This window comes from Podarcis raffonei, chromosome 6 (assembly GCF_027172205.1).
Source record: "Podarcis raffonei isolate rPodRaf1 chromosome 6, rPodRaf1.pri, whole genome shotgun sequence".
NCBI lineage: Eukaryota > Metazoa > Chordata > Lepidosauria > Squamata > Lacertidae > Podarcis > Podarcis raffonei.
Window position 1 is genome coordinate 26,488,275 of NC_070607.1, and position 144,179 is coordinate 26,632,453.

General features: G+C 43.0%; 1 protein-coding gene across 1 annotated transcript; it reads right to left on the reverse strand.

Moving 5' to 3' along the window:
* Positions 1-12,281: 12,281 nt before the first annotated feature.
* PLPPR5 (phospholipid phosphatase related 5) lies at positions 12,282-95,891 on the reverse strand. Its single transcript, XM_053391744.1, has 6 exons — positions 94,656-95,891; positions 58,015-58,147; positions 54,898-55,148; positions 27,712-27,888; positions 26,275-26,394; positions 12,282-12,428 (listed from the first exon to the last, which is right to left on the reverse strand). The coding sequence occupies exons 1-6, from the start codon at positions 94,923-94,925 to the stop codon at positions 12,396-12,398; spliced, it is 984 nt and encodes a 327-aa protein (XP_053247719.1). The 5' UTR covers positions 94,926-95,891; the 3' UTR covers positions 12,282-12,395.
* Positions 95,892-144,179: the final 48,288 nt, after the last annotated feature.

A 144,179-nucleotide genomic window follows, 5' to 3' on the forward strand; every position in this document is an offset into this window, starting at 1 on the left:
GGAGAAATGTTGGAGGCTATGGAATAGGATGTCTTTCTTTTCATCAGAGGAACACTGGAGGGTATGTGAACTTAATTGGATTGTGTAACAAGGATCTGGCCAATGCCTTCTTTAGGATAGCAGGGACTACCCTGCCCCTCAATACGGCATTCACCACTTCCAGGGTCCACATGCCCAGCTCCCTCTGACAGATTTCAATAGCCAGGAAGAGAGATGCTGGGGATCTAACCTGGGACTTGCTGCACACAAAACAGATGTTCTACCCCTGAGCTACAGCCATTCAGAAAGGACTTCCTTGCTAGATCAGACCATCAGTCATCTAGTCCAGCTTCCTGCTTGCAACAGAAACCTGCCATATTCTTCTGGGAGCTCACAAGCTTTGCTTGGGTTTATTTCATATGAGTTATATTTATTTATGTTTCCTGTTTATGACCCCACAACAACAGAAGAGCCCTCAGGGCACAACCATGAAAGACAAAATTAAGTTCTTAAAATAAAATTTAAAAGCCATCACTGGATACGAGGAATAGGCCAAGACTTGGGGTGGGGGATTGAGACCCCAAAAAAGATGATGTGGGATGTCTGACTGAACTCATATGGGTAGAATCTAGCAGAAATTTAGCCACTTCTCTACAATAACCGTGCAGAGATTGCCAAGGGATTTTTAAAATGATGACAAAAGGTCAGCTCCCTGACTTTATGTCCCACAGTAAACTAGGTTTAGTCATGAATGAGCACAGACAAGGTTACCATCTTAATAAACTTCTCCTTTCTTGGGAAGGCAGCCTTCTTCAATCATTTCCACAAAGAATTGGAGAGGAGACTATGAAATAAATACCCCCAAAGCTTACTTGCTTTAGAGTGAAAGTAATACTTTTATTTTATTGAATAGTAGGAGATAGATGAAGTCCAGTAATCCTGTTAGCCTGTAGCTCCAAAAGGAACACAAATACATCCTGACACTTTAGAGGTTAAATGAAGATTAGGATTAATATAAATTCCTTTTGTAACTAATTGGTTTTGTTAACGGCTGCACTCTATGGCAGGGATTTTTAAACGGTGTTGTGGGGAACTCTGGGGATTATTGGAAGTTGGTCGTGAAGTTAAGAAAGAAAATAATAACGGAGAACCAACTTTCCAGAAGGGTCTTTTGCCTACTACTACTGTACTTCACAGGTAAGTAGAAGAGTCTTGGATATATCCTGGAGTTTATTTAATTTTTATTACATTTATGGGCCACATCTTTCTTCCAAGGAGCTCAAGGTGTATATGTGTTTTTCCTCCTTCCTGTTTCATCCACACAACCACCCTGTGAGTGAGGTAAGTTGAGCTGAGAAATGGTGACTGGCCCAAAGCCACCCAGTGAGCTTTATGGCTCACCTTAAGGACTGCTTCTTTCCATATGAACCTACCCAGACCCTGAGATCATCTTCTGAGGCCCTCCTTCTTGTGCCTCCTCCTCAAGAGGTCCGGAGGATGGCAACACAAAAATGGGCCTCCTCTCCAGTGGCCCCCTGTCTGTGGAATTCTCTCCCCAGGGAAGTTCGCCTGACGCCTTCATTATACACCTTTAGGCACCAGGCAAAAACATTCCTTTTTAACCAGGCCTTTGACTGATTTGATTTACATCCTATGCCATTTTAAAATGTGTTTTAACGCCGGCTCCCTCGGCCTATAGAGTGAGATGAGCGCCGCAACCCCAGTCATCCGTGACTGGAGCTAATGGCCAGGGGTATCTTTACCTTTTTTATTGGGTTGTTGTTTTTATTTTTATGAGGTATTTTGTGGTTTTATATCTTGATTTTATTCTGTGAACCACCCTGAGACCCCCGGGTGTAGGGCAGTATATAAATTCAATACAGTGGTACTTCAGGTTAAGAACTTAATTCATTCTGGAGGCCCGTTCTTAACCTGAAACTGTTCTTAACCTGAGGTACCACTTTAGCTAATGGGGCCTCCCACTGCCGCCACGCCACTGGAGCACGATTTCTGTTTTCATCCTGAAGCAAAGTTCTTAACCCGAGGTACTATTTCTGGCTTAGCGGAGTCTGTAACCTGAAGCGTATGTAACCTGAAGTGTCTGTAACCCAGGGTACCACTGTAAATAATAATGGCTGAGTGGAGGTTTGGACCCTGGTCTCCCAGGTCATAGTCCAACACTCTAACCATTACAACCACACGGTGGCTGCAGAACTGTTAGGGTGAAACTTGGCTGCCTCCCACTTTCTTCTCCTCTGTAGACGAAGGAGGAGGAGCTGCCACCCCTGGAAGCTGGGCTGCCACCACGTTCCTCCGACCTGACTTGATGTCAGGAAGCTGTGTGCAGTGTCGGCACCCCCAATTTCCCCCACAAGTTGACATGTCTGCATGGAAGAAAAGCTCCATTTAACTCAGTGGGACTCACATCTCTGTAAATACTTGCCAATTCGCTACCCTTTAACAGCCCCCCTAAATCATCTCTGCATGGAAATGCTTTCTGCATTCCATTGCAGTAGCGGTTTCAAGAGAAATGTCTTGTGTACACTGCTGTGATACTGAACAGTGATAAGAGGAAAGGGATCCCCAAATGTATTACGTTGAAAGATGAAATCTCATCACAGAAGAATAGCAGTAATAGAACTGGTAGATATTTTTTTATTGCCAGCGCAGCTAATAAAAAAACCTCACTTGTAATCAGCATTTATAGTACTCAGTTTAATCAAATTCTTGCTGGTCTAGTTGTTTTTAGCCCAGAGGTGAAAGCTTTTTATATCTTGTCCATAATAAAAGAAGGCACTTATTTTCTGTCCAGGAATGAAAAAGCAGGAAAGAATTAATAAATGAGTGGTAGCTACACATGCCTATCTATTCTTCTTTATAATTTTATAAACTAGAAAAAAAATAGTTTTAGTTTTCCTTCCCATTACAGATAGCTAATGTTACATCATTACATTTTGCCCTATTTTCAGCCCCCCTATAGATACACACACACACACACACACACACACACACACACACACATATAACACATTCTCTGTGTGTATATATGTGTGATGTATATTGTTATGAGTATGGGACAGGGCAGATTCCCCTAAATTCCTGGGTCTAATAAAAGTTAGAATGAATCTATTGCTTGGCGGGTTAAACTGAAAGTTAGACTTTAAATAGCTGGATTCAGCTTTCCTTGCCCAGGAAACTGCCTGGCAGAGGCACCATCGAGAGGAATGATCAAGAGGTAATCATTGGAATGGCCAAGTCATTGACCTAAGAAAAGACAGAGAAAGAAGCCATCAGCAAGTCTAAGACTATGTGACCCACCCCATGCTCTGGGCAATTAACAGAAGGTGATGCCAGAATGGAGTGAGGGGGGAAATCCAGGTTTGCAGTGGGTGCTGGTGTAAGAGAACATGGGAAAAGGTGTCAGTTTTGCAAGCTTGAGGCAGGGCTGTCTGTTTTAGGCTTCAGAGAGGGCCAGACACAATGTCTAGGGTCTCTTGGAATCTGAGGCTGAAGCAATGGAAGGAACAGGACCCTCTTGGGATGTGAATTGCCTGCACTCTCTCCATCCAGGCTCAGGTTGTATATATGTGCAAATAAACCATATATCATAAAGACACCACAGTCTCTGCTGTGCCTCGTTGTCCAAAAGGAAGCACAGACTCCAGTAAGTGTGCCCGATACCCCTGCTTGGAGATTGGGGTGGTATGTAACAAGGGGGGGGAGTTAAGAAAAACTTTAGATAAAAGGAAATGTGTGAAATTATTTCAGATGGCTGAGGTCAATATAATTTTTTTTGGAGGGGATCTATAGATTTTTAAATTGTAGCTACAATCAATATTGCCTTAGACTTGCTTGATGGCCTTTCTGTTTAAAATCCTGCATTCTCCTCAGAGTATTTTGTCTGTTATCCCCTGTGAGCGAAATTATCGTGAAAACAGGAACAATCTGACTTTCAGATCATGCATTGCCTCTCTTTACTGACTGGTGTCTTTACTGCTTATAGGCACACCAACTGTGTCTTGGTGCTAGCTGAATATTGAGTTCTGATCCAAATGGTTATGATTATGATATTTATAATACAATTTTAGAGCACCATTTCAGTTTCCAGGAGGGAGGGATACAAAGAAAGATTCACAGCAAGGCTCAAAAGGCTATTCTTCCCTGTTTTCTGCATTCTATTGAAAACAATAATGACAAAGCATTTTATAAAAAATTACATTTGTTGCATTTACAATTACATACAATTACATTTGTTATTGCTTGTGATTTAACTGTAACTGGGAGCTGTAAGGTCAGAAAAGCAGGCTTCAGTGTATGCTTCATTGTATGAACGGGGAATCACATGAATGTTTTCAGCCTGTTCAGGAGCTCAGCCTGTTGAAGGAAAAGGTGAAATCCAACCAATCAGCTGTTAACAGAGCAAGAGGAAAGGCGGAATTTGGACTCCAGTTCCCCTCAGCTGATTGGTAGGGTGGCCATTTATGTATCGTTCCCCACTCCCAAAATGTCAGGTTTTCATAAAAATTGCATATGTCAATGAATATGTATAAATACAAAATTAGAAATTATTATGTTATTATTATTTAAATGGAAATGCAATACAGTCATACCTTGGCTCCCGGACACCTCGGGAGTCAAACGTTTTGGCTCCCGAACGTTCGAAAACCAGAAGTGAGTGTTTTGGTTTTTGAATGTTCTTTCCGAAGCTGAACGTCTGACGGAGCTTCCGGGGCTTCTGATTGGCTGCAGGAGCTTCCTGCAGCCAATCAGAAGCCGCTCTGGAAGTTGAATGGACTTCTGGAACAGATTCTGTCTGACTTCTGAGATACGACTGTACATTTCATCATAGTAAATTTATATGTATATTTTTATAGTTTTTTATTTTGACAAAGTAATCATAATTAATAAGAATAAAAATGTGCACCCCACCCGCAAGACCATTCCATTGTAACTATCCAACTTTCAAAATTGCAACACCTCTTGCAATGGTGTGACCCTTTTCCATTTTAAGAGTACAAATTCTACAAACACCTTCCGTATCTCCTCAAAATCATTTCTCCTGCATATTCCCCGTCTTACCTTAATAGCACATGTTAATTTATCATTAATAGCTATATCCCACACCTCTTTATACCATTCTTCCATTTTATATTCACCTTTCCCCTTCCACTTCCTAGCTATAGTAACTCGCGCAGCTGTCAATAAATTTGTGAGCAAGACCTTTGTAGCCTGCAAAACTTCCACCCCATCATAAATTGAAAATAATGCTACCAATGTATATGTACAGATGAAAATTTAGAAATAATTACTATAATTTAAATAGAAACACATTTCTTCTTGTGGGTGGGGAGACTGAAATCATGAGATCTGTGTGCCAGCACAGTCTGTTATGTAGATGCTAATTGTTGGTGGACAACTCCCTTCTTATAGTTCTTTATTTTGAAACTAGACAGCCCTTTATATATGTTATATACGTTAAGTATAGTTTGAAGTGGACACCTACCTCACTAAAGGCAGCCCCTCCAGGTATGGAAGAGAGGTAAAGAAAGTTGGATGCCAGGTTTCTCCCCATTCATATTACTGTTATTTCAAAGTACTTCGCAGCCCAAGCAATCTGTAGTGTGCAATAAGATGAAATACAGATTCTAAAAATAATAAAACCATTTCTAAAATTAGACCATCAATACAGTGGTACCTCGGGTTAAGTACTTAATTTGTTCCGGAGGTCCGTACTTAACCTGAAACTGTTCTTAACCTGAAGCACCACTTTAGCTAATGGGGCCTCACGCTGCTGCTGTGCCGCCGGAGCACGATTTCTGTTCTCATCCTGAAGCAAAGTTCTTAATCTGAAGCACTATTTCTGGGTTAGCGGAGTCTGTAACCTGAAGCGTATGTAACCTGAAGCGTATGTAACCCGAGGTACCACTGTATTCTTTATATGATGGGGGTCACACTTCAGGGAGAACCTTCTTAAACAAAAAATGTCTTCAACAGTCCCACCCCGCAACATAATGATGCTAGGCAACTTTCTAATTTCAGCTGTAAATTGATTTCAGAGGGCTGCAGCTGCAACACTAAAAGCCCGGCTTCTAGAATGAGATTAGTGTATCTCCAAGGCCTGCAGGACAAAATGAGAAGAAACCAATCCTCAAGACAACAGTTACTTTCAAAGTGTGTGCCTATAACCTGTGTGTGATTATGTAGTTTCCAGAATTGTTGTCACCGGTCCCTGAAAGGATTAGAACACCAAGTACATTATGACAACAGTGCACCAATATCTGTTATGGCTGCCAGTGTGGCTCTGGCAAGGAGCCTGGAAATCTCCTCAAATATTAATGCATGGCAAGGTCTCAGCAAGCTCACATGCCTCAGTTTTTTTGAGGGAAAAGAACTAGTCATTCAAAGAAGGTAACAACTCCCAGTTGGCACCACCATCCACAGACCAGTGTCAAGAGCTGACACATCCTGCCATTTTGCAGTTGAACAGGACTAGATGCCTGGCTGTGGGCCTCCTGAGAGTATCTTAAACACTTGATATCTTCTCTAATTTGTCTTCTGAACTTGCTGCAAACTGCTCTGCACAGTATTACAAGAAAGAGAAGGCAGCCATATTTGCTAGGGTTCCCATATTTCAAGAGGTAAGAATCCAGACACAGTTGCTGAGCCTTTTTTCGGAGATCAGCAGCTGCTGGCAGCAGGGTGGTGAGCAGTCTTCCGAAATCGCCATCTGGGAGGCAACAAGGAAACAACCTCTCCACAGCGCTTGTGCTTCCACCGGGGAACAGACAAAATCCCAGACATTTCATCTTAAATTTAAAATCCCCTTCAGGCAGCCATGTTAGCCTCTGGCCCCTGGACACGACCAGAATTTTCCAGTATATATGGCAACCGTAGATACACCAATTTGCAAAGCAACACTGTTGTGACTTTGTGCCACTTGGAGAAATTGATGTAAATTTCTGCATCTCTGCAGCTTTGGATTTTTATCTCCCTTTTCTTTCTCGCTTTGCCTTTTCCTCCACGCCAGATGCTCAATCATCTTTCGCCCCTTTCCCCCCTGAATATATTATGCTAACGCAGGAGAGCACTTACAGTCACACCTGCATTCAGCACAGTATATAGGAGGATTTGGTGGTGAAGGAGGAGGGAATATACAGACACATATGCATAATACTGTTAAGTAATTTGCAAAGCTCCCTGTCGTTACAAATGCAGGAAATGATTTGAAAATGGCCATGAACTGGTTCTCTGTAAAGCACATTAGAGTGAGAATGAAACTGCAAATAGCCATGAAATTTGCAGTCAGCGGTGGGGGTGGGGAGTGACATTATCCCCACCTTTTTAAATATATATTTCTAGAAGGAACTTTTGTAAAAGCTGGAGAGAGTTGCAAGCCCAGCTGCTGCCTCCATATGCCTTCTGCATTTCATAATTGCAGAAATGCCAGAAAATACATCTACGGACATCAGTATGGATGTGCACCCAGCTGGTATCCCCATATGCCTTGTCACAAATTCACATTTCAAATGCTGTGCATGGAAGAACTCAAAAAATTGCCCAGTAGCACCTTAGAGATCAACTAAGATGTATCTGAAGAAGTGTGCATGCACATGAAAGCTTATACCCAGAACGTTTGGCTCCTGAACAAACTTAGTTGGTCTCTAAGGTGCTACTGGGCAATTTTTTAATTAATCTATTTATTTATTTATTTCGACTGCGTCTGACCAACATGGCTACCTACCTGAATCTAGAATAATTGAAGAACTCATCAGAGATGACTTCTGAGAGACTTATACATTTACTTATTCATACCGCAGTTTCTCCATGGTTCCTCCCCTCCTCGTTTTATCCTCACAACCACCCTGAGAGATAGGTGAGGATCAGAGATATTCACCGGCCCACAAACCTATGAGCTTCGGGGCAGAGTAGAGGCAGAGAACTGCCACGAATAGGCCTTCCTACTTGACTCAAGCTCAACACAGCCCACCAGATGTATACAGAGTCCACCAGACAAATATGGAGACTTCTTTCTTACCACTGAAGCTTGCCCCCCCTATTGTTTTTTCCCCATTGTGAATGCCAGTACAGTGGTACCTCAGGTTAAGTACTTAATTTGTTCCAGGGGTCCGTTCTTAACCTGAAACTGTTCTTAACCTGAAGCACCACTTACCTATTGGGCCTCCCGCTGCCGCCGCGCCGCCGGAGCACGATTTCTGTTCTCATCCTGAAGCAAAGTTCTTAACCCAAGGTACTATTTCTGGGTTAGCGGTGTCTGTAACTTGAAGCATATGTAACCTGAGGTACCACTGCACCTCACTTATTCATCACATCTTGCAAACATGCAGCCTGACAACTTTTCGAGTCCCTCAAGGGGACTTTCTCTAAGAAAGAAACTTGCAACGTATGCTTGAAAAAAATTACTTTATTTAAAAATACAGTACACAGCAGTGTGTCTCTTCCCCACCCTGTTACTGCTGATTCACAAAGATAACATGATCAATTTAACCCAAATACTAGGCTCTTATAAATCCTGAGAGACAGACTCAGTTACATGCTGATTTACATAAGACAATATGCTGAAAAAGAATAGTCTTTCTTTTAACATAAAAGAGTCTCTTCCTGAACTTAAGAATCAGATATAAAATCTGCAAAATTGCTGTACTGCACTGACCAAGCGAGGATTTCCCTGAAATCCTCGTTGTGAACAATTGTACATAAGGAGGGTCCTAAACAGCTAGACCAAGAAATGAAACAAGCAAGGGTAGCATATGGGATATGCTATGATTTCTCAAACATAATTGATCCTTTAAGAAATGATGCGCATAACACACATTAGACTTATAGTTAAGGGCTCGATTCTTTGCTTCTAGTGAGCACTTTACCCCCTTCTTTTTAAAAGATCCACACAGTATCACATAATCTTTGGGAAACACTTGTATGCCAGCTGCCGCTGATCCAAAATCACACAACTGTATCCATCCCTAGAGAAGACATGTCCCCTCCTTAAGAATGCTCCTAGACCAAGAGCTGGAAATCGGCAATTGAAGTTACATGGTCATCACCATCCATCGTTCAGGCTGGATACAAGAGTGCATTTGATCTCTGAAAGAAATATCGTGTACTTTGAGTCAAGCAACACGATTAGCAGAATCACATGGTACAAGCTCTTTCAGACTGCATCACTTCAGACTGCAAGGGGGAGATCACATAAGGAAACACTGACAACAATTAGCTTTCCTGCACACAGGAAGGTAACATGTTGAAGATTACGTTGCAACCTTCATGGCATGCTAGTCTGAGAAAATTTAGGAGTGTTTTAACAAGAGGGTTTATTGAACAACGTGACCCCCTCCCCATAACCCTCAGTCTGAAGTAGCAAACTCTAGAAAAGGCCAAAGTCATGTAATTCTGATGATCGTAGAATTTGGATCTTCTGTTGATGAGAACAGAGTTTAATTTGCCATGTTGAATGAAGATAATAAAATCCCCATGAGAATAATTGTGGATGGCACGGAGCACCACATCACTTGATTAAAAATTTGGCAAGTGTACACGAGCCACATAGAATTTATGTTGCAGTTGCATCTCCTGCTGCCAGACAGAGCAAAACATTAAGTATATGGGTAAAGCATGGCTCAAGGGACAATTTTCCTTGGACATTTGCCCTGTAAAAATTTCACTTTAGCAGGAGCAAAGAGCTGGGTTACCTTTTTACTGGGTAAGCCTCAGCATGTTTGCTCAAAGCAATTAATGGAAAGGGAAGGGAGCTAATCAGGGCAAAGGGCGGCATTTTTTTCCTCCCTCTGATTTCAGATGGAGGAAATCAAGTGCATGCCTAACTTTCTCAGTGAAATCAAGGGAATATAAAGGTGCATAACTTGGATTGTGTGCAAAGTCTGTTGTAGAAAGGCCGAGCTCACTTTGACACGCTGGGGAGGAAATGTGAAAATATGTCTGTAGGTTGCCAGGGTAAATTAGATCTCAAAATACTTTTGTTGTTGTTCACACGGCATGAAGATGTTTTGGATTTTATGTTCCTTTGTGATTTTGAAAACTAGGAACATGTGCAAAATTGTTCACTAGGCCTTCTCTTGTGTATTCTCACATACTTTCCTGGCGTAACTGAAAAAATTCCTGAGATATACAATAAATAATTGGAAGGATGATAGTACTTTGGTTAAACTTCTTACCATTTTCAAGATCATGAGTCCTTTAAAAGGAAAAAAAGCACCCACCCCCTACTGCCTCCCAGACTAAATAAATTGAAACGTGAAACCTCCTGGCATAGAAAGGCTGTGATATAGCCCCATTTTACTTTGGTTGTTATGGTGTTTGAAAGGCAATGTGAAAAGACCCTTTATTTGGAAGCCTGAATCCCATTTTCAAGAGTGCCTTAAGCAGTAGGGAGCAGTGATCTTCACACTGTGGGTTGTAGTCAACAAATCAACAAGGGGGTTGGCATTGGTGACTTAGAGATGGGACCCAAAGTGACCAAATCCAGATTTTATCCTTCAGTAAAAAATGGGAGTTAGTGCTCCAGAACACCTACAACAGGGCTACAACATGACTTAAGGTGAACCATAGCAGCGGTGCTTCCACTTTTTGGAGAAGAAAGGGGAAGAGAGGAGTCGGGAGAAAGTCATAAGAGATGGTGAATCCAGGTCCAGGAGAAATAGCAGAGAACTGCGATAGAACATGGTTACATTGGGTACTGAAATGACTACAGGATCCTTACAAACCATTCACACTGATCTGGTAGAGTTAGGGTGAACAGGGCTATATCATTAAGTTGTCAGTGATTTATTCTTGATCATACACCTAGCCATAGCTGCTGCAAAACAGAGGCATGTGCTGAAACTGATATCAGTGAAGCAGAGCTGGGCATCTTAAGTCCACGTACTTGTAAAAGGAATAGGGAAACCCATTTCTACAGCAATACTGTGCCATGGGAGGAACTCTGGCCCACTCTATCGGCTACTCCATGTTGGCCAACCTTCTCCTTGCCCCGCAAAGCTTCACTCTCTAGCATTGGAGGGTCCATCATTCACCACTGCTTCCCACAAATGATGGGGACAGATCTCAGATCAGCAGAAGGCAGCCTCTTGATGGTTCCACCACCCTCCGAGGTTTGGGGGCATGTCAGCCCAGGAGAGGGTATTCTCTATGGCAGTGGATTCCCTCCCACAGAGGTGTGTCCAACACCTTCATTGTGTAGTTTCCACCAAACAATGAAGAAGCAACTCTTAACCCTAGCTTTTCACAGCTACAACATATATTTTAGGATCCATACTATTCTTGTGACTGTAATTTGTTTTTAAAGTATTTTGTAATATAATATTTTAAATTGTCGCAACCCACCTTGGAACCTTGTGGTGAAGGGTAGGTGATAAATTAAAATAATAACAACAAAGATCACCGTCATCATCAGAACAAGGGAGAAGGATGTGAGGACCCCTCAGGCTGGGAGTCAAGCGCATCTTATATATTGCTCCTTCTTCATGCCAGAATCAAAGGTTTTGAGAAGACTTTTGGAAACAGGTTGCTAGCTATGTCACATTAACCTTCAAGTACTATCAATGAAAGCAATCATTTTACTTTTATGTTACGAATGGGGTGGGGGGGAGACCTCAGAACAGAGCCATTAACCTTCAGTATGAGATTGTTAATCGCTAAAATAATAGGATATCCCAATGCCTAAGTGTTCTCACTTCTAATCCTAACTACAGGGTACATTGTAGACATTCAAGAACTACAAAATCAACTATTCAACCACATGAAGTCAGGAAAATATCCAAATAAATAATTTCTTTTAAAATTATGATACAATATACTTATTACAGTAAAAATTGGCGGGTTGTTGTTGTTGTTTCTTCAAAAGCAGAAGCACCAGTCTTAAGATATAAATGTGTATGTGAAACACGGCATAATACGAAGTGCAAACAGCATTTGAGTATGGGATTTTTAGAAAAGAAAAAAGAAAAGGAAAAGAAGTGTATACACTGAAATCTGTTTGAATGGGAACAAGTGTCATGCTAAAATGTAAAAATAAGTAACAATGAAAAATCAGACATAATAATGTTCCGTCAGATACTTACATGGCTGGGGGGGGGGGACAGCCAGAGATGGGAAATGATATATTTATGTGATGTGAACAGATTCATGCTTTCCCAATACCTCCCCTCCCCCAAACCCTCATCCCCTAAATGGTGCAATGCTTTTTGTTGGAAAATATTCCTAACTTTTGACATTTCTGGCATGTTCTTCATAGGCTGATGTAAATCTTCATGCTGCTAATCAGGTCATAAAACCAGACAAAAGTTTTATTTTTCTCCTCTGCTGGAAAACATGTCAGTTATTATGAGTGAACTGTGAAAAGGGATGACGTCCAGTGCAGCGAATAGACATCCGTCTCAACATCATGTGACTTCTGCAAAGGCCGTGATGTGGTTCTACAAAAATGTAAAAAAGGCGTAGGGTTGGGGGAGACAGAGAGAGAGAGAGAAGAAAACAGTTAAAAGTCTATACAGTGACTGACAAAACAACAATGTGCATTTCCTACCCTACCACTTTGGGAACAGTCGGGTGTTTTTGGAGTTTTGTTGCGCTGCGGTGATGCAAACACACATTCCTGCAAAAAGTCCAAAATGTTTCACAAGACCACCCATTTTAAGGCATTGTCAACGCAATGTGAATGTGGGGAGGTGAAGGGGACATTTGAAGGAAGAATGAATATTCCAAAGGAGTGTGCGGTACTTAACCCGCTGCCGCCACAACATATATAACACACTTGCCAATTCTCTCTTGAAACTCCCAACCCTCCCCAGTTGATTTTCCTCTGTTCTGACTGACTGCCAGTTTTGCAGGACACTTGAGGTAAAAAACATGAAAAACAGCCTGGGTCTCCTTTGCAGGGTGAATCAGCAGGTAGGAGAAGGGTTAAGCCAGGTATACGAAAACTCGGCCCTCCAGATGTTTTGGGACTACAACTCCCATCATCCCTAGCTAACAGGACCAGTGGTCAGAGATGATGGGAGTTGTAGTCCCAAAACATCTGGAGGGCCGAGTTTGCCTATGCCTGGGTTAAGCACTACTTTCCTACCCGACAGTTCTTGCTTGGAAATTGTCAGGGGCCCAGAGTCAGGCTTCTTTCTCTTCATTAGGTGATGGAGGCAAGGACTCGGAACCTGAGGGGTACATAGGGCCAGCCCCAGAAGTACTGCTATCAGATAAACCTGGGGGGCAGCAGAGCCCCCTCCCCCTGGCCCAAGGATGTGGCACTGCCAGGACCGGCAGAAGACATTTTGGCGAACAACAAAATGGCTCCCCCACTTTCTGCCTGGGAAGAAGGGGAGAGTTAAATTCTACATCAGGAACAAGTAGGTGGGGGGATAAAGAACTACATCAGGATCTGCTGCCCTGTGGATCCTGCCACCAAAGGCCATCGCCTCACCTTGCCTCAGAGTGGGCTGGCTCTGGGCACTGCCATCTTCTGACTCAGAGGACTCTACTGGAGGGCTCCCAGAGGGTTCTCTACTCCAGAAAAGTAGGAGATTACAGGAGAAGGCTGAGGCCCTTTGGGTCAAATAGCATCTTGTAGAACAGGTGCTGCACCTGCTGTTACTACAACTATATAAGACTCAGTTTCAGCTTGTTCCTTGCTGGAACAACATCAGAGATCTTTGTTTTCCAGTGTATTGTATCCACCTTGCACCCCAATTAGGTTTTGTCTTGCTGGACCACAGAGTAGGACAGAAGTCCTCCACCTGTATTTTCATTACAAGGAAAATATGGAACTGAGAACCTAACGTTTCTCTTTTATTATAACATTTAGTTTCACCTTGTTTCTACATTTACTTTATTTGCCATTGCTTAGCAATGTGAGTATTGGGTAACTTAGGTATAATTCTATAAGGATCTTATAATAATTAGGATTTAAATTCCAGGCAACAAATTAGACAGCGTCTGATAGCGGATCATATTGTGTTTCATTGTTAATACAATTTTAATGCTGCATTTCTTCCTTCCTTCATTTTCACTTTTAAAAAGTATTAATTACTCCCAGAGAGACATATGGCACAGAATGAAGCAGCAAAATGTTAGAATGAAAAGGACATTTGCTCACTGACAGTACACATTAACAATACTTCTTTTTCAATCAGTGAGATGCCCCCTTTATTTGATCTGCTCTACACTGTGCTTCTTTAAACAGGGTGATTTTATTTCTCCATTGTTTGTGCACATTAGCAAACATTTAAAAATACATGTTTGTATATAAAACACAAACTGTACTCAATAGCACATTGTGGCATTCAAAATAAGCCTGTCGTTTAGTTCTTAACCAGAAAAGGCTGATGGCAAAAAAAAATGGATGTTCTAGATGGAAGATACAGGGCATACATTTGTCAAGGTGCTTAAGTCCCCTTGAAGTCAATATGGTAAGTTAACTGTGACCAATTTATGTCCCATTAATTTCAACAGGACTTTTGTATGACTTTCTCTGATTTCAGCTGGGTCTCCAGCGCTTGAATTAAGTGTTAAGACCTACTTATTTATTTATTTCCCGCTCATCACCCGAACGTCCCAGGGCAGTTTACAACTTTTGGATGGGATGGCAGTGAAGTTGAGTGACAGGAGCAGCCCAGCAGTTAATCACACCGAGCAAGCTGGAGTTAACTCTCTACAGTGGTACCTCAGGTTAAGTACTTAATTCGTTCTGGAGGTCCGTTCTTAACCTGAAACTGTTCTTAACCTGAAGCACCACTTTAGCTAATGGGGCCTGCTGCTGCTGCTGCGCCACCGGAGCACAATTTCTGTTCTCATCCTGAAGCAACGTTCTTAACCCGAGGTACTATTTCTGGGTTAGCGGAGTCTGTAACCTGAAGCGTATGTAACCTGAAGCATATGTAACCCGAGGTACCACTGTATTAGTAAAACAGGATCTGGACAGAAGTGTCAGGCCTAATGAGCACAGCAACTCAAGTCTTGCCCCCATGAAGCAGTTCCCAAGACTAAAGGTCCATGCCTCCTGACCGCCAGCTATGTTTAATCCTCTCCAGGGTGTTTCCCAAGCAATCAGAGATTGTGCCTGTAGGCCATTCTATGCTCCTCCTACTTCATGCCTCTCCTAGTTCTGGGAGACCAGAGGGGAAGGGAGCTTGTTGCAGAAGGAAGAGGAGACACCCATGCCTCTTCACCAGCCAGACTCATCTCTACTTCTTGGCTTCCCTCCTCTCCTCTCCTCTCCTGCTTCAGCTTCTGCCTCTTGTTCTGGACTTCTCTCTGCCACAGACTCTCCCTGCTCACTAAGCCCTGTTACCTCTTCAGCTTCCAACACCTCCTCCCTCCAGTCTTCTCCCTCTTTGTTGTCCCACCACTCATCCCCAGGTTCTGAACCTTCTTGCCTTGGGGTTCTCCAGCGGGTTCCTACCACCATTCCTCTGCACCCAAGAAGTCTATGACATTGAGGGAGCTTTGGGCTGGGCGAAGGTGTCCTGCAATTGTGTGCGCTCCATTCCTGTCCTGGCACACTGTGTCACCAGAAGGCTACTGCTGCCATCCTGCCACAACCCTTCACACACCGGTGCCGGTTGTTCAAATAATCATTCATACGATTAGTCTTCAGGAACACCTTGAATCACCTGCAATAATGAGCTACAAGCCTTGCTCTTTAAAATGCTACTTTGTGAAATCTAAGCTTGAAGAGATATATATTCTAATGCAGATATTTGATCATGTAAAGGGTCTTGTAGTATGTCCGACCCCTAATTGGTGAACTCCGGAGTTTTCTATCCATGCAATCTTTAGCAAGTCCTTGAGGTGCACTCCCACAGCACACACACACAGCAGACAAATTGAAATGTCGTGCGAGCAAGCAGCACACACACACAGGCTCCCAAATGAATGTTTGTTTCTACCCGTCAGTGCTCACAATTAGTTCGCATCAGCCTCCTCTTTGGCTTCCTACCAGAGCACTACACGAGTTTGTTTTGTTCTAATCGTCAGAGGCAGTAACTGGCAGCAGCAACAGAAAAGATTAGAAGCACAGCATGCATTGTAATGATTATTTCCCACCAATGCATCACGGGAGAACCAGAGAAAATGGCATAACACGAAAGCCCAAAGGGATCAAACCAGTAAAATCACCCTCCCATTAGGAAAGCAGGATGCGAAGGCTGAACCTCAAGTGCAGGTTTTCAATCAAACATTTCAGCATATTTAGCACTATGCTAAATGTTTATTCTATTAATTTTTAAATATATATATATATGAAGGAGTATCACAGTCATATAAAATATGTTTTGTGAAAAATAAGAGAGGGGCTGTATTAAATATTGGAGATCTGTATATAAATTTTGACTACAGACTCCTTATTTATACTTTGTATTCTAGATCTGATTTCAGAGCATTAAAATGATCTTATGAGAGATGTCAGTACTGAAGTGCAAATTTTGCAAATGCACATCTCCTCAGCAAATGAATTCTTTTTGCCTCCCCCTGTTACAGCAGAGGCAAACCAAGTATAGAATACAAAAGAATACTTCACAAAAGTTCCGTTTCTCAAAATGCCCTTAGCCTGCACTGAAGGCTAACATGTCCGCCTTCGTGAGAACACATGTAAAGCACACCAGTGCGCTTATATGCGCACATACGTTTATTGCCTTATATGAAGATGCTCAAACTGGTCCATTCCTACTATCCAGGAGAAAACCCTAAAGAGGCGTGTTTTAAAAGAGCTCTGCTGGAATGGCTCCTCTTGACCATTACCAATGCCTCGACTCTGCAAAATGTACAATAATTACACAGACAGAATCGAGTTAGACATATTTTCCACATTATGTACTGTCATCTAACCAGCACTTCAAGTGAAGCAAAAAATAAAATAAAATATGAAAGGCGAAGCACAAAGCATGAACAGAAATAACACCAGTTTATAGGCAGCTCCCTGAAGGAAAATGCTGGCGAATGGGGAGAAATATGTGATGGGGAAAGAAATGTGGATGTTCTGTGCAAACAATATCGCATATTGTGGAGTTCGCTGTAGTACATTCCAGTTGTTCTAGATATACTGATATATCTGCAACCAAGCAGACAAAAATAACCTCCTGCTTAATTCTGGGCCTGTGGAGCATATTTTAACCTTTCAGTTGTGCCTGGATCCAAGCCCAGTTGAGAACGAACCCTCACACCATCCCAATCAGCATTCTGAACTGATTTAACAGGTACAGTCAAACATCAGTTGTCAAACATAATCCGTTCCAGAAGACCGTTCAACTTCCGAAACGTTCAACAACTGAGGCGTGGCTTCCGGTTGGTTGCAAGAGCTTCTTGCAGTCAATCGGAAGCCATGTCGGACATTCGGGTTCTGAAAAACATTCGGAAACTGAAGCATTTACTTCCAGGTTTTCAGCGTTTGGGAGCCAAACGTTTGAAAACGGAGCCGTTCAGGAACCGAGGTTTGACTGTATGGTATTGGATTTTGGATTTGATATCCTGCTTTATCACTACCCTAAGGAGCCTCAAAGCGGCTAACATTCTCCTTTCCCTTCCTCCCCCACAACAAACACTCTGTGAGGTGAGTGAGGCTGAGAGACTTCAGAGAAGTGTGACTAGCCCAAGGTCACCCAGCAGCTGCATGTGGAGGAGCGGAGACGCGAACCTGGTTCACCAGATTACGAGTCTACCGCTTTTAACCACTACACCACACTGGCTCTTGCTTGCTATGATCTGCTTTCGGAATCAAGTTTAAGTGGACTGGGAAGGATTATGAAATGTGGAAATGTATATGGTATATTTATAACACACCTACCCCTACACACACGCGTGCACACACACACATCATATGCCTATTGACTGATTTTATTTCAGCCTTCAGGCAAGTTAATGTATATATATTTAGGAGGAAAAGAAAGATGCATTGCATGTAAAGACAACCAGTGCTACCTTGAGATTGTATAGATTTTTTAAAAATGTTTTAAAGATGCTTTTATTGTTTTGCCACTTATTGCTTGCCACCCTCAACCCCCTTGGAAGGAAGGGCTGTATATAAATATAAATGTAATAAATAAATAAGTCAATATGAGAACAATTCCATGTGATCTTATCATGATGCAACAGCTATTTTGAAGAAAGGTCTTTTGCACCCCATCTGCAGCTTGAGACCTCAAATAACATCTTTTCCAGTTCTTTTGAGAATAACAGTTGCAACCCTAGACATGTTTTCTCAGAAGTACATCCCACTGTATTCAAAGGGACTAACCAACAGCTAAGTGGGCATGGGATTGTGGCCTTGGTTTATGGTTGGCTTGTGCATTAACATTTAGTGACATCTGAACAAGAACAGTCAGCACTTCCCACGTGAAAATATATTTATTCATATTCTTGTGGGAAGTATATACATATATGACAGACAGGCAGACTATAAATAAACAAAACAAAACAAAAGGCGATAAAGGAAGTAAGTCTAACACCCAAGTTTGTGTGTCATCTCTTTCATTTGAATCCCTTTTCATGTCATGTCTTTAAGATTATAAACCGGAGGACAAGGATTGTCTCATAACTGATCTTTGTATGCTGCTCTGGAAGCTTTTCTTGACTGAAGAACAGGAAAAATATGCTTTAAATCTCTCTCTCTCTCTCTCTCTCTCTCTCTCTCTCTCTCTCTCTCTCACACACACACACACACACACACACACACACAAAATGTATGAATATCATTGTGAAGCCCCTATGGGAGGATTTGTAGTGCCTCATCAGAATCCTGGATTTATGTGAAATCAGGATGAGATAGGGGAGCAAATGTGAAGGCCAGTTGCACAACACCAGTGGCTATGGCATGGGAGTGAGAAGGGAGGGATACTGGGGGAGGGGGACATGATGGTTTAAAATAATGGCAGAAGTTTAGGTAAAGAAGGGAATGGAAGAGGGAGACGTTTGAGTGCAGTGAGAAGGGGAAGACACCAAAAGGGGGGAAATGTCTGCTTTAAACTATTTTGAGTGTGTGGGTGTCAGGAATGAGCCAGCTCCTAGCGAAGGTTTGCAGCCAACTGCAGAAAGCAGCCAAGACCAGAGAGGCTGAGATGTTAGTCAGGCAGGGGAGAGGCAGCAGCTGCAGACTTTGGTTATTCCTGACCTTGAAGTGTAGGCTGATAAACCAGTAGCGGAGAGCAGGCTAGAACACAGTCAAAGCTCACAGGAAGCTCAAACAGGCATGAATAAACACAGAGATAGCATGTCAGAACAGGAAGGGGTTGGAGCTAATCCAAGAAGTCAGCGAATGGGAGGGCTACTAGACAGGAAGCAAAACAAAAGACGCAAGTTCAATATCTTCAGTTGACATCGGAAGGAGTCTTCAGAAGGATCATCTTGAGTGATGATGCTGAAGGCTTTGTTAGAGCCATCCAGAGCTATCTGTTTTTGCAATAAATACTCCTTTTTAATTACCTACGCTTACTGTGTTATCAAGCTGGGAACCTGGACTCCTAAAAGTGTGTGTGTGTGTGTGAGAGAGAGAGAGAGAGAGAGAGAGAAACAACTCATTGGCCCTGTTCCTCCCTTGCTCCTGTTAGAGGGCAGTTGCCTATGTCCCCAGCCCAATTTCTTTATTGAGGTCAGGATGCCCAACCAACTTACACTGGATATAACACCAGTGGCGCTTTCTACTTCCATGTAGCTTCAGGCACAGAGGCATATCTGTTCCATTCTATCATAGAATTGTAAAGTTGAAAGAGACCATGAGGGTCACCTAGTCCAACTCCCTGCAATTCAGGAATCTTTTGTCCAATGGGGGCTCAAACCCACAACCCTGAGATTAAGAGTCTCGTGGTCTACCCACTGACTCTGTGCAAGGTCCTACTTGGAAGATATTTCTCATTGCCTTTTCCATCTACTCTGGTTCTTTTTCCCTAGGGTGTAGTGGATTCTCAGTCTTTGGCCTGCAAACAAGACCCGGGTGCAGTGATCATAAGGAGGTAGAGAAGCTAGTGTTTTTCGTTTTGGAAGTATTTTCTTTCTTTCTTTGCAAAATGCAGAGCTTGGTTTGGGCAGCAATTAGAGAAAGAGAACATATTTGAGCTGAAGAGAAACCTGGAAGTGGCAAGGAAGAGTTTTGCACAGGCAGAATTGAACACAGGAAATATTTATTGCCTCCCATCCCTCATCTTACAATCCTAAGGATAAATATACTCATAGCTGGGGTTAAAAGCATGTTAATTAGCAATCCTTGGAGGTGAGGCATAGTTCCCCCAGCTTTTATGCTAAACACATAAAGCTTGTCTCTAGCTCCGTTAAACTTGATCACTTGACTGTCAATTACATAGAATGAGCATATAATTAATTGCTGGTCATTACCATTAGTCTGCATTCTCTGTGCTAGGTAACACTCTCAATTAAGTTCTTTTTTTAAAGTTACAGTGGGAAAATGATTATCTTTTGTGCACAAAGTACAATCACAGCCTATGGGCAGCAGTTGAAAGTGTTGCATTTCTTAAAAATGGCACAACCCTAGGCATGTTTACATCCTCCGTGCTCAATGGGTAAGAATGACATGGTGGATCATTAGTCAAGCAGAGCCTTGCTTTAAATCATTCTTGGTCTTTTCTGTCTGTTTGGAATGCAAGTTCTCTCTTGACCGCTGGAAAATCACAGATGAGCCTGGCCTAGTATAAATTTCAGAAGCTTGACCTTTTGCCTTTGTCTGGGCAACAGAGCAGTAGCTTCTGCTTGCTTGCGTTTTAAAAAAACTCCTGATTTAGTTTGAGATTGCATCCAAGCACATCTTAAGGAGGGAGGGCACAAGGTGGCACAGATGGCAGTGTACAGGGGATAAAGAGAGAGAGAGGGCAAGGAATTTTTATTCTTTCAGTTTCTTGGGTTGCCAGTGGGAATGGGTGAATCTCTCAAGTTTGGTTTCTCTCAATTTCTTATTCTTCCAGTCTTAAATTCAGTTCTCGACATCAGATTGCAACTTAAAAAAAAAAATTCATGCAATTTCATCTGCATTTTAGTGCGAATTTCTTCTAATACAGAAGGCTTGTATGCAATTTCCCCTAATATACACATTTTTCTTTCCCCAGATATGACAATTTTCGCTTGTTATTTTTGCTAATATATGCATTTTTATGCATGATTTTCTTAAACATATGCATTTGTGTACACATATGGCTGAGGAAATACATTGCAAAATTCAGTAAAGGGCTAATTTGAATTGATAGCTGTTTCAGGTTGAATATTGTTTCAGGTAGTCTGAAATGGGTAAGTTCACCTTTAAATGAGACCTTTTCCCATTTCTGCCCAGTCCCTAGCTGCTGGTAATAGTTACCTTATGTTTGTGTGTGTGTTTGCTTTAGAAAATGCAAAGCAGGTAAATGTGTGCCTCTCAAGATAGAGGAATGGGTCAGTTTTCCCTTAGTGCTAACTTCTACTAGCCTGGGATCTAAAGATCCATACAAAGTTGTTCTACATGCTAAGTGTGGGAGGTTTGTCAATTTTCTCTTCCACAAGCAGTCCCAGCGCATCATGGAATGCAACTTAGGAAGATATCCTAAGCCACAGTGACAGTACATGTGATAGTAAAAGGTATGGATCATTATGGCAAATGAAAGAAATATAGTTTAGATTGCAGAGATGGCTGGTTATATAGGATAGACAGAGAAAGGTTCAGCAAACAGAGCTCTTGGTTTGCATCATACTCCAAACACCGTAAATACTCATTTCAGCTGCCAGAATATTTTAGAAGAGCAGCAAAACCAGCTCAACAATTTCCATTGTTTGTAGCATCATCATTATTGTCGTTATTATTCATTAAATTCCTATACCACCCTTCATCCGAGGACCACAGGTGTACAGAGGCCTGGTGAATCAGAGAAGAAAGCTGGGCATAACAAGAATTTCCTGACCTTCCAACGCTTTGAATAGATCCAAGGATATATTTAAGCAGAGACAATGCAAATGTCACATTGAATTTTCAAACTGAACATAAGGGATAAGGCAGGCCTGTGGGCAGCTGTGCCAAATCTAGACCTTCTAGCTCTGGTTTCCTGAGGTCAGTGGCTGGGCTGGGAGAGAGAAAAGCTGAAGCCTGAAATGCAGTAAGCAGAGGTTGTTGTTCTCTTGACAAGCAAAGGCAAGAGGAGGCTTCCTAATATTCATACCAGGCTTTGATTCCCCTTTGTAAAGTAACATACTGCATTTCAGCTAGACAGATGGGAAACGCCAAGCTGCCATTTATTTCACTAATGATTCACAGTGCCATTCCTTATCCAGTTCCGTGTTTTCCTACTGTCTCAAAACATCTCTCCCTGTTTGTGTTCTATCAGGTTCACTGCGGGCCCCCACTGTCCCAGCCATCACCTAGGGAAGAAGGAGGAGCAAGCTGACAGCTTGTGCAGTGTCCGAGAGCACAACACTAGTCTTCTAGCCAAAGCCAAGAAAGTGCCCTGAGTTTCCTCTGCTCTGCAATTGCCACAGCTAGGAAGGGGAAGCTCCAGCCAACCAGCCAGACAAGCAAGAGGAATCATCACAGTTCAGGGACCCTTTCTGATCAGGCAAATGCACCCAAGGAAGGCATGCAGCAGGGGAAATAATGGGTGGAGTCTGGGGGAAGAAGTGTGGCCTGCCTGGGGAGACTCTTGAGGGCTGGATGAAGAGGCCTGGGAGGCCGCCTTTGTGCTCCAGCTCTGAGCTTTCATACACCTGCCTTGAAATGAGAGAGTTTCATTCCCAATACATTCCACTATTCTTTGGCTACTTAACAAGTTGATGGGGGGGACACAAACACACACAACCCTCACATTCTCCCCCCATCAGCTCCACCTCTGATAGGCTCACAGAGGTTTTATTTTTGCTTCAGACATGCTTCTGGAGTTCTTCCACATAAGAGGGAATCCCAGGCCAATCAGGATTCCCCCTCACAAGATGGCGCTCTCCATTGAAACACACAGGTAGAGTCCCTTCACATGCTAGATTTGGAATAATCCATATGATTCCACAAGGTGGTGTGATTTATGATGTGCCCAGATTCCCAGCCATGAATATTCTCCTCTCTATCTGAGAAGGAACAGTCTGTACATGAAATACAACATTCATGGAGTGGTGGTAGGAGTGGGTCATTTAATTTCCCCATTCATTAACAAAGCAGCAGGTGGGGACTGACTTTTTTAACATCAGAAAAAGTCCATGGGTGAGGGAATCTGAACTCTCCCCCACCTCATCTTCGAATGGAGCTCCTCACTTCCTCCTTGATACTTTTCTCTCAGTCCAGCTCTGAGAGTGGAAGTGAGCTGGGCTGTCAGTAAATTGCCTAAAGTGATGGGGCAGAAGATGACCCACTGAAGGACGGAGTTCTCTTCAACCCACAAAACTCTTCGATGGGAGCTTTGGCTGCCCCTTCCACAGTTCCTTTGGGGAAGGCTAAAGCCTTTCCCAAGTATTTTGCTTCATTCTGACATCTAGCAAAGGCCTAACAGAATGGCTTGTGTAGAAGATGCACATTCATCAAGCAAATGCTGGCTCGAGCAAAGGAGATGGTGACCTCCTTATGACAAAGCGTCTCAGGCATCTCTGTGTTGAGTGGTGTGTCAAAGAATTCCAAGAAGAAATCTGTTTATTCTCCGATGGCATTGAAACACACAAAGGCTCTTACACTTGTCCCTGATCATCTGTAATGCTCACAAATTTCAGGGAAATCACAGGGTTATATCCCAAAGACAAGGATGCTGAGTGCCGTGGTAAAATAAACAAGCGAAACAATAGCAAGGAACAACAGCTCTCATCTCTTTCTTTAAGCCACTTCATGTATTGCCACTGCAGCACAGCAGCTTCCATGGCGGCAAGCTGCTTCTCATGCACACTGGCAATGCAGATATATACCTCACCTACACTGTCTTGATCTTCTGAGCTCTCTCGTGCTGGCTGGGTGCCTCTTTTGATGGAAACCGGGAGCATTGGGGGCAAAAAGTTGTTTTGTCTGACTAGTTGCCTGTGGGTCTATGAAAAGTGATTAGTATTCAACGAATCTGTACTCAGAGCAGAGCCGCTGAAATTAATGGACCTAATTTAGCCATCTTCATTCATTCCAATAAATACACTCTGAGTCAAACTTAGCTGAATGCCACTCACTGCCCACAACTCCCTGGTGAGTGCGCCTGGCAGAAACTCCAGGTGCACATTTAAGTGTAGAATTTTGCAGTATAATGAACAGTAATAAAACGACCTCTCATGTTGACATGTAAAGGTAAAGGTAAAGGGACCCCTGACCATTAGGTCCAGTCGTGACTGACTCTCGGGTTGCGGTGCTCATCTCGCTCTATGGGCCGAGGGAGCTGGCGTACAGCTTCTGGGTCATGTGGCCAGCATGACTAAGCCACTTCTGGCGAACCAGAGCAGCACACGGAAACGCCGTTTACCTTCCTGCTGGAGTGGTACCTATTTATCTACTTGCACTTTGATGTGCTTTCGAACTGCTAGGTTGGCAGGAGCAGAGACCGAGCAACGGGAGCTCACCCCATCGCAGGGATTCGAACTGCCGACCTTCTGATCGGCAAGTCCTAGACTCTGTGGTTTAACCCACAGCGCCACTCGCGTCCCTTGTGTTGACATGTAAGATGCTCTAAATGTTCTCTAGTTCTCTAGACTGTGTATAAGGTTAAAAAGTAAATAAATGATAGGAGCACTAACCACCACTAATGGGCTGTATATTACATGCTAGGTTAATGGATAATGACAGATTTGTGCAAATAAGGGGTAATCTAACTTTTTTCAAGGTAATTAATATTTCTAAAACATTTTGTCCTGCCTCATTATCCATTTCAGTGGTTGCTTTTGTCACAAAAAGCCATTCTGACACAATCTGACTTTCTATTATGTAACCATGTGGCATCTTTTCGGAACTAAAAATGTTCCTTACTGCCTAATATACCCATGTATTATTTATTCTGACTGACATCTCCTAGAATCACCTGTGATTGCTGCAGGCTTTCCAGCCCTTGCTTTGGCAAGGTAATAATAACTCCTAACCATTCACAGTTCTGCTGTCCTGATCAAAGGAAGTGCAGTGTGATGCCTGATTGCCTAATCCTACCAGAGACCAAAATTCTACTCACTTCATTAGCAGTTCTGTGCCTGGGAAGTGGGGGCGGGGGAGACTGCTGGAAGACTTGTCTATCATCCTGAACCTTCTACTCTTTCATGCAGCTGTCTCTTGGCTGACTCACTTCCTGAATTTCTTCCACTAGATGTTTCTTCTCATATAAAGAATATGTTGGGGGGAGAGGAGCAATGAAGATGTTCTTTGGTACCCTCTACTGGGTTTTGGTTTGAAGCTACCATGCCTGAGCTGCATATAATGGGAAACCACAAGCTCCACCTTGGCATGGCGAGAGGATTTTGAAAGCATCCACACCGGGTTTTAAAGCACCTATAATTCATGGTTGCATCTGAACTCAGGGGAATTCTAGATAGTTTCAGCAAGCCTTCCACAACCTGGTATCCTCCAGACCCCCATCAGCCCCAGCCACCATGGCCAATCATCTGGGATATTGGAAGTCAAGTCCAAAACATCTGGAAGAGACCAGGTTGGAGGGAAGCTGGATCATACACAGTGATGTGAAGTTGTCTTGTGTGAACAAACCTTTGTTTAAAATACTTGCAGCTCCCCTGAGTTCCAAAGACTTCTAGGCAATTTTAAATCACAACATGCTGCTTCTGATTTCCCCCTCAGGGTTTGCCAAAGGAGGAGAGAAAAGTGTGGAAACCCAAGACTTGATGCCACTCATGCACAGAGCACGAAACCTGGGGAGATGGGTAACATTTTTCAATCGAAGGTCCACATTCCCTCAAGGGCAACCAGCTGGTGGGCAGGAACTGGAGACAAAAGTGGGAAAGCCAATGGATGTGACTCTTACTTTGTACACTAGGTTATTTTCCAACCATGCAGAAGTCTGAGGTTTCTACACACACACTTCTCCATCTCCCATTAAGATGAGCAACAGGCATTATCAAAGTGAGGGTGCGGTTTGGAGAGAGTGGGTGTGGCCTGGGAAGGGTGTGTGGCCATGGAAGACTCCCAAGGGCTAGACAGAAAGGGCTGGAGGGCCACATTCAGCCCATGTTCCCTAGGTTCTCCACCCCTGCACCCCTGCTTGGCATTATATACAAGATTTCCCTTGCTATCCCAAGTCTGCAGTTGTCCTAGCATTCGGTGAATGGTAGCCTGTGGCTATGAATCAGAAATTTCTCCTTTTGTGTCACCAGAATTTAGAAAGGAAGTGACATTTCAAATTCAAGAAGATCATCTATTACCTTTTCTAAAGGACTCTCTACTCGAGGGAGGCTGATCATAGGCATTTGAGCCAGATTGTCCATGTGAGAATGTTCATGTTCTGGTTGTCTACCTCTAAAATTATTTACCACACACACAACCTAGAAAGAGAAGGAAGAAATCAGATATTATGAGAGAGTTTAATAGATTGGATCCTGAACACCCACATCAACTGTACAATGTCATCCGATAGAAATGCTAATTATTAAATCACTCTTCCATAATGACAGAGATTACAGCACAAGCACAACATTGTAAAAACACAGCTAGAATATGCTTAGGCTAATTATCAAGAAGATGCCAGTGTACATTGTCGTTGCTTGAATTTACCAACAATTGCTTGTAAATAGACATTTTAGATGCCTACCAACAATTGCTTGTAAATAGACATTTTTAGATGCCTCTGGAGTGTTTTTTCAACAGACATCAACATGCACTTATACATCAACTTAATGCACTTATCAATATGCACTTATCCATCAACATGCACTCTCTGAACAGAATAGTCTAACCATCAAGAGCTCATAGATAAAATAAACACTAGTGGCTGGTGTGGTATTGCTGACCTGGTTTCCCAACACTGCACATCACTGCCAGTTATCAAGAGGGAGAGACAAGGCAACAGATAGTTCTTCACAGGTACAGCAGCGAAGCCAATCCGACACCCATACTATTGCACCTGAACCACATCAAGCTTCCCACTACCTCCCCCCCTCCCTCTTAACAGCCAGCAGTGACATGCTGTTTTGGGAAACCAGGTTAGCAATGCAGCTCTGCCTACATTGCCCACTACCGTAATTAATGTGGCATATCTTCCAGCACATGGTGACTTTCCGTACTCAACTTGTGCAATGTGGATCCACATTGTCAGAAGGCTGCAACAAAAATGCCATTTTCTAAATGACTGTATAGTACTTTGAACTTTTTTTAAAAAAAGGAAAGCCAGTTAACACATTGCACTGACAATAATTTAGTGACATTGCTGACAAACATGAACTCACATTGGCCTCGGCCTCAATTTGTGCTGAAGTCTTCCAATACAGTGGACTCACTTGGAACTGAATGGTGAGGTTTGGATAATAACCTTTTTAAAAAACTAACATATTATTTTAAACATGGGATCCAGCAGTTGCAGATGCACACAGCTCAGTGGAGGAGACACTTTCACTGCAGGCAAAGGGATGAACACATGTAGCAATTTAAACTAGTGAAATCAGTGATCTCTCATATGAATGTGTTCCATGTGCATGCTGGAGCGCATATTGAGCTCAGGATTAGCATTAACTGTGCATTTGTTTATATTTATGAATGATTGTTATTCAAGCATGCCGCCTGCATTCTGATGAATAAATCATGTGAGGAACCCATTCATAGTCAAACTCATAGTCATAGAAAGAGTCACGTGCAGCCGTACTTACCAGAAACGCTGCTATAGAAATGCCAACTAGAAATCCTGCTATCACGTCTGACCAATGATTTCGATATTCTGCTACTCTGTTGATACCAGTAAGAAATGCCATGCACATTAAACTCAAGCAAAGGACTGGTTTTGCCAGTCTTGTTCCTCTGGCCTTTATCGTGTTGGTGATATACATCTGAGGGTGAAAAGATCGGGGAGGGGATGAAAGCAGCGTGAGTTTTCATTCTTAAGTGGGGAAAGCGTTGCTCAGATTTTTAAAAAGGCAAAACTTACTTTGTTGGTTGGTGGGGAATAGAGCATAATGATTTTAAACAATGCAATGTAGTACATACAAATTTAAGCCTTGATTCATTTAATTGTATACATACCCCTGCAATTTAGACAGAAGTGCTCAAAGCAGCTGAAAATATTTATCAAATGGATACACTAAAAGTAATACACCTGAAACAAAACCGGACCAGCAGGAATACATATCTGATGTTGTCCTCAAATTCCTCCCTTTCTTTCTGGCTCCTTCCCACCAGGCAGTTAGTGGTAAATGACCCTGTGTATGGTGGGGACAATGACAGTCTAGCTGCATTAGGACCAGGTGGATGTTGTCTTCACCTGCTTCCTTTGTTATCTACCAACTTCCACCAGGCCACTGGTGATAAGAGAGAGATGATAGATGATGATAGATAGATAGATAGATGATAGATAGATGATAGATAGATGATAGATAGATGACAGATATAGATAGATGATGATAGATATAGATAGATGATAGATAGATGATAGATAGATAGATAGATAGATAGATGATAGATAGATGATAGATAGATAGATAGATAGATAGATAGATGATAGATAGATAGATGATAGATAGATGATAGATAGATAGATGATAGATAGATAGATGATAGGTAGATAGATAGATAGATAGATGAGAGATAGATATAGATAGATGAGAGACAGATATAGATAGATAGATAGATAGATAGATAGATAGATAGATAGATGATAGATAGATAGATAGATGATAGATAGATAGATAGATAGATAGATAGATAGATAGATAGATAGATATAGATAGATGATAGATAGATAGATAGATAGATAGATAGATAGATATGATAGATTAGATATAGATAGATAGATAGATAGATAGATAGATGATAGATAGATAGATAGATGATAGATAGATAGATAGATAGATAGATAGATGATAGATAGATATAGATGAGAGATAGATATAGATATATAGAGATAGGTGATAGATATAGATATAGATATAGATAGATAGATAGATGATTAGATAGAGAGAGAGATGATAGATAGATAGATGATAGATAGATGATAGATAGATAGATAGATAGATGATAGATAGATAGATAGATAGATAGATAGATAGATAGATAGAAACAGATAGATAGAAACAGATAGATAGAAACAGATAGATAGATAGATAGTTGATTAGAGAGAGAGATGATAGATAGATGGTAGATGATAGATAGATGGTAGGAGAAGGAACCATCCAGCAGGAGGAGATTGATGTATTTACCTGCTCTCACAGAGCAATTGTTGGTAAAATGCTGTTGTCAGAAAGGGGAGTCCAGCTTGAACAGGAGTAGGGAATCCATCTCTGCTTCCCTCACTTCCCTGTACCTTCCCACAGGGCAGCTGGTGGTAGATGGTCATGGGGGAGGAAGAGTGGAAAGCCCAGCAGAAACAAGTGCTTAGTGTTGTTTTGCCTGCCCCCCCTCTCCTTTGTGCACACAGTCGAAACAGCACCATGCACTCATCCAGTGTTCTGGGCTGAATAAGCTAACAAAGGGCCCTGACAGCAGCAAGAAAAATTGTGCCCACCACTTTCAGTGTTATTGGAGAGCTAATGCACTTCTGCCTCTTGCCTCTTCATGTTCACTAAGGGCAATTAATGCTAATCAACCTCATTGTGTGGAGAGGACATAAGCTGAAATGTCTCTATGGTTAATCAAGAAACATCTTTGCTCTTAACATTTCCAGCAAGCTGCAGACTAGCAAGTAATCTTGCTGCAGTCTATGGCTGCCATCCAACACTGGCGCACTTTTAAGTAAAATCAATGGACTGATTGCACATAACTCTGCATTAAACTGTGACTTAACATCTTTCTTCGCTGCCCAGTAAAATGTGTTCAACAGACTCAGGAATGAAACACAAACAACAAAACGCTACACTTTGAATTCCTGATGGCTCTCCACTGCTTCTAGTCACCGGATGCAAGAACCGCTCAGCAACAATGTCTGAAACCTGTTATCAGTGCAGGTTACATCTAAGAGGCAATCACCCAATTCATCCTGAAGATTAATCCTATGAAGAAAGTAATCTACACTGATCGGGAGCTCTACTGATCAAGGCTAGAGACAGACTATGGCTTTCTTTGGCATCTTGAAGGCAGTATGATAGCCACTCCTGGAAAACATTGTTCTGCAGTTTTGGGGGAGTTTCTGAAATGCCTGCAAAACCTATTTGACCAGAGATGGCAGTGGAACAAAGGAAAGGTGGGTGTGCACCAGGGGTAGCAAACATGCTGTGCTCCTGATCTTATGGACTACAACTCCTATCATCCTTGGTAATGCTGGTTGAAGCTGATGGAAGTTGTAGCCCAAAACATCTAAAGGGTGCCATGCTTGTTTCTCCTGGTATGCATCATCCTTCCCCATCACTGTAATCTCCATATGTTTTTGGACTACAACTCCCACCAAGCACTGCCAATAAAAAGGGATGGTGGGAGTTGCTGTCTAAAACATCTGGGGAGCACCAGATTAGGATAGGCTGATATACACCAAGGGAATCAATGACTTCATCATACTACAGTGAGGGGGGAAAGTATTTGATCCCCTGCTAAATTTGCACGTTTGCCCTCTGATGAAGAAATGACCAGTCCATAATTTTAATGGTAGGTTTATTGTAGCTGTAAGAGACAGAATAACAACGGGGAAAACCCCAGAAACCCAGAAGACAAAAGTCAGAAATTGATGTGCATTATAATGAGTGAAATAAGTATCTGATCCCCTATCAACCAGCCAGATGTCAGGCTACCTGGTATCTTTGCTGTATGTAACGAGCTGAGATTAGAAGCACCTGCTGTAAGGGAGAGGTCTTACCTGTAATCCCAGCTCATTACAGTACCTGTACAAAAAACACCTGTCAACAGAAGCAATCAAACCAGCATATTCCAAAGTAGCCACCATGACCAAGACCAAAGAGCTGTCCAAGGGTGTCTTGGACAAGACTGTAGGGACAAGACTGTAGACCTGCACAAGGCTGGACTGGGCTACAAGACTATTGCCAAGCAGCTTGGTGAGAAGGTGACAATAGTTGGTGCAATAATTTGCAAACGGAAGAAACACAAAATAACTGTCAACCTACCAATAAAATTATGGACTGGTCATTTCTTCGTCAGAGGGCAAACGGGCAAATTTAGCAGGGGATCAAATACTTTCTCCCCTCACTGTACTTCCAATTCTCTTTTTTAAAAACTAAGGTTTTTCTTCCTCCTCAAAGGGTCATAGCCAAGGCTAAATTAGAACTGGAAATCCAGGTCCATGATGCACTACCTGAAATTGAATTTATATGCTGACTAAATTTGTAAGCATCTCATTAAGTCGAAGCCCACACCACACAGCAAGTTTCCCCCCATGCTGTTGACAGATATTCTTGGTGGCAGTTTAAGAAGAAAGAGATAATATGGTTGGAACCATTCCTCATGGCAACTGCTTGCTACAAGGAGTAGCTCCTGTCCCTGCATGTAGACTATTTACTTTCATTGCCCGGCTAGTTTTTGCAAGGCTCTCTGTCTGCATATGTGCACACATGTGTCTGTCCATAATACACACTGGGATCCTTTGTGAAGGCTAAACTTCTAGTCCTTTACAGAATATGACACTTTAGTCATTTTGCTTAACGTACATTTCCATAAGCAAGAAAGAAAAAATAGTAGCAAACATTACATATGTTTTTTTCTTGAGAGAAAAACGCTGAAGCTCATCATCTGCTTGTGAATGTGCTCCTTTATGAATGGCAAGCTAACAAAAACAATTCTGCCTAACATAGAGAATAAACAATGACTTAAAAAGGCTGCATCTCTAATACTACTTTTCCTTCTTTCTCCCTGCAGTCGGGAATCAATGTTGTTTTTGCAGCTCTTCTTTTATTTCTGTTCCCCAAATTGCAGTGAATTCTCTCTTCTGTAGTAAGACAAGTTGCTATATTAGCATATAATACTGATGAACCGAGAAAGAATTCAGTTGCTCTTGTCTTTCTCACAGCATCTGTCTTCAAATACCAATAAATGTTCAGCTGCTCTTGGGGGGTATATTCCCCAAGGTCTGCATTTAACACAGACCCAAACCTTATGTGGCCATCCTACTGGCCAAAATTCAATGGTTTCTCCTGCAGCAAACTCAAAAGCACAGATGTTTGTCCTTAAAAAAACTTGGTGCATATCCCTGGAAGCCCATGGCTTCCTGCTAAATGTTTTCAAATGTACTATTATTATTATATAATTTATTATTCAGTGATTACCTATGTGTCAAGGTGATTTACAAACATACCATGAAAAGCTAAAAATGGTTTTTAGATGCAGTAGTAAAGATAGTATTAAGAACAATACAAAATGAATAAGCAGAGATTTTTAAATGTAGCTGAAAAAACTTGTCAAAATAAAGATGTCTTCAATGATTTCTGGGAAGTACAAATAGTGAGTGCCTTTTGTATGTCAGCAGGGATGCTGTCCCACAGAACAGAGGCAGCCACACCTAAAGCCCTGCTCTGAGTTACTGTATTTATGTGCCGCTATTCACACATTATGCTGAACCAGCAGGGGGGACAAAACACTTGCCACATAAAGTGTGGACTTGACTCTCAGCACAGGGAAGGCATTTTTGAAGGCGTGCCCTATATAATCCCCACTCCAGGCCTCCTTGTGGCCTCTTCCAAGGCCCTGTTCCCATGGCAACCATCCAGGCCTAAGATTGGGCTGCAGGAAAACTTGGTGAAAATGCATCCCGATCAGGAAGAAGTAAGTGGAGAGCTATGGCTGGTAGAGCCCAAATACAGCCTGGCCCTGCTGTGGTGGCTGCATCACATATGGAGGTAGGCCTGTGGGGTTGCTATGGCAACGGGGCCTAGGGAGTGGACTGTGAGGAGGCCTGGCAGGGAGATAGTTGGGGAAGGAGTGTTGAAATTCCATCCTGCTGGGCATACTTTCTTAACAAGCACCTTTCCTGTGGGGGAGGCATTTGCGAAGAAGCACCCTGCACAGAGTTGAACCCTCCTGCTCTTCGTCGGGGGTGAAGGAGGCGCATTTTTTCCAACCATACATTTAATTAGCATCTTGTTAAGCATTGGCCCTACCCCTGAATTGATTTGGGGTTGGATCTGAAGCAGATGGTCTCCAGGAGGGGCTTTGGGTTGGGCAGGGCTGGGAATAGCTTTCTGCAAAATCAGGCAAGGGCCTTTTAACTAACCAGCCTGCTGTTCTAGGGGTAGCCAAGCCAACCATGTTACAGGTCTTGTCAGAAGGCTCGGGTTGACAGAAAGTTTCGGTTCTGTTTCATTCCTGGATGAGCCAACATCTTCCCAAAGCTATTTTAGTAGAAGGGAACTTCAGCTAGCAGGGCTCACTTGGAGCTATCCAAGGTCCTGTTTTTTGTTAAGCAAACTTTTGACCATACTTTCCCAGCCTGGCCTGCTTTGACTTTCTACACCAGCCTTACTCAACCTTGAGTCCCCATAAGTTATTAAACTACAACTCCCATAATCCCTTACAACTGGCTATGCTGACGAGGAATGATGGGAGTTGTAGTCCAATAACACAGGAACCCAAGTCTGAGAAAGGCTAAACTACACCTTACCTGATGAACCTGACATGGCCTACTGTGACTCAACCTTGCTTATCTCAACTGGGCATTATCTTTTTTTACTTGACTTCACCACACGCTGCCTACTTTCCTTGTGAGCCTCAATAGCACACACAACAGGATAATCACCACCACCACAACAAAAAATTGTTCTAAATTAAACTGGCTTTTCACTTTCACACAAAATACCCTCAACCTTTACACATCATACTGAGAACACTCTAAAAGGTGCATTTTCCAAACTCATAAATCCTGTAAGATCAAGGCTTCCAACCGTATCTAAATAATAATAATAATAATAATAATAATAATAATAATAATAATAATAATAATATCAGTCTCATACCTATTGGTGATGCCAGTGAACAGTATCAAAATGTTCTTTATAGAATAGACTCATCTTATTAAAACAAAACTGCAAGAATTTAACAAAATAGGTTGGCATCTTTAAACACTACCCCTTTTAGTTGCTGCAATCCAAGACAGACATTGACAAACTAGAAAGGATACCAAGGAGAATTGCAAAGATACTGAAGAACAATAGTTATGCAACTGTGTATAGTTGAAATCACACAAGTGAAATGTGTGTAAGACGCAATCACACAGTAGTTGTTCTTCAACCTCTTTTGTCTCTTGTGTCTTGATTTTACTGTACATTGCTTAAGATACGTCTGTTAGAAGCAGTATATAAACAAATCAATAGCCAGCCATAGACTGAACATGTCTATGATTGATTGATTCATTGACTGGCAGCAATTAAAAATATGGAAAACTGGGAAGTGGTATGGCAGGGGAACCAAAACTTTGCAGGATTATGCAATGGATGCCCCTGAAAGGTATTGTGGGTTCCTCTTATTGTTTTAAATTGGTTATTAGTTTTACACCATGAATTTATATATAGGAAGTCACCTTGGGAGGGGTTTAAATGTAAAAGGCAACCTACAAGCAAATAAATCTGTGACCGCATTCAGTCAAAACTGATACTGTATTCATTTCACAGACTGTACTAACTCCTGCAGTACCATATTCTTGTTAAATCCTGCCCTCCAGTATTGTTGCCATTTTTAATCTTGGTCTTTCTTGAACTTGATTCTGATTGCACAGTGCTACAGAGGTTTTGTGTGCTGGCAGGGAGAGAAATAGAAACGAGAGCTTGTGTATCTGTCAAGAGAAAACATTTACAGAATGTTGAGGAAAAACTACACAACGCTTTTAGTAATGGAATTCAAATTCAAGCTCCCTGGTAAATAGAGGCTTCATAAACTCAGCAAGGATTGCCTAAACTTTGTTTAAAGTTATGTTGTTGGTTTTTTGAAATGTGGGGGAAATCACTGCTGTCATTTTGAGACATTCAAATAAAAAGCAAGACACATCGGGGGGGGGGGGGATCTACTTTCGATTTTATGAGCTATTTCAGGGGCAGGGAACTTTCAGTCTGAGGACCAAAGTCTAAGCCTCTCATTCAGCCCCTTGGGATTCTCCCCAGTCTTAACTCTTCACCAGCACTGCTCCATGTCTTTTCCCTGGGTGGAATTTGGAGTTGCTCACATGAAAGATTGCCACTTATTTTCCTCCCCTTTCTCTTTCCTACTTCTTGTACCTGCAAGGGCATTTTTTATTTATTCTTAATGCTTTTCTCCTTCCCCCACCCCTCCTTGTTTGTCAATCTGAGTGAACGCTTTTTTATTTAAAAAAAAAATCAAAGCAACACTCGCAACTGTAAGTAATTGAGTGTGGCACAGGGAAAGGGCAAGGGAAGGATTGAGCCATTCATGGGAGGGGGGAACCTGATAGAAATCATCCACTGACCACAATGCAGCAGTTTGGGGTCATTTATTTCTCCCCTTATCGAATTATCCCCCAATTGGGAAAATCCAAATTCAGTGGAGAAAATGTGTGAAATTGCAGCTCTCCACGGTGGGTGTCATGCTGATGATGTTCACTTAATGAGAACACAAGCAAACTGGGAATCCACAACATACTCCAGTGTGAACAAACCCTTAGTCTCCAGGCCCGTCTCCCTTTTAGGCCTTCTCTTCTAGAAACACTCTTGTTTGTCCATATCCATCTTAAATTACAGTGCACGGAAATAATACAACGTTCTTTAGAGATGAAATAATTATGTGAAATTGACTGTTTTTGCTTCGTGGGAATTCTCTTTTCCACAGTCTTACAATCGTTTCCCAACTTAGTATGCCACTGTTAGCGCCATGCTTGCAAACACTCTATTTGTATGGCCTCTAGAATTCCTGGATGAGTTCCTGCTTTTGAACCTCCGGATCCTTGAACTCTAGGTGATCCCAAGAGAAGTCTGGCTACAAAAAAATCAACCAGACTGACTCTGGATGCCTAGCTCTGCATTTTCTTTTCCCCCACTGCTGCTAACAGTAGAGTGTGTGCCATGAAGACTAGCTGAGATTGAAGGAAGTCTCTCCTTTTTACTTTATTTTTCAGTTTATCCTAATGCTACTGATTCCTGCACAGACAAAGCATAAGGAAGTCTCTCTCTCTCTCTCTCTCTCTCTCTCTCTCTCCCTCTCTCTCCAGCTTTCCTACTCCCACTACACCTCCTCCTTTCCCCTCCCTGAAGCAATCCACTGTACATTACAGCCTCTGTGGCTGACAGCCATATCACTTCTCATCCCCGCCCCTCCTTCCCTTCTCTGGAACAGCCTTCACAGTCAATTATTATACGACCACTTTGTTCTTCTCTCCCAATAAATCTCACTTCTTGGGAAAGCTCTGATCTTGTCTCTGTTGCCCCCCACCACTGTCCAAGGGCACTCTGCTTCTCAGATTTTGACCCAAAGTTAATGCAGCCTGTGATCCTGTGCATTTAATTAAATGTGCTTAAGTTTATGAGCCGATTCTATGGATAGACATGAACACCTCCTCTGGCAACAGAGCCAGGATTGCAGAATAGAACCCGGGACATTTCCCCTAGCACATTTGATCTAATTCCCCCCAGTCCTTTCTATTCCAGAAGAGGCTAGTCTCTGAACACACAGACGCAAATTGTGCATGCAATATACCTTTAAAGCACATTCAAAGCACATTATTTCCCTCAAAGTATTCTGGACACTGTAGTATACCCTTCATATAGATACAATTCCAGACCCTCCAAGTGTCCCTATTTTCCAGGGATGTCCCTGATTTAGAGAAGCTGTCCTGGTTTCTGATTTGATCCTGGAATGTCCTGCTTTTTCTTAAGATATCCCTGCTTTCATTAGAGAAATGTTAGAGGTTATGGAGTTGGAGAAATGTTAGAGGTTATTTGACTCCCGAGCCGTCTGAAGGCAATCCTGTATAGGGAAGTTATTTTTAACGTTTACTTTTTCATTATGTTTTTATATATGTTGGAAGCTGCCCAGAGTGGCCGGGGAAACCTAGTAAGATGTGTTGGGTATGAATAATGAAATTATCATTACAGAATAGGACGTCCCTATTTTTATCAGAGAAATGTTGAAGTGTATGTAATTCTAAGTACAGTGGTACCTCAGTTTACGAACGTAATCTGTTCTGGAAGTCCATTCTTAAACCAAAACCATTCTTAAAACGAGGCACGCTTTCCCTAATGAGGCCTCCCACCGCTGGTGCCCTTCCACCGTTCAGATTCCATTCTTAGACCAAGGTAATGCTCTCAAACCAAGACACTATTTCCGGTTTTGCGGAGTTTGTAAACCAAATTGTTCTTAAACCAGACTGTTCTTAAACTGAGGTACCACTGTACCTCTTAACAAACTATGGCACCCAGAATTCTTTGAGGGAAACACTGTGCTTTGAATGTGCCTTAGGGCTTAGCCAGCCTTAGTCTGCAGGTATGTACAGTGGCACATATACCAAACAAGCATACTAACAACACCATGACTATAATGCAGAAGTTCCTTAATTTTACTTCTCCACAATAGCACACTTCTATACAAGTCTACTTGGAAGTCACCCTCACTAAATTCAGTGGGTATAAAGTAAACATCCTTACTGGGAACAAGCTCCATTTAATATGCCTAGGGTAAAGGACCCCTAGATGGTTAAGTCCAGTCAAAGGTGACTATGGGGTTGCGGTACTCATCTCACCTTCAGGGAGCTGGCATTTGTCCACAGACAGCTTTCCAGGTCATGTGACCAGCATGACTAAACCACTTCTGGTGCAACGGAACACCGTGATGGAGACCAGAGCACACAGAAACACTGTTTACCTTTCCGCTGCATTGGTACCTATTTATCTACTTGAACTGGCGTGCTTTCAAACTGCTAGGTTGGCAGGAGCTGGGACCAAACAATGGGAGCTCACCCCATCAAAGGGATTCGAATCACCAACCTTCTGATCAGCAAGCCCAAGAGGCTCAGTGGTTTAGACCACAGCACCACCCATGTCCTACCTTACCTTAAAAGGTAAAGGTAAAGGGACCCCTGACCATTAGGTCCAGTCGTGACCGACTCTGGGGTTGCAGCGCTCATCTTGCTTTATTGGCCGAGGGAGCCGGCGTACAGCTGCCAGATCATGGGGCCAGCATGACCAAGCCACTTCTGGTGAACCAGAGCAGTGCACGGAAACGCCGTTTACCATCCCGCCGGAGCAGTACCTATTTATCTACTTGCACTTTGACGTGTTTTTGAACTGCTAGGTTGGCAGGAGCAGGGACCGAGCAATGGGAGCTCACCCTGTCACGGGGATTTGAACTGCCGACTATCTGATCGGCAAGTCCTGGGCTCTGTGATTTAACTCACAGCGCCACCCGCGTCCCTTACCTTACCTTACCTTTACCTTAATATGCCTAGCATGACAGGTACAGCCTAGAGTAGATGACTGTACCAAGAACCAAGGATAATCCTTCAGTGGACCTACAGAAGTCATCTGCTCAGAGAAATCCACATTATGCTGCTCTGGAGTTGCTAGGCAGCCATTATCTTTTTCTAACTGTTCACACTCTTCCACCTCAGGCAACAAAATATTATGGGCCAGTCCTGTTGGCCAGAGGCAAAGGGAGAAAACAAAGGGAGGAACATGCTAAGCATGTTGCTGAAATTGCTTGGAAAATTATATGCACAAACATACATACAAACATACATTCATGAGGGGTTTTATTTTTTAAAAAAACCACACTAAATAAAATTCAAAATTCTTAAATAAGAAAAAAACAAAGCACAAAAAAACAATTCTTTTTATAATTGGGTCAAACGGTCCAATTTAACAAATATCAGAGAGGAGGGAATATTTTATTATAGCAGCCTCTTATGATGATAAATGCACAATAAATGATCATCTCCCAGCCCATGGCATGGTAATAAATAAATCCATTCTTTCACCCTAGACATATTAAATCTTTTTTGTAAAGTTAGACAAAACAATTGGTTGTCATAATTATGTAATAACATGGTAATTTGTGGTAAACTCCACTAGAGGTCAGGAATAATCATCTTCACCGTTACACATACTGGAAGATGAAAGGTAAACGAATCTTGCTGAGAAAATGGCTTGTGGAAAACATAACTAGAAAAATGCATTTAAAATTTTGATATTACAGGTTCATAGTGCAGCAGGTCAGTACAAATCAAGGCTATTTAAAGCAGCAACAAAGAAAAGAAAAGGCCAGAATAGTTGGCTGGGTTTCATTATGGAACATTTTGAGTTCTGGACTAGGCGTGAGAGTCATTGGCTGACAATGGGTAACTATTTCTCTAATAGTTGGTGTGAGGGTAAAACAAAGAGGAGGAGGAAAGAGATCAAGCTGTGCTGCCTTGAGCAACTGGGAGGAAAACATGATATATGAATGGAAAGGAAGGAAGGCACCAATGTTGCTAACTTCTTGGTTAACCTAACCACTAAAATGTGTTTAAAATTTGACACCTAAAGAGAGCATTTACACTACCTAGGAGTGTACACTTTGTATAATTTTTGAGTCGTATCCAATAATAATTCTACTTAGAGCAGACCCAGCAAAACTGATATGAGCATAACAAATTTGAAGTGGACGACCAAGTGAATATCATGTATTTTTGTCTGGCTTTGATAATTTTGTGGCACACAACATTGCAAGATTTGCGACTGCTGCTCAAAAGCCGAGAAGGTACATTAAGGGTAATATGGTGGACTGTAAAGATCTGATCAGCAATGAATTTGAGAAACTTATTTGTCTCAGCTTGTTTTTTTCTAATATACATATGCACTAATTGGGTTATACTGCCTTATAATGGTGTCTCTATGTATATTTTGTATAGCTTGTATAGTATGTATATATTTCCTTTTTAGTGGTGGTTGAAATGACCAAGATGGTAGTAACCAACAAATAAATTCAGTGCAGTAAGAGACAAAGAAACTTGGGGAATTTAATTTCAAAGGTTCTACTCTGGCAGAACTTAGTTGGTGCTAACCTTATATAAATGTTGCACCCTTACTCCTTTTAGAAAATGGTGTGTCGCTTATTGAACATCTAAGATCTTTGCTGATTTTGTGTGCCTATCAGGGAATCTTATCCCTTCCACAGTGAGATGCCAAGAAGCAGATAAACAAGAAGAGTTCTTACCAAGTAGTTTATTCAATATTCACAGAGAGACACGAAGGAATGCGGTCTCTCTTAGATAATGGCGTTGCTCCAAGTAAAGTCCCACCCCCACCCCCAGTCACTCCTATTCTACGTCACCCCTGCACTGCATGATCTGTGCTTTCTGCCTCTGAGCTTTCTGTTCTACTGCTCTCAATGTTTGCCAGGACCTGGAGGGGGTGTGTGTCTGGCATGCTTTCCAAAGACACTGAGTATGTCAGCTGTCCCTTTCCTGGTCCTTCTTCTTCCTGCTCTCCCTCTCTCAATATTCCTCAGCTTCTCCCCTCTGCAGCCTCTGAACTATGACCTTCTGCAAACCGCTGTTCTAAATCTATACTGTCCTCCTCTTCTCAGGAAGCTGCAGGAAGAGGGGAGTGTTCCCACCATTCCTCCTCAGTCCAGCCCCTGACAGTGCCAGAATGAGAAGCTAGTAGTTACTGGGTAGAATCATTTCCTTTCATAGGTTGAAAAGCAAATAAAGGGTCAGGATACATATTTTGAGAACGAAGCAAACTGAATAGCTCAGGTAGCTATAAAAATAAAAGGGCACAAGCTCACTGGCATGGGTAGAGTCCTCCTCCTAGTGATAATTAAGGAGGGCATCTCCTGGAACCAGGAACTAGAGATAGAGTCCTGTGCATGTGATGACATGTCCCTGACATGTCAAGTTCCACCAGCAATATAGTACAGTCATACCTCGGGATAAATACGCTTCAGGTTGAGCGCATTCAGGTTGCGCTCCGCGGTGACCCAGGAGTAATGGAGTGCGTTACTTCCAGGTTTCGCCACTCGCGCATGCGCAGATGGTCAAAATGACGTCACACGCATGTGCGGAAGTGGCGAAAGGCGACCCGCGCACGCGCAGATGCACTGTCTCATCTTACATTATGTTCAGGATGCGAACGGGGCTCCGGAACGGATCCCGTTCGCATCCCGAGGTACCACTGTATATTACCTCATCTCCCATATTTCCAATGCTTGCTTCCAGTAATGTATTGCCCATGTTTCTTTGCGCAACCCCCCCCCCCCCCATTCAGCTTTTGTCTAAGGGAGATGGGTTTAGTTCAAGGAAATAAAGTGCTTTTATAATTCAGGTTTAATTTTAACCAAACTGTGTTTGTTTGTTTTTTGAAAAAAGGAACTTTTACTTTAAACACTTTACAGTGGTACCTCTGCTTAAGAACTTAATTTGTTCCGGAGGTCCGCTCTTAACCTGAAACTGTTCTTAACCTGAAGCACCACTTTAGCTAATAGGGCCTCCCGCTGCTGCCGCACCACCAGAGCACAATTTCTGTTCTCATCCTGAAGCAAAGTTCTTAACCCAAGGTACTATTTCTGGGTTAGCAGAGTCTGTAATCTGAAGCATCTATAACCTGAAGTGTCTGTAACCCGAGGTACCACTGTATTATTATTATTATTATTAAAAAATCTCTCATATTATTTTATTTCTGAAAAACCACAAAGTTTTATCTTCCATATATGCTTCCATCTGCAGAACTGGCACTATAACAAGTTCCATATAATGTTCATTTCTGCAGTTGCAACAAATCAATCTTTTGGTGTGGCAGCACCTATTTTCTGGAACTGACTTTACTGTACTGTGTTCGACACCTGTTAAAAGCTTATATGTTTAGGCAAGCCTCCCCAGACACATGTTTAAAAAATTATTATTATTATTTTTAAAAAACTTGGTTTTATATTGTGATGCTTTTCTTACATCTTTTAGCTTCTTGAAATCTGTTGATTGTATCAGCAATTTCTTATGATTTTTTTTCCTCTTATGTTATGTAAAATGCTTAGAGGGCTTTTTTCTTTAAAAAAAGTGTGTGTGTGTGTGTATAGTTATATATATATATATTGTTTATATATTATATATTATATATTATATTGTTAAATATATATATATTGTTAAATAAAATAAAAGAGGGAGGGAGGGAGTGGGCAAGCATAGTGCGCCCTTGCAAGGCGCAAGCAGTGCTTTTTTCTCGGGGGATACAGGGGTAAGCATACCCTCAAACATTTTGTGAATCTCAGTTTGGCATCATTGAGGGACAGTATTTCAATATGAGTAGGAAAATGAGCACTGTCCAGGAGTAAAATGCACTGTACTGGCAGCGGCTGGGGAGCTAATATATTGCCAGCTCAGAAATTCTGAAACCGTTGTTGCGATCTGAACTTCAAACCTATTTCAAACAATGTGCCGTTATATCGCCCAGCAATGGTGTACCAAACATGCAAAGGGAATTCCAGACTGATTTCAAAACTAGCAAGAATTCTGGAGCAGGCATTAGAGTGGAGCTAGAAGTTATGGCAGATGAGTGCCGGGGGCTGCTGCTTAAAACAGAAACCCACTCCCTTCCTTTTTCCATAGCACCTAGCATAGCTGTTAACATTTCCCTTTTTTTAAGGGAAATTCCCTTATTCCGAATAGGATTCCTCTCAAGAAAAGGGAAAAGTTGACAGCTATGACACCTAGTGATACTCAAGGTTTAACACCCTCGTACTATTACACTTCCTTATCCACAAATGGTCACCAATGAAGCAGATCAGCAGCAAGGCAACTTTGCAGTATGAGGGCATCCCATCACATTCTGAGCATCTTGCCTTTGCGAGGGGAGGAGATATGGGGCTGCTGGTTTCAGTCCAGAGTCTTATAACTGTAATATCTAGCCTTAATCTACAGCCTTCCTGTTTTATACAGACACATGCAACAACCACACACTTAAAATCTCTGTTTTAGCTGCTCTGAGGTTAAATCTACACACATATAAAAAAAAACCCGTGAAAATGCTTTTTAAAAAAAAAAAAATCGAAAAATATATTGAATTTGGCATAGCTCACTTTTGCCATCTAATGGCACAATTGTGTACTGCACTTTACAACACATTCAAAACGTTTTATTTGCAGCTGTATAACTGAGTCCTCATCAGATTCATCAAAATTCACAAAGACCTTCCGGGCAGGCTGAGCACAATGTAAGGATGAACAACACCAGAACAACTTCCTTTCCTGAAAGCCCTTATATCCAGTTCCTGCCAAGGAAAAAGATAATAAGTACAAGAGACAGGGCAGGTCAAGAAAGTGGGTGTAAATAAAAATAGAAGGAGGAAGAGCTGAATTTCACAGGTTTCAAACTGAACAGCCAATTATTGTGACTGCAGGCTTAGTTTTTCATTAAATAAAAATCTCGGGTTCTTGATCAATATAGTAATCACTGTATTATTGTGACTCTACAGATACGACTTCAGGGTTGCAAGTAGGACAGCTAAGCTTGTTTTCTCCTCTTCTTCCTTTTACTCTAAACAAAAGCTGTAAGCTTCTGCACAGCCAAGCTGTTTAAATCCGACTGACTTCAACAGGATTTAAGCAGCCTAAAGGTTGGACTAGGCATCTGGTGGGAGATGAGAGAATACGAATTGGGTATCCACCTAATACCTTGAAAAGTGGCAAAGGCAGGCATGATTTAGAAGGATGAAGGGGCAAGCTGGCACCTTCATTATACAACTTTCGGCGCCAGATGGAAGCGTTGCTCTTCAACCAGGCCTTTAATAATAATAATAATTTTATTATTTGTACCCTGTCCCTCTGACTCGGTTGCCCCAGCCACTCTGGGCAGCTTCCAGCATAAACAAAGGCATAATAAAACATTAAAAACCAGCCTCTACAGTGCTGCCTTCAGATGTCTTCTAAAGGTTGTATAGTTACTTCTTTCCTTGACATCTGATGGGAGGGTGTTCCACAGAGCGGGTGCCACTACCGAGAAGGCCCTCTGCCTGCTTCCCTGTAACCTCACTTCTGACAGTGAGGGAACTGCCAGAAGGCCCTTAGAGCTGGACCTCAGTGTCTGGGCTGATTAACATCTTCTACCCCTTTAAATGTACTTTTTATTTTTTGCGGGGGGGGGGAGGTTTACTGGTTTGTGGGTTTTGTTCTTGCTTTTATCATGTATTTTGTCATTTTATATACAGTGGTACCTCGGGTTACATACGCTTCAGGTTACAGACTCCGCTAACCCAGAAATAGTGCTTCAGGTTAAGAACTTTGCTTTAGGATGAGAACAGAAATCATGTTCTCGTGGTGCAGCAGCAGTGGGAGGCCCCATTAGCTAAAGTGGTGCTTCAGGTTAAGAACAGTTTCAGGTTAAGAACGGACCTCTGGAACGAATTAAGATTTACATCTTCCTAGCACCTTAAAGGATAAAACTTCACTGCAAGGCAAGTGATAAATCTCCCTGAAACTGACCCAGCCTAATTATATTTGTTTATTACACAGATTACCAGAAGACAACAATGAGCTGAACTTTTCCTGTGCAACGCAAAGCCCACATCAAGGTAAGAAAACAAACACTGCTAATGAATAATGAACGTTGCTTCGCTTTGTATCTCAAAAAAGTACCTGTATGCCAAGGGCTCAGATGCTTCATTATCAATTTAGTTTTTCATTTAATGAAGTATTTATGAAATGCACACAACTCAGATTTTAGATTTCTGACCACGCAAGCAGTATTACCATAAGAAAAACAGTAAATGACAATGACTGTGTTTGCATGTAATGCTCAACTGAAGTTGAGTATTAAGAGGACATGAGGCAATGTGGATTCCTGTACTTCCCTCTTCCCCCTTTCGCTTCTATAGTCCATTAACCATGGTTGCTCACTACATAAGAACCTTACACAAAACTGTGGTTAATGTTAGTTGTGATTTAGCACAGTGGCGCTGCTAGGAATGGATTTGGGGACCAAATTCTGCGACCTCTGGAGCTTCCACACTCAGAGAGAGATGACCAGAGTTTCCCCGCTCTCATTTCTTCTTCTGGATTGAGCCAAGGTCGGGTGTCCAACCTTGCTGCTAACCTCCCAAGGGAAACCATTGCTGTTTTTAAAACACCAGAAGGAAAATGCACTTTCAAATCCAAGTGACACTTTTATTGATAACTTGACAAGAGATAACTTGGATGGTCAGCTGCTGTTTTGATAATGGAGCTGCAAAGAAGTGTTGGGATACTGCCAGGGAGTCGGAGGCATCAGGCAGGCCCCCAAGGCTAATCCAGTTGCAGGTAGTTCCAAGGGTGGAACAGGTGATACGGGGTATACTGTGTGTATGACATCTGTATGGTTGTTGCAGTTACACTGATGACTGCAAAACAGAGCATGAATTGGGGGAGGATGTTAGAATTCCTGATCTATGATTGCGGTCATGGGATTTTTGTCTATCACATAACGGTATATGTTTTGACTCCACAGAGTGGGAAGTGACGGAAATAGGATGTTTGTGTTACTGTGTTCCATGAAGTGGAACTATTGTCCTTTGTTTTTTTTCTTTTTGCTGTCTGACGCTGAGACAGCCATGTTGCAGTGCTCCATGTGTGTTTATATGTAAATAAAGTAGATTAGCCAAAATGCTGAGTCGCTGAGGTCTGTCACACGCAAGTTGCGCAAACTCTGCAGATCCCTAAGTGTGCCGGTGTCAGTTGGCATCAGTCGCTGTGACGTTTGGGCTGAAGAAAGCTTATGAAGCTCCCGAGCGATCGACCAGGAGGGAGGGAACATGCCAGTCAGGCATGTGTCTCTGCCAGGGTCCTACTCGAGTGTAGGCTGAACTCCTGACAATAAGTGGAAAGGGAACTATAGTATGTGACTACAGAGTGCAGTTGCTTTCCCACTCCCTTCAGGCTCCATTTTTAAATCACCAACAGGCCTGGCCAGCTCTCCCAGCCCTGGAGGAGAGCGTGACTGCCAAACAAAGAAGCAGGAAGTGTAGCATCAGGGGAGAAATCATGGTAATAGCTGGGGGTGACCTCTAAATCCAAGGATGTGCCTAGTTTAGGGAAACCAACAGACCTCAAATTGTGGTTAATGATTCTGGCTAGTTTTCCTAGACCATAGTTCACCCTAACCACAGTTGTCAAATAACCAGTAACTATGGTTAGTTGAAAACTGAAGACAAAGCTTTCAGGCTCCTTGCAGGCATGCAGGACAAGGGGAAGGGTGAACACATGAGCTTATGCTTAAAAGGCTAAACTGTGGTTTAGCATTACGTGTCAACCAGACTATAGCCATAAGGAAACTAACCCTCAAAGGATAACCTCAAATTTCTTCCATTTCTTTCCCCCATCCAAAGCTTTATGTGGGTACAAACATCTTCATTGTACAAAGCTGACATGATTGTAGGGCAGGGTTGCACTGAGGTCTGAGATTCACATTTTGTGCGGCAGTAATATTTGGGTATTTTCTGAAGAATACAGGAAGAGCCGCCCCCGCTGGATCGGGGCAAAGGCCCACCTAGTCAAGCATAGTGTTGTCACAGTGACCAAGCAGATGCCAATGGGAAGCTCACGAGCAAAACCTGAATGCAACAGCACTCTTCGCACTTGTGATCCCCAGCAACTGGTATTCTTAGAAGAACACTTTATTTGTGCAGATACAGTTTGCTGGTGTGCAGCAAACATGGCTCCTGTGTATACAACTGATTGGCTTTGGGAAGTATGTCGTGGGATGAAGTATTGAGGCTCTATTTGAACTTGCTAGACATGGAGATAACCTGTAACCACAACACAGGAACATAGGAAGTTGACTTACACCAAGTCAGATGACTGCGCTATCTTGCTCAGTATAGTCCACACTGACTGGCAGTGACTCTCTGGGGTTTCAGACAGGGTTGTTTTCCAACCAGACCTGGAGATTAGACCTGGTTCTTCTGCATGCAAACCAGATGCTGAGCTACAGCCCTTACATAGAGTTAAAGGGAGGGAATCTTTTAATTATCACTTGTTACCTGAAAAAAATACAAGAGCTTTTGCTTTTCAACTCTAGCTTGGCTTAAAAGGAAACAGGTATGAATTTAGGCAGAGGGAAAACCAATTACAGTGGTACTCGGGTTAAGTACTTAATTCGTTCCAGAGGTCCATTCTTATTCTTAACCTGAAACTGTTCTTAACCTGAAGCGCCACTTTAGCTAATGGGGCCTCCTGCTTCTGCCACGCCGTCAGAGCACGATTTCTGTTCTCATCCTGAAGCAAAGTTCTTAACCCGAGGTACTATTTCTGGGTTAGCGGAGTCTGTAACCTGAAGTGTCTGTAACCCGAGGTACCAGTGTACATCAAGCAAGTAAAATGCCTATATCTATCATCTAATCATCTGTCTAACATCTATCTATATCTATCTATATCTATCTATCTATCATCTATCATCATCTATCATCTATCTATCTATCATCTATCTATATCATCTACCTACCTATCTATCTATCTATCATCTATCTATCTATCATCTATCATCTATCTATCATCTATCGTATCTATCTATCTTTAATGTATAGCCCGACTTCCAAGCAGTCCCCACGATGGCATTTCCTCCAAATGTTTTCTACGGGACCACCTCCTCCTTGTTTGCATTTATATTCAGCCAGCAGCTATTCATCACCCAGCCACAGAGCAAGCTGTTGGGAAGCAGAGAGGTGCGGTGGGGGGGGAGTGAGCTGAAAGACTGTGCCATCTGGAAGCGAGGGAGAAAGCAGCGTCACCATCATACCGCTGAAGCTGCAGCCTCCTGCAGTGCCCCCACACATATGTGAGATAAGGGAAAGTATGCAGAAGGACTTCATGCACAACTGGAATTGGAGGGCAGGAGATCAATCGCTCAACGCTGTTAACCAATTAGTGTCGTGCCTTCTGCTCTTGTCCAGAATTGCAGCCTCGGCCATTTTTCATAGTCAGAAAAGCAGTTAATAGGTCAAGGAGTCTTGCTCCTTTATCAAAGAATGCAAGCAACAAGCAGAACTGGTAGGGAAGGGGGAAACAACGTGTGTGTCCTTGTGTCCTGTTCCCTTTCACTGTGTTATTAAAACAGAGGCAAATTAGAAGCAGGAATCTCAGATATCAACCTGAACCTTCTTTCTGCTCCTTAGAATGCTCTAACGGAAAGAGGGTCTGCACTTGTGGCTCCTTCCTTCTGCCGCTCTAAATTTAGGGATGGGGAACCAAGGGCCACATTCCCTTCTGGCCAAACTTCTGAGGGCCAAATGCCAGTACAGTGGTACCTCGGGTTACAGATGCTTCAGGTTACAGATGCTTCAGGTTACAGACTCTGGTAACCCAGAAATAGTACCTCGGGTTAAGAACTTTGCTTCAGGATGAGAACAGAAATCGCATGGCGGCAGCGCAAGGCCCCGTTAGCTAAAGTGGTACCTCAGGTTAAGAACAGTTTCAGGTTAAGAACGGACCTCCAGAACGAATTAAATTCTTAACCCGAGGTACCACTGTAGTGGGTGGGACCAGAAAGAAAAGTAGGCGGGTAAAGGAATGTAAATTTTACCTTTGCACAGTAGTTTATGCACACCGTCACACACCCCTAACTTCTATCCAGGGAAACAAGAAGCATTGTCAAGAGTTCAAGCACACCTTCCAGCCAAGGCAAAAACATCTGAGGAAGCGGGGCTGAGGAAGGGCATGCCCTGAAGACAAGAGACTAGCTTGGAGAAATTTCTGAGTCCCCATCGCTGCCTCAACAGTTCCTTCCCCTTCTCTCCCATCTCTCAACCTGTATGAATGAGCAGTGGGGGACCCAGGGGAGAAGACAACCTAAGTCATTGCAAATGATGCAGTTGGTGAATCCTTTCATCCTGCCTGAGAGCTTCCAAAAGGACCAGCATGATCACTAAAGTGAAAGCCAGCAGTCCTATTTGCAAGGAATGTGTCAAGGGCAAGCTTGCTGCAACCTGTGGCCCACCAAAACCCAAAATGGCCCTCTCGCTGACCTTTCCATGCTGGCCTGGTTGTTCCTTTATTTATTTTATTTTACCTTATATCTACAAGCTAACACATGAACATACAAACAATAACAGAACCAAACTGTTACGAATATTACGGGGGGGGGCACATCTTTAAAGTTGTTAACAATTACAAATATTATGCCTGAATGTATCCTTTCAATTGGACAGCTTAGGGAATATACCTAGCTTTATGAATCATATAAAATCAAACCCTTTGCCAAGTTCCTCCATTCCAACACTATTTAGCCCTTGGAGAGAGAAGGTAAGGAGGCAATCTTCTAAACTTCCACAACATTCCCATCTTTCCTGGGCGATTCTTGGTTTAAAAAAACCCAACAGTATAAAATAAATAACCACGAAGTTTTCCAAACAGGCAATATAAAAGCTGTTGGTAGAAGGCTGCATATCCAGCAGGAGAGAAAGGCCCAAGTTGTCATAGCAGCATCAACCCACACTAAACAGTGGCGAAAAAAGGGAGCCTATTGTTAATAAAACAATATGCTAAGATATTTAAAAGCTAGAAGATACCCTGGAGATAATTAACATGGGCATAATGGTGTGAGACATAACATTGGCTACTCCTCTCAGTTAAGAGTGCAGAATGCATAGAACTGAACGTGAGTAAAATTGGATATTTGTGTACTTTTCTCTCTCACCCATCCACCAAGGAGGTCAGGGCTGCTTTCCTGAGTTTTCACCATTTCATCTCCTCACAACCACCATGAGAAATGCTAGGGTGGAAGGTGGTGGCCCAAAACCTGCGTCCTTCTAAATGTTGTTTGTTATGCAGGTGAGGAACATCTGGAGGACTATGTGTTCTCCATCTGTCCTACAAGTTTCAGATGTCTGACCCTGACCTCCCAAGTCCATGTCCAAAACGCTACTCATTACAGTGGCTACCATTCTCCATTGTTCAATCCCAGCCTCCAGCAGCCTAAAAGGCCATGCTTACACTGCTGTTGTTTAGGAGATCAGAGGCACCATATTCCCAACCCACAGTACCCATATGCAAGGTCACTTCATAAGGTCACTGTTGGATCCTAACACAGCGTGCAATGTTTCTTCACTCAACAGTTATTGAACTTATGGAATTAGCCAATGTAAGCTGGTCACTAGCCTAAATGGTTTTTCCTGGTTTAGATGATCAAGGGGATGAAGCATCATTAAGATGCCTTAATGATTATCTGTATCTTAAAACCTAGACACCCACTTAGGTAGTCAGTCCTATTCAACTCAGCAAGTACCCATGTGTTGGATCGTGGGAGGCGGGTTATTGGCTTGCTTTTGTTTTTATAATGTATTTATGTATTATGTATTTTGTTTTCGATTTTTATTTTGTGAACTACGCTGTGATCTTCAGATAAAGGGTGGCATTCAAATGTAACAAATACTGTATTTTTCCGTCTATAAGATGCCCCCATGTATAAGACACCCCCTATTTTGGGGGACTCAGATTTAAGAAAATGGGGAAAGATGTATCCATGTACAAGACGCCCTCTAATTTTTGACATTTTGGGGGGAGGACTAGTCTTATACACAGAAAAATACGGTAATAATAATGATATTGGGTTTCAAATTAATTTGACTCTATGCTGGTCTTCAAGTTCCATACTCCTGCCCACCCACCCCCGCTGGATGTTTCTGGTGGGCTGGTGAAGTAGTCCTGGATGATACCCAAGTTATTTCCCTGCTCCCTATTCACGTATGCCAACTGGCATACCCAGCAGCAGCTGGTGGGGCACTGCTATTTACCTGGATGCCCCAGAGGGAATCAATGTGGTGAAGAAACTGCTGTAGATTCTGCAGTGCCAGGGCAGCACAGGAACCCATCGGACACTCCTAACGCAGCACCTGCATTGCACCAACCAGCCTAGTGCCTCTCCCCTCTCAGTTAATGGCAACAGCTGAGAACCCAGGTGAGCCACACCACCCCTACCCTCCTCTGCCAGCCTGGGGGCTGGGGGACAGGGGGCAGGTTGGTGTGGAGGACGCCCTGGTCCTGAATGGGGTAACTGTGCCCCTGAAGGACCAGGTGCACAGCCTGGGAGTCATTTTGGACTCACAGCTGTCCATGGAGGTGCAGGTCAATTCTGTGTCCAGGGCAGCTGTCTACCAGCTCCACCTGGTACACAGGCTGAGACCCTACCTGCCAGAGTGGTGCATGCTCTGGTTATCTCCCGCTTGGACTACTGCAATGTGCTCTAAGTGGGGCTACCTTTGAAGGTGACCTGGAAACTACAACTAATCCAGAATGCGGCAGCTAGACTGGTGACTAAGGGCGGCCGCCAAGACCACATAACACTGGTCTTGAAAGACCTACATTGGCTCCCAGTATGTTTCCGAGCACAATTCAAAGTGTTGGTGTTGATCTTTAAAGCCCTAAATGGCCTCGGCCCAGTATACCTGAAGAAGCGTCTCCACCCCCATTGTTCTGCCCGGACGCTGAGGTCCAGCGCTGAGGGCCTTTTGGTGGTTCCCTCATTGCGAGAAGCAAAGATACAGGGAACCAGGCAGAGGGCCTTTTCGGTAGTGGCACCCACCTGTGGAACGCCCTCCCTTCAGATGTCAAAGAGATAAACAACTACCTGACATTTAGAAGACATCTGAAGGCAGTCCTGTTCAGGGAAGTTTTTAATGTGTGATATTTTAATGTATTTTTAATCTTTGTTGGAAGCTACCCGGAGTGGCTGGAGAAACCCAGCCAGATGGGCGGGGTACAAATAATAAGTTGTTGTTGTTGTTGTTGTTGTTGTTGTTGTTGTTGTTGTTATTACTACTACTACTACTACCGGGTCCACCTGTCCACCTGTTGCACCGCTACAACCATGGCAGTATCCCACTCCCTGTTCCAAACCTCCAAAGACAGGACATAAATCGTTACCCAAATATGTAGCCTGGTGACCTATGAATCCAGCTCCCATGTCTTGGGGACTACTGTGTGCTTGGCAGGAAGTAAAAAAACCAGGAAGTTCCTCAAGTCCATACTTTGTGACTACCTTTGGACTCGTGAACCGTAAGTTGTGCAGGCTGTTTGACCAAGGCTTTAGATGCTAACAGATTTATTTTTTCTAAGTCACTTGTATGCACTTTGATCTTTATATAATTTATACACCACTGAGTTTGCAACTGGGCTTACAGAAGACATACCAATGGGATCCAACAGAAAAGCAGACTTAATTTTACTTAAAATTATTTTACATAAAAAAATATTTATATTGTGAACTACTCTGTGGACTTCAGATGAAGGGCAGTATGCAAATATAATTATAATTATATAATTATAATAATAAACTTCAATCGGGGGAGCAGGGGAGAGATGATTGATCTCAGCTGGGAGGGGAATTCACAGAATTGAACTCACCACACATGACTCCTGGTGGATATGAGCCATGTGTATTTCTAGTAATGACATAAACCTGAAGCTTTACCGGCACTGAAATTGCAGCAAAAGTGCTCAAGTGCATGCCAGTAACTTTTTGAAAGCAGAAACTATTTTTAAGTAGCTTTTATATAAGTTTTCAGTCTTTTTTTAAAAAAAAAACAACAACCAGAGATTATACTATGGGGAATAAGCAAAGAGTATTTCTCTTCTTTATGCTTTTGGTATTTCTCTCTCTCCCATCTTAATTCTCAATATTTCTCATTGGCATACACCCAAGAATTTGTGAAAAGACTTTGGGCCACAAAAGAATGTGTGACACAGCCTGCTTTGTGTGAGATCTGACTCATTTCTTATTTGTACTTGATCTCAGGAAAAGGAAAATGTTTCCACCGTAGAATTATTCCTGAAATAATCAGCAGAGAAAGCTGTTGAGTGTAAGGGAAACAGTTTGACAAGATAAACGCGGTTGCAGCGGCACAGGTAGTCTTGTGTAAAGGGCATTCTGAGAGCTAGACTATTTAGCTTTTGCTATGTTGTTACTCGTTACACTTGATTTTAACTCATTTTAATGAGGCATTCGATATTGCTTCAGTTTCGCTCCCTACCCAGAACTGTATCAGCATGCCTGGAATTTTTCTCCTTGCCTGCTTTCCATCAGTTATTTCCTAATTGATTCAAATGTACAACTCGCAACCTACAAACCTAAATAAAGTACATATGAGAGTCCCTGACATGTGATCGTGCTCTTCTGGCTGCTGAAAAAGACCCACAGATGTCAGCATCAGTGTTGTCAAATTGCCCTCCCAAGGCCTATTTTTCACTCATGTGGAAGACTTAGATTGTGGCTGGGACTCCACATAAAACCAGGCCAGCAGAAACTAGGGGAAGCGGCATGAAATTAGCTTTCCCCCCACCCTTATTCTCTGCTACTCCAGTGCCAGCATTAATGGGGAAGCTGGAAGAAAATTCCATTTGATAGGTTAAAATATGCCCTGGCTTAATCTGGGGACAAGCGCAATCTGACAGTGGATGCATTTCTCAGATCGGTCCTTGGGTATTTTGGTTAATTATTTCAGTCCATCTGAAGAACAAATGAACCTAGATGGAATGCTAAGTACGTCCAAAACTGTAAGAGTCTTGTGTTTGCCTGGACCTATCCCAGACCCGCCCCACCCTCTGAAATACTTCATAATAGTAATAATAATAATAATAATAATAATAATAATAATAATAATAATTATTTATGATTTTCAGTTATATACATTTCATTCATTTTACAGTCATTTTAATATTTTAACTCTGAAACACTTCTTAGAGCTGTTGCCATGGCTGGTGGGTTCCAGTTTGTCTGCAGACATGCTCTAGATGAGGGGTAGTCACTGTCGTGTCCACCAGGTATCATGGACTACAACTCCCATCGGCCCAGCCAACTCGGCCAATGGTCAGGAGTTATGGGAATTGTATTCCAAAACATATATAGAGGGCATCCCTCATCTAGAGCAGACCTGTACACAATCTGGGACCATGAGGTTCATTTACTCCAACCCTCTGCAATCTTTTTGCTCAACACAGGGCTCAAACCCATGACGCTGAGATTAAGAGTTTCATGCTCTACCAACTGAGCTATCCCAGCTTCTTGTGCCCATCCCTGGCCTAAACAGGTTGAACTCTACCCTTCTCACGGGCTGCAATGCCAAACAAAACACTCTAATGTGCCAATACAGCAGGGGTGAGGCAGGTCCCCATGATCTGTTCTCCCCATCCGCCTCCAAAACCCCTTGTTTCAAACACCTGTACATGGTCAAGAAAACAGAGGCATTTCATTCTTTTAAAGGTAAAGGGACCCCTGACCATTAGGTCCAGGTGTGGCCGGCTCTGGGGTTGCGGTGCTCATCTCGCTTTATTGGCCAAGGGAGCCGGCGTACAGCTTCCGGGTCATGTGGCCAGCATGACTAAGCCGCTTCTGGCGAACCAGAGCAGTGCACGGAAACACCGTTTACCTTCCCACCACAGCGGTACCTATTTATCTACTTGCACTTTGACGTGCTTTCAAACTGCTAGGTGGGCAGGAGCTAGACCGAGCAACAGGAGCTCACCCCGTCACGGGGATTCGAACTGCCGACCTTCTGATCGGCAAGTCCTAGGCTCTGTGGTTTAACCCACAGCATCACCTGCGTCTTCATACTTTTAAGAAATGCAAAACTGACCAGTGGTGTAGCGTTGGTTGCTTTGTCCTGGGGCGAGTGGGTGCATGTGCCAGGAGGGCAGCAGCCCAGCCCTCACTGCTCACCCCCATAAGAGCAAAATAGGGCTGCACTGAGCCAGCTGCCCACCCGAGGAATGGGCAGCCCAGCTGGCCAACCCAGAGAGCAGCATTGGTCCAGGCTGTGATGGGGGGCCCTGCGTGTGGGGGGCCTGTTCACGCCTCCCCAATTGTGCACCCAGGGCCACGGCTCCCCTGGCACCTCCCACACTACACCTCTGAAAGTGACCCATGAGGCATGTGTGTTAAGGCAGAGCAAGTTTAAATAAACAAGGAAGAACAAGATACAGTAGTTGCTCAAGAAGCAGCCGAAGCATCACAGAACGAGGCTGTCTACTTTACTTACGGCCAAATATGTCGCTGCATATACACTCAGAGCTGCCTCTTTGGAAGGAAATGTTTTTCTGGCTTTCATGATAAGATCTGGGTTTCCAGAGCAAGCCTCTGCACCACTGATGAACTGCGTAAATTGCTGGCATCCAAGAGCGGTGTAGTTGGGTTTGCAAAGTGCAATAAAATGTGGCGCCAGATTCCCAGTCACCACTTGTCCAGCATTTACAAAGATGTCCGTTGCAAAAAGTCCAAATGCATAAATGCCTGGGGAAAAGGAAGAGGAAAAGGAAGAGTTCATAATCTGGAATGCTGACCAAATGTTACTTCAAACAGCAATGACAATTTCTCCATGAAAGTACCATCCAGAATGCATGAGCAATAACAATGCTAATATATACCATATTTTTTGCTCTATAAGACTCTCTTTTTCCCTCCCAAAAACTAAGGGGAAATGTGTGTGCGTCTTATGGAACAAATACAGGCTGCGCAGCTATCCCAGAAGCCAGAACAGCAAGAGGGATCGCTGTGCAGCAATCCCTCTTGCTGTTCTGGCTTCTGAGAGTCAGAATATTATTTTTTCTTGTTTTCCTCCTCCAAAAACTAGGTGCGTCTCATGGTCTGGTGCATCTTATAGAGCGAAAAATATGGTAGTTTGGGTATTTAGGATGGTTTGGGGGTCATCCTCTGAGCGTGCGCACACTACATTGTCATCAGCATATTGAAGCTCTATGAAGGAAGTTACAGTAACCTTACTCAAAACAAAATTTAAAAATTCCTTCCAGTAGCACCTTAGAGACCAACTAAGTTTGTTATTGGTATGAGCTTTCACGTGCACTTCTTCAGATACCTGCATGCACACGAAGGCTCATACCAATAACAAACTTACTTGGTCCCTAAGGTGTTACTGGAAGGATTTTTTATTATTATTTTGTTTCGACTACAGCAGACCAACATGGCTACCTACCTGTAACTGGTAACCTTACTCTTTGCTTTCAGCCTGCTCAGATTGAAGAACTTTCCATATGTTCGATATATGATTTCTACTCCGATGGGGAGTTTCCCTTCGACAAAGTGTAGGGTCATGGCAATGAAAATAATGAATAGAGTTGGGGCAATAACATAACCCTGTTTAACACCTGATCCCACTGTGAATGGTTCACTTTGAGAGCCATTGTTATCTGCGATTGTTGCTGTCATATTATCATGGAGGAGCTGAATGATATTTACAAATTTATCCGGGCAGCCAATTTTCAGAAGGACAGTCCACAGGGCATTACGATTTACAGTGTTGAAAGCCTTAGTCAGGTCAATAAACACTGACAACTGGGAAACACTGGCCTGCGAGCGCTCCAGTTGGAGAACAGTCTTTACCAAAGGTGTCATGGGCTTTGAAGACACTCAAACTCAAGGGAGAAACGTGCTAAGAGGAAGGCACGCTTGGCAAATCCACACCGTGATCAACTCCTGCCCGGAAACCAATGTCCCCACTGTGGAAGGACGTGTAGATCCAGAATTGGCCTCTACAGTCACTTACAGACTCATTGTTAAAACCATGTTTATGGAAGACAATCTTACTCGGCTACGAGTGATCACCAAAGAACAAAAAAGATATAGTTTGGGTATTGTTGGAAGTATTGTATATTTGCATTGTCCTAGCTGGTTAGAGGCACAGCAATCCAAGAGAGAACATTTTTTTTTTAGCATAACTTACATAAAGTCCTAGAATCTCTGCAGGGCAAAGAAAGCTTGGGGAAATAGATGAAATGGGGGAAATGTTGGTAATCATTTCCCTTAGAGGAAGAAGGTCCTTCCTCCCACCAAACGTTAGCAAAACTAAATAATTTGTTGACTGTATAAAATTTGTTTGGAAAATGAATAAAAATTATTTTTTTAAAAAAAACATTAGCAAAACTGAGGAATGTTTATTTTGAATCTTTTATTATCAAAGCTGCATGTATTAGGCCCTGGGTCTTTATTGTTCATCAAGTACAGATGTATTCATCTTATTACTGAAAAGAAAAAGCAGATGCGTTATCATGTGACCAATTCTTTCAGGGGCGTTTCATCAAGTTCCTTAGAAATCTGTCTGGGAATACCAAGTTGAAAATCAGTGCCTCTCTTTTAAAATATTCTGAAAAGGTTTTAAGGAACAAAAAAAAAAAAAACATTCTCTCAGATGCCTCAAAATTACACTTTTTGGAGGGATTCATTTTCACTGTTGCATATTTTTATGTTTTGGGATTTATAGGACTATGGTGTGTGGCATCCTATTTTTATTTATTTATTTATTTGCTTCCTTGTAGTTCTCAAGATGAATATTAACGTGAGGGGAAAGTATTACCATAGGTCATTCTTGTTGCCCTCCAGAGGTTTTGGGTTACTGATGGGAGTTGTAGTCCAAAACATCTGGTGAACAACAGATTGGCAAAAACCACCATCTAGGGAAAGTTTTCCCAAACCAGGGTATCCAGCTGTTTTTTGAACTACAACTCCCATCATCCCTAACCACTGGTCGTGCTAGCTAGGGATGATGGGAGTTGTAGTCCAAAACCTGGAGACCCAAGTTTGGAAAACCCTGATCTAGGGTGAAGACTGGCATTGTCTTTGCTTTCCATCACTCTAGTGGGCATCTCAAGAGAACAGGACAAATCTGCAAGGAAGGCCAGCCATGTCTTTGCACATGGTGCTCACCAATAATAATGTAAGAATTATGGAATTCTAGGTTGTCTGATGTAACAAAGTAAGCAGTTTTTGAAGACTAGTCTGGTGTAGAAGATTTAGCAACAGAACTTCATCCTGAAAGGGCACAAAAACCTCAAAGGAAGCAGCAGAGAACCTCTGACCTGCAAACCTAATTCATTCCACCTCATTTGGCCCACAAAATTGTTTTGGTGAAGCCACATCATATACATGTGAGGTAGGTGAAAAACCAACTGGACTAAATGGGGTTTGCAGGCACCGCTGACTGGCATCAGCTGCAAAACCCTATACACAGTACTTTGCTAGCGTTGAGAATCTGCTGGTCATCAGGGCTTTGCAAGTGCTGTGTCAGGGCGCATGCCTTGAAACAGAAATGGTGGACAGCCTGTGTGACACATGAAGATCTGGAAAGAATGCGTAATAGTCTTACCAAGAAATCTGACAGTCCTGCGCACCAGTGGGTTTATATAGCAACAGTCTCCGGTTAATATTGTTTTTTCTTGGTTTTCAAAATCCCGCGTGGCCATCTGTAAGCAAAACACTGCAGTTTCTCCAACGATGATCTTGAAGGGGGAGAACAAAGAAGAAAAGGACTTCAGTAAATATGCTTAAAAGTGTGTGCAAACAGTCCCTAAAGAAGCCAGTGTCTAACCGAGTGAGGTGCTGAGTATACTGATGTTGGGGGAGGGAAGAGGCTGTAGTTGTCATCTGTTCCCTTATTACGCCAGAACAGGGATAGTCAAACTGGTGCCCACCAGCCATCACCATCATGGAACATAGGAAACTGCATTATACTAAGTGAAGATATTGTTCCCAGCTCAGTTTTGTCTTCAGTGACTGGCCAGGTATTAAAACCAATGACCTGCAGCCCTTCTCTACAGGCAGACTTTGTTTCTGATTTATATGACCAAACAAATTCATGGTGGACGCACTGCTACTAAATATGAGTTTATTTGGCAACACTCATGATTATTTGATATGATTTGTATAAATATGAACCTTGTATTCCACTATGGAATAAACTTTAGGCTACTCGTTTATTTCAAGCTTTCTATGATTACGTATTATAATTATTATGCTATCATGTATTTTTTTAAAAAATTCCTCTTTCTAGATTTTTATTAAGTGAGCATTTAAGACAAATATTTTCAGGTGCAACCTGTGGGGTAGAAACGGGGATCAGAAGAAATGATGGGTGATAGTTTGGAATTTCTTCAGTGCAGGTTTTTTATAATCTGGTTAAAGAAGCCAGGCAGTTTTAGCATACAATTTAAGAAGTCTTGGAAGTAAATTAATCCTGGATTCTTACGGAACACACAAACACACACCAGTCCTACAATCCTTATAAACAGGAAATTCAGGGCTTCAACTCTTACGTATCATCTATGATATCCTCTGCCTTCAGTCCTTGAGTAAATATGAATTTCACCTTGAATGTGCATTAATCAGAACAATGACAACAACAAAGAGAGCTCTTTATATCCAATCCTAAAACAGCATTTTAAGTGTTGTTTACTCAAGTGTTGAGTGAAAGCCTTGACAGCATGTGTATTTCAGAGGTAATCTTGTTCTCCTTCCATCTCCCCACAGCAACTGTAAAGAACACAATGGATTTGGCACCGTATGTAGACACTTCATTTCCAGTGCAACTTTAACTGAGTCCAGAAGCAGATAAATGGCCAAGGCAGCGGGTGCAAGTTCAGAAGAATCTGCTCCAATTTGCTGTTCATGCCTGAGGAAATCTGACAGAAGTATTCTCTGGGCAAACTCCAGCCAGCTTTACCTCAGGACTCTCAAACTCTTGGGGAATGGGGCTCATTATTATTTTTTGACTTAATTATTTGCTCACTGCAAATCAACTTACAAAAATTAACAGCCAAAAGAATTTACATAGAAACAAAGAGAAGCCATTGCAGTAAAACCATTTACAGTGACCCATAAACTTGTCATGTCTAAAGTCTTTGAGGGCAGAAACTGGAAAGTGCTAAAAGATTCTGGAAGATTCTAGAAGGTTCATTTCTGATGCAAATATTGTTTTGACTATCTCAAGGTCACGCTGAGTCAGGAGAGATAAGTTCCTGCGCTCAGCGAGCTGCTCCCTCGCTTTCGTTTGTACCTCATATGTCTGACGTTTTTTCTGAAGTTTTTTGTAACAAGCCTTTGCCTTTTAGTAAAAGTTTTTTTTCCTTTTGGACCTTTGACTCTGCATGGTGTTTGTTTGTTGATTGATTGATTGATTGCAAGACGCTGTCCATCAGGTTATGGGCCCAGCTATTTTTTTGAGTTTTTGAGCATTTTTTAGAGTATGGTTCCTGAGTCAAGGGCTGGCAGTGGCAAGGTGATGCCAAAGATTGCTAGGAGCCTGTACTGTGAGGCATAAGGAGCATGTGTGGTGAGGTCAACAGAGCTGGACTAGCCATGAAGGTGCTGGAATTATGGCCAGAAAGCTGGAGCCAGAGGAGGACAAGGAACATCTCCTGGAGCTGCTTGAAGAGCAGAACTTCAGCATCAGCAAGCAGTTATCAAGCAAAGAGGAGAACATTGATCATGATCTGTCAAACACCTGGGAGAAGAGATAGGCACTCAGCTGGTGCACAAAAGATGTCAATGATGGTGCCCAGTGGACCTCATTGGGGAGAGAATTCCACAAGTGGAGAAGCCACCTTCTGAACCTCCTTCCAAGGGGACACCCAGAGGAGAGCCTCAGAAGAAAGGTCCAGGTAGGCTCAGATCAGGAGAGGAACTCTGAAAGTTATTGGGATACTGAGCCGTACAGGGCTTTTAAGGTCAGTTAAGGCCGCTTGGTTGTTCTTGTCTGACTCTCCATTCTTCCCTGATTCCCAGAGCCCTGCTCGCCTCACCAGAGTTGTTTGCCTTACTGATAGAATTTGCTTTCTTGCATAATGGACCATCCTGGAAAGCTGGAATGGGCCTCATCTGATGATTGTCCTGGTTCTGGCTTGGTTGTCAAATCTTTAGACTGTTGATCATGTCATGGGTTCGGTCTCAGGAGATTATATCTGGCCTTGATCTGCAGTTCTGGACTTGAATCCCACCAACAAAATTTAGTTGTGAGGCACAACTAAACTTTATTAGCAGTTTTCTGGATTCCTGCCATACTGCTTTGCACACCAGATTCGAGGGCAGAGTACAAATTTAGGTTTCCGCAATCAAAGTGGATTAAAGTGCCTTGTCACCCTACTAGTGCAGGGGTGAGGAACCTTTGGCCCTCCAGACAATGATGAACTACAACTCCCATCAGTCCCAGTAAGCGTGGCCAGGGATGATGGGAGCTGTATTTCAGCAACCAAAGGTTCCCCACCCAAATCCTATCACAACAGATGCCTTTTCAAAATGCTGAGGGGTTTTTTTTACACCTTGGATGCAACAGTTGATTTAGGTCCATGCTTGGATAGACATGTAGGCTTTTCTACTCTTTTGATACTGTCGTGCTTTTGGATTTACATCCAGTTCATTCAATACAAGTACATGGCCCACACTTTGAACTGTATTCCAGCATTAGCTGCTATTTATGATTCTGTTATCACTCCTCCCACTGGGAAGGTCAAGCAATGTTTCGTGTTCTATTCTGGAATCTCCTTTACTGCCAATTACAAGCTGTCTTGCAAATTTTATTTATTAACCTCGTAAAAGTAATTTGGTAGATTTCTGCCTACATTCTTCTCAATCGCTGTTAGACCAATGTTTAGATTCTCCCCTCCTTCTCCCCTCCCAGATTATTTCTAATTTTGAGGCACCCGCTGACACCTGTACCTAATGATCCAAATCTTGGCTGCATTATTTGTCATTACCCTTCTCTTTCCCCATAAAATGAGCATTTAGTTTCAGTGTTCTCATGACAATCGTTTGTTCAGTGATATCCGAATGAAGAAATACATAGGATTGCGTCAAGTCTCTGATGCTTGTTTAAGCTGATGAAAGAAAATGCCAACCTGATGCAGGTTTCATTTTATAAATTTAATAAAACACTTTTATCCTGCTTCTTAGTCAAAGACTCTCAAAGTGGGTGTTTTAAAGGGTTTTTTTTCTAACAAATTTAAAAGCATAAAGTATTCAGGTTGCAGCACATTAATCAGGAAGTAATGCGCTGTGGGTTAAACCACGGAGCCTAGGACTTGCTGATCAGAAGGCTGGCGGTTCGAATCCCCATGATGGGGTGAGCTCCCGTTGCTTGGTCCCTGCTCCTGCCAACCTAGCAGTTCGAAAGCACATCAAAGTGCAAGTAGATAAATATGTACCGCTCCGGCAGGAAGGTAAACGGCGTTTCCGTGCGTTGCTCTGGTTTGCCAGAAGTGGCTTAGTCATGCTGGCCACATGACCTGGAAGCTGTATGCCGCCCCCCTCAGCCAATAAAGCAAGATGAGCGCTGCAACCCCAGAGTCGGCCACGACTAGACCTAATGGTCAGGGGTCCTTTTTAAGCCCCACTGAAAACAATAGGGTTTATTTCAAAATCATTCTGAAGGCATCAAGCACATACCAGAAAATGCAAGTTGCCCAAGTAAAGTAGATTCAGAAAGTATGGAAGTTTCAACGGGCAGGCTTCATCTAACCAGACCCATCAGTGGAAGCTTTGTACAAAGACAACTGCTTGTGTCCCCCCTCCCCCCTTTTTCCCTCTCTCTCACACAAAATTGGCTCTGGGGCTCAGAAGAACTCCCAGAGCAGCATGGAGGGGGGTGGGGGCATCATTCCATCTGGCAAGCTAGAATTATTGAAGAGCGCTACATTGAATTCCACCTAATGTGTTTACTACGTACAAGTAAAATGCAATGTGCTAAATTAGATTGCTCTCTTTTGGCTCAAATTTACATTGTGGGTTGGCCGCTCTTTCAAGCATGTGCAGACACACATACACAAAGACACACACACGAGAGAGGGAGGACTGACACACAAAGTGGAATACAGCAGATGGGTTGACAGCTCCCTTTTCTCCTCTTCTGCCTGCTCTCTATCTTTCTTCCCTTCCCCATCCCATTCACTCTCATTCTGTGGTCCACTCCAAGCCTCTTAGTGGAATGTATACAACTTGCAGGTTAGCCACCCCTCCTCTGGTTTCAGATGTGAACTATTAGCCTAATGTTACGCAGCAGTGCTATTTCCCTGGAAAAAACAGGTGCCAGAACTCACCGTGAACACCTCCCTCATTCTCTTAGAATGGCAATGACACCCACCAGAGAGGTGCTGCTGTGAATTCCCCCTGAAAAAAGGCCTGTTATGCAGATTTGCATGAACTTCAGAAATAACTGCAAGCACACCAAAACAAAAGAGGCTACCTTTTAAGATGATTCATAATATTATTTAAAAAAATAATTACTGATTCATGATATCAAATCTAAATTAAAAGCATTGGAAATTATTCATCATGATTTCATGCATTCATTCAGGAGGAGTTTCCATCCTCAAGCCAAACCAACACACAGAAAAAGTATATATTATTTGTGTTCAGCGGCGGAGGAAGCCGATTGGGTGCCTGGGGCCGCATGCATGTCCTGTACCCAGGAGCGGGGGCAGCTGCCTGCGGGGGTGGGCCAAGCTGGGGCAGGATGCTTCTTGGGGCCTCCGAGGAGTCTGCCTGCCTCCTTCCACTCCGCCGCCCTACAGCTGAGGGGGAGACAGCAGGCGGGCAGTTTAGGGCAGCGTGGAGCCTGCAGGCGCCCAAGCCACTGTGTCACTCCCAGGGGAGACGCATGGCTCGGGCGTGCTGCAGGCCCCACGGTGAGTGCCGCGTGGAATTTTGTCACCCCCCTCAGTGCTGACACCCGGGGCGAACCGCCCCCACCGCCCCCCTTTCCTCCACTCCTGTTTGTTTTGCTGGATCATCCAATGTTAGTCTTGACAAGCCTTCCACTTCCAATAGCCAAAGACAGAAAGTATTCTGGCCTGCATATTTTTTTATTCCTGATTCTATCACTACTCCATTTTTGGCTTTTGCCCTTGTAACCATGAGTCCTGTTTCTGTCACTGCATTCAGTCGTCTAACCCAGTCTTGACAATGGGTTTATCCTGCAACTTCTTTGTAGCTGCCTTGTGTACCAATGCAAAAAACCCTTATTTTGCCATGTTGCAAGCAGACTGCTGAGTTAAAAGAAGAAGTTTATGACGTTAAAACAAGGCTAGTCACCTTCCACCACCCTTTAAGACTCTTGCCGCCCCTCACTAAGCTTTCTGGTGCCATTGGGAGTTGGGTCCAAAATCACCGCGAATAAATCACATTGTCTTATCCTTGCGCTCAACCTACTGAAAGAGACCAAACGCATTGAATTTTAAAACTTGGAAATTGCAGGATGAAGGTGAAATATCATATGGCCTCAAGGTATGACTGATGTTCTCATTAAATATCCAAGAATAGACCTAATATTCTTGTACTCGGGGCAATAAATTCTGAGGTCTAAAAGGGACGCCACATCTGACATCTTTACGAGACAGGATTTCCTCCAATAATTGCCATGTGCTGCTGAACAGATGATACATATTGAACATATATAGCTCAATATAGCTGAACTGCTTTATTTCACATTTAGCAAGTAGTTCGTTTTTAGAAAGGCAATTTATCTTTCTTTGAAAATGGAGGGTATTGGGAAGTTTACAACTCTGCTCAGCAGTCTGCTCCAACCACTATTCTCTTACCACATACCAAGGGGGTGGAATCATACTCTCGTGTGTGTGTGTGTGGATTCTTTTGAAGGGATTTTGTACCTACTGTATTAACCCCCTGGCAGTTCTTAAAGTCAAGACACCCTATAGTCAAGACACCCATTAAAAACAAAACAATTCTGGTGTTTATGCCGAATCAGTCCAAAAGTCCATTTCGCCACTGGCAGACGCCATCTTCTCTCAGCGTGTGAGGATATACTGCAAACAATAGGCTTACCAGCTGCAATAGTGGGAGAGTCAAGCATACTAATTTCACACACAAGCATATCATTGTTTACTTCAACTCACATGTGGAAACAACTCAGAGGCCATGAAAGAAGGAAAGGTAACAACAGGAAGATTTAAAGGAACTATTGGAAACTCAAGGCAGTAGAGATATAAGATGATCAGAGCCCCCACCGAACTTGAAGCATGGGAAGTCCCCCCCAAAAAATTATAATTTGGCGGAATATTTGGACTATATGATATGTATTTGTATAATTTGGAAGATTTAATGTGATTTGATTGGATTGTTAAAATGGAAAAATTAATAAAAATTATTTTAAAAAACAAAACAAAACAATTCTACTTTGATCATAGATTCCAGTGGCCAAATCATTAGATCCACATAATCTATGGATAGGATTTGCCAGCTTCATTACTGTTCCTGAGCTGCAGCTCAGTAGTACAGGATCTGCTGTGCATGCCGAAGGTTCGATCCCAGGTTCAGTCCCCAGGATCTCCAGCTAAGTCTGGGAAATACTCCTGCCTGAAACTTTGTAGAGCCACTTCCAATCAAGTGCAGGCAACACTAAGCTAGTGGTTTGACTCAGTCTAAGGAAACTTCCTATATGCCTTTTATAACAGCAGCCTAAGTAGACATGATCTGAGGTGCATTGCTGCCACCAATCAACCTTCCCACATCTTGGGTTTAAAAACAAACCAACCTGTGCCCTGTGTAGCATTATTGTGTCCAGGGTATCGTATTCTGGCAAGAGCCAATAAACTGGAGATCAGACCAGATAAACATTTACCCTCATTGCATGATGTTATTTGTTTCTTTTAATGGAAGTTAACTGGGGAAGAAAGACTTGGTGGAAGACTCATGTCAATGACTACCCTGTGCCCTGCAAAATGCCACATAAGGTCTTAACACACCAGAATTAAATAGGGGAACCTCTCCCCCAAGTCAATTACGTTTCACATCAGGAAAATCTTCACCTGCTTCTTTTTTGCACTTGAGACTGCCTTTGAAGTTTCAACTGAACTATGCATAATATTGAAGGACAGTACCTGTTTTGAATATTTAGTTGTGTCAAACCACTATTCTCAAAATTATTAAGTTTTTTAACCCATGTTTTAAACAGGCTAAGTGAAACCTAATCTGAGAGCTAAACGACACACCACAAAACAGTAGTATATAAGGCAGCAATCTCTAAGCTCTTTGTGGATTTATTAAATGTAAATCCAAGTACAGGCAGTGAAGGACAATTTGTGATTTTTTAATACTTTTTTCCTGCTAAGTATGCAACTCAATATTCAAATCTGAAAAAACAAATTTGACTTTCTTCTCTGCTAAAGGCTTGTGTGCTTTAGTTAAGAAATATCATATTCTGAGGCTCAAAAACCCTCTGTATATGCAAACCCCAATGGAGTAAACAATTCTTTGATCTTGCACAATCATTTGAGTAACAAAGCATTGAATGCTATTTCTCTCCAGGGTTCACATTCAGGTTTCCTGCAAATAGTTTTTATGAGTGATTGTCAAGCCACACATTACAGCAAAAATAAACCCCCAAGAGTCAATTAAAGATCGGTCAAGACTTAAATTCTGACTGTATATACAGTATAGATTATTAGGGGAGCCCACTGATTATTTCATTCCATTGTAAAAAAAAATCTTTATTTCTACCCTCTTCTTAATATTATTTAACCAATGATCAATCCACAAAAAGGCTTGCCTTTTTATCCAACGACTGCTAAACTTTTTGTCAAAAGCTTTTGCTTCTAAGCTTATAATGTCTACCATTCTTTTTGACATTCTTAAAGAACCGGTGAGGCCGGACTTTCATTTGCAGAAATCATGCTGACTCTTCCACATCAATACTTGTTTTTTCTGCACGTTGAACAATTTAGCTTCAATAATGCTTTCCAACAACTTAGCAGTGTCAGAAGTCAGGCTTATGGGCCTGTAATTTCTAAGTTTCATCTGAATACCTTTTTAAAAATTGATATTACCCTTGCTACCGTCCAATCCTCTGGTAAGGAGACCAATTTAGTGACAGGTTCCCTATTTTTGCTAGAGCAACAATTTCACACTCGAGTTCTTCAGAAGCTCTCAGATATATTCCATCCAGGCCTAGTGACTTGTTAATTTTTAATTTGTCAGTTAGTCTTGGCACTTCATCTCTTATCACCTCCATTTGACTTCGTTCTTCAAATGCCTTTCCTGAAAAAAACGTGATTCATGTATGAGTACCTGTCTAACATCTTCTGCTGCTGGATGTAAAGAATTCATTTTTCTCTGGAATTTTGCTACCCTTCTTCAGTAATACTTTTACAACTCTGTCATCTTGGAATCTTCCTAGCCCTGTGACTATCTCTTCTATCTCATGTATTTAAATAAATTATTATTGTTTTATGAAATGATGTCATCAATATGCTTCTCAATGTTTATTTGCTTGCATTACTGATATGTTTACAAGAATTTATGTTGTCTTCGAGTTTTACTTTGAACAAGATTTCAAAGTAGCTTCCCTGACTTTTCTAGCTTCCTTGACTCTGCTTGTTAAAGGTAAAGGTAAAGGACCCCTGGAAGGTTAAGTCCAGTCAAAGGGGTGCGGCACTCATCTCGCTTTTCAGGCTGAGGGAGCTGACATTGTCCACAGACAGCTTTCTGGGTCATGTGGCCAGCATGACTAAACCGCTTTTGACACAATGCGTCACTGTGATGAGTGTCAGAGCGCACGGAAATGCCATTTACTTTCCCGCCACAGCGGTACCTATTTATCTACTCGTGCTGGTGTGCTTTCAAACTGGTAGGTTGGCAGGAGCTGGAACAGAACAATGGGAGCTCACCCTGTTGTGCAGACTCAAACTGCCAACCTTCTGATTGGCAAGCCCAAGAGACTCAGTGGTTTAGACCACAGTGCCACCCGTACCCCTTGTTAACCATGCAGGTAACCTCTTAGATTTATTTGACCTTATGCTCTATGGCAGGGGTAGTCAACCTTTTTATACCTACCGCCCACTAATGCATCTTTCTTGATGGTAAAATTTCCTTACTGCCCACCAGTGCTGCAGTAACACGTGCCATAGAACCTCATGGACAAGTGGGGATTTGAACCCTGGTCTCCCAGATTCCTGATCCAGCACTCTAACCCCTACAACACACATAAAAAGGTAAAGGGACCCCCTGACCATTAGGTCCAGTCCTGGCCGCCTCTGGGGTTGCAGCACTCATCTCGCTTTATTGGCCGAGGGAGCCGGCGTACAGCTTCTGGGTCCTGTGGCCAGCATGACTAAGCCGCTTCTGGCGAACCAGAGCAGCTCACGGAAACGCTGTTTACCTTCCCGCCAGAGCGGTACCTATATGTCAACTTGCACTTTGACATGCTTTCAAACTGCTAGGTTGGCAGGAGCAGGGACCGAGCAACGGGAGCTCACCCCGTCGCGGGGATTCGAACCACCGACCTTCTGATCGGCAAGCCCTAGGCTCTGTGGTTTAACCCACAGCGCCACCCGCCTCCCCATACATAGCTGGTGCCTTAATCCCTATCCCTGTTAAACACCACAAAGGAAAAGTCAATGCAAGCTTGTTGCTGTTGTGCGGATTCATAGCAGGTAGGTGTATCTTGAAGACCTGCCCCTGGACTCACCAAAAGTGACATTTGTGAATTCTTAGCAACTGTTGCCACCTCGGGGAAATCTACTTTGCATGCTGGCAATTGCTCTAAAGAAAAATCCAACAGTGTAAACTGTGGTCCTTTGAGGTTTTGTAAATGAGAACTGCACTTTTCTGTAAACTGATATTGGCTTGTGAGGTGAGACCGCTGACAGGAAGAGCAGTAGCAAAAGAACTATCAGTAGCAATTTCTAGTTCATTATGCTGAGCCTTCCCCTGGGGCCATTTTTGTTGTATATCCTTGTTGCCATTGCTCCTTGTTTGTTTAATAGACACAGAATGCCCTGCTTAATTCCCTTATAAGCAGGGTGGTGTTTTTTCTCCCCACTATTGGGAAAAATAACCAGCCATTTTGAAGGGAAAGGAAAACAATTTCCTTGTTAATTCAGCTGGATATCTTGCTGATTAGAATAAATAATGAGATTGACACTGGAACTGAACATTAAGAAACAAATTTGATGCCACACGTAAATTTAATGTTGCCTTTGCGATTGTGATCTTAAATTGTCGCCGCTTCTCTGCTTCAAATCATGTTAAATTGTTTAATTTCTTTTATCTGGACCTTTTTATGCTGCTGCTTGGTTTAAAGTTTCACGTGCTGGTTTCTATGCCTAAATTGTTTCGGTGATTCTGATGGTGAGGCCTTTCTCTGAACGGTGGCAGGAAAAGACTGAAACAAATAAATGAAATTAGGAATTCAATGACTGATTTCTGTGCATAAAATATTACACACCACCTCCAGCTTGTTATTGATATTTGGATATGGGCTTGTGCACTGCATATTATTTACCAATTGACCTGTGATACACATTAAAAGGTATAATGGAGCTAGCTATATTAGGGCAAAATGTGGGTCACATGTCAGCTTAATTTGCTATTGTAACATTACCACTGGTGCATAAAACGGCCCATCTCTCCCTTTATGGACATTGTGAGGTAAATGGTAAAAATCAGGGCTGGTGTCACAGGGAGGGAGGAACTGCCAGGAACCCCCCTAGACATGCTGCAATGAGGAAGGTTGAGGGTTTTTTAAATGTGGTTTTAATATGTTATTCTTAACAAGCGATTCTGCTAATTATTGCAATTTGAAGACACTGACCATTCACCTGGCAATAAGCAAGGGTGATTTTGAAGTATTTGGTGAGCATAAGATCATTTTAAGTCATAGGAATGGAAGATATGTGGTCAATCTGTTCATTTTTAAAATTTATTTTTTCAGGAAACGTTTTAATTTTGGACACGTACAACATAGGAACTGGAGTAAGAATGCAGACTACTGAGGAAGGCTGACGAAGCTGAATGTATCTGGCATTCCAGGTATTCACACAACTCCGCTGAAGAATATTGAGGGCATTTAATGTACTCTCCTGTATTCCTTCTTACTCACATTACAGTGCGGGAAGGTCAGCGGTTCAAATCTGCTCAGCGGTGGTGAGCTCCTGTTGCTCTGCCCCAGCTCCTGCCAACCAAGCAGTTTGAAAGCACACCAGTGCAAATAGATAAATAAGTACTGCTGCAGCAGGAAGGTAAACAACTCTGGCACTCATCACGGTGTCCCATTGCGCCAGAAGCGGTTCAGTCATGCTGGCCACATGACCCGGAAAGCTGTCTGTGGACAAACGCTGGCTCCCTCGGCCTGAAAAGCAAGATGAGTGCTGCAACCCCATCATTGCCTTTGACTGGACTTAACCATCCAGGGGTCCTTTACCTTTACCTATACTTATATACATGTTGAGGATACAATGTCATACAATTGTTCCACCTTGGAAGCATTGCAGCTCATCTGGTGGAACTATCCCCCTCCTCCTCACACACTGCTTTAGGATTCTCCCATTCCCCTCTCCAGCCAATTTTGGGGCCTGGGGGTACATGGGGGAGGAGAGGGGGGAATGTCTTTATGGGGCTGGTTCGGTAAATCCTGCCCTTCATTATTATATTCTTACAGTTCACGGATTTAGCCAACTGAAGTTTCTGTATTGTACAAGTTTTGTTTTAGTGCATGGGCTTTTATTATTCTTATTATTATATCCTTGTTTTTCCTTTTTACATCCACGACAAGGCTCAACTTTCTTCTTTTGCTTTGTTTATAATGGTTTGTTTTCCTTGACTTTTGTGCTTCATGTAATGGTAAACATGATTCATTTTACACAAATTCAGACTTTTAAGTAGCAACTGGAGGGGGTGATCATCTCATCTCTCCTCTACACAGCTTCTCCGTTCTTCTCTCACAGCTTGCAAGAAATCCATATTTTCTGCACAATCCCGGGAACCTGCGTCAGCTGTTTAACAGATGCGAGTGGGGCAACATGACCAAGTGTGGGGTGATTTAACCTTGATCATTCCCTGTGCAAAACAATGGAGAATTCAGGGATTCTCTATATTTGGGAGTGCATAATATAGAACCCTTGATATTGGGAGTTCTTGTGACAACTCATCTCCAGTAGGTCTTGCGCCCATGAAGCAGTTGCTGAGACTGGAGGTCCCTGCCCCACCACAGCTGCCTAAGTCCCCTCATCTCCAGGGTTTTCTCCAAGCAACTGGAGATTGCATCTGAGTGCAGCCAACCTCTCCTCACCCTCTTCATGCCTCTCCTGATTCTGGGAGACCAGCGGGGATGGGAGCTGGTCACAGCAGGAGGGGGAGACACCCGTGACTCTTCACCAGCCTGACTCATCTCTGCCTGTTGGCCTCCCTACTTTCCTGAGAGAGCCAGTGTGGTGTAGTGGTTAAGAGCAGTGGACTTGTAATCTGGGGAACCGGGTTCGCTTCCCCGCTCCTCCACATGCAGCTGCTGGGTGACCTTGGGCTAGTCACACTTCTCTGAAGTCTCTCAGCCCCACTCACCTCACAGAGTGCTTGTTGTCGGGGAGGAAGGGAAAGGAGATTGTTAGCCGCTTTGAGACTCCTTAAGAGGAGTGAAAGGCGGGATATCAAGTCCAAACTCCTCCTCCTCTTCCTGCTTCAGCTTCTGTCTCTGATTCTGGACTCTGCCACAGACCTGTTACCTCTTCAGCTTCCAGTACCTCCTCTTCCCAGTCTTCTCCCTCTTCATTGTCCCACCACCAATACCTCGTCTCTGAGCCTTCTTCCCTTGGGGGTTCCCCAGTGGATTCCTCCCACCATTCCTTTGTGCCCAACTAGTCCATGACATCAGGGCAGAAGGAGGCAGCCAACACAGACCACAGAAATTAAAAGTGTGTAGCAATCCACAATGCCAGCCCCGGATATAAACAATGAGGACAGCAGGCACAGCTGAGATAGATGCAGTCTTATGAGTTGACAAAAGGGAGTAACGGTGGAACCTGTCTCTATTCCAGACCCCAGGGGGAAATTGCTACTTACCACAGGTAAGTAGGGAAGACTAAATTGCAGTTTGTAGCTGAAAGGATTATTTGGCAAAAGCCATAAATAAAGATTGACTGGCTGGCTGGAAAGAACATATTAATCAGATATTTTGAACTGGGAGTTTCAGGTGGAGATCTATATGAGAGCATTTCACACAACACCAAGTGACAAGATCTATTATTCAGTCCCCCAGCCTTTTGAAAAACAATCTGCGGTATAGAGTGGCATGTTTTGTGACACAGCGGAGCTAAAAGCTTTTTTGTTCTAATATTTTATACATCGTCTGAGTATGCCCTTTCATTCCCCATGAAAGAGGTTTTCTCTTCAAGCCTAGATTGCCAATGCTGGGAATGCATGAGCGTTAAGAAATTGGAAGAAAAATTTGACGCATCACCACACACCATGGCCTCGATCCTATGAGTACAAGTAAAATGCAATGTGCTAAATTAGATGGCTCTCTTTTGGCCCAAATTTACATTGTGGGTTGGCCGCTCTTTCAAGCATGTGCAAACACACATACACAAAGACACACACACGAGAGAGGGAGGACTGACACACAAAGTGGAATACAGCAGATGGGTTGACAGCTCCCTCTTTCTCCTCTTCTGCCTGCTCTCTATCTTTCTTCCCTTCCCCATCCCATTCACTCTCATTCTGTGGTCCACTCCAAGCCTCTTGGTGGAATGTATCCAACTTGCAGGTTAGCCACCCCTCCTCTGGTTTCAGATGTGAACTATTAGCCTAATGGTACGCAGCAGTGCTATTTCCCTAGAAAAAACAGGTGCCGGAACTCAATGTGAACACCTCCCTCATTCTCTTAGAATGGCAATGACACCCATCTGAGAGGGGTTGAAACCCAGCAGAGAGGTGTCAGAACTGAGTTCCTATGAGTTCCCCCTGAAAAAAGGCCTGGTATGCAGATTTGCATGAACTTCAGAAATAACTGCAAGCACACCAAAACAAAAGAGGCTCCTTTTAAGATGATTCATAATATTATTATTATTTTAAAAAAATAATTACTGATTCATGATAACAAATCTAAATTAAAAGCCTTGGAAATTATTCATCATGATTTCATGCATTCATTCAGGAGGAGTTTCCATCCTCAAGCCAAACCAACACATGTAACACACTCTACAGAAGATATGAAATGTAAATTTGGGCCAAAAGAGAGCAATCTCATGAGATATCCCTGCTAGCAAAGGGAGCTGGTTTCCATCACTTCCTCCTATAGTCCTCTGTACCAGCCAACAAAATGATGCTCTGGGGGTTGGAGGATACTCCAGAAAAGTGTGGGAGATGGCACTGGGGGCTTCAGGGACAATTGGTGAAAATCTCTTTGCCTACCTTTCTACCACTATTAGCATCCACTGGATCAGAGTTCTTTCCATTCACAGAAGGGCAACTCAGGATCCAAGTCCATTTCTGGTGAACATGCTGCATGCTAAAGAGCATACTTCAGCACATCCCTACACTCACATGTCCCACTTCACATTAAAAAGGAGGAAGGATGTTAGAATTCCTGCCCCATGTTTGCAGTCATGGGATTTTTGTATATCACATGACGGTATATGTTTTGACTCCACAGAGTGGGAAGTGACGAGACAGGATATTTGTGTTACTGTGTTCCGTGAAGTGGGACTATTGTCCTTTGTTCTTTTTTTCTCTTTGCTGCCTGATGCTAGAGAGTGAGGGAGCCATGTTGCAGTGCTCTGTGTGTGTTTTTATGTAAATAAAGTAGATTAGCCAAAATGCTGAGTTGCTGAGGTCTGTTATGCAAACTGCACAAACTCTGTGTGCCGATGTCGGTTGGCATCGGTCGCTGTGATGTTCGGGCTGAAGAGAGCTTTTGAAGCTCCCGAACGATCAACCAGGAGGGAGAGAACATGCCAGTCAGGCATGTGTCTCTGCCAGGGTCCTACTCGAGTGCAGGACGAGCTCCTGACAAAGAATAGAGTGCATGTTCAGAAGCTTGCATGTGCAACACACATACTGTGCCGTTACATATCCAGTCACACAGCACTTTTAAGTCAACCACACCACCTATATGCCAGGCCTCTGACAGCAGTGCATCTCCTTTAGCTCTGCTGGAATCGCTAAGAATGACTTCTCCAAATAAGGAGCAGAAGATATTGAACAAAAGCAAGCCATTGCAAAATGGGAACGGGTCCTGAGAAATAATTAAAAATGTTAAGAGGTAATTAAGTGAAAGCAATAATTATACTAAGGAAGGACATAGACTCAAAGCAAGCTCATAATGAATTCTATCAACTTCGTTCACAAGCCAGAATGGTTTAATATATGGAGGAAGAATGCTAGAGAATAAAACTAAGATTTAGTTTTTTGGTTCCAGCAGCAGAAGCCCACGCAAGTACTTCCACTAGAGCAATGGGGCTTTCCCTCTCTCCTCCTCCCATATCCCCCATGTAGGTCAAGTGAATCCCAGAACAGCATGTGGGGAGAGGAGGGACAAATTGTTCCACCAGGAAAAGAGATATGGCTGTGCTGATGGAGCAATCTGCTTAACCCTACGTTGACTTCCTCCCTACTGTTGGAGTGTAAAGGTTTATATGAAGCTTAAGGGATGCTCAATCTATCATTCAACTTCACAATGGTACTTAAAGTTATGTTTTATCAATCAATGACCAATAAATTTGGGGTGAAGGAATGTTTGGACACGATAAGCTGAATATAGTGATGTCATAAGAACAGCCAAAAAATGCACTATTATCAAACTTGTCAAAAATAAATTTAGAATTTGTCTTATTCAGAAGAATTATATGTGTTGTTGAGGAATTTTTAGGGTCAGTGATTTAATTAATAAACTCCCTTTGTATATGTTCAAGTTGTGGGAATGATAAGAAACAGTAAGGTAGTTTCAGTTGTGACCCTAATTTATGGAGTAGTGACTTACTATCTTCACATGATAAGATTCTCAGAAACTGTATACACTCAGAAGTTTGAACATACCGGCCTGTTTTCATCACTTGAGTGGTGATATCTTACAAGAGCTGGAAACTTAGAAAAATGCTCTCCTATTTAGAACTACTGAAATCTTAAGATCTAGATTTTGTAAGAAATGGTTAAGTGCCACTATTGCTTACCTTAGACTATATTTATGTGCTATTAGAAGAAGTGTTTGCTTGTTAATGCAATTACTGTTGTACGAAACTTGAATTGAATCCACAGCAATTCTAGGTGTATACCTTGTTGAAGTGGATTAAACAGCTACTGGTAATCAACTGGCAGCCAAAATGCAAACTAGGACCGGAGGTTGTAGGAATTGCTGTGATACATAGCAAGCCTCTTCTTTCAGGTGACCATTGTTGAAGAGGATGCTCAGCCTTTGCACTTGGGTACTTTTTAAAAGAACAAAGGGGTGGATTTTTTAGCCTTATATAAGCACATTCTCAGATGAACAGCACCGAATGCTCATACCTGGCTCTGTGTCGTTTGCCCAGGTAAATTAATTTTATAATGAATGATTTTAGAGTGTTGTTGTGTTGTACTTTTGTACTGTTTTATTGTTGTTAGCCGCCCTGAGCCCGGCTTCGGCTGGGGAGGGTGGGGTATAAATACAATTTATTATTATTATAAAGGCAAAACAAAATTATGTACTTCTGTGGAGGCCGTTTATGAATAAATATCTCACCTTTCCATTGATACATACACAAGAATGCCTTCACTCATCAAATGGCAAAAAAGATGTGAACCTAGAACAACAACAATCTGTCCTTTCCTAAACCTCTGCCTCTTGTGCAAACAAGCAGCAATAAAGCACATTAAGATCTTCAGGCCATCCATGCGTGATTACATCGCTTAAGGTACAGCATCTCCAATATTCTCCCAGGACACTCTTGCTCCATGCTCCCTTCCCTACTCAGCCCTATGAATTTAAAGCCATCCTGTAGCAGTGGGCATGAAAACCCTTAATAGGTGAGTAAGAAATGAATCCAAGCACGATATTGCAGCAATCAGATGTGAAATTTTGGAGACTCAACAGCCTATGGTCAGGTGTTTGCACAATGCAGAATAGAACAAATATATGCCAGATGGATATTCAATACTAACTTCCTTTGAAATTCAAATCTAACAGCAATTTTAAAATGGTTGCTTCACTGCAACCATTATACCAACAGCTATAACTGGAAGCCACAAATGCTCCACTCTATTGGAAATTTAAAAAAAATAGGGAGTGTGGATGAATCTTAGTGAAACATCAACTATTAAAACATGATATCTGCATATATATATATAATGAAAGGATCAGATGTTTGGTTTATTGTTGATATTTCAGTAAAGCCTCTTGAACATCTCACATGGGCCATACAGTCAGTAAGTAGCTGTCATGGACTGGCTGGATTCAGAGGAAGCATCAACTGGGGAACCCCCAAGGGAGGAAGGCTCAGAGCCCAGAGATTGGTGGAGGAATGACAATGAGTGTTCAGAGGGAGAAGAGGGAGCAGACTGGGAGGAGGAGGTAGAGGAAGCTGAAGAGGCAACAGGGTTTAGCGAGCAGAAGGAGGCAGTGGCAGAGAGCAGTTCAGAATCAGTGGCAGAAGCAGAGGCTGGAGAGGAGTGGGACCAAGAGGCAGAGATGAAGCAGGTTGCTGAAGAAGCTAGGGAGTCTCCCCTTCCTGTTGCGACCAGCTCCCCTTCCCCCTGGTCTCCCAGAACATGGAGAGGAATGGGGGGGGGGGACAAAGAGAGACAAGATAAAGAAGCTGGGGAAGAAGGAACTGGGGGAGGAGCCTCAAGAGAGCAGTGGAAGGCACCGACCTTCAGTCTTCACAACTGCCTCATTGGGGCAATACCTACAGGGAAGAAATGATGTGATCGCTAGGCCTGCACTATTTGGGCATCTTTGAATAAAGAGTTAACATCACTGACACTGGGTGTTTTATCGCTGACCTCCTCCCGACAGTAGCCTTTGGCAAGCTGTTTGTTTCCCCCCTCAGTGTGGGGGATGATAATGCAGGGTTGCCTTACAATGTTGTTGTAATCTTTACAAATAGATAATGAATGTGGAGCACTTTGAACACCTAAAAGCGCTATACAAATGTTTGGTCACTTTTTTTGAATAATGAGTGTGGGTAACTAGTGCCAACAGGATTACAGTGGTACCTGAGGTCAAGTACTTAATTTGTTCCGGAGGTCCGTTCTTAACCTGAAACTGTTCTTAACCTGAAGCACCACTTTAGCTAATGGGGCCTCCTGCTGCTGCTGCACTCCCGGAGCACAATTTCTGTTCTCATCCTGAAGCAAAGTTCTTAACCCCAGGTACTATTTCTGGGTTAGTGGAGTCTGTAACCTGAAGCACATGTAACACGAGGTACCACTATATAGCCAAAACAGAGCCACTGAGAAACAAGACTGGAGTATCTGGCGAACCACTAAGAGTTCTGGAATACAAAACAAAACCTTTTGATAGAATATCCAAGGGAGCGAAAACTCCAAAGAATAGCCCATTGAGGAAATAGTCATGGAAATAGTTAGTGGTTGACATGGCAGAACTGCTTACCTGACCACCTATCAATGTTTGCCCTAGGGCATACTGGGAGGGCAAGAAGGAGGGGCGAGGCAGCAGCGAGATGGAGTGGAGTCAGTCCAGCTCTCCTGCCAATGTAATTGCACCACACCAACTTTGCCTCCTTCTCACCCTTCTGGTATGTCACAGCAACAACCGTGATGGGAGCTCAGGTAAGCAGAGGGGCACCCACCTTGCCAAGCGCTGCTGCATGGGAGGTTGGCTATCAGAAAAGCAAAACAGAGAAGTTTGGGTGTGGAATGGAAGGCTGGAGGAAACCATGGCTGGTAGGCACCCTGAGAAATTAGGAGGTGAGAACACCATTGCCAGCAACGTTTTGTTGTAGGGTCCTCGTACATTATATAATATCCATCTTAGGTGACATCTACTCTGACACTTCTGACTGCTGCCTTTGATCATTTATCTCTTCCCGTGCTTCTATTTCATCAAACTGTCAACAGACTTGCCTCTAGATGGCCACCTAAACATCAATGTGAATTATTTCCAAAAATGTCTCTGCAAAGTTTTTGCATAATATGCTTGTAAACCTGCCTTTTGCAACTCATTTTTTTTCCTGCCAGTATCATCTTTCCAAATATGCCTTTTGAAAACAGGGGAGAGGGTGTTTCTTCCTTCCATGTGATTTAACAACCATGTTATTTTTAGTGTTTTTCTTTTGAACCAACACATAACAATGTGTAGAGTTAATGCTTAGTATAATAATACTGACAAGCAAAAGTGCTTTATAGACAATGTTCGACAATGACAACAAAAGTGCTTTATTTTAAAATAGGTTCTTGTAGGTGTCATGCTACACACAAAACAGCACTATGCTTCCATTGCCGTAGTAGTTCGATTTTTGATTTTTTCTTTCTTTCTTTCTTTCTCCATGAAGGAAGCTGATGGATCTATTAGGGTGGCATAAAATTCCTGGCTTCCTGGAAATGCATTGTGTGACATTTCCTTCAAGGCACCTTCTGCCTTTTTGAAGATACAATCAGGTTTTCCTTGGTCAATGGTTAGTTGATTTTTAATACAGCTTTGGCATCCACAGATTTTGCTTTTGAAATCTGTGTTTTTTTTTAAAAAAGCAAGCAAACAGTTAAACCATTTTGGGGTGGCACAGGGGTGCTGTAGGAGCAGCTGTCCAAGAAGCTACTTCTGCGCTACAGAGGAGGTGGGGTTGAGGGCTTCACGGCCCCACCACGCACACGGCGGCTGGAGCCCAGCCCCTGCGCGATTGGAGGGATTCCCAGCCATGTCACCCCCTGGCCAGCCAATCAGCTGGCTCTGGGGGCGTGATCTGCCCTATTTAAGGCAGAACACAGCTGGGAATCTCCCTATTTGCCGCCTGCCAGCTGTTCCGGTTTTCCCCACCCTCCCGCCCTATAAGGTTTTTGTTCCTTGATCTTGCTATGGACCTTGGTTGGTCTCCATTGAGGGGCCTGGTAGGAATTTTTCCACTTGGCAAATTGGCAGCAGCCACTTGGTTTTCACCTACCTCATAGCAAATTGTCACAACTTTCTTGGTATTGGCAGTTAGGCATTGGTATTGTTCTGTAGATGGAAAAAGGGAGGTAGCACCATCACCTGCCCCACATATCAAAGGGTAGTCCAATAAAGGATTCCAGGGGGCGTGGCCCTGTCCGAAGCCTGGGGAGGTGAGGGCCTAAGGCACGCCCCCAATTGATGACCCTGGGGGAGTTTCTAGTTTATGTGCATCAGCAGGACTCCCCCTACTAGTGGTTAACCCTTCCCGGACTTCAAGCGGACAGGCTGAAGTCGGATATAGTTGGTTAGGACCAACACCTAAGCCAATACCACTCATCACCTGTAACCAATAAAGTTGTGGCCTTATTTAGCCCATTAACCTTAATAATAGTGTCATGTGTCATTATTTCCACGGGGGGGGGGGCAGGAACTCGCCACGCAATTGCCGTATCCCTATTCCACCAGTAGGAACATCTCCTGAGTTGACTCAGAGGAACTTAGGACCCAAGCCAGCATTCTGAAGATGGCATTAAGAGAGTTATCATTGCCTTATTCAGCATTAGTATTGACACTGGTTGGTGGAATTAAATGCACAGGAGGAAAGCTGAAGATTTCAGCCTGTCTTCCTAGCGTAGGCAAAACCTAGGAAGAAAAGATCCCTATAAAGTGCATGTCGCTGTGAACGGAATGGAACATCCATCAGCTCTCCTTAAACAGGCAAAATTACCATTAAAATCCGCAAAGCTATATGCCAAGTGGAACAGATGGAAGCTCGTTACATTCCTTTTCCCTTGGCATTTGCTTACCCATCATTCTACTTCATAAAAATAATACACATGTGCTACTCCATTTCCAAGGAACATATCCCTTTATGTTTCCCCTCTTTAAAAGATATTTGACTGGGAAGAGCAAATGGCCCAATGAAAAACTCAACCGCTGAACAGCCAGAGATTAAAATGAAGACAAGTTCTGGATTTCCAGTGAAAGGATTTTGCCTTAGACTTTGTTGAAGATTATCCAATATTCTTCTTAATACAATGGTCGTAGAACTGTAAAGTTGGAAGAGACCCTAGACCAAAAACCTTCTACAGCGCAGGAATCTCAACTAAAGCATCCATGAAAAATTGTACAAACCGTACAAAGGGTACCAACTGGAAACTGCCCCAACCCAAACCCCGACAAGCTGAGAAACCTATCCTCTTCAGAGCTAAGTGCTACAAATCTCTGTTGCACAAGGCTGTACAGGATTGGAGTGCTACTTTTGCATTCCTGCATTCAGTGTTTCAATTAGAGAAGATGAGCGATCCCTTTTCTTAAAGAAATGTACAGAATTTTATTTCCGAGTTTCCCAGGGACAATAGATTAGAGTGAATCACATCCTACTTAGTGCCATCATGACTCCAGCGAGCCTGAGAGATGTACTATGCAGAGGGGGAGAAAAGTTAAAAGAACTGTTAGTAATCTCATTTTTTCAGAACGCCAAGGCTGGCAGTGCCTCCTGAAACCAGCAGGGGGGAGAGGACAGATTGTTCCTTTGGACTCCAGACAAAAACCCTATTACTCAATGGTTTAGAATGGAAGGAATGCTGAATCGCAGACCCCCAATAATCACTGCAGATCTGCAGATTCTCTTTGATTGGCTATGACTCTCATCTATGAGAAACCCTCATTACAGGCACAGTTTTAGGGCCGTGTCACCCACAGCCACAGTATGAAGGCTGTATGCGCAACAGAACACTGGTCTTTTCACACCATGCGCAAAACCTTCCATGTCAACTGGGAATTGCAGAGATAAATGAGTGGGTCAGAAGGCCCTTCAGAGACAAACAGGTAGACAAATTGCTTGAGTTACTGAGCTTGTATCTTTTATATGAGGTACCGCAAAAAAGAATAGCACATTGGCCTCTTGTGCGGGTGTGAGCACGTATCCCATCTGCTTCTTCAGCCTCCAAACTGCAGAGTATTTAAGACTGCTTTTAACAGGAGCCAAATCAGAAAGCACACACAGACACACGCACACAGAAAATGATGCTCAAACATGGTGTTGGTTTTTTTCAAAAATAAGAATATTACTAAAAGCCTAGCAAAAGGCAAAAGGATTTGTCTGTAATATTCAGAATCAGGCAGCACTTCTATTTACAGTAAGCCTTAAAGTGCTATGGCACCTCAGAGAGTAGCTGGTTTATTGTGGCATAAACTTTCATATGCTGTTGCCTGAAAAAATTCATGCTACGATAAATCATTTAAGCTTAGAGCCAAAGGGCCATGAGTGGCAGAAAACATACCATCCACAAGCCTGTTCACAAAGTCATATGCACAACTGACTGCGCGAAGGGGTCTGGCATCAGAAGGAAATCCTCCAGATGCAACTTGATCTCCAACACACAAGTGTTTTGGCATAAGAAACATAGCCAGCCAGTTCAGTAGTAGCTTGTTCCTGGACCTCAAAAGTGGATCTCAACCTTCCAGCCACAGAGCTACTTGACATGTTCTGAAGTAGTGGGGGGAGAGGAATCATTAGTGATTGGTGCTTCTTCTCCTGCTTCTTCTAGCTGAAGAGACAGGGTGTGGGGGCAGAGAATAAATGTTCCCCAGAGGGCATTTTCTACAGGGCAAAACTTGGAAGGCTGGGGAGATGAAGTATGGTTCACCAGTCCTGTTGGACCTCTCTGTCACTTTTCCACGAACCAAAAATGACCCCTAGACTCAGCTAACGGTCTCCTATTGCCACACAGGAGAGAGCATCAGTCGTGGTGGGTAAGCAAATTTTCAGAGAAACTCACTCCCTATTATTTATCTGCCTATTGAGGAAACCCTGAGAAACCTCTAAGGAATACAGGATTCCCTGGGACACAGTTTGAAACCGCTGCTGTCTACAGTGTTACTGCATAAATCAGTCATCACGAGAGAGAGAGAAAACTATCACTGCTTGAATACATTTTCTGCAAAGGCAAACAAGGTCAACAGCAGATCAGAAAATCAAGTTTGGAGGCATGTCTCCCTTTGGCTATGCATGTCCTTTCCCTCCTCCCAACACCTACCTGACATGTGCTAGGGAACCACAGCCAATCTGGGTTTTTTGGCAGAGGCCTTAGAATAGTAGCTACGGTAATTGCTGCATACTGGGTGAAGAAGTTCTATGTACTCTGAAACTGAGACAGGCTTTAATTATTTGTTTTGGCACCATCAGTTTATGAATTGTTTTCCTACATTATTTTCTACTAGTTTGAGGTTTGAAAAGAAGGGGCTACTGGATCAGGCCAAGGGCTCATCTATTGCAGCATCTTCTTCTCACCGTAGCCACCCAAATGCCTATTGGTAAGTCGGCAAGCAGGACATTAGCAGAATAGCACTTTTCTCTCCAGTGGTTTTCAGCATCTGGAGGGGAGGATAGTCAAAGGTTTGCTGAGCATCCCCACTCAGCTCCTTTGCAAAAGTGCTATTTGAAGCATCTGCACCCCACCCCCTCTCCTTGAAACAGTGTCCCATTGAGCTCACTGGGGTTTTAGTTCTGAGTATATTTCACAGCTGTTCATGATTATTTACTGCACTCCATTTGGAGACATTAAACAAAAGATACACATGTTGACTAACTCCTACTTCAGCTGGATGTTGGTCACTAAAGTTGTGTGACAAACAGCATCAGCTGAAACATGCAGAGTCAAAAGTCAGCCTGTTCCCAAGCCCAGGGAATTATATGAGCAAAATGTGTGGTTGGGGGGTTAAGAGACAAGACATGCGAAGGCCTGTCTGGTGACCTCAAAACCCTCATCGCTTCCTCAGTCAATCACAGGAATAATCCCAGTGTGAAACAGATGTTAAACCTAATTAACCTGAGAGCCCAAAACCCAATTAACATGTAAATTTCAAGCAAGCACACCTTCTGAACTCCATTTCCTTAGAAAAAGTAGATAACTGAGAGGAGTAAGGGGGAAGAGAGAAACAATGTGGGTGGGCTAACCTTCCCCCAAGGGGCTGGATATGACATAGCTCTATGCTCAAAAGACCAACAAGTTATGTTTATGGCACATCCCTCCCAAGTAAGGGACCTTAATAGCACACATTTCTCCAATGCAAGGATTTTTTGCAAGTCCTCATCTCTTGATCCGCCTCTGCTTAATGGACAGCAAAACAGTTTTAGTCTAGCAGAAGGAAGAACTCACACCCTCTGAGTGGCATCTGATCTGCATTGTGATTTGGTCTATCATTGTATACAGTGAGGTTATAGGCAGTATTATGTACAATGCATACTGAGGACGTCAATATTTCCTCTTTCTAGAGCAGGGATGGCCAAAGGCAGGTGCTGCCCCCCCAGCCTCTCTGTCTCACCCTCTGGACTCTCCCCAGCCCACACACTTCTCCCCAGGCTACATCCCTCACCCACCTCATTTTGTTTTTACCTGGCTAGAGTGTGTCTCCTTGGAGACTGATCAATTAAGGGGCTCATGTGCGCTTTTAAAGTCCTAAGTGACATAGGCCCCAAATATCTGAAAGTCCACCTTCTTCACTACAGACAGTTTCATGTGTGAAAATCAGCAGAGGACGCCCTCTTGTTAGTTCCACTGCCTTCAGAAGGTGACGGAGGTGATAGCATTCTCTGTGTTGGCCCCTAACTTGTGGAATTCCCTCCCCACAGAGGTGTGCCTGGCACCTTCACTAGACAGTTATTACCACATGTTGAAGATACACCTCTTTACCCTGACCTTGATGGTTGGGATTGCACCAGTGGGTCAGAGACTCCTTAACCCTGGTCTAAGGAAATATTGTATTTGGCTTCTGGTCTGTTGAAAGGCAGTGTGGGACACCTGCCACGGGCATAGATTGTGTATTTCTACATAAGGTAAAGGTAAAGGGACCCCTGACCATTAGGTCTAGTCGTGACCGACTCTGGGGTTGTGGTGCTCATCTTGCTTTATTGGCCGAGGGAGCCGGAGTACAGCTTCCGGGTCATGTGGCCAGCATAACTAAGCCGCTTCTGGCGAACCAGAGCAGCACACGGAAACGCCGTTTACCTTACTGCCAGAGCAGTACCTATTTATCTACTTGCACTTTGACGTGCTTTCAAACTGCTAGGTTGGCAGGAGCTGGGACTGAGCAATGGGAGCTCACCCCGTCGTGGGGATTCGAACCACCGACCTTCTGATCGGCAAGTCCTAGACTCTGTGGTTTAACCCACAGGGCCACCCGTGTCCCTCATATTTCTACATAGCCTGTACTAATAGCTTTATCCTAAGCATTTGCAATGACATATGCACCCACAACATCAGTATGTCACCATCTAAGTTGCCTTAGAAATGGACTACAAAAAGGATCACGCTCGCTCTCCTTATCATCTATGGTATCCTCATTTGACATAGATAATGATGACTGGCATCCTGATCTTAAACACATTAGTGATGATATTAAGTCCAAATGGAATCTGACATGTCTCGAAAACAGCAGGATTGCAACGCATGAAAATAATGGATGATTGACACACACCTCTACTGTACATCATTCAATAACGCACCCATCAAATCACAGCTGAAGGCATAAACTGCCTCCATCGCACAGGATTGGGTGATAAGGGAAAGCATGAAAGCTCAGTCTGGATGCTCTGTGATTACTGTTTCACCCATACAACTAATCATTGTTCATACACGGTGCATTTCCTTTACATTACATGAAACAGGCAACACACGATTGTGTGCTATTGAAACAATGGGACCTACTCTAGAGGTATGAAGATTCTCAGTCACTATCCTTGTAAATAAAGCTTTTCTAGCACAAAATGTGGCATTACATCTTATTGAAATATATTTTTAAAAAGGATTCCATGCAACGTGTTCAGGATTGAGAAAGTTGACTAAAAGGGTAGATGTGCAGAATCCTCTCAACTTCAAGCAATGTGAAATGTATATCTGCATCAGAAGGCAGCATTCATTGTTACTCATGTATGGTTGAAAGTGATTAGCCAAGAACCAGTGCATGTACAAAGCTGAAAGCCATGGTTTGCACACTTCACAGATCCCTCCCTTCCCTGGTTGCTATGATCCATGGTTTAGGGTTCATGTTATCAACACTAACCATGGCTGATATCACTACTGCAATGTAGAGATTAAAAACATAGTTTAAAGAGTTTTTGCAGTCTGGGATTACAAGAAAACCAAATCACCACCTACACTGGTGGTGCATGTATGTACATCATAGTTATCTATGTACATCATAGTTATCGCTGAAAGGAAAAGGAAGCAAGAATTCACTCCAGAAAGAAGGACAGAAAGTGGGAAGGGAAAGAAACCCACAATATATTGTGCTTTGTGCATCTTTTCCAGCAGAGACAGGAAAGCTCTAGTTGCTGTTGGACACCAACTCCCATCAGCCCCAACCAACATAGCCAATGATGAGGAATGATGGGAGTTGCAGTCCACCATCTGGAGGGCTACAGGTTCCCCATCCCTACTTCACAGGGAGCAGGCATTGTATCTACACATCACCAGGATGTGCCCCCATCAGTCCTGAAATGCTACCAAGTACTAAAATTGACAGCTCAATAAACTTCAAAGAAGGCATCAAAAGGCTAAATCCAAAATGTGAGCCCCAAATCCAAATCATAATGCTCATAATTCTGAGCTCAATTTTTAACAGATAGGTGGTGATCGCTTAAAAAGCACTGAATTGTTTGGGCAGAAAATTTATTTCCTTCCTTTCTGTTCAAATGATACAAAACGTGTTCACAGCGGTAGCCAGAAAATCATGTGCCACCAAGGACAGGACAAATGATAACAGTGCCAAGAAAGGTGATTTCTGACTGCTGTGCCTTGGGGAGAAAGTCTCGAGATGTGAGAAGTTGACATATTTCTCAAGTTTTCAGGTCTGTGCTACTGTCCTTGAAACAACCAAGAGCCCCATGGCACATTTGTAAGACTAACAAATTTATTATGGCACAAACTTTTTCTGGTCTCTACAGAACCTTATGCCCTAATAAATTTGTTAAGTCTTTAAAGTGCCACAAGACATGTTGTTTTTGCTGCCATCGACTGCCCTCTCAAAGTTGTCCTTGAAAAGCCACATTTTAGCTGCAACAAGACATTTAGGAACCACAACAAAACACCCTATCGAATGAATTATGTGGATTTTTTATTATTGGCAAATAATAATAATCCAGTTATCACATTTATAAGTAAATCACATTTGATTGGATAGTGTTTCTGTTTATTAGTTGATATGCCATATAACCTTTATGTAATGAACAGTGTTCAAACTTAGCCAGGCACATTTCGCATCTGACTATTGGCCACTTGCGGCCAAGCAAAGATGCCTGGGTGCCAGACATCTGCACCATCTGGAACTGCATGCCTGGGCATCACTGGATCTTGACTGTTTTCACACACTAATACCACACCCTGTAGAATTCTATCAGTTCTATTTTATCCGCACAGCCAGAATGAATTTCAGAAACCAAAATCCTTTTTCTATGCAGCCTGAGCAGGAGCAGTGAACAACGTTACAGTTAATTGTTTTAGCCTATCCTCACTTACACCCCGCCCCAACTGCCCTGCTCACAGTTGTGAAGAATATCCCTGTGTTATGAACGGTCCATGTCACCATTAAGGAAAAGAGGTTGGAATAAGCCAATATATATGTGGACTGTCCCTGGATCAAGTGACTTTTCTTCTTTAAGTTTTCAAAGCTCTTAAACTTAACTCAAAGTTGCATCTGAACTAGCCAGATGTTTAACTGATAATCACTCACAGTCAGTCCATCATTTCAAAAATATGACTTTAGAGCTGACTTGCCCCCAAAATGACAACTAGACATTTTGTTTTGGTGACTGTAACCTTGGTTTAAGGATCCATTTGGTCCTAGCTTATAAATCTGAGTTTCTAACACTGGTAATGAGGACTAGGGAGACTATTTCTGCTCCTACATGGCCCTTGGTCTCTCAAGCAGTGATATTGCCAAAGCTTGTATATGAATCTGGTTTGGTTTATGAACTTGTCCTTGCTTATGATTCTCTGTTGCATTACAAGCCAATGTCTATCTAGAATGTTAAACTACATTCTGTAGCTACAAGGTCAATGTTCAGCACTCCAGGCACCCAAAGTCAGCTACTACTGTGCTTGTGCAAAAGGTCTACTTTTTTTAATATTGATCCCTCCTTCTCAATGAAACTCTCGTTGAGCCCTGAGAACGTTGAAGCCCCTTTTGTTTGCTGAGTATCTGAGTCAGCTCTCCCAACTGTTTCTTGCAACTGTTGTAAGTGGTGTTGCAGCAGGCACCAGCACCAGCCAGCCACAATCCAAATAGAAAACCTTCTCTTGTTGAATGTGTTTATTTGGAGAGGGGGGAGAGATTCATTTTCCAAGCACCTCCCTCCCGTGGCAAAGAAAAGTGCATGCAGCTTGGGGAATTCAGAACAGCTGCTTAACACAGCACCTTGCAAAGCACTTTGCAAAACCCATGGGGGAGGGAGTCGCCTGGCTGTCAGAGGCTGGCTGAAAGCTGGGACTTGTCAGGGGCTTGACATAACTGAGCCTTGCCTCCATGGAACCTCACAGCTGTGTGAGGGGTGCTTTTCCTCCTCTGCATACTATGAAGAGTGAGAGAAGGTGGGAAGGAGGCAGCCAGAGGAGCAGCATAGATTTTGAAGGAAGAGATACACAGAGAAACACTGTCTCAGCCTCAGAGATGGCAAGGAAATCCTTCCGGGTTGCAACCTGATGTAGAAACCCAGGAAGTAAACTCCTTACCAGAAGAGGCACTGAGGGAAGTGAGGAGGGAATTTGTCTGCTAACCTCAAGGAGAACTTGATAATGAGAACCGTCTCAGCTCTCCTATGCTAGGAGCCAGGGACTTACCAAGACACCTCTGAAGGAAAGATGAGTTTGGGGGACTCTGAGAGCACCCCTAAGTTGGCCGCTCTTATCTGGCAAGAAGGATGCTGAACTGTTATCTGTTATCATGGTGATGTAATAGTGATTGACTGTTGGTGGGGCTACCCACATGTCAAACTTGCCTTATGAGGAGATCATGAAGAAGAAGAAGAATTTGGATTTGATATCCCGAAGGAGTCTCAAAGCGGCTAACATTCTCCTTTCCCTTCCTCCCCCACAACAAACACTCTGTGAGGTGAGTGAGGCTGAGAGACTTCAGAGAAGTGTGACTAGCCCAAGGTCACCCAGCAGCTGCATGTGGAGGAGTGGAGATGCGAACCCAGTTCACCAGATTATGAGTCCACCGCTCTTAACCACTACACCACATCTGGTCTGCTAGCCAGATTCGGTTCCCCACCAATGGTTTAGAGCTCAGTACCTCTTAAAGGTGAGGAGAAGCAGAAAGACACACAGTTTGCATTTGCCAGAACGTACATTTTACTTGCTCCAGGCAAACAGCAGATTACAAGGGTAAATGAAAAGCAGCAAAACCATCACAACACTTCGCAAAAATCGTATGGCCAAATGGTTCTGTGGCATCGGGTGGGCTACCTGTCAAGATATTCTTTTTGCATCTTAGTAAAATAGTGATAAGGGACGCAGGTGGCGCTGTGGGTTAAACCACAGAGTCTAGGACTTGCCGATCAGAAGGTCAGCGGTTCCAATCCCCGCAACAGGGTGAGCTCCCGTTGCTCGGTCCCTGCTCCTGCCAACCTAGCAGTTCGAAAGCATGTCAAAGTGCAAGTAGATAAATAGGTACTGCTCCAGCAGGAAGGTAAACGGCATTTCTGTGTGCTGCTCTGGTTCACCAGAAGCAGCTTAGTCATGCTGGCCACATGACCCGGAAGCTGTACACCGGCTCCCTCGGCCAATAAAGCGAGGTGAGCGCCGCAACCCCAGAGTCAGTCAGGACTGGACCTAATGGTCAGGGGTCTCTTTACCTTTAAAATAGTGATAAAGTAATAGAAGACAACTTTGTTTGATGCTGAAAGCAGAAGGGATAAAGCACAATAGAAAAAAGGAGTCAACAAATGAAAGGCTTTTCTAGTCCAGCATCCCCTTGCTCAGATGGGAAGCCTATGGAAAGTACACAAGCAGGACAGGAGGACTATAGCCCTCTCCTGCTATTGCTCCCCAGAAATTGGTATTCAAAGGCTTCTGATATCATACAGCCATCATGCCTTGACCTCCATGAATTTATCTAACCCCCTTTCAAAGACATCTAAGTTGTTGGCCATTGGCACATCTTTTCATAGCACATCTCGTAGGTTAACTGCAGTCCTCCTGGAAAAGTAATATACGCATCATTTCAACTGTAGGTGAAAGATTAGGCTAACATGTATTTCCCAGCATTCAAAGGCAGGAGTTCATAAAAGGCAAGCAGTCCCACTAAAGAACCAGGAAGTATAGTAGGAAAGGTTGTAAGTAGAACTGAATAAAAAAATTCTGTATAACAATTCACATGTTTGTGACAAAGAAAAGCACACACAGTGGAGAATCAAGCAAGACAGTTCTACTTTTCTTTCTTAAATAGATTTCAAGACATAACAGAGAAACTAAAAATATCTCAACATGACTGTGACCTCTAGATATTAAATACTTCAATCAGTAAAGAAAAGAGAATACTCAGCTACATATTCTGCAGTCCAAATTGGCTTCTGGTGGCCTTCGAGGCACAATTTGGGGTACAGATTTTGATCCACACAAAAAATGGTAGAATTGTTTGAAGCTCACATACTTAAGACTCTGCCTCTCTCTTCCATCCTGTCACCATGCCTAAAATTGGCTGAGAGCTCTCTCTTGATTATGCTACCCACGTACAAAAGTACAAGCAAGGAGGAAGCTAACAGCTATTCTCAGCAGTTACTCAACAAATATACAACTCTTTCCTTTGGTTTTCATTTATCTCTGCCCATGTGTCTCACACACACAAGATTTGGAAGATTGTCTAAACCAGGAGTAGCCTATGTGGGGCCCTCCAGATGTTGATGGATTACAACTCCCAACATTCTTGGCCACTGGCTATGCTGGCTGAGGCTGATGGGAGTTCAGAGGCATCCAGAAGGAACCACATGAGTGCCTTATCTAAACTATCGTTTGTAGCTTTAAGCAGAACATTCTTCCCCCTACCCTGTGCACCTCCTAAATCTATTATGAAGGTTCCCCAGCCCTGTGGAGCAGATTTGGAAGTGGCGGGGAGGGGAAAATTCCATTCTGCTAGCACATCTAGTTGAGTACTACTCTATGGTTACCTAGAGAAACCATAGTTAGATTATCAGGAATGAGCCATAGCAAGCTTCAGACTTCCATTCTGCCCCTCCAGTTCCTTTTCACATGACAGAATGAAAGCTTCCATTTTCTGTTTTGACTAAACTGCAGTATTTCGTTACATATGACGATCTCAAGGAACTTTGGTTGTTTTAGTTAGCTGACAAACCAGGATATCAAACCATAGTTTGATCCTGGTTTGTTTTAATGAACTAAAGTTCGAACAAACACTTCCCCAAGTTTGTATGTAGCAGAAAACTGGCTTCGTACTCAAATCTGAAGACATCTGAAGGCACATCTTTAGGGAAACTTTTAACGTTTGATGTATTACTATATTTTAATATTTGGTTGGAAGCCACCCAGAGTGGCTGGGGAAGCCCAGCCAGATAGGCGGGGTATAAATAATTTTATTATTATTATTATTGTTGTTGTTGTTGTTGTTGTTGTTGTTGTTGTTGTTGTTGTTGTTATTATTATTATTATTACATGAGGAAACTCATGTAATCATTTCTCTGCTATATGTTTTACACAGCTGAGGAATACATAATGACCACTCTCCGCATCAAATGGAGGGCGCTATTTGCGTGGCACCCCCGATCCAACACAACTTCCAGCCACTCAATCCTGGACTGCCTCCCCTCGTTGCAAACCTAGAGGTTTCTGCCTAACCTTAGCTCAATGAACCAATCACAGCTGGAGAGGCGTAGCCAGGGAAATGGACCAGGTAAGGGCTGGGACAGCCCTTTCGGCACAATAGAGGGTGTAACCTACCTGGGAGTCCTCAGTCGGCTCCAGAGTTTCTCCCGCCCTACCCTCCCTTAGTTTAGGTCTTTTATTGCAGGTTAACATCTTATTTATAGGCATGCGGCTGCTGCTATGGTCTTACGATGGTTGCTGTTAAAAGATCAGGAAGGAATTTTCCTGCATTGGCAGGTATCGCCGTCCCCATAGCAAAACGCCACAACTTTGGCAGTTTCAGGCCTTGGGAGGAATCCTTTAGTCTATCTTCACTGGGGGGGGGTGAAGTTGTGATACACGCCCCGCCCCCGTTGTGTTGTGTTGAGGGGAGTCATTGGCCATACGCTGAAAGGTTGTCAGTGCTCTCCCCTGTGTGACGGCAAAATGGGGGGTGGGCTCTCTGCTTAAACATACGTCTTCCCGAGCCAGCCCAATTCCCAGATAGATTGATTAACTCTGATGTGCCCCAGATCCCCGGCTATCCGGGAGGGATAAACGCCCAATGCCTAAGCCAAGGTCTTCCTACATCTGAAAGTTTAATAAAGTTGTGGCCAATTCTAATCCCATAATATGTGCCACGAGTCATTATTCCACCTGGGTGTCGCCTGGAGTTGGGGAGGTCTCCTCCTGGCCACACAATGCTGTTCCCTGCTTGCAGCAAGGCATTTGGGAAGATAAATAAGGAGGAGAAAATGTATCTAACGGCCACTTTTTAAACAGTCTTGCCAAATAGAAGTGTGTAATGAATATTTAACTGGACCGCAAATCTCCTTAAAAATTAATATCTTGTCTCTTGGGAAACAAGTCTGGCAGCCAATGTGTATTGGATGCAGTGACAGAGTCATGTGATGCGGCTAATTAAAAAGGAGGTTTATTCCCACATGTGTCCTCTTTCTTTCATGCCATCTCTTTCGATACGAGACGCCTGTATCGGGAATGGTTGATCTGTGCAGAAAGCTCTAAAGGTGCCAAACTCAACTATAAAATCAATGGGACCAATCAATGCCAGGGCACAGGCAGTGTTTCTCGACTGTTTTGAACCCAGCATCCCCTTCTAAACTTGTGCCGCTCCAACCGATCAGCAATCGCCTCTTCCACAGGTGAATATGCAGAGATGCAGTCATGTAGGTACCGCTGACTCTGCTTGTGAAATTATGTGGACTGGGGTAATAATCCAGAAACGCACAGCCACACAAAAGCAGCTGTGAACTTCCTTCTTTCCAAATCACGTTGGGATGACACAGACATGGCCACAAATCCAGTGTGGATCACTGAGGATCCACGACAGAGTGTTTTAGATGTATGGAGGTCTTAACTGGTGATTTATCACGATCCTCTCCATTTTTGGAACTTCATACACCTAGATTCCCCTGCCCACCTAATGAAGCCAAGCTAACAAAATAACATCTGCACTGCATACCGCTGGGTCCGTACTGCACTCACATGGATACAAAAATAATTATCTGGAGAGAAGAATAGGGTCCCTAATTGCTCCAATACATTTAATGCAAAGGCACTGTACATTCACAGAATCCTAGTACTGTAGGAAGGGACCACGAGGGTCATCTAGTCCAACCCCTTGCAATGCAAGAATCTTTTGCCCTCATTGACTTGCTAAAGGATTCCTATAAGGGGCCAAATGTATTAGGAAAATGACACCTTCAGTATGCAATGCCTCTGAGGTTTTTTGCTGACACCAGCAACAGTGGTGTCCATCACATACCTGCTGTTAATTACATTTCAGGTATCTGATGGAAGTAGATTTCAGCTTACCTTACATTTTAAAAAATAGCCCAGTGCCCTATGGGAATTATGGGCTAATACTCTATTTTTTTCCTGCCCCACCATCTCCCTGCACCCCATGTAAGGAACTGACTTGCATCACAATCCAAAGCATGCTTACTCAAGTAAGTCCCACAGAGTTCAGTGTTGTTTGCTCCCAAGTAAATGTGCACAAGATTGCAACCTTAAGTCTCTTTTACTTCAGTGTCAGCAGGTGACATTTTTACAGTCAAATGCTTTCCCTTCTTTGACCCCTCCTATAATGCAAGCAAATATGTCACTCTCTGTTAAGAAGCAAAGACCCTTAGCTGCTAAAATCAACACAAAACTACAGTATAGTACAACCCCGCTTAATGTTCAGCTGTTATCATTTACTGTGTAGATGCATGGAATGTTTCTTGGGGGTGGGAGGTATATGGGGGTTGTTTGTTATATGTATATATGTGTGTGTGTGTGTGTGTGTATGTGTGTGTGTGTGTATATATATATATATATATATATATATATATATATATATATATACTGAAAAGCAAAGCAGCTTTTAAAAAGAGGACAGGCAGTTGCATAGTTTAAAACATTAAGTTTTTGTGTGTCTTTTCTTGGAAGGGTACTCAAAAAGTTTTCCCATTTCCAGTTCTTCCTGGCCTGAGAAAAGCACAATATCATTCTATCCAACGCTCTGCCTTAACATTTGCAAGGTGGGAGGCAACCTGTGCCAGCCCTGGCTTCAATTATTTCTTGATTAGGGCATAAGTTGGCTCTCAGGTTTAAAATCACTATGAAGACTCGCAGGGTTGCAAGTGTGATTGATTTATAATTAAAGAGACTCGTAAGCAAAGCCCCGCTGTGATGGAAAGGAAATTCTCTCTGAGTTTTATTTTTCCATTCAGAATTTCCGAGGAGACCATTGCTTTATTAAACTGCAAATTCCAAAATATTACCATTAATCTTTATGGCCTTAATATTTACTGCTACCAAGGGGGAAATCAGCAGATTCGAGAACAAGACTAATTCTATGCAGTATCTCTCTCTCTCTCTCTCTCTCTCTCTCTGTGTGTGTGTGTGTGTGTGTGTGTGTGTACATGCACGCATGTGTGCGTTCATGTCTATATATAATCCAGCCCTAACAGCCACACACTCCCCTTTCTGTTCATCTGTTCAATATGGTCAAGGATTATTAAATGATGCTAATGCTTTTGTCAGCTGACATTACAACTTGTACACTGAGCCGTTTAAAGGCAGATGTTTTGTTGCTTTGCTGCTGATATTCTTCCCCAGCCCCCAGCTGAGAACCCAGCTGAACTGCATTACAACACAGCCACATATCTGTGTGTGTGTGTGTGTGTAATTACTTCTATTTTTAAAAAAAGATATGTACAGAAAACCACATATAAGTAGCAGGTTTTTAGGATTTCACTTGCACATCATGCCACGTGCCACACCGTGTATCTCTTAAATGTACTAGGCAGAAATCAGAAGAAGCACCTGCTCCATTTTAAATAGTGATCTACTGTCAGAAATAACGAAGCTTGTCTTTTTTTTTCCTTTTCGTCGGCTGAAATATTAACATGTGGCTATTATCAGCAACTGGTCTCCTCCAGAATGCTACCCACCGGATCTGTGACTAACACATGCTTTGAATGGAGCCAAACAAAAATCATGTCAGGGTTGGGTTGGGTTTTTAAAAGAAGGATGGGTGCAGGGGAGGCACTATTCCTTCTCCGAAACAGACTAGCACTGAATCTAGCTTTTCTGAAAAACCCGAAGGCCCTCTCTCAACTAGCTGTCCTTAGAAAATGGCTGAGAAGAGTGGAGAGCCCCCTCCCCAAATGAGAGAGTCCAACTGGTGGCCCAATTGCTGAACCCATCTCAAAGGCACCAGGGAACAAATTTGGACTCAAGCAAAAAAAAGGGGGTTGCACTATCTGATCCCAATAAAGGAACAGAAGTGCAAGAATGTTGGATAATATTCCAGCACTCAAAATACTAACAACAAGGCATAGCATGAAGGAGGATTTCTTACCCCCAAACAACTGACCCACTGACAGTGGATTCCACCCCCCTCAATTTATTGCCCCCTCCTTGTGCCCTCCCATAGGTGCCAACTCCTAGGGGCTGAGGCCCCTTTGCCTCCCCTCACCCAATAAAATATTTGAGGGCCTCCCCAAAGTTGATAGGCATTGGCATTCCAATAGTGTGGGTGTGCCCCGTCATGTGATCGATTATGTGGGATGGGGCTTACCTGCCTCCCCCACCCCAAATTTTATTCAAGTTGGCACCCCTGTGCCCTCCTGACACCTTGTCAACAAGTTGAGCAACTTAAAAGGCGAAAAGCATAGACTGTATATATTTCCCGGGGTGGGGGTGTGCCAGAAAAAGGGGGACAGACCAAGAGGGTGGGAGAGGCAGAGGGGAGGGACCTCGCTTGCCGACAGCGACGCTTACCACCAGCACGGGCACCCCCGCCGCCAGCGAGTAGAGGAGCACGGGGGGCACCGCGCTGCTCTCCTCCGGGCCCGGGTAAGGCTTGCGATAGGCGCTCTCGTAGCAGAAGAAGCCCTGCACGTTGACCGAGAAGGTGTCGGTGTACTCGAAGTAATAAGCCAGCATCACAGTCCCTGCCATGATCACCATCTGGAAGTAAAGCATTCTGGTGAGAAGAGCAGCAGCAGCAGGAGGAGGTGGAGGAGGAGCAGGAGGAGAGGGCACTGGCATGTACTCCGGCGGCGGCGGCGGCAGCCCCCCTCCCCGGCTGCGCGCTCCGCCCGCTTCCCGGAGGCATCCACCGGGGGAAGGAGGAGGCGCCTTAGTCCCAGGCAGGAGCAGGAAGAAGAGGACCAAAGGCGTCCGGGCGCACGGCCGAGCGCATGGATGGCAAGGGGCGGAGGCGGCGAGGTCCTGGGCGCAGGATCGCGCACGTGGGGCAAGGCCCCTCCGGGGGAGTGATGGAGGCAACCAGCACGGGCTTCCCCCGCGGCAGGCGGAGCCCCGGGCGCCGCTGGAGGGGCTGGGGAGGGGGTCCTAAGCGCGCTCCGTCCGCGGCAGCTCTCCAAGGCGTTCCGAGCGAGGCAGGAGAGCGCAGCAACTGCGCGCCGGGAAACGGGTCGCGGCGCGCGCGCACACAACCATCCGCTACGACCACTGGGGGGGGGGTTGGTGGGGGGGGTGTCGCCGGTCCTTTAATCCCGCAGCGTCCTGTATAGATCAGAGTGGGTAGTGGACCCAGCCCCCCGCAGGCGCACGGAAGTCTCCTCTTTACAGATTTGCCTGCGTGCAAAAAAAATATATCAGTAAGTCGTTCCAAAAAAAACCCCAGATAAATAAATCCCTCAGACTGGAGACTTGGATCCAACAAGCCTTGGAGACGATCGGAGGGATCTTTTCAACTCCAGGAACGGATTCCTTGCTCCCGGCGCGCTCAAAGTTCCATCCTTCGCCGCGGGGATGCGGCCCCCCGGCGCCTCTCCGCTGGCTGCCCCCGCGCCTGCGAAAAGCTCGCCCTGCGCTTAATCCCTTGCCTTGCTTTGAACCGGTCCCTGCCCGAACGCAGCGGCAGAGGCAGCGCAAATGCCGTTTCCAAGGCTGCCGGAGAGCTGGAGGGGGTGGGGAGAGAGGTGGGTGGATTTTGAAAAGGCGCTTCCTTCTCGCTCGCGTCTTTCCTCCTCCCCTATTAAGGATTTTTGGTTGTGTGTGGCTTTTTTTCCCCTTAAAGAAAAAAGCGGAAGCAGTAACTCCCCCGTGCTCGTCAATCGAAGCATCAGCTTCCCATGTGTGTAATATATTATATATATATAATATATATAGCTCCTTCTCTTCCTCCTCCTCCTCCTGCTTTGAGAACTAGCTGCTTGCAAGCTCTGGCATTGCAGCTGGCTCTCAGCTCGTACTAGCTGCTTAGAAACACAAGAGATGCTTCTCAGAATCCAACCATCTTGAGAGGCTTCTTATGCAAACTGGTGCAAACGACAGAAGGGCTGCCCAACGGGAAAAGCCACAACTTCATCTAGCATCGCTCTGGCTTCAGCAGCACTATTGATCTGCGGTTAGATGATGTTCCATCAAAGCACCCACACTTTCTAGCGCAATCCCCTCCTCACTTTCCTTATCGCAAAAAGCCCGGTTTTTTGGAGAAGTGGATTTGCTGCACAAAACGTCCCAGTCAGCAGTCATTGTGCAACCTGGGCTTGCCAAATCCTACCTGAAAATAGTGACAATCCAGAAATCTCCTAGGTTTGGCCAGTACCTGGATGAGAAGCCACCTGGAATCTCCTTGTGTGCCTCCTTGAATTTCATGATGGAAGAAGGGTTGGGATCCTGAATAAACAAAGGGCGCACAAAGAGTTCTCTTGCATACACAGTATGCTGTTAAAGCACGTTTCTCCCCTCAAAGAATCGTTGGGAACTGTAGTTTAAGGGTGCAGCTCTGTGTGAGGTAAACTACAGTTCCCATCATTCTTTGAGGTATGCGCTTTGAAGGTATAATGTGGATGCAGCCACTGCTACAGAGTCAATCCTCTTCCATTGGAAAACTGCATGCTACATTTGGGATGGCAATTGCTTGAGTATTGCAGTTACAGAAAGGTAGCCGTGTTGGTCTGCCATAGTCAAAACAAAACAAAAAAAAAATTTTCTTCCTTCCAGTAGCACCTTAAAGACCAACTAAGTTAGTTCTTGGTATGAGCTTTCGTGTGCATGCACACTTCTTCAGATACACCACTGAAGAAGTGTGCATGCACTTCATCTTCATTCTTCAGTGTATCTGAAGAAGTGTGCATGCACACGAAAGCTCATACCAAGAACTAACTTAGTTGGTCTTTAAGGTGCTACTGGAAGGGGAAAAAAATTTTTTTTTGTTTTGAGTATTGCAGTGTGTGTATTTTTGTGTGTTTGTATGTGTGTGTAAGGTTTTCCTCTCTGTTCCATCGGCACTAGTGGATGCAACAGTTGCATATGAAACAGTGTAGCTGAGCCACTGATACTGCTTAATACTTTCTTTATCAATGCAGCTATTTTCATACAAGATAAATTTCCTGCGCTGACATCAATTCTGTGGATATCTCCAGGATAAGGTTGTCACATAGTGTCACTGGTGAAATGGATCTACATGTGTATCTATCACACATAACACATAACACATAATAATAATAATAATAATAATAATAATAATAATAATAATAATAATAAATAATTTTATTTATACCCCGCCCTCCCTGGCCAGAGCCAGGCTCAGGGTGGCCAACACTAGTAAAATTACAGTAAAAACCTAATTTAAAATACAGGTTAAAATGCAATTTAAAATGCAGCCTCATTTTAAAAGTAGCCCATAGATCAAAACCATAAGGGGAGGGAAACATAAGGGTCAGACTGAGTCCAAACCAAAGGCCAGGCGGAACAGCTCTGTCTTGCAGGCCCTGCAGAAAGATGTCAAGTCCCGCAGGGCCCTAGTGTCTTGTGACAGAGCGTTCCACGAAGTCGGGGTCAGTACTGAAAAGGCCCTGGCCCTAGTTGAGACCAATCTAACCACCTTATGACCTAGGACCTCCAAAATGTTGTCATTTGTGGACCTTAAGGTCCTTTGTGGGGCATACCAGGAGAGGCGGTCCTGTAGGTACGTGGGTCCTAAGCCGCATAGGACTTTAAAGGTTAAAAACAGCACCTTAAACCTGACCGTGTACTCCACTGGGAGCCAGTGCAGTGCAGTGAGAGTCATGCAGTTTTCTATGCACAAGTGACTTACAGAAAAGAAAATCATGCAATGTATTCTATGGGACTGCAGGTTCGGAATAAAATATTCTCATAGGCACATCTATGGAATATTAACTACCGTGAAAATCTGGCCTTGATGGAACATTAATACTGGTTTTGTCCTGGAGCAATTATGTTTTTGCTCTGCTTGGGTTTGTGGCTAATGTGGCAAACATTCCTGGGGGTCAACAGTTAGCATGCACACAAACGCTGCCAATGGCATCTCTGGTGTATGTTTCTGAGGCGACTTACAATGTCAGTAGCTGTGTGGAATTTCTTTTCGAAATTCTTTTTATCGGACTGGAGAAAAGGCAGGTCCTTTATCAACCCTGTGAAAAGAACTTCCCAAATATCTAGCTATTGAATTAAAGAGAACATTAAAGAGAGCATGACCTGAGCTTTCTAATGTAGGTTGTACTGATTTCGTACAAGGAGGGACAATTTCCCTCACTACATTTACTTTCCCCCTCACTACATGGACTCTTTGAATTTGCAGCTCTCCAGCTATCCCTCTCCCACTGCCACAATTGCTACCCTACATCAGAGTTTGCCAACGTGATGCCACAGGAGCAACTATGCCCACCAGTACTTCTGGTGACAGCTGTAGAACTTCCCCTCCAAAATCCACAATGCTTGAGAGACAGTTTGCTCTTCCTAGTCACTTCCTATATGCACAGGATTGGGACATGGGTGGTGCTGTGGTCTAAACCACTGAGCCTCTTGGGTTTGCCAATCAGAAGGTTGGCAATTTGAATCCCAGCTCCTGCCAACCTAGCAGTTTGAAAGCATGCCAGTGCAAGTAAATAAATAGGTACTGCTGTGGCAAGAAGGTAAACAGTGTTTCCAAGCTCTCTGGTTTCCGTCACAGTGTTCAGTTGCGCCAGAAGCAGTTTAGTCATGCTGGCCACTTGACCCAGAAAGCTGTCTGTGGGCAAACACCAGCTCCCTCAGCCTGAAAGTGAGATAAGCACTGCAACCCCATAGTCTCCTTTGACTGGACTTAACCGTCCAGGGGTCCTCTGTGTGTGTGTGTGTGTGTGTGTGTGTGTGTGTGTGTGTGTGTGTGTTTATACCCTGTCCATCTGACTGGGTAGCCCCTGCCACTCTGGGTGGCTTCCAGCAAATATAAAAGCATACTAAAACATCAAACATTAAAAACTTCCCTATACAGGGCTGCCTTCTTGATATTATCAAGAGGAAAAACTTTAGTGCATTTTTTAAAAAGTCAAATGCTGGCTACTAAAAATCAGATGTTTTATTAAACAATTGCTTAAATGGTAATAAAACAAAAAATATGGAAGCGGAAAGTGTTTGCAGAATTGCAATAAAAATTCAAAACTGCCTGCCTCTTGGATTTCTGAAATACCTAGTTTTCCATAGTATTTCTTTATGTCCCCATCTAGCCCGGTTAGTTGAATAACGCAATGCAAAAAAGCACTCCTGTTTATCTATTTAAAAGGAGAGGCATTATATCCCCCCAGGCCATTCACATAAGCAGCGTTGTGCTGTGCCATGCATAAGCTAGGTAAGCTTGCTTCCTAATGAGCTGAATTAATCATTGGGATGTGTCTTGCAAGTTGAAGTAGAATATTCACAGCAGCCACAACAAGAACCGCAGGATCTTGCCAAGTTTCCCGAGTCACTAAGGCTGCAATCCTAACTGCACTAACCTGGGTGTGAGACCTACTGAATTCAGTAGGACTTACTTCCAAGTAGACCTGGTTACAATTGCGCTGCTCAAGCTTTGACAGGGCAAGGCAAGTTGAGCGAAGCTCCCCTTCCTGTCTTCAAGCACAGTTTCTGAATACGAAAGGGCAAACCTAAATTTATGCAGGTCACCTATTCCAACATTCAGTTGCACTTAACCGTAGCTCAGAAGAACCAGATGCTGACAAGCAGCTGTTGTGCACCTTACTTAAGGAAGACAGTGTGCTGTAAAAGCAATAAAGTTTTCATTGATGAAAAAATGCAAGTAGACAGGTGCAGCAAACATTTCCGAACATATAACTGTCCTCAGCTCACTTGTATGTTCTTACAGAGAAAGTTGTTCTTCCAGAACAGGAAATCTGCATTCTTAAAGGGAGGGAGAGAGACTGCTTAAATAAACTTCACTAGACCTCTTAGTCAAAAAACATTCCAGCCACTTTACCTATGAGCACACAGATCACCATTCCCCAACCTGGTGCCCTCCTACAGGTTGGACTATAGATCCCATCATCCCTCACCATTGGCTGATGGGAATTGGAGTCAATGACATCTAGAGGGCACTAGTTTGAAAAAGCCCAGTGTATAGATAACCAGTGGCTCAGGGCCAGACTCCCATGTATTCAACAACACAGGATGGCACACTTGTAGAGGTGTGCCCAACATGTCTGAAGCAATGAAAGAGTCTGGCTTTCTGCATGACTTTTTTCATGCTTGCCTCCTAGCATAAATGGACTAGAATCCTCTGGTAGGAAACTATTGGGTGTGTTCTGTATGCAGTGGTGCAGTTAAGGCTGGACTATGGAGATCTGAAATGGTAAAGCTTATAATTCACAGGTATTCTTTCTGCGGCACCCCTGTGGGGCTCAGGAGCCCAGATGTGTCACCCCTTGCCTGCACAGCCCTTTTCAAACACCCTTCCATGTGGAGTGTTCCCTCAGCCTCCTCTCCTCTCCCATCTTCTTGGGAGTCCTCCTGGCAATTACTGCTGCTACCCCTGGTCTCTGATCTGCCCCCCTGCCCCAAATAATATAATAATAATAATAATAATAAATTTTATTTATATCCCGCCCTCCCCAGCCGAAGCCGGGCTCAGGGCAGCTAACAACAATCAAATAATCAAACATTCTAAAAATATTTCATTATAAAAATTAATTAAAGTCAAGTTGATGGCAACCATTAAGCAAAATTCTGTGCAGGTTGCCAGAGGAGGGAGTCAGGCTGCGCCCTGACCAAAGGCCTGGTGGAACAACTCTGTCTTGCAGGCCCTGCGGAAAGATGTCAGGTCCCGCAGGGCCCTAGTCTCTTGTGACAGAGCGTTCCACCAGATTGGAGCCGCAGCCGAGAAGGCCCTGACTCTAGTTGAGGCCAGCCTAACCTCTCTGAGGCCTGGGACCTTCAGGATGTTTTTATTTGCAGACCGTAGGTTTCTCTGTGGGGCATACCAGGAGAGGCGGTCCTCCCACTGCCCCACAAGGGCCTAGGAAGCAGCCTCTGGCCAGCCCCAGAGGCACTATTTGTCTGGGGAGCTTGTAGCCAGGGCTGCTGCAACAAACAGCTGTGCAAGCCTTTGGGAGGCAGAGACATGAGAGGGCATCAGAGGAGGGGGGGAAGGAAAGAGGGACAGAGGCCAGTGTTGCCTGCTGCACCCCTGACCATCATTCAAGGCACCCCAGGGTGCCACGGCACACTGGTGGAAAACCACTGTCTTAGTACTAAGAAGTTGGTAAGTTGAGGACTTGTCCTAAGTTCACATAACCCCAGGCATTTCAAAAAGGCCTAGACTAGAGGTTGCTCTTAGTACAATAAAGGTGTTTCAAGTCATTCATCATTTCTCTAGCCCACAGGTGGGGAAACTGTGACCTCCCCAAATGCTAATGGTAATATAGCAAAGTGATGTTGTATGGGTCACTTGGTTCTCATGCGTGGTCTCCATTAATAAATACAGGGTGATATTAACATTTACGCAAACCGTCAACCTGATTGTCTGAGTTGAGTATTTTGTGATGATGTTTCCCATTATTGTTTAATTTTGAGTCCTGCATGCATCTATTTTATTCGGTAACTGCTGTAACTAATTTCAACTTGAGGGTAAATAAGGCATTAGTAAGAAATTTCTTTGTAAATGGAGTCCCCACTGTGCTTGTATGCAGAAATTCTGATGCACTACTGTAGATATGGAATTATGAATCTGATGGAATATAGTTCTGTGTATTATTGTTGTCTCCAACTTTGAGCTTTCTTATACTCTGGCCTGGATGCTTCCTTTCTAAGAGCTTGAATTTCAGAACCTTTCGATAGCATCAACAAACGTCAAATTAAAAAAAGAAACACTGTTTTCAGTTGCAGAGCAGCCAGTCTCCCAGAATCCAGGGTATGAACTTATTTACTTCCCTCTTAAATGGCATTTAGCTTGCAGGCATGTTGTGCTGCTTCTGCAATGCCATTTGTGCAATTTCTAAAGTGCGATGAGAAGTGGCAGGTCTTAGGATGTTTGGAACTGATCATCAGTTAATTGAGATCCAAAGTGACATTTACTAAGGTCTAGTAGTGAAAACATTGGCTTACAAGCATACATACCAGCAAAGAAAAAGGAAAAAAGCTTAATTGTCTGTTGTACCAGTTCCTATGTTTGAATTCCAATCATGTTGTTCCCTAAGGGATCCCTGCCCCCCGGAATCATAAAGGTTAGAAACAAAATTTTAAAACAAACTGAACATGTTGAGATCCACAGCAGAGCAGCCACAGAGTCTCAGCCCTGTTGATATCAACCCAGTCGTCTTTGCCTGCCTGGAAACCAAATCTTACAACTGGAAGAGGAGAGCAAAATCTACTCATAGTATGGAAGCCGAAAGATAAGACAAGAATGACTTCACCCCTGTAAAACTAGCGAAGATCTACCACAAGAGTGACAACTTATGTTGGAAATGTAAAGAAAAAGAAGGTACCTTTTACCATATGTGGTGGATGTGTCCCAAGGAGAAAGACTTCTGGGAAAAGATTTATAATGAATTGAAAAAAATGTTGAAATATACATTTATTAAGAAACCAGAAGCCTTTCAACTTGGAATAACAGATGTCAGATTGTTTTTGTATGCCACAACTGCAGCTAGAATTTTGTTGGCCAAAAATTGGAAATTACAAGAAGTAGCAACAGTGGAGGAATGGCAGATGAAGATGATGGACTTTTGGGAGCTAGCCGACCTGATCGGAAGTGTCCGCGACCAGAAGGAGGAGGAGTACCAAGAGGAATGGAAGAAATTCAAAGACTACTTAGCTAAATATGTTAAGATATCTTAAATAGAATTACTTGTGAGTATCAGATAGGCCTAGGATTTAAATACGTGATGTTGTAGAATACTATGTTAAAAGTTAAAATGAAAAGAAAGAAAGATGTTGATTGATTAAGTAAACCTTAGTGAAAATAGTTTTGGAAAACTGCGACAATGATTTATATGGAAACTCAGCCAGGGGGATTCGAGGAAGTCACCCAACAACGTTAACAAATGTGGAACTATTACAGCTGGAATAAATGTTTGTTTGTTGTTTGTTTTTTGATGTTCTTTTTTTATTCGTTTATAAATTCGGAAAACTAATTTTAAAAATTTTGGGGGGGAAAGAAAGATAAGACAAGAAAGGGGCAGTAGACCAAGACAGGAAAACTTTCTCAGACTCAGGGCCATATCTCCTTCAGGACAAATTTCTGGAGACTACATGCCAGTGGTGGGCGGGGCCAGAGGCAAAAGTGAGAGGGTCAGTGAATGTAAATGTTACCTTTGTACAGGAAGCTTGTTTCTACTCACACACTCACCCCATTGCCCTTGGTGAGTTAGGGACTTCCCCTGCATGTGAAGACAGGATCCAGTGGATTAAGCGGACGAGACTAAGAGTTAGTCCAACAGTCAAGAAGGTGCTTTCTGCATCTGCTGAAGGGGCAGATGGGGCTCATCAACCTGGGAAGGTCTGGAAACCAGGCCTTATGAGCAGCAGTTGAAGGAGCTGGGTATGTTTAGCCTGGAGAAAAGGAGACTGAGAGGAGAGATGACAGCCATCTTCAAATACCTGAAGGGCCGCCATTTGGAAGAGGGAACAAACTTGTTTTCTCCTACTCTGGAGGGCAGGACTTGAACCAATGGCTTCAATTTACAGTGGTACCTCGGGTTAAGAACTTAATTCGTTCTGGAGGTCCGTTCTTAACCTGAAACTGTTCTTAACCTAAAGCACCACTTTAGCTAATGGGGCCTCCTGCTGCTGCCACACTGCCGCCATGTGATTTCTGTTCTCATCCTGAAGCAAAGCTCTTAACCCGAGGTACTATTTCTGGGTTAGCGGAGTCTGTAACCTGAAGCATCTGTAACCTGAAGCATCTGTAACCCGAGGTACCACTGTACAAGAAAGGAGATTCCGACTAAACATCAGGAATAACTTTCTGACAATAAGAACTGTTTGACAGTGGAATGGTCTCCCTCTGAAGGCTCCTTCAGTGGAGGTTTTCAAGTAGAGGTTGGATGGCTGTCTGTCATGGATGCTTTAGATGAGATTTCTGCATTGCAGGGGGTTAGACTAGATGACCATTTGGGTCCCTTCCAACTCTACAATGTTATGATTCTATGAACTGAAGTAGGACTCCGATTGCAACACCTGCTTTGGTGGGAATGAAATGGGGCTGAACTTCCAGTGCACCCGTCAGAGGAAATTCTTTTTTGCAGCTTCTACCTCCCATATTTTTTCCACTGCAAATCCTGCCTCCCTCTTCTCCCAGGAGCTTAGGAAGCTTGTACAGAGTCTGAGCAGAGGATGAGGAACAGCAGAGAAATTGGAAAAGACGGGGGCGGGAGGACACGAGGTGGCAGTGAACTCAATTGTGATTGGTATATTGAGTCACAATCTCAGCCCATCGGCTGTTTAGCACTTGATTAAATGACTAAAGTAATTAATGCTTTCAAAGCTCTCGGAGCGACTCTGATGAACAAGAAGCAAAGAGCGGCGCTGTGTATGAATGCTCAACGGGGGAAAAGACACACATAGATTGCGCAAAATTAGTGATAGCACAAAGGAGTTGAAATTGTCACTCTTTTGTTCCTTAAAAAAGAAAGAAAGCAGGGATTGAAATGTTTCCTAGGGGGGACAAAGGAATCCTGCACACTGCTGCAAATGTGTAAGAGTGAATACAAATGACCCTTTACCACATGTTAACTTACCATGCTGCTCAAGGAATCAGTTATTTGGTAAAACAATCACCTGTTTTGGCAAGGAAGGACTGGAGCTAGGTGGTTGAGCACATGCTTTTAATGCAAAATGTCCTAGCTTCAATCCTGGTATCTCCAGATAAGGCTGGGGAAAGACTCCTGTCTGAAATGCTGGAGTTAGATGGGCCAGCATTTGACTTGGCATAAGGCAGCTTCTTATGTCTGTATGGGTTGTATTCAACTGAATAATAAGGCTACTCCAAGGATGAGTGCTAGCACAATGGGGTTTCCCATCTCCACCTGCAGGCACCCCTACTGTCTACACACAGAGGAAAATCTCTTCCCCTTAGGGAAGAACCAAAGCTCAGTGGCAGAGCACATGTTTTGAAGGCCGTATGCCCCAGGTTCAATCTTTAGCATTTCTCAGGTAGGACCTAGGAAGGACTGTTGTTGTTTAGTCATTTAGTTGTGTCCGACTCTTCATGACCCCATGGACCAGAGCACGCCAGGCACTCCTGTCTTCCACTGCCTCCCGCAGTTTGGTCAAACTCATGCTGGTAGCTTCGAGAACACTGTCCAACCATCTCGTCCTCTGTCGTCCCCTTCTCCTTGTGCCCTCAATCTTTTCCAGGGAGTCTTCTCTTCTCATGAGGTGGCCAAAGTACTGGAGCCTCAGCTTCAGGATCTGTCCTTCCAGTGAGCACTCAGGGCTGATTTCCTTCAGAATGGATAGGTTTGATCTTCTTGCAGTCCATGGGACTCTCAAAAGTCTCCTCCAGCACCGTAGGACTATCTGAAGCACTCAGTGCTCCATGTGCAGACAGTACTGATCTAGATGAGTGTTTCTCAAACTTGGGTCTCCAGCTGGTTTCAGACTATAATTCCCACCATCCCTGGCCACTGGCCATGCTAGCTAGAGAGGATGAGAGTTGCAGTCCAACAACAGCTGGAGACCCAAGGTTGGGAAACACTAGTTTGGATGGATCAATTGTTAGGCATTGGGAAGGAATCAACTCACATTTAAAGGGAAACCTACCTAATTTTCAAACCGAAACAGCCATCCTTTGAGAGTCACAGTTCTCTGAATTTTGCAACACAGTTCTCCAGCTAATGTGCATATAAATGCATATACTGGGGTAAAGTGTGCATTAAAATAGCATGCAAAAACTTGTTATATTAGGAATAATGGCTTTACCAAATTGTATATATTAGGAGAAATTTGCACCAAAGAGCTGATGAGAATTTCAAGAGGACTTAAAAGAAAAGATTCACAAACTGATGTGGAGATGTGGAGAACTGAATTTAAGTGGAAAAATGTGAAGCTGACATAATCCGAAACTGACAGATTAACCTATCCCTGGGGAGTTTGCTTACAAAAATGTGTATATTAGACAAAACTGCATACAAAATAATTCACACTAAAATGCTGCTGAATTTTCATGAAGACCCTTTTTTAAAAAAAGAAAGGTTTTCTGATGCAGAAATGTGAACTGAAATTAAGGCTGGAAAAATAAGAAACTGGCATAAACTGGCATAAACTGAAACTGACAGATTAGCCCCTGCCTGTGGTCTGGCTTGGTATAAAGGCTACTTCAAATGTTCCTAAGAAACCATCCCAACAGAGGCTGTGAGAGGGAAAGAGCCTATGCTTAGATGTTGCTGGATTGCAAGTCCCATCATCCTTGACCATTGCCCATTCTGACTAGGGCTCATGGAGGTTGGGAATCCGGCATCATCTAGAGGGCCACAGGTTTCTCATGCCTGCGATATGCAAATCATAGCAGCTAGCCATGACTCTACCGCTGTCTCTCTACTGCTGACCCTGATTTTAAGCAGTCAGAATTTTGCCTGGTGTAAGAAATATAAATCAGGAAATGAATTAGAAAATTATTACAACCGTCACCCATTTATTGCCAAGATGGGTGAATATAATATTGAATCATGCTCACAAATTGGCACCAGACTGAAAACTATAAATTGCATCGCATTTGTAAAAGTCTGGCGCACTTTTTGGCACCACTGGTTGGGCAGAAATTGAATTTTCAGTTGGTATAATTAAGAACGTATGATCCAGTCTCATCAGCTTTCGATAAACGTGTAAGTAATTTCATTGGAATAATTCCCCCTCAGGGATACAAGAAATAGCCTGGGGACTGTAGTATTATCCAGGGCTGATGAGACAGCACACTGGTGAATAAGCTGACATATGCAGAACTTTTCTTGCCTTATTCAATGGCAAAATGGGCAGCTGAAAAAGCATTTGGACCTATCTTCTTCCTAAACTACAGGACCATTTCATATGCATCGGTTTTTATCAGCTGCTAGCAGTGCCTCTGCCATTTAAAAGCTTCTTAGCACCACCAGTGCAACAGAGACAGGAGACAACAGTTCCAACTTAATTCAAAGAGTGTAAGAACAGATGACCATTCATTCATCAAAAGGTCACTTGCTATCATTTGCATGTAACCACTATGTACAACTGCCTCCATATCTTCTACGTGTTTGTTGCTCTTGCCTGCTTTCTTTAATACTGCGGCACCAGGGGCATAACCAGGGGGGAGCAGGGGGAGCCGCCGCCCCCAAATCAAGTAAATGAATAAAAATATTTAACGAAAAGAGACAAAGGATGGTGGCAGGTGGGTGTCCTCTCCCCCTTCAACATAAATCCTGGCTACACCCATGTGCTGCACCTATTTCACTGGGCAGGACCCACTGCCCAATTGTTTAGCACAGTGGTTTTCAACCAGTGTGCCATGGCACCCTGGGGTGCCTTGAAGGATAGTCAGGGTTGCCTCAGGCAACACTGGCCCCTGGCCCTCTTTCTTTCTTTCCTCCCCTCCCTCCTCTGATGCCCTCTCGCGTATCTGCCTCCCAAAGGCTTGTGCAACTGTTTGTTGCAGCAGCCCTGGCTACAAGCTCCCCAGGCGAATGGTGCATCTAGGGCTGGCCAGGGCAGCTACAGAAAGAATGTCGTTGGTCAAGGAAGCCATGGACTCAAAAAGGTTGAGAACCTCTGGTTTAGCAGGTTGGAAGTTCCATTTCAGCACACACCCTGGTCTGGTAGTACCCCCAGAGCAGCTGCCCAGATACTGAAGACTGGTAGTTTTCAGAACTTTGCAAAGTATAGACATGCTTGTTTTCAGCACACCAGCATTTCCAAAGACCACCATGGACCTGGCTCTGTTTTTAATTTTTATTTATTTAAAGATTTATAAACCACGCTTTCAAATAAAATATAGAACTTCACAATACAGACCGGATTCATATAGAATTCTTATAGAATATAGGCAATGCACATCAATTCATATAGAACGTTACAATTCACACTAAAAACACAGTATTAGAATGTAACAACAACAACCACCACCACATCTCAAGGTTAACATGGCGGGTTTTGTGTACATCACTCAGTTTGACCTTTGGACATTTTGTGAAAGAAACAAGTGCTATGTCCACACACAGACAGAACTTAACGCAACCAATTGTTTAATCAACTTGTATAGGTAGAATAAAGATGAACGTAAAGGGGCTGCCCCTGCCATTCTATCATGGTTACCAAAAAATTGCTTTATCAGCTTCCAAAATTCCTGAAGCTTCAAACCAAGGAAGAATGTGTCCCTCCCACCAGACACCTTTATGTGTGGAGATTTATGTTCTCTCTCAATATTTAGCTGTCCATGGGCACACATTAACTTTCAATTCCCGACACTTCTGTAGAGGCCTTAAGCCCTTTGCTTGAAAATTGATACCTATGCCCAGCCAATTATGAGAAAAATGAAGACAAATGTCTGAGTCCAAGCTAACTGTAACTGAGGAGACTGGCTTCATTATTTCTGGGAAGATGTGTGAAGGCCATTTTTCCATGACTTCACAAAAACCTTTCTAGTTCCTATTTGCTATGAGACTGTGAGTCCTTCTCCCCATACTGACTTCATCTACTCTCAATGGTAGTCTTTGAACTCTTTCTTTCACACACACTTACAAAGGCAGGCGGGCAGGAAACATAAGGCCTAGAACTCTTGCCACCACTCTTATTAGGCTCCTGGTTGCCTCATTTTCATTTTTCATTTTTTTATTTTTAAAAAAGAAAGATCAGCTGTATTTTAACATTCTCATTTTATCCAACATCACTGAAAAAACTACTGAAAAACTCATGGGACTACATCATAGAAATTCAGAAATCACTTCATAAACAGCATTTTAGCTATATGGCCAGTGTGGTGTAGTGGTTAAGAGCGGTAGACTTGTAATCTGGGGAACCGGGTTCGCGTCTCCGCTCCTCCACATGCAGCTGCTGGGTGACCTTGGGCCAGTCACACTTCTTTGAAGTCTCTCAGCCCCACTCACCCCACAGAGTGTTTGTTGGGGGGGGAGGAAAGGAGAATGTTGGCCGCTTTGAGACTCCTTCGGGTAGTGATAAAGCGGGGTATCACATTGAAACCCTTCTTCTTCTTCTCTTCTATGGCTTAAAAAAAAAAATCTCCTGTGACTTCTAGGCTTATCATGCGATGTTCAGGGTTTGGGTTAAGGCCCCTAGCTTACAGCCACCAACCTTGATGGCTTTGGGGATTAGACAAATTTATGCAGTGCTATTTTTCTAGAAAAAGGGGTTCCAGAACTCACGATGAGCACCTCCCTTATTCTCTTAGAATGGCAATAGTGCCCACCTGAGAGGTGCCAGAACTGAGTTCCGGATAGTTCCAGAGTAAAAACGCCCTGAATTTATGTAGGATGAGTTTATCAATGGCTGCTAGTCATGATGGTAATATGCCACCTCTAGGATCAGGAATAGCATGCTTCTGAATACCAGTAGGAAATGCCCTCATGCATCTGCTTGGTCACTGGGACACAGTTTGCTGGATTAGATAGACCTTTGGTCTAATTCAGCCCTTCTGTTCTTGTGTTGTTATTTTTGTTTTGTTTTTCACTTACTCCAGAATGTATACCCACATCAAGTCATTTCTAGATACCAGGGATGAGGAACTTGTGACTCTCCAGATGTTGTTGAGCAACAGCTTCCATCATTCCAAAATATTGGTCATGCTGGCTGGGGCTTATGGGAGTTGGAAGCCAACAACATCTGAAGGACCATTAGCTTCCCATTCCTCTTATGCACTAATGGGGACATATCTGTGGGGATCATAGATCATATCATAGAGCCAGTGTACAAGACCCAAGAAAAGAGGGCTAGGCCTTATTCATCTCCAAAGCCATAGTAGGCAGCGCCCTTGATGCTGCCTTTGGATTGTCTACCTGCGTACAGTTGTACCTTGGGTTAAGTACTTAATTCGTTCCGGAGGTCCGTTCTTAACCTGAAACTGTTCTTAACCTGAAGCACCACTTTAGCTAATGGGGCCTCCTGCTGCTGCCGCGCCACCGGAGCATGATTTCTGTTCTCATCCTGAAGCAAAGTTCTTAACCTGACGCACTATTTCTGGGTTAGCGGAGTCTGTAACCTGAAGTGTATGTAACCTGAAGTATATGTAACCTGAGGTACCACTGTACTTGTTTTCCACTCAATCAAAATATTGGTAAAGAAAAATGTGTTTCAAAAAACCAGCACAAGTCTCCAGTATTTTCAGGACTGAACCGAGGCATTTTGTTGCCTGAAGTAAGAGGCAAGATGGAGCCTTCTCCTGCAGTTCCATCACATGTTTCTAACTTCAACACAGCGGCTGCATCCACCTGTCAAGGTTCAAGGAATCCTTTCCCTCCCCCGGTGGCAGCAAAACAAAGCAGGTAACAAGAAGAGTCCTTACCACGTAATTTATTCTGGATTTACACACAGAGAGAAAGGAATGTAGTCCCTATTAAGCAATTGCATAACCTAGCAATTCTAAAATATAGACATGCTTTTACTCTCGCAAGATGGAATGTATTGCCCTCGGCTGTACTTGAGGGACGATTCCAAGAGATTCCACACAAAAAACGCTTATGTCCCTGTGGAGATGGCAGTACCAAATTGATGGCGCATGCCCTTCTGGCTTGCACTCTTTGTAAAAAGGAATGAGATTATCACCCCTCTTTTATTGTCCATTCTGGGTCGCCCAACCACTGCCACAGTGTCCTTTCTCTTGCCAGATCAAGATGAACAGGTGACAGCAAAGGTTGCAAGGTTTTTAGCTGGGGCAATCAGAATAAGATCCACTATTTGACTATTGATTCAAAACCCTAAAATGTATTTTATTTAATGACTTTTTTATTTCTGTTCTTTGTATATCGTATTGTTGTTTTATTGCTATGGCCGATGACAGACACAAATAAAGATTCATTCATTCATGGCATTTCTCCAAGTAATCTTCTTCCCCCTTTTACTCTCCATCGCCTGTGGTGCCACCCTTTATACAGTGGCTGCGTAAGGCCCTTTGTCTGTTCTGCACTTCCACTTTAACAGCCCTCCTGGTTCTATGAGAAGGGGGGTCAGGAATGCTTTCTAATGATAACGTGTCAGCCAGCTGTTTTGGCTCTGCTGCTTCCTTCTCCTCCCCTTCCATTATCTCCCAGCTCCATCCTTCTTCTCAGTGTCATGACCTTCTGCAAACCACTGCTGTAAATCTATACTGTCTTCCTCTTTTCAGGAAGGTTCAGGAAGCGGGGGCGGCCTCCACCATTCCTTCTCAGTCCAGTCCCTAACATCACCACACCTGAAGGCAGCAGGGCCACTTTATGGGGAACAGTTGCACACCCAGTTCAGTCCTCCACCACCTTAGTCTTCCACCATCTTGCTGCCACTGTTTGTCAAAGGAGACTGCCTAACATTGCCTAATGACAGGGCCAGCCCTGATTTTCTCATTGTACAGAAACTTGAAAAAGGGGAGGGGGTTAATCCTGACAGTTTCTGCTGCTTCAGGTACTTTCTAAGGATCAGAAAATGATATGCACCAGAGGTACCAAGAAATTCTGCACACTTTTGTAGTTAGGATATAACAGGGCTGACACAGCTCATTTGTTTTTTTTTATATAAGATATTTATTAAAAAAAATTATAATATTACAATAAAAGAAAAAAAGAAAAAACAAAATAACAAAAATACAGAATAAAGAAACTTTTTTAAAAAAAGAACACACATAAATTTTCAGTTACTTATTTTCTTTTAACTTGTTTCCCGGACCTCCTCATACTTCCCTTTTTTGTATTCCACCCCAAATTGTTAGTTCAGCAAATCCTTACCATTATATTATTACCTATTTATAATCCTTTTTTTCATATTCTCTTAAAGCATTACAGCTGGAAACCACTTAATTTCAATCCAACATCATTCTAACACTCATTAATTTTACAATATTTCTGTAGATATTCTTTAAATTTCTTCCAATCTTCTTCCACCGACTCTTCTCCCTGGTCTCGGATTCTGCCAGTCATTTCTGCCAATCCCATATAGTCCATCACCTTCATCTGCCATTCTTCCAAAGTGGGTAGATCTTGTGTCTTCCAATACTTTGCAACAAGTATTCTTGCTGCTGTTGTAGCATACATAAAAAACGTTCTGTCCTTCTTTGACACCAATTGGCCGACAATGCCCAGAAGGAAGGCCTCTGGTTTCTTCAGAAAGGTATATTTAAATACCTTTTTCATTTCATTATAGATCATTTCCCAGAAAGCCTTAATTCTTGGGCACATCCACCAAAGGTGAAAGAATGTACCTTCAGTTTCTTTGCATTTCCAACATTTATTATCGGGCAGATGATATATTTTTGCAAGCTTGACTGGGGTCATGTACCACCTGTATATCATTTTCATAATATTCTCTCTTAAGGCATTACATGCCGTGAATTTCATACCTGTGGTCCACAATTGTTCCCAGTCAGCAAACATAATGTTATTTCCAACATCTTGTGCCCATTTAATCATAGCAGATTTCACCGTTTCATCCTGAGTATTCCATTTCAACAGCAAGTTATACATCTTTGACAAAATCTTAGTTTTGGGTTCTAACAGTTCTGTTTCTAATTTTGATTTTTCCACCTGGAAGCCAATTTTCTTGTCCAAATTATATGCCTCCATTATCTGATAATAGTGTAGCCAATCTCGCACTTTGTTTTTTAGTTTCTCAAAGCTCTGCAGTTTTAGTCTATCTCCCTCCTGTTCCAAAATTTCCCAATATTTCGGCCATTTGGCCTCCATATTGAGCTTTTTCTGAGCCTTCGCTTCCATTGGTGACAACCACCTTGGGGCTTTATTTTCCAATAAATCTTTGTATCTTATCCAAACATTGAACAATGCTTTCCTGACAATATGGTTTTTGAATGCTTTATGTGCTTTAACCTTGTCATACCACAAATATGCATGCCAACCAAAAACGTTGTTAAAACCTTCTAAGTCCAAAATGTCTGTGTTCTCAAGAAGCAGCCAGTCTTTCAGCCAGCAGAATGCTGCTGATTCATAGTAAAGTTTAAAGTCTGGCAGGGCAAATCCGCCTCTTTCCTTTGCATCAGTTAATATCTTAAATTTTATTCTGGGCTTCTTGCCCTGCCAGACAAATCTAGAAATATCTTTCTGCCACTTCTTGAAACAATCCATTTTGTCCACAATCTGCAATGTTTGAAACAAAAACAACATTCTAGGCAAAACATTCATCTTTATAGCTGCAATTCGACCCAACAAGGAAAGCTTCAAATTTGACCAAATTTCTAAATCTTTTTTCACTTCCGTCCAACATTTTTCATAATTATCTTTAAATAAGTTCCCATTTTTTGCTGTCATATTAATCCCCAAATATTTCACTTTCTTGACCACGGTTAAACCTGTCTCATTCTGAAACCTCTCTCTTTCGATTGGTGTTAATTTTTTCTCTAAAACCTTAGTTTTTGACTTGTTCAGTTTAAATCCTGCCACTTGACCAAATTCTTGAATTAGTTCTAAAACCCTTTTGGTACTAGATTCTGGCTCCTGTAACGTCAGTACTAAATCATCTGCAAATGCTCTCAATTTGTACTGTTTGGCTCCGACCTGTATACCTTTAACCAACCGGTCCCTTCTAATCATGTTCAGCAAAACCTCCAGGACCGATATAAAAAGCAATGGAGAGATTGGGCACCCCTGTCGTGTCCCTTTTTCTATCTTAAATTCTTCCGTCACCACATTGTTTACAATTAATTTTGCCTTTTGTTCAGAATATATTGCACCTATACCATTTTCAAAACCTTGGCCTACCCCCATCCCCTGTAGGTTCTTCTTCATAAAGCTCCAAGAGATGTTGTCAAAAGCTTTCTCCGCATCCACAAATATCAAAACTGCTTTAGTATTTATATTCACTTCTAACTTTTCCAATATATCAATTATATTCCTCAAATTATCAGACAAATGTCTTCCCAGGAGAAAACCCGCTTGGTCTTTATGAATCTCTTCCATCAATACTTTTTTCAATCTCTTGGCCAAAATGTCAGCAAAAATTTTGTAATCCACATTAAGTAACGATATAGGGCGGTAGTTCTTAAGCTGAGTCTTTTCAGTCTCTGTTTTCGGTATAAGTGTAATATACGCCTCTTTCCACGACTCTGGTGCCCTTTTCCCTTCCAAAATTTCATTGCAGACTTCCTTCAAAGGTTGTAATAGCCACTCTTTCAAAGATCTATAATATCTAGAAGTCAGCCCATCCGGTCCTGGAGATTTGCCCAATTGCATATTTTGAATGGCACCTTCTACTTCCTGTTCAGATATTTTATAGTTCAACATTAATTTACTTTCTTGAGAAATTTTCTGTAGTCCATTTATTTTCAAAAATCGGTCTATATCCATTTCTTTCTGAGGCCCTTGTGAATATAACTGTTTAAAGTACTTCTGGAAACAGTTTCTATTCTCAATTGGGTTATGTATGTTCTTTCCTTCCACTTCTAAATTTGTAATAGTATTTAATTTTTGTCTTTTTTTCATTTGCCAAGCCAGCAGTTTCCCACATTTGTTGGCTGATTCAAATGTCTTTTGTCTCATTTGTTTAATTTTCCATTCTATTTCCTGATTCATCATTTCCATATATTGTACTTGATATAATTTTATTTCTCTCAAAATCTCCTGCGACTTTGGTTTTGCCCTCAATTTCTTCTCACTTTCTTTTATTTTCTCCAAAATTTTGTCTTTCTTCTCATTTTGACTTCTCTTCTTTATTGCATTCTGTTGTATCAGAAACCCTCTCATAACAGCTTTACTTGCGTCCCAGATTACTCTTTTTTCTACATTGGTGTTCATGTTTATTTCAAAATAGTCTCTCAAAGTTTTTTGGGCCTTTTTATACACTTCTTCATCTCCAAATAAGGTGTCATTCATCCTCCATCTGAAGGAGCCGGATGATATTTGCTTCATCTCCATCCTTAGAGCGTTATGGTCGGAGCAAGTTTTTGGGCAGATTTCCACTTTCTTTATCTTTGGTGCCATTCCTCTAGTTACCCATATTTGGTCAAATCTAGTCCATGTCATCTTGGCTTCAGAAAAGAAGGTTCCCTCTCTTCCCAAGGGATTCTTCGTTCTCCAAATGTCCACTAAATCCATATTGTCTGTCATCTCAAAAAAGGTTTTGGGTAGTCTCCATCCTTGGTGACTACCTGCCTTTGTGCCTTGTCCATGTTTGTAGATCCTACTCCATTCATGTCCCCCATCAAAATCGTGTTATAATCCAAATAGTCCAATAAAATCTCATGCAACTTTTTAAAGAATTCAGATTTCCCCTCATTCGGTGCATAAATTCCTACAATCAAAAATTTCTCTCCTTGAACTTGAATTTCAATTGCCAGGAATCTTCCTTGTTCATCTTTAAAAACTAGTTTCGGTAATAGTCTCTCCTTTGCATATATCACAACTCCTCTTTTTTTGACTTTATCCGATGAAATAAACTCCTGTCCCAATCTCTTGTTAATAAGTATTTTCCTGTGTAGCCTTGTTACATGGGTTTCTTGTAGGCAAATCAAGTCCAATTGTTCCTTTTTTAGTAGGTGAAAAACACTTTTTCTCTTCCGAGGGGAGTTAAGGCCATTACAATTCCAACTTAAAAGTTGCAGAGCCATGGTGGGGTTACTTCACTTTACCTCCAACTGCTCCGAGTGTCTGTTCTTGTTCTGTCGGTGGTGTCTCTTTCTCTGGGCCGTGTAATCCAAAGGATAAGTTTGCTATGTCTAGTATTCCTTTTCCCAATGCTCTTGGCTCTGACACAGCTCATTTGTTTAGACCAGAACCTAGCACTTTTCCAAGTTTAGTTTCTGCTGAATAAGTTTAAACTTGTATGAAACTCTCACAAGTTCCCCCCCCCCTGCATTGGACCTTGAAACCTGACCCTTACATTTCACTATTCATTACAAACTGCTTTAAGCGAAGACAAGAGACATTAAGACAGATTAGGTCCAGTGCATTTTTGTTTAACGTAGAATTCCTTTAAAAAAAAGATTGATATAGGGTGGTCTATAAATACTGTACATGCAATGTAATCAATCAATGAATGCAGAAAAATAAAAGTGCTATCCAAGTTTGCATCTGTGTTGGATTTAAATTTTTTTGACATATGTTATAATTGTTTTCATATATCAAACTGTTTGATTTTTTTTATCGCTGGTGTTTTTATTGTGAAATTGCTTTGAGGTATTCTTTGGGAAATGATTCTTAAATGGAATTAATTACATCAATAAATGAATACTATGTAACAGACAATCAAGCTGGGCCCATTTTGTACATAACTGAGGTAAAAGGGGACCCTGAAGCAAAAAGTCAGCAGTCTTGTATACTACAATTATAAGCAATTTCTATTTCTTAGCAATATTTCACTGGCTATAGAATATACATCTGACAACAGCTTTATGCTTAATCTTTGGTGACAGTACAGTACACATTTGCAATCTGATTTACTGATGCTCTTAAGAAACATGCGAAGTGATTAATTTTATCTTCATTCAACAAACTACTCAGGGTTTTTTATGTGGGCTGGTTGACAATATTATAATTTTCTCTGTAAATTGCAAAACGAGGCTGTCTGTTGGTTCACCAGAAAGATGCCTACAAGGCCACCACAAAATGAATACCAACAGTTCCAGTACTGCATTTTCTGCCTACCTCTATTACCTGAAATAACTTTTTTCAAACACTCAGGCTACCCCCATAGAAATGGTCACCGTATTAAACTGCCATCTTACTTCAAAAGAAATATCAGACCACTACAGTGGTCTCAAGGACCACGTGAAGCAACCCGCAGGCTCTTGAAGACAAAATTCCTCTGTACTAGGAGGAATAAAAAGTTAAAGGGACCCCTGACCATTAGGTCCAGTCGTGACCGACTCTGGGGTTGCGGCGCTCATCTCGCTTTATTGGCTGAGGGAGCCGGCGTTTGTCCGCAGACAGCTTCCAGGTCATGTGGCCAGCATGACTAAGCCGCTTCTGGCGAACCAGAGCAGCACACGGAAATGCCGTTTACCTTCCTGCTGGAGCGGTACCTATTTATCTACTTGCACTTTGTGCTTTCGAACTGCTAGGTTGGCAGGAGCTGGGACCAAACAACAGGAGCTCACCCCGTTGTGGGGATTTGAACCGCCAACCTTCTGATCGGCAAGTCCTAGGCTCTGTGGTTTAACCCACAGCACCGCCCGCATCCCTACTAGGAGGAATGCCCATTTGCAAAAGCTGAACAGAAGAATCAATGAATAGCACCTTCTCAGAATGAATATTATGCCTTCTGGAGACTTACAACAACAATGGTTAGATGCAGGAATGCTGTAGCTTGGCATGGAAACTTTTTTGTTCAGGTACACAGCAAGGCCGATGGGGCAGAGTCTCACAATGAGCCACATCACCATTGACAAACAGTACACCTCACACTGGGCAAAAGATTCCTGCATTGCAGGAGGCTGGACTAGATCAGAGTTTCCCAAACTTGGGTCTCCAGTTGTTTTTGGACTACAACTCCCATCATCCCTAGCTAGCAGGACCAGTGGTTAGGGATGATTGGAATTTTTTAGAATAAAAACAGCTGGAGACTCAAGTTTTGGAACCTCTGGACTTGATGATCCTTGGGTTCCCTTCCAACTCTACAATTCTATGATTCTATGACTCTAACTCAGAAAAGAAAAATATATTTCCACAACCCTTCATCTGAATTGTGCAACTGCTTTGCAGCAGCACTGCATTGAGACATCATTCATTTATTTAGTTCATAAAATTTAGACACTGCTTGATTGTAGGAAAAACCTCAAAGCAGTTTATAAGCACACTATTTATTGCATCAATGACATGTTGCAGGATACACCTGCAAAAATAACCCAAACCCTACAATTCTGAAAGAGTATCCTTTTTATTTTTCCCATAGAATGTAAACTCAGAGCCACAACTATCAGCGTTACGATGAAAATGCCACTGGATTCTTCTTTTCTGCTCTGAGAGTGAATTTAAGCCCTTGAATCAAGCCTGCATGCCTCCCTGGCAAATGACTTAATGTCACATCCACACAGAACCTGCCAGCACTTTTACTGCTTAGATTGTCATTAGTGCAAGGGGCCCCTTTGTCAGCAGAAAGACGCATTTCAGACTGTTTCCCATTGATTTTGCAGTTTATATATATTGCCCAAATCAATCAAAGCTTCAGGAAGGAGTTCTGAACTTTCCATCTCACTCTTCTAATGAGTCGTTATATTCTAGGGCGACTGAGCAGCAAAGCTCCTACCAACGTAAGTCTACCCTGATTTTTAGGCCGCCTACAGACAGTCGCTATTTTGCAGGAGGAATTCAAAGCGCATACTGCAAATTTAGGTTTGTTCAGTTAAAGCGGATTTAAGCCTCCCATCACCCTAGCGCAACAAATGTATTTTTTGTAATGAGGGTATTGGTTTTACTTTGAAGATTCTGGGCATCACATGGCAGGACAATGTCTCAAAGAAAGGTGAACTTTCCCCAAGTCCACATTCCCAGCATGTTCAAAGTCCTGGCTCAGCGACATCTATGCTGACTCGGCCATGTCCACGGAATGGAAGATGTCAGGATCCCAAACTGTCAGGGATGTCAGGGAACTGACTTCAGGCAACAGGTCTGTCGCCAGACCAAGTTTCCATTACAAAGATGTCTGCAAAAATGGCATGAAGGCTGGGGACATTAACCACACCATGTAGTAATCCTTTGTAGACGGCTGCAGTACTAGGTCGCATACAATATCCACAGTAGTGATCAGGGGCAGAATGACCACTGGGAGGTCCATAGAAAGAAGAAACGCCATAGTACACCAACATTAGCACAACCGGGCACTTCCATCTAACCCACCTGCAATAAAACATGTCTCTCCTGTATCGGCCTTTGCAGCCACAGCAGGTGCTGTAACTCTCCTTGCAAGAGGAAGCAGGGACTCTTGATGCCTTTGTAATGCTTTATTTAGGAATGTACAGGCTTAGCAGATAGAAGAAGAAGAAGAGTTTGGATTTGATATCCTGCTTTATCACTACCCTAAGGAGTCTCAAAGCAGCTAACATTCTCCTTCCCCTTCCTCCTCCACAACAAACACTCTGTGAGGTGAGTGAGGCTGAGAGACTTCAAAGAAGTGTGACTAGCCCAAGGTCACCCAGCAGCTGCATGTGGAGGAGCGGGGACGCGAACCCGGTTCACCAGATTACGAGACTACCGCTCTTAACCACTACACCACACTGGCTCTACTACAGGATTGCTCCGGGAACCTGGACCATCAGCTGGTTCTGAAGCAACATCAGCTCTTCCTTAGCCTAGCCTCAATGGAGAAAGATCTAAAATGTTTCTTCCAAATTTTTCTCATTAGCTGCTAAATTAGACCCAGGGCCAACACTACTGTTAGGGAGAGTGAGGGAATCGCCTTAGGGGACAGATGCCCAGGGGCAGCAATAGCCCTTCATTGTTCCTCCTGAGCCCTCCACCATCCCCTTCTGTTGCCGCATCCCCTTCTCCTGGGCTCTGCTGTCTCGGATGTGGAGGATCACCAGCGTTGAAGCTGGTCCAGATGGTTTCTGGTAGTGGAGTGCCATCATGTCTGGATCAGCTCCTCACCATCATATTGTTGTTGTCCAAGCATATTTGAAGCAGCTGGTCATCCAAGCAGGCTGAGGTGATCCTATTGCAGCCATTTACTTGAGCTTTGTCATTGTTGTTTAGTCATTTAGTCGTGTCCGACTCTTCGTGACCCCATGGACCAAAGCATGCCAGGCACTCCTGCCTTCCACTGCCTCCTGCAGTTTGGTCAAACTCATGCTGGTAGCTTCGAGAACACTATCCAACCATCTTGTCCTCTGTCGTCCTCTTCTCTTTGTGCCCACCATCTTTCCCAACATCAGGGTCTTTCCCAGGGAGTCTTCTCTTCTCATGAGGTGGCCAAAGTATTGGAGTCTCAGCTTCAGGATCTGTCCTTCCAGTGAGCACTCAGGGCTGATTTCCTTCAGAATGGAGATCTTCTTGCAGTCCATGGGACTCTCAAGAGTCTCCTCCAGCACCATAATTCAAAAGCATCCATTCTTCGGCGATCAGCCTTCTTTATGGTCCAGCTCTCACTTCCATACATCACTCCTGGGAAAACCATAGCTTTAACTATACGGACCTTTGTTGGCAAGGTGATGTCTCTGCTTTTTAAGATGCTGTCTAGGTTTGTCATTGCTTTTCTTACTTGATCTAATTCCCCTCAAATGTCAGGCTCCACCTTGCTCAACAGGTAGGGCTGGGAACCTGGGGCCATCTCCAATCTTGCTGGACATTCTATAATGTCTGAGCACTGGCAATACTGGCTGAGGTTATACAGAGTTGGATTCCAGCAACATCAGGAGGAATTCAGATGGCAATGTATTATGGTTCTCAGTTTTGAAAATAAGGCTCTGGTCTTACTGGCTGGAACTTAAATAAAAACTTATGAGGGAAATTCATCTTTTGTAATCCTCACTCTTTCCCCCCACAGCCTTCATAGCTCTGCTCTCAGTAAACACTCAGTACGGATACCTTCCTCTGAAATATTCATTGCCACATTATGTGACCTCAAAGCTTAATTTCTCAGTTCATTTCCAATAACAATTTGCTGCCATTCTTAAAAGTTAAAATATCAGGCAGAGTCAGATATAGCTTCACGTTTTCTAATAATGTCTTGCTCTGTCCAACAATGGCAAACAAGAATAGCTGCTGCCGTATATAAAATTTACAATGTAAACTGCATTAAAATGAATGTGAAATCAGAAATGACTCAACCGGAAGATTCCTCTCCCCTCCCCCTTCCTTAAGTTCATCCAGCCGTAAGTTCAAATAACACAGCCCACTAGGCAGTCTAGATAATTAGTGCAACATCAGCACATGGCTGTACTGTACAAAAAGGCCTGGGGTCTTGACAAAAGCGAGAGAGAGACAGCCACAGAGAGGGCAGAAGGGGGTATGATTTATCAAAACAGAGCCCTCTCTGAGATCTCCTTTATGAAATATACATAGAATTACTATGGGTGAGTTCTATCTCTCTTTTGAATCTGCTTTTAAGATCTCCCTCATTATCAAGTGACTCAGTCTGCCAAATCCATTAATTGCTGGCAGAGATTAATGCTGACATACTTGTCCACAAAAATGAGAGACGCAAAATATTCGTTTACATTCAGTGCCTTTGTCCCGGACAGTGGATGGAGCCTCCAGTTTGTAGGCCTGGATTTGGTAGGATCTCAGTACAGGCGATGAGTGAGCTCTCCAAGTTTATCTGGAAATTATTGATTCTGAATTTATTGAATTTATTATGACAATGTCAAGGCCTTTCTTCAGAATCAGTTTGGGTGCAGATTAAGTGCACATTGATTAGTTGCTGTTTACTCATGGTCTAAACATCTTCCTTCAAAGTCACACTCCTATTTCAAGAAAGATGTTTTCTGGGCAACCCATGCATTATATTTTGCTGTGAAGAAAATGGAATGCATCTCTGCAGATAGGACATCAGTTATGCTAGAATCACCATGTGACACACAAACACATATATATGTATTTCTAAGTATCCTGGGTGCCTATTTAATGTTTAAGATTAACAGTTTTGAGCACGAAGTAATTTTGTGAATATCTGCTTGTGTTTTTTATTATTATTATTATTATTATTATTATTATTATTATTATTATTAGACAGAAATTAATCTGTGGTAGTGTACGTCTCTCTTCTGCAGGCCCAATGGTCAAGTTCTGGGCACAGTATGTTCTGTTCTCACCACTTTGCAAATGACCATTGCCATAGAAACAAAGACATGTTTGCCTTGAAGAAAACTCTAAAATATTTATTGGGTAAATCCAATTTCATTAAAAAATAGCTCAGTCTCTTGTGACAAGAGTCCCACTAAGGCTGTGTACACACATTTTACTTTTAACGCCCATTCAAAACACACTTCCCCCCTCAAAGAATTCTGGGCACTGGAGTTTACCCCTTGTGGAGTTACAATTGCCAGCAACTCTTAACAAACTACAATGCCCAGAATTCTTTGAGAGGTGAAATGTACTTTAAAAGTAAAGTGTGCATGTAGTTCAAAACCAATGAAAGATGTTGACCATAGCTAATTTAAATATCATGTTTCCCATGGGACTTTGGGTGAATCCCATGGACACTTATTGGACAGTTCATTTCCTTCTGAGTAAGCACTCACAGGATCAGGCCATGAGGACATGAACTGAGAGACCCTTTTAGCTATATGATGGCGACCAGTACACTACAATTTGTAGCAGCATAGCTCTCCCGATGCTCCCTCAGTAGCAAAGTTAAAGACGCAATAGAAAAAAGAACTCTGGATGAATGGACTCCTATGAATGTGCATTTCGTTGTATGTCAGCTTTTTTTGTATGTTTTGCATCCCACTCTCATCTCTACCCAATTTCCCTTCACACAAATCTAAAGTTATGCTGGCATCATAATTTCAAGTTGCAGCAACATACAGAATTTTGTAGTAATCCTAACCTTACCCAGCTGATATAACCCCCAAATACAACTGCAAGGGATAAATCCTTCCTCCTGGTATTTTCAGTCTTCCATGAACACACCTAATTTTCATTCTTTGGAAAGTGTAATTTTGGAAACTTTGAGTAAGTGTGTGTGTGTGTGTGTGTGTGTGTGTGTGTGTGCCACACACATATGGTAATAGTCAATGTTAGTCATACCCAGAGTAGAATAATGAGTATGAATAATGATCAACAATCACTTGAATTTAATGGGTCTACTCTAAGTTTGACTTAGTTAGCTATCACCCAATGTGTGTATATCTAATAGGTGTGTGAGTTGTTGGCATCCGTCTGTCTCGGGAGACAATGGAGGAGTGCACCTTCAGAGTAAAGGCAAGCAGTTGGAGAGTAGTTACTCTTATATCACAAAAAAATGTGATTTTACATCCAGACTTTGCCTATATTTTGCCCTACCAATGGTCAAATTGGGACGAGAACTCCATTTCTCCCCTCCATCAGATATCATGAAAGTCCAGCACCGTATCGTCTCCCATCTCAATCAAAGACAAATAAAAACAGCTTCTTGTTTCCAGTGCTATCCAACTCCAGAAGAAAAATGATCTAGCCATGTTCACTTTGAAGAGCACAAACTGCCTCTGATAATGTATCCTGCAATTTGTTTTCCATGTAATTACCTCAAAGTGGGTTCTGGGTGTGCTGTGCTGCACAGTGGCCTTTCAGTTATTTATAAACTTTGGTTGGAATTTACTCATCCGTTCCATGTTTCAGCCTCTTGAAAGATATCTCCAACACCTTCAATTTCTGGCATTTATCAGCACAATGTTGGAAAAAAAATAAATTAAATGGCAACCTATCAATGGGCACAGTTCTGAACCAATTTATATGTTTGCAGCAAAGTCCTTGTGGCTCAGGACAAAGCATGCTGAATCATTCTGACATGTTGTTGTTTAGTTGTTTAGTCGTGTCCGACTCTTTGTGACCCCATGGACCAGAGCACGCCAGGCACTTCTGTCTTCCACTGCCTCCCGCAGTTTGGTCAAACTCATGCTGGTAGCTTCGAGAACACTATCCAACCATGGTGAGATATAAAAGAGGTGGCAGAAAAATAGAGAGGGGAAAATGGTGCCCTTCCCACTTTTGGCTCTAGCCCCACCAACTTGGGGCACAGGCTCTGTCCAGTACTGTTTTACGGCCCCACCGACTCATGGCAAATGGCCCCCAGGAGATTAACTCCCAAGAAAAAGCAATTCTAGATGGGGGGGAATGTTCTCTACTCTTGTGGTAGAGTTTTTGTTGCTGAACTTCAGCACCCATCATCCCTGGCTATTGGACATGTTGGCTGGGACTAATGGGAGTAGTAGTTCAAACATTTGGAAGGTCCTACATTGGGGAAGCCTGCTTTCCATTGTCAGGCTCCCAGCCATTTCTGTGGCAACTTGCAGAAAATGCCTGCGCAATCAAATAAATGGTTGTGGAATTGCTTAGTTCATGAAAAGAGGACTTCCCCAACATGGGACCTTCCAGATGTTTTGGAAGTGAAAATTGAGTTTCAGGAAGCGCAAATTGAGTAGGTTTGCGTCATAATGTGAGGTAAACTAAATTTCTCCCTCATCCCTCTCCAAAAACAAGAGTAGATGCTGTTGTTCTGCTTTCTAGACATGAATACTTGTAAGGGATGGTCACAGAACAAATTCTGTGCAGATTGGGAGAACAGATTTCATATATACAGAGTGTTGCAGAAAATGTTGATAGCTGGGCTACACTCTCAGACAGGAGTCAGCAAACTTTTTAGCAGGGTGCCGGTCCACTGTCCCTCAGACCTTGTGGGGGGCTGGACTATATTTTTTTGGGGGGTGAACAAATTTCTATGCCCCACAAATAACCCAGAGATGCATTTTAAATAAAAAGACACATTCTACTCATGTAAAAACATGCTGATTCCCGGACCGTCCGCAGGCTGGATTTAGAAGGCAATTGGGCCGCATCCGGCCCCCGGGCCTTAGTTTGCTTACCCATGCCGTCTCAGATGTATTACTATATCTTAATGCAATGGGAAACAACATATCTTTAGTTTTGGCTAGACACAAATGCATACCTTAGTACTTATGCGAAACACCCTTTGTACTCTAGATCAAGTCTTTAATTGCAGGGGCAGAAAACCTTATGAATGAACCTGTCAGCATCAACAGCTCAGAAGGTGCTTTTTCAAAAAACCCAGGTACATCATAAAACCCAGATAATTAAAGCACATAGGAAGTCCAAGAAGCCAGATCTAACATGTCACTTAGAAAAATCAATATGTACAAGGACACATTGACTATAGCAGTTGCCAGAAGTGCCTTGCCAACATTCAAACCACAGTTTCACTTCTGCGTGCATGGCTGTAGAATCCAGTAAAACGCATTTAGCTAGATTTTACAGGCAGGGAATAGATAGGGAAGCATCTATACTTAAGTCGTTAAAAAAGAGATGTCAGGTCTTCAGGCTACCTGGAAGCCAAACTTTATGAGCTAAAAGCTCTTCCCTTTCACTCCCAGATATATTGGAGCAGGTGAGCCTTTTCTATGGAGATATTTGTCTTTCACTTGCTATATCTTAAATCATTGAGCTCATTTCACAATAGTCAATTCCCCCATGCAAGCTTGACATTCTTTCCTTCATCCAATCCCTCCAAAGAATGGCAAAGCATGGAGAAACCTCACTGTGAAGATTTTAGGCGAGGACCTCTAGGAAAAATTACAAACTTCTGCTGAAATGGAGCAAATGGAATTTAAGACTGGGTAATAGGAGAATCTGAGATAAAGCAAAATTGAGAGATTCTTCCATCCCTATTTTCAGTGTTGTAGCAGGTTCATGTAGGAGCCTGAAGGACAAACATCCCACATACACAATAGCTCTATTAAATGTGGAATGTGTTTGCTAGATTGAGGTGTATTTTTTTTAAGCCTCTTCAGGAAAGCTGACAGGTCATCGATCTGTGATTCACTTATGCACTCTGCAAAGTTTTTTATGCAACCATTTCCCACTGAATCTTAAGATATTTTCCTTGCCAAGAACCAAATTGAGTTGGACAACATACAGCTGATTCAACAATATGAAGGTAATGTTGTCCTTGCTTTTATTTGTGAGGTTTTCTGGGTTTTCCTGCCAGTGAATAGTACTTGAAAAGAATGGCCTAAATATACTTTTCTTCTGGCTATATCTCTTTGTTTCTCCCCATTTTCCTCAAGCCACAACTAGATGTGAGGTGAGGCACTGCCAGTGGTAGCAAACAGTGCCATATCGTTTATTCCTCCTTTCTCCAGTAAGTAGCATTTAGTACTATAGAACCACTGCATTGGCTGCCAGTTCCAGAACCAGGGAAGCCTGATATTCAGTTTCATCACATCATGTGCTTTGTAGTATTACATTGCAGTACTACAAAGCACATGATGTGATGAAACTGCTGTAGACATTACGGGGGGAGAGAAAAGGAGGAGAGGGTGCAGGTCTTTTGTTTTGCATAGAAGCCATCCAGCTCCTGCCGCATTTACCGTATTTTTTGCCCCATAGGGCGCACCGGCCCATAGGACGCACCTAGTTTTGGGGGGGGAATAAAGGGGGGGAAATATTTTTTCCCCAGGTGCGGGGCTGGGGCGGGGGAAGCCGGAGCTTCCCCCGACCCCAGCCCCCAGAACAGGCAGCTCACCGCAAGCCTTGGGAGACCAGCGCGACTTCCTGCCGGGCTCCCACACCTTGCGGATATCTGCCTGAAACCCAAACCAGGTCGGGGAACAGCGGGATGGTGGCTGTTCCGCCTCCCCGCTGTCCCCTGAGCTTGTGGGGCTGGCGGCAGGCAGAAGCGCACTTCTCCCCGCCACCAGCCTCCCAACCAGGTCGGGGAACTGAAGCCCGTGGCTTCAAGATGCAGGCTGCTATCCGCAAGCCTAGGGAGCCCGACGGGAACTCCCACGGGCTCCCAAGGCTTGCGGAGAGCTTCCTGAAGCCAGGAGAGCGAGAGGGGTCCCCCCTCTCGCTCTCCAGGCTTCAGCGAAAGCCTGCATTCGCCCCATAGGACGCACACACATTTCCCCTTCATTTTTGGAGGGGGAAAAGTGCATCCTATAGGGCGAAAAATACGGTAATTCTGACTCCAGATGCATTCCTTGAAACCTTTTTATAACTCTGGTAATAAGAATGGTTCTTTATAAAATGAGCAATTGGTGCAAAGCACTAAATGGACTATCGCTATAGCCCTACTTCAGACCTTCTCCACATTTAGGGCAAATGTCTGGAAAAGGAAGAGTAGGACTACATGGCTGGCCCTCCCTCAATTTTGTGTGTGCCACTGGTCCTTCAGTGTGATGTATGTGTGCTCAGTGCAAAATCAGCAAAGGATCTTCTACGTGTGTGCAGATCTAAGCATGCAGGTGCTGGGACCCTGTGCAACTGGGAATTGCAGTTGCATGGACTGTCAACAAATGTAGTGCTATGTGTTTTACAGATGCCCCTTTGTGAACATTGTGTGAATGTGTATGTATGGCAAGCGGGAGGGCCAGTAGTGTGGTCCTGCTGCTTCCAACTCCACACATTTACCCTGGACTCATTAGTAAAGAAAAAGTGTTTTATATGCATTATAAAACACTTTGACACCAGATGGCGCTGTGGAGTCCCGTCTTTCGCCAACATGCTTTCCCATTATGAAGTTTACAACGTGTTTTCCTGAAACGCATTTTTAATGTATCTAGATCCAGCTCCTTGCTGTAGAGAAGCCCTGAACAGGATTCTTGTGTTGTCAGTACCCAAAATTTTACTATGCCATAGCAAACTATTATGTTAGCGCACATAAAAATAACACCTCCAAAACAATTAAGAAGTTTCCCTTTAGAATGCATAGTAAAAAAATATATTAGGTGATATCCAACATTAGTAGTACTCAGAGCAACCCCAATGGGTTACTTCAACTAAGTTTGTGGATTACATTTAACTTGGGCTTTTTTTCAGCTGGAACTCACCGGAACTCAGTTCTGGCACCTCTCAGGTGGGCGCCATTGCCATTATAAGAGAACAAGGGAGGCATTCATGGTGAGTTCTGGCACCTCTTTTTCTAGAAAAATAGCACTGCATTCAACTAAACAAATTCCCTTCTTTGCTCCTATAGTAGCTCTCAGGATTGAGCCATGCAATATAACGCACAATGAATAATGCTCTGCACTTCTATTTATGGCACCATTTTTTATTTGTGGTGATTTTGCTTAATCTATCACTTCAAAAGCATTGAAGCCAAATTCAACCCCCCCCCCCAACTGCATCCCATCCAGCCCCATGTAAACTGCCAAGGGGCAAAACAGGACTCCTATTTCTCCTACCTTCAAAGAACGAAACAATCATAACGCAGGAACGGGACCGTTTATGGCCGTGGAAAGTGATTGCTAGTAAATAGATAGCATGCTGTAACAACACAATAATGGCTCCTTGAGCTCACTGAAAGCACGGTGATAAATCTGAGGGTGTTTCTTTCAAGAGAGGTTCTTTTTTATTATTACTCTTTCAGAAACATAAACGGGTAATTCCACAATAGCACTTTGAGTGTGTCTTACCTCGACTAAAATAAAGCATGGCAAAAGTGTCTTGATCTTACGAGGATGCGGCCTAGGGTAGGAAAGCATGTTGACCTGTGAGGGGAGAAAAGGGAAAAACACCTGGTGTAGAACAGGCATGCAAAGTATTCGTTCTTGTTCAGCTTTGATCACTACCCTGCACAGAGCAAGCCTTGGCGGGAAAATAAATTCTAATCCATGCAGATAGATTAGATAGATAGATAGATAGATAGATAGATAGATAGATAGATAGATGATAGATAGATAGATAGTGATAGAGACAGAAACAGAGATAAAATGTACATAAATATATGCATATGGGTAGAGATAGCTATAGATAACCTGTGCATATATAGTAGGGTTGCCATGCGTCCAGAATTTCCCGGACATAGCAGGATTCGGTCAACAATTTTGGCCAAAAGAAAAAAGATAAGGTCAACAACTTTGGCCCAAAACTTCTTTTTGTTTTTTGAGATGTTGCATCATAATAATAATAATAATATCAACTGCTTTTGTGTCCGGATTTTCACTTTTTGAAATATGGCAAACCCTAATATATACCCATATTTGAGCATTTCTAGCATTCTCTTTCTAGCTAATTATCTTGTGCAGGATCCCTTTACCACAGGGCTAGGACATGACATCTTCATGCCTAGAACAGGAGAGAAGATGGCTCCCCCACTATAGTTCCATACCGAAATTGACCAGATTGGCAGCTGAGATTCTTACTTCAACACTAACAAAGTGACAATACATCCCACCTGAGAGCAGCAGGCTAGCTTAGGGTTGCAGTGCAGGCCAAGTGGCACACAAAGGTCTCTTCTTCATTTGCCCTGTGCCCCATCACCTGTTACCTGAGGCAACCACCTCATTCAGTCAAATGGTGGGGCTGGCCTTGTTCTGTCACAACATGAAAAGACGAGGATGTGAAGGGAGATTCCACTTGCTTTTTTAATGGGGAATTTAGGAGGGTGTCTGTCCTGCACATCTGGCATTTACTGTAGGAAACAGCAGGGAGGTAGCCCCCCTGTAGCTATTCCAAACCCTCGAAGTGTGAAGCAGTTCTAAGCAATCAAACATGATTGCAGTGTAAAATGTCAAGTAACTGCATCGCCACTCCTGACATTGGAGGATCTGACATAGTCAGCCTCTCTCCTAAGACTGCTTCATCCTCTTTGCTCCATGACGTCAGCACAAATGGGCTATCCATCCACAGAGCCACAGATCTGTCCAGGAACCATGCATAATTAGGGAATGGGGTTCTTGTTTTGTGAAGCTCATTGCACTGACAGTTTGGGACACAGAATATCAGTCAAGAGAAAACGCAATGGAGAGACGTTCCCCAAACATCCAGTCCCACAACCAAAGCTTGGAAAAGCCATTGCATCTTCCACTCTTCTTGATTCTTCTATCTAGGGATGTATTGAAGGAACAGGAATGGAGGCAGCAGCAGTAACTGAAGAAGGCAGTTGCCAAGGAATAAACACAAGCATGCACAGGAGAGCATTCATGTCCTGACTTGTAAACAGTCATACCACTTTCTAACTGTTGTTCCCCCACACCACCCAAAAAAAATCCCTCTTTCCCACAAGCCACGCAAAAACATCTGGAATGAAGAACCTCTGCAGATATCTGGTAGAATTAAAGAGTGGGTCTATCATATAAGGTTAAATCCAGTCAAAGATGACTATGGGGTTGCAGCGTTCATCTACCTTTCAGGCTGAGGGAGCCAGCGTTTGTCCACAGACAGCTTTCCGGGTCTTGTGGCCAGCATGACTAAACAGCTTCTGGTGCAACAAAACACCACATGGAAATGCCGTTTACATTCCTGCCACAGCGGTACCTATTTATCTACTTGCACGGGCTTGCTTTTGAACTGCTAGGTTGGCAGGAGATGGGCTCATTGTCTCGGGGTTTGGGGGGTGACAAAACTGATTTCCAATAAGTGCCCCCCTTTATTTCCATAACATGTCCTTGAGTCTGTACTCTGAATAGTGACACCAGGGACTTAGAATGTGCAGGGCTTGTCAGTCCAACCCCTGCACAGTCTCATCAGGGCTGACCTTAAGGCAATTGGGCCAAATTGGGCCCTGTGTGCCGCTCCTAAGGGGCCCCCCGCACCAGGGCAATCTAGATGGATTTTACTTATAAGATTTTGCAGACTTTGGCTGTGAACTGGAGCCCTACAAAAATAAATAAATAAATTCAAGTTGCGCCCCACTGCTTCAAATTGGGCCCCACTGGCTAGCCCTGGGTCTCATAGTTGCTGGGCCTGAGTTGCCCTGTCCTTGCATGAAGTCTTGGGTTTACCATTTTGGGAGAGGGGAGACTGTGGCACTGGGGAGCAGGCAGACAGCAAGGCCCCCTAGATTTAGAGACCCGAGTTGCCCTGCCCTCACATGAAGTCTTGGATTTGCAATTTTGGGAGAGGGGAGGTTGCCTGCTGGGGAGCAGTCAGACAGGTGAGGCCCCCTAGATTTAGAGACCCAAGTTGCCCTGCTCTCGCATGAAGTCTTGGGTTTGCAATTTTGGGAGAGGGGAGACTGTGGCACTGGGGAGTGGGTAGGCTGGCGAGCCCCCCTAGATTTAGAGGCCATAGGCTTCAGCCTATTTAGCCTATACATAAATCCAGCACTGCTCCTTGTTCTCCCCCAGCCCTGGTCATTTCGCTCCTCCATATTCCAGTCATTTGCTCTTGAGATTTTCAACATAGTGAGGTCTATTGACATGCTGCTCATGTTCATAGCAAGAGCAGTGAACAAGAAAATGCCTCATAAAACTAGAGGCAGGATGGGCTCCTGAAATTGTCATCTGATTACTAAGGATCGGAACAAGCATAAAGTGCCAGTTGAATATGACAGCTCTTTTATGGAGTAATAATTTACACTCGAGTCCATATCCCCAAAACCCTTAGTCAGTGTTTCTTTCTCCTTGCTCACACAAATTTCCCATTGACCCTCTTTTTCACATAACCCTACAAAAGAAATGCGCTGTTTATGCAATACAATCTATTAAAATTGCATATGGCTAGTTGAGTGCCCAGTCATACTAAAGTGAAAGGCGCAGCTCGCTGAAGGGAGAAATGTGCCATTGTTGTAATTTATTATTCATTGGGGGGTGGCAAAACGCTAGAAAAAAGTGAAGACTTATGGGGGAAGTGAGGTCCTGTGAGCTGTGGCTAATGAGAATAGTGACTTTCCCAAAGCCATCCAATGTGTTCTGGACTGAGGTGATTATTTTTGTCACGGCTGCACTCTGTCACTCATGGGCCACATCCGTACATTTAAAACACATAGCTTCCCCTCAAAGAATCCTGGGACTTGTAGTTTGTTATGGGTGCTGGGAACCATAGCTGTGTGAGGGGTAAATTACTGTTCCCAGGATTCTTTTTTTAAAAAAAAAATATTTATTACTTTTAAAAGTTACAAAAAAGTAGAAGAAAAAGAGAAAAGACAAAAAAGAGAGAAGAAAAAAATAAAAAAGAAGAAAATCAAAAAACAATACAATACAATATATAAACAATACAAACCCAACCTAAACCCATTAAACTAGACACATAAATAAAGCAAAACAAAAACAATTTAAAAACATCCCTCCTTTTCCATACTCTGTCCTTCATTCCCTTGTTTCCTCGACTTCCTCACACCTCCCTTTTTGTATCCCACTTCTAGTACTTGTTTCAGCAAATCCTTTCCATCTTTCTCTATTTTCTATCATATTATAAATAACATATTCTTTAACCTTATTTCCCATTAAGAGTAAATTACTTATATGCACCTAACTTCTTATAGCATTTCTGCTAAATCCATAAAATATCATTCCACCATTTTTCTAACAGTCATTACTTTAACAAATATTTCTAAATAAACACTTTAAATTTTCCAATAATCTTCCACTATCTACTCTCCCTGGCTTCGGATTCTGCCAGTCCTTTCCGTCAGTTCCATATAGTCCATCAACCTGGTGATCTTATGTCCGAGGCTCTTAAATCTTTTCCAAGTCCCTTCTGCAGGTCTTCTTCATATTCTTTGATGCTCAGGAGCAAATCTCGGGAAAACTCCAACCTAGCAATACTTTTGTTCCTTCTGGACAGTTCAGCCAGATTTCCAAAGTTAAAAGTAAAGTCCATAAAGAGTTTCAGGATGTATTTCAGGATTCCTCCAATTCTAGAGGCCCCCAAAACTTCAGGCTCCTCCAAACCCAAGTCCATATCCCAAAAGTCAGACAATCCCTGGATAGAGGGTTCTTTCCAACTTTCCTTCTTCAATCCAAGCCGGGATCCAAACCTCAAAATTTGACTTTTGCTAGGTTCAATCATGGAAGACCTCAATTTATAATCCTCAATTTGCTTCTGAGAAATTGAGGATCCCGCTTGTACTACTTTTGGTTTCACAACATCAGCTTTCTCCTTTTCCTCCACCATTTGTCCGACCAAGATATGTTCCTGTGCCAAATCCTGAATTATTTCTGTATTGGTACTTACTTTTTGACTCAAATTAGTCACTTTCTGTTCCAGGTTGTCAATTTTAAAGATCGTGTCATCTGTCTTTTTATGGAGCTGTTCCAGCGAGTAGTTTATCTTGTATAATACAGTCACAATAGTTTCTCCTATCAACATTTTAAATGGTCCAAGGTCAGTCTCTGGTTCTCAGAATCCTTATCTTGCAGCTGGAGGTCTCCCTGTTACACTCCTGTAACAGTTTCACATGCTCCCTCTAGAGGGAAACAGTCTCCACTTGTATCAATTCTTTCAAGCACAACTCGAGCAAATAACAATAGTTTCAATTTTCGGTTACTTTTTCCTCCATTTTTAAATGCAGAAGAGGACAATGGAAACAGTGTCTTTCTTATTTTAGCTAGCTGTCAAATCCGTTCTGTCAATGAACATTCCCCGAACGTCATCTGGCAGCCCTTTTCCAGGTTCAGAGCAGTGGCAATTTGATTTTCACTCTCTCCTGCAGGCACACTAGATCCAAAACTTCCCCCCTCTTCTCCTGCTTCCAAGGGGGGTTATATATTTTTGTCCGGTGGAAATTTAATCCTTTGTCAAAAGCTTTCAAAGACTTTAGCTTGTAGCGTCTTTGCTTCAATCTATTTACAAAAGCGGAAGGCGGACTTCCTGTTTAGAACCTTCCCACTTCGGTGCCAAATTAAAGTATTTCAAGATCCAATTTTCCATTCTACTCACGGGTAGTCGTTTAAAATCCAATTGTCCACAGGAAAAAGTCAGCGCTCTCCGGCAGCAGAGTGACTAATTGAATGCAGTCACAGCCAAAATAATCACCTTAGTCCTGGGGTTGTCTCAGCTTGCCTGGAACTGTGCTGGGTTGAAGCCAGGTGGCAGAGAGGCCAAGGTTGGGCAGATTTTTTTTGGTGAAAGTTGCTGAGTTTTTTTGGCAAAATCTTGGTGGGGGGGAGTTAAATCCGCCAAAATCTACAGTTCCAACATGGGTTTCCATATGTCCAGATTTTCCTGGACATTTCAGTGATTTCTGTCTGGACACAACCAAATCCCAGCTATATCCAGAAAATTCCAGATGTATGGCAACCCTACTACTAGCTCCAGTCAGTTTTCCCCTCCTACACTATTTTCAGGCCAGGTTTTTTCCCCTCTCTCAACCAGGAGTGATTGGTTAGATGAGGTGCTACTACAGGGCTGGCCTTCTGGCACCAGTCTTGCTGCCATCTACCAGGATGGTGAAGGACAGGGCAAGGTGGCAATGCAGTTGGGGCAGTGTGGGTATACCAACAAGAGCACTAGACTGGCTCTGTTGGGGCATTTTCTTTTTTTTTTATTTATTAAATATTTATTAGCATTTTCAAGAATTAAACAAGAGCAAAAAATAAACAAAGCAAAAGAAAAATACAAAAATACATAACAAAATTAAACAACAACAAAAAAATAAAAAAAATAAAAGAGAAACACATAAAATTATTCATACTTATTGTTCTTAACCTTATTTCTCAGACCTCCTCACACCTCCCCTTCTTGTATTCCAATTTAAATTATCAGTTCAGCAAGTCCTTAACTTATTTCTTTACCTTAATTTATACATTTATTCTAACATACCATTATTTTACTTTGCTTCTTTTTTCCATTTCCTCCATTTATTTTTTACAATCTTATTTTCAATTAATTTAAAAAAGAAGAAACCAATTTTACCTTATTAAAAACACACATCAATACTTATACCTCATTAATTGTTCTTAAACCTTTTTCCTAAAGTCGACCAAAATTTCCCTTCCACGATTTACCCAATTTCCTTACCACTAATTAAAAATGAAAAGAAAAACAAATTATCCTTATGTACCCTTTGGATTCCCAACCTCCACCCGCCCTTTTTCCCGGTTCCAGTCCCCAACCAATGTCCATCAGTCTTTATGTTATTTATTTAGCCTGGAGACCTCACGTCTGAGGCCCTTTTATCTCTCTCAGTTCCTTTCTGCCGGTCTCTTTGATAGTCCTTAATGTTAAACCCCAAGTCTCGGAGGGGCTCCGGCCCAGCAGAATCCTTGTTGCTTCCAGCCAGTCTTCCATACTTGAACGCAAAGCCTATGGGGGGCTCCAACTCTTGTTTCAAATTTCTTACAGATCCAGATGTCCCCAAGGCTCCAGCTTTCACCTTCCGCAGATTTATAATCTCCCATTCAGACCAGGCTTTCCACATCCAATTTTTATTGTCCTTTTTTATCATCATGTCAGGCCTCATATTGTAACTCTCCTTTAACTCCTGCACATCTCCTGCTTCTCCTTCATTTTCTTCAAAAACAGCACCTTGCTCCATCATTTCTGCACTTTCAGTTTCATTTACTTGTTCAGTTAAGTAGGCTTCCTGTTTCAAGTCCTTATCAGGCTCAAAACTATTGTTCACTGTCCAGTGTAGTAGTGATATCTTTGTAGACATAACATTGTATTCATCTTTCAAGTTTCCCAAGAGAGCGAGTGTTCTATCCAGTTCTGCTTGAAATTTACGTACTCCAGCCATTTTTGTAATGTAGTATCCCTATTACCCCTCTAGGGGGATTTTAGTTCCTTAATATTCCTTTCAGCTCAAAACCAAAAGTCCAGTTAATTTGTATCAGCCCTCGTTATTTTCAAATAAAACAACAAAAACAGCAGAAACAATGTTCTCTTTTTCCAGCTGGCAACTAGCTGACTCGCAGCTCTCTTGACAGCTGTCAAAATCTTCCATGCAACAGACTTTCTCTTAGGACGTTCCCGGGTCTCGGGGGGGGGTGAAATTTCAGTCCCCAAATTCTTTTTATCCTCCAGTAAATCCTTATAGTGTCAAAACCGTGAAATCAAGATCTTTTCACTAAAAAAAACAGGTTCTCTCGACCTTAGTTGCCCAGTCCTTTGCTTTAAATTGTTTACAAAGAGGGGGGGGTGACTTCCTTTTTAGCCCCTTCCCGCTCGTTCCAAATCCAGAATTAAGTTTTTTAACGTTCCAATCTCCGTATTACTCACGGGTTTATATTTTAGAGTCCAGTCGGTCTTGGAAGAAGTTGGCGCTCTCTGTCTATGGCTTGCGGCTTCACTCCGTAGGCGAGGGAGTACTCTCAGCACCACGCCTCACCCTGCCTCCGCTCCGAAGCCTTTAAAAAGGCTCCGGCGCGGATTGGGGGGGCGCAAATGGTGCCCGCCGAGTCTCTGTGTTCACAGGCATCCGCGCCTGTGATTTTAAGGGTCCCCGCTTCGCCGCAGCGGCCAGACCCAGACGCTACGGAGCCGATTCCCTCCGGAGCTCGGAGGGAATCCGCCATTAAACAATGGCGCCAACCCGGAAGTCCCTGTTGGGGCATTTTCATGTCCTTGCCACCTCCCTGCCCCTACCGTCCAGGTAAGCTGCATACCCCTCAACTGCCCCGAGAAAACCGGGACATCCCATTTTTTGCTCAAGAGCATGGCAACCATTTGAGGCACCAAGATCTCATGCCACGATCTTACCCTGGAACAAAGCACTTTTACAGGGTGTGATCTCATGTGGGTAATGTGACTCACCAGGAAGCACAGCCTGGAAGACACATGGCCCGGTTTTATCCTGGACTTGCTGGAGGGTATGAAGCTGTAGTGATCTTGCTACCTGAAAGCTAGCTCCATTATGTTGTCCTCCACTGACTCCTGCTCTCAACAGCCAACCAGTATTCTGTGGGAACTGAGCATGCTCAGTTGGGCTGTTTGAGGGTTCCCCTCCATCCGTGTGTGTGTGTGTGTGTGTGTGTGTGTACATCCGCAAAATGTGGGCTTCCGTCAAGTCTATCAATGCCCCCCTATTGTGCATGGATGGGTGGTGGAGTTCTAGCTACATAAAAGTAAAAGCAATAAAAGACTTTAGATGGGTATCAAAGTTCTAGGTTTGAGAGTTTCAATAGTTACATTCAGCCATAACTCTCTCAGCAAGGCCATACCTTATAATAATAATAATTCAGCATTTAACTGAGACAGGATTGACATATTAGATTCCAGTCATTCACCTTGTTACAATTTTTGGCTGAGGTTCACCTAGGCTGTGGGCAAAACAGATGTCAATAATTCATTGCATCTAAAGATAAATACTGTCATCTAATCAAACGTATTTAAACATTACACAAACTCATTATGGTTCTCTGTAGCTTTCTCAGCCCCCCAGGGAGGTGTAAATGTAATATTTTGCCCAAAGGTAGGTGAATAAATGTAGCTGGGAAGCACTGAGTTTAGCTAGAGAGTAAGATTAAAGGAGTCAGCACATGTGCTCTGAAACCAGGGAAGAAAATATTTGCCTGTCAGATAAGGGAAAAATATTTTCTAAATACTTGCAGATCAGTAAGGGCCACCAGTTTTAAATTAACTATCCAAAGGCTTTGCATTCAAACTGCATGAAAATGTTGTGTGTGGTGTTTTTTCTCTCCATGTTTCTCTTTGCTGGTAATTAGAAGAGTGTTCATTTTCATTCCTGGGTATTATGTATTTATTTAAACCATGCAGCACCTCAGGGAGATACACAGTTAAAATATTATTTTAAAATGCAATCTCAAAAAAGTTACTGAATTTTCCAGAAACAAAATTAAACCAAGGAGAAGCAGAAACAGACACTGTTAAAAAAAATAAGAACCGAGTTTATTGAATGGATGAAGCTGCTGGATCTGAATACTAGAGTAAAGCGAAAGTTCCATTGATGAATGTTTGGGGCCACAGGGACCTTGACCCCCCACAATAAAATATTTGAGGAGGTTGGACACCTCCCCCAAAAGTTGATGGCTATTGCCATTCAAATGGTGTGTGTGCACCGTGTCATGTGGTCGATTATGTTGGAGAGGGCTTACCTGGGCCCCCCACAATATTTAATTCAAGTTGGCCCCTTGGGTTGGAGAATTGATGGGATGAGGTGTTTGAGACAAACTAGATATGCAGCCATGTGTCCCATTTCATCTTCTCCACCACTTACAGGGACAACAATCCTCACTGGAGATTATACTACTGCAAGACTTAACAGTCAGGGAGGGGGCAATTTTGCAGTTGTTTACTGTTGGTTGATGGGACTTCCAACACTTTGAAGCCAAAATCTGGGGCGCCACCTTCCGAGACACTATCTTTCCATTTTTTATTGTGAGAGTTCAGTGGCCATTTTGGTTGCTATGATCTCATACGGTTTTGTACCACAGCCTCCCCTCCAAAAAAGTGTTTTTTGGGGAGGGAATTGCATTGTGAAATTGTATGAAATCACAGCAACCAAAATGGTCTTGTGATAAAAAACAGGATGGCACTGATGGAGTATGATACAGTATTATTATTATTATTATTATTATTATTATTATTATTAAATAAATAAATAAATAAATAAATAAATAAATATATACTGCCCTATACCCGTAGATCTCAGGGTGGTACAGAACATAAAATTACAATATAAAAAAACAGAAAATGCATATGGCAGGGCCAGCCAATGAGCTCCTGATGTTGTTGGGCTCTGCCTCCCATCAACCCTGACCATTGGCCATGCTAGCAGGAGTTGATGGGAATCCCAAGGCATGCAAGACTTCATAGGTCAAAACCATGCAAGATATGGATGTACTAAGTAAATCAAGGTAGGCCACACAGCCCTCGCCACACCTCTGTTTGTCCCATTACTGAGCTGAATATGTAGCTTAATTAGCCGAGGAAGACTCTGAAGCGAATTTTACCTCAGAATGGAATTCCTTCACTTTGCCTTGCTTTAGACCAACGCTGCAAGCTGAAGAGTCTCTTTGTGGAGGAAGATAATGATTTAAATGAAAACAAACTCCAAAAGGACCCGAGAGAGAGCACAAATGCTGAACTCAAAGCAGCTCGCAAGCCACAGATCATATCTGACAGACCAGATTATAAATGGACAAATCCATTCCAATTTATATTCCTGTGAATACTCCCTTGAGGCTTTAGGTTGGCTTTAGTGCTGTACAAGAAGCTTTTTTTTCTGTCAGTCTGCATAATCGTCCGATGTCATGACCCCAACAAAGCAAGGCATAGCCACTATCCTCAGTTATTTCCCTTCCCCATTACAGGAAATTATTGACTATATTACTTTTGTTGCACCTGTTTGTCCTCAAGTAGTACAAAATGTTAAAATGGCATAGAACAATGTAGTCAGTTTTATATCAGCAGTAAGTTGGTGCCCACCAGAAACCCAAAATTTAAACCAGTTTAAGCCCAGAATTGTACCAAACTAAAGCAAATACAATTGCACTGTCTCCACGTTGGCGCCTTATTCAGTCACTGACATAACTATGATCTTAATTTTAGTCTGTTTTTCTTTTAACATTTGTATGTTTTAAAGTAGGGTTGCAATTTTTTCTTCAGTTCTATTGTGTTATCTCTTTGTAAACCACTTTGGGGTTATTCAACATCAAGCAATGTATAAATTTTATGAAATGAAATAAATATGCTAATTGTTGAGGAGCCGCCACAGAAAACAGAAAGCTGGTATTTCATACACACATTTGTAGTTACCTTGGTTACTATAAAAGATGAAATCAGAACATACATGCACCTGTCCCTTGAAATGGGATGTGAGGTGGTACTGCAAATTAATTAAGGAAGTCCTATTTTCAACAATGTCCAAAATTTGATATGCATGAGCTCTATATATGCATTGACCTTACCCAGTTAAATTGGTTTAATAGTTATGAGGGGTCTCTACAAAAGAATTGCTAGGGTCTTCGTGAAACTTAAGTTCTTGGGAGGAAGCCACGACAATTAAACTGGCATGAAAACCAATGTAAACTTGTAGTATAGATTTATCCTCTCGCAGTAGAATAGCCTGTTTGAGTTGGGTTTAAACATCTAGGTTCAGTCATTAGAAGGGGAGGTTCTTTTAACACAATGGCATTTTATTGGGTCGTGATTATGCTCCAGGTTCTTTCTTTCCTTACCATTCATTCATATATTCTGTTGCCTCTCCCTGAGCCTTTCAGATGGGAGCACCCTATACACATAAAGTAGTCATTAATCATAGCAGCAGAAGAGATACAACTCGGTGATCTGTACATGGAGTAGTTTCTGCCTGAAACACATTAATTTCCCTGTCCCTGTAGACCAGGAGTCGGCGAAAAAAATTAGCCGTGGGCCGGTCCACTGTCCCTCAGACCTTGTGGTGGGCCAGAGAGCAGCGCGGGGGGGGGGAGAGCTGGAAGAAGAGGTGAGGGGGGCAAGTTGTCCTCCTCCCCACCCCAAACCCCCAGCCCCAGCCACTGCGCTTACCTTCCCTGGGGCTGCCACCACCACCACTGCTGCTGCTGCTGCTTCTCATGGGTAGGCAGAATGAGCTTGTCTGCTTCACTCTCTGGCCCACAGGAGCACTAGGGCGGCAGCGGAGGAGGGAAGATGAGTGGGACGGAAGGGCTGGCTCTGGAGAGGGGCTGCTTAAAATTGCGCTCAGCTAGCTCAGCCCAGCCCCCTTCCTCCTCTAGGCAGGGCGGGAAGAAGTCAGGAGGAGGGAGGGAAAAGCCACCGCCACGGTGTGTGTGAGGGAGAGGGGGGGAATGGAATGACGCAGGGGGGAATGGCGCAGACCGAATGAACAGAATCCCCACGCCGATCCACGGACATTCTGCAGACCGGATCCTAAAGGCAATTGGGCTTGATCCGGCCCATGGGCCTTAGTTTGCCGACCCCTGCAGTAGACTAAGAATGTGGGAATATGTCCATTTTAGTTTCTCTCAGTTTCTCATTTTTCCATTCTTAAGTTCAGTTCTCCACTTTTCCATAGTAATTTGCCACATTATTTTCTTTAAAGTGCTTGTGAAAATCCCTTTCTCTTAATGTCTCTTAATGTACATTTTTTGTGTGTAATTTTGCTGGGTATACAAATTTTTGCAAAACGATTTGCCCTAAAATAACACATTGTTGTATGTTATTTTCACCAGTATATGCATCCATATGTACACTGTACCCAAGCATGTGTATTTTAGCACACATAATCTGACTGGAGCACCGCATTGTAAAAATTGGAGGAGTGCGGATTTCAAAGAACGGCTGCATTTCGGTTCACATCTGGTTCCAGAAAGTGTAAATTAGGTAAGATTGCCTTTAAATGAGAACTGAATCAAATTTCGCCCCCAGTCCTAGACAGGGACATGGGTTCATGACAAGGCCTTCAAGGAACTGAGCCTTGCGGTGGAGGATGACAGAGAGGATACAAAGTCCTCCTGTCTCTGTTCCAAGAGGTTTGGAGTGCGTATGTTCCACGATGAGATTGATAGACTTACTTGCAAGCTCTCTGCTATAATAATTTCTAGTTCTCATCTATGCTTCCAACTACTTACTGAATTGCTGATGGAGCAGGTTTCTCCCTTTTTCCCAGAACTTGGAAAAGTTTGCTTCCTCCAGTTTCTCCCCGGGTGCCTTGGGTTGTTGCTTTTTCAAGTGCTTAATTTAAGAGGGGGGAATCCCTGTAATTGCCTTTAAAAATCAACAAAAATATCTGCAGATTACACTCGGAGAGGCACACACTGAAGTGAAAAATGCTTCAAATTGTCTGGTTATTTTGCTTGGTTTTTGTTTGGTTTGTAAATGCCACGTTTTATCTGTTTGTCAGCTTCATAAATTTCCCTCAGCATTATAAACCCATCATATCTCCTTTCCTTTGGCCAATCCACACCCACTCCATTTCTATACACACTATAAATGTTTTATGTGCAGAAATCTCATTGCCTTTTGACACCCCATAAAACAGAGAGACTTCTCTCACCAGCTGCAGTTTGAAAACATCACGGGAGATGCTTGCGTCAACTGCAGCTAGTTCTTCCAAAAAGAGAGCCACATTTTGTTTGTGATCGCTGGGGTAATGTGGGGTAATGGGAGTAGGCAGGTAGCCTGGAGAGAGAGAGAGAGAGAGAGAGGAGAAGAAGAAGAAGAAGAAGAAGAAGAAGAAGAAGAAGAAGAAGAAGAAGAAGAAGAAGAAGAAGTTCAAGATGTCCTTCAACAAGATGTTTTCCTCCATTTCTCATTTTCCCAGTCTTATACTCACTTTTGTACACCTGTGATTTTTTTAAATGTCCCCTCAAAAACCCATCAGCATTTTAGTATGCCATTTCCTGCAATATTCACATCTTTGCAAACACAATGCATTTTTGTATGCCATTTTCACTAAAATGTTCATTTTAATGCACACTATTCTACAGAAAAGTGGGAGAATGGAATCACAGAATTCAGAGAAGAGGTGATTTTGAAAGATAGCTGCTTTTCAGTTTGTTTACTGCTTTGGGAAGTGGTAATTAGGGCTACCCAGTTTCCCCCCATCCCTGGCAGCTATGCACATATGGTTGACATAATTTATCTCATTCTCCCTCCCTCCCTCCCTGTCTCTATACATGTAGGAACTGCAGAATCTGAATTTATTTTGAATCACAGTACCACGCTGGCTTTTACACCTTTTCTATTATCTAAGAGATCAAGGAAATGTTGTAGCATACAAAATCCTTTCTTTGAAAGCCTTCCCCTCCAGATAAGTCATTTATGTCATGAATAGCAAACAGTACATAAAAGCTGATCAGCTGCAGAAATTTACACATCTGAAGTAAGTCTTGATCTTTAGACTTGCCACTCTTCTGAATACTGGAGGATGTTTTGGGTTTTTTGGAATCCATGCCCTCCAACATTTGTCAGATGAAATCAGGTGTACTTAAAAGAGAGAGAGAATATTTTTCACAGAGGCATGGACGGCCATAACAGAGAACAAGCTACTTCTCCTCAGCAGCTGCTTCTGACATTATGGCTCTGACACATAGAAAGGATTTCTTTGTGTGCATGCTGAACATGAAAAGTGGCATGCAACAAATCATGCACTCACAAGCTGAGCTGTGTTTACAACTGCTGGCAAGCTAAAGCCAATTTTGTTTTCAATTTTTGTCTGGGCTGTGTAGACCAGTGGTTTGATCCAGTCCACTGGCTCAAAAGCCCTTCTGTGAATGAAAGGGCACAACTGGATTCAACCCAGTAGATTGTTTTTCATCCAAAAGTACAGTGGTACCTTGGTTGTTGAATCGCTTGGCTCCCGAACAAATCAGCTCCCAAACACCGCAAACCTGGAAGTAAGTTTGTGAATGTTTTTCGAAAGCCGAACTTCCAACATGGCTCCCGCAGCTTCCGCTAGAGTCCAGGAAGCTCCTGCAGCCAATCAGAAGCTGTGCCTTGGTTTTCAAACGGTTCCAGGAGTCGAACGGATTAAGTTCGACAACCAAGGTACCACTGTAACTGATTTCTCCAGAATGATTGGTTGACCCTTTCCTATCCAAAAATGTAGCCTCAGTGAATTGTAGTCAACTAAATTTTACTCAGAGTACACCCACTGAAATGAAAGGACACAAGTAAGTTAGCCCCCCCTCCCCCCCCAGTATTTTATTCAAGTTGGCACCCCTGGTTGTGTACATACGGCTACTACCTCTTTATCCTTCACAAAAACCCTATGAGGTAGCTTGGGCCTAAATAAAGTTACCCAGTGAGCTTTGTGCCGCAAGCGAGTGTGTGAAGTGCTAGAGACCATACCATGGCACACGCGAAGATAGTAAAGGTAAGGTAAAGGGACCCCTGACCATTAGGTCCAGTCGTGGCTGACTCTGGGGTTGCGGTGCTCATCTCTCTTTATTGGCTGAGGGAGCCGGTGTACAGCTTCCGGATCATGTGGCCAGCACGACTAAGCTGCTTCTGGCGAACCAGAGCAGCGCACGGAAACGCCATTTACCTTCCCGCCAGAGCGGTACCTATTTATCTACTTGCACTTTGACATGCTTTCAAACTGCTAGGTTGGCAGGAGCAGGATCGAGCAACGGGAGCTCACCCCGTCGTGGGGATTTGAACCGCCAACCTTTTGATCGGCAAGTCCTAGGCTCTGTGGTTTAACCCACAGCGCCACCCGCGTCCCTACACGTGAAGATACAATGCTGCAAATAGGGGGTTTATTCTGTGATTCAGCCCTCTTTAAATTGTGCTGCCTCCACAAAGTGTGCCAAAGGCTAAATAAAGACTAAGGTTTAAGTAAGTGGATGAGCTGGCAGTTCATCTCCTAGATGATGTACCTGCTTCAGTGTCGACCTCACCTTTCCCATTCCCCATTTGGTGCGGAAGACAGGGAATATAACAGGCTGAAAGGCACCGTTTGGTTTAGTCACGCATTTTTCAAGTGATAGTTGCTATGCCTACATGAGACGTGAAGCAGCCACCTCATTTTATTCCCAGCGGGCTGTGCTCTTAAAAGCGTTGACCAGCAATAGAGCTTTGAAGAAGTGAAGGCTTGAAAGCCCCTCTCAGCAGAGTATATTTAAAATTCCTTTTGTCCTGCGACAGCGCATTTTACTGAAGAAAATAAGCTCTGGTAAATAAATATCCTTGATATGGCAGCTTTAGGTAGGATAGGATTAAAGTC

Excerpts from the sequence above, each read along its gene's own strand:
- PLPPR5 (XM_053391744.1), bottom strand. The coding sequence starts at position 94,925 with ATGCCAGTGCCCTCTCCTCCTGCTCCTCCTCCACCTCCTCCTGCTGCT. Across the intron at positions 58,148-94,655 it reads CGGGGGTGCCCGTGCTGGTG|ATCATCGTTGGAGAAACTGC; the intron begins GTAAGCGTCGCT and ends TCCCCCTTCAAG. Across the intron at positions 55,149-58,014 it reads CAGGACTGTCAGATTTCTTG|GCATTTATGCATTTGGACTT; the intron begins GTAAGACTATTA and ends CCTTTTCCCCAG.